This window comes from Mustela erminea, chromosome 7 (genome assembly GCF_009829155.1).
Source record: "Mustela erminea isolate mMusErm1 chromosome 7, mMusErm1.Pri, whole genome shotgun sequence".
In the NCBI taxonomy this organism is placed as follows: domain Eukaryota; kingdom Metazoa; phylum Chordata; class Mammalia; order Carnivora; family Mustelidae; genus Mustela; species Mustela erminea.
The window spans coordinates 101,675,758-101,810,245 of NC_045620.1; the positions used below are offsets into that span (position 1 = coordinate 101,675,758).

Consider the following 134,488-nt stretch of genomic DNA (forward strand, 5'->3'; position numbering starts at 1 on the left):
ACAACAAAAACTGGACCATCCTTTGTTTCTGCAGGAAATTATGACATCTGACAAGTAGAAATGAGGTGGTGGTCTTTGCTCCCTGCCCCTGGCCAGAATCTCTTTGATTGTCAGCTCAATTTTTGTTGTCTTCCTGAAAGGGAAGAGTCTTTCTAGTTGGAGGAAAGCCAAATCATTGTTCAATACAGGACATAAACACGGGGTGGAGATGGAAAGAGAGAAGGGAGCAGGGAAGAAAATCAGGATTGGCTTTTTATGGAGAGAGACCTGGGGAAGATTCTGGAAAGGCTTTGATGTAGCTGCAGGCTGAGATGAAAGTGGTCAGAAGTCACCCCTTCTAAAAGTGGCTCCAAATGTCCTGATATACACTTTTAAGAAGTACAAAATAGGTCTCTAGGAATAAGTATGTAAAATAATAAGTTTGGTGATTATATTGTCCAAAGTAAGAATCAGGTCATTTGACCTGTTAATTGAACAGGACAGCTGGAACTGAGACCTTCTACCGCTTCCAGATGAGGGGTGCCCAGTCAGTGTGCATGAAGCCTACAGGAGACTCTCATCTGTGAAGCCAGGGTTTGTACCGGACATTTCCTCATTCCCTGTCAATCGCCCGTGTGCCTAGTGGTGGCTGGGTGGGGAGAGGATGTGAAGTTGGCAAAAGCTGGGGGCCCGTCCTTCTGACCTCTCCTCAGCTCACCCCCAGGGTTTGCAATGCACTCACGTTCTGAAATTGAGGTCAAGCTTCTAAATTGACATAGATGAGCCACAGGCAAAAGATGGAGAGGGAAAGGCCAGGACTATAACAGTACACTCAACCTTTCATTTTAGAACAAGACTCTTAGTTTGGACTAGAATCTAATTTTGCTTGTTTGGGGTGTGTGTGTGTGTGTGTGTGTGTGTGTGTGTGTGTGTGTGTGTTTTGAATCTCAGTCACTCTTCATACGAACATCACACTGGAATAGCAAACCACTCCAGAACAAAGCCTCAGTCAAGAAGCCTTTTGTCCACCATTATTTTAAAGACAAGAGCACATAACTCAAAATGATCAGATCTTTGGTAATTATGTCTTTTTAAATAGGCTTTATCAAGTAAATGATGTATAACAACAACAACAAAAAAGGCAGACAAATATGTACATACATACAATGGAGGTATATTATCTTGGTTTCCAAATTCTATATAATAAACTGACTGCCGTGAATACAAAACATAAACCCTTTGACACAAAACCTTCCCTATTACAGTGTGAAACACCAACCCCTACATCCACACTTTGATACACTTTGGCAGGTCTTTTGTGTTCTGATCATCCAAATTCAATGCCCCACACCTCCAACAGGTGACGCTCCAACTTTGGCAGGGTGTGCGAGAATTCAACTCCAGTCTGACACCATCCAATGGAAGACAGCCTCGGATCCTAGAGGTCTTGAGGGTTCAGTCCTACAAGTGCCCTCTCCACTTGTGACACCAGTCCCAAGCTTCCGCCTAACTGGCTAACAAATTGGAGGTTCCAGTGAAACCCTCCAATTCAGGATGCAAAGCACCAAGCCCTGGGAGTTATCTCTATTTTTTTTTTTTTAAGATTTTATTTATTTATTTGACAGAGAGAGATCACAAGTAGGCAGAGAGGCAGGCAGAGAGAGAGGAGGAAGCAGACTCCCTGCTGAGCAGAGAGCCCGATGCGGGACTCGATCCCAGGACCCTGAGATCATGACCTGAGCCGAAGGCAGCGGCTTAACCCACTGAGCCACCCAGGCGCCCAGTTATCTCTATTTCTGATCAGCCGGCCAATAAATCAAAGATCTCCAAGGGCCCCTCCTCAGGTTGACTAGTTTACTAGAGCACCTCACAGAACTCAAACATTTTACTTACTAGATGACTAGTTTATTATAAAAGGATAGAACTCAGGAAGACCCAGATGGAAGAGATGCATTGGGCAGGGTATGGAGGGACAGGGCTGGGAGTTTCCATGTCCTCTCTAGGTGAACCACTCTCCCCAGGCTCCATATGTTTGTCAGCTCAGAAGCTCTCTGAACCCCATCCTTTTAGGGGTTTGCAGAGGCTTCATTACATAGGCATGGTTGATTAAGTCGTTGGCCATTGGCGAATGATTGTAATTTTCAGCCCCTCTCTATTCCCCAGAGGTCTGGGGTGGGTGGGAGGGTGGGTGGCACGGAAACACACTTGGTTGCTTCCTATGGTGACCCCATCCTCAGGTGCTTTCCAAAAGGCATCTCATTAACATAACACAAAACATCTTAATCATTCTCAAGACTTGGGAAATTCCAAGGGTTTAGGGAGTGGTATGTCAGAAACGGAGATGAAGACCTCCATAAACTTCTTATGATCAGTCATAACAATACAGCAGGTCTTTGAAAAGACAGGGCACACACCTATTTTGGAAGTCTCAGTAATAAGTTGGTTTTCCGCAATGTATGGATATGTATATAGCCAGTAAGCAGGCCTATTTAGCTTCTGGCATATTCTTTTAAGATTCATTTAAGTCACTAAGACAATTACAAATAGAAAAAGTGATGTGTTCATTTACTGCTTTAGTTACCTGTGTTCTAGAATAGGCAAGGCCTTGTTATAGGTGCTATGGATGGAATAAAGTACAAATTTTGTCTCTAGAGAGTTCATCCCTTAATTACAGAGGTCCTCTCGAATTTTCATTGCTTTAGAGCTGATAGTCAATTTCTTCCCAACCCAAATGAACCATGCTGATAGGATATCTTGATACGTTAACCAGCCCATTCAAAATGACTTTTGCATCTGACTCTTGTCCCTAATCGCCTTCAACTAGCCCTCACTGCCATGCTGTCTTCTGTCACCTGTCACATTCACGTCACTGCCTGGTAGTGTAGCATGGTCTTTCCTGTCAAGGACCTAATCAACATTTTAAATGAACTCATTGTTTTAAATATCAATTTTTCTTGGAACCAATTTTCTTCAAGAAGTTAAAAAAACTTAAGTCAGGTAACAGGAGAGTGAAAATACATTGCTTTTAGGAATTACCACATCTCTGGTTTATCATCCGTTACAAGCACTGCTTCTGTGTGTGGGGTATCTAGTGAAAATTCAATTTCTTTTATGTTTGCATTTTCTGACAATTCACTTCACTCCTTTTCTAGGCACACAAAGGCCAACTCAAAACCCGACGGCCCACTTCTTTCCAGAGGAAATTTGTAAACTTGTCTCCCTTCCTGCATGTTTCACTGACACAGCTCACTGGAGAGATCTGCTTTTATAAAAAGTTAGAGCCAAATCTCATAGCCTTTACTTTTTGTTCTACTGTAGCCCTCTAAAGATGGGTACTTTTCTTCTCTGTTCAGTGGATTGAAATTTAATATTGGGAATTGGTCAAATCTAATCATTTCTATAATGAAAGCTGAACTACCAAGACTGTAATTTCCTTTGTGGAGGGATGTTAATTTCTAGTCCGTGACATGCTAGTGTACATGTAATGAATAGTTCTCCTGCCTAATTTACTTCAGTCTTATATTGAGTGCTGGTTGTAATTAAAGGGAGATAAATACCATGTTTTGAGCACGCAAATCCACATGGCCTACGATGACCTTGGGAAGTGGGGAAGGACCGAGAAAGATGTGTATTCTGGTGCTCTGTGTCCTGGGACCATCTTCCCTTTGTCCTTTGTGTTAACAGTCTTCGAGGCAAGTGTGTGGTCATCTGGGCATGCCCTCACGGAGGGTCAGTGCCTGGGAAGAAGGCATTGGTCCCATGGCAGCAAACACAGGCTCCTTTGTTTGAGAGAAGCATTTTGTTACCGCGTGTGAATGGAAGGGAGGCGGGGTGTCACACGGTTCCTGCTGGTTCTGCAAGCTTACTAAAAGCTCACTGCATTCCAGGGGCAACTGTGCTAACTCACAGGAACTAGTCCTTTTCTTCCTTCTCAATGGACTTTATTGAAGGGTCCCAGAGAAAAGATGAAAAGGTAGACCACACTGTGCTGTAAACCTGCCAAGGAGGAGAATAAGTCGCCATTTCTTAATCTTCCTATGATGCTGGTCTAAAAGGGTCTCCTGAGACAGTAACAAGGCCAAGTCAACAATCTCATTGATAATCAAGTCCCAGAGCACTGGGGTTGGAATACAGCCACAACGAAGTGGTCCTTGGTTTTAGAAATCTTCGATATCCTGAGGAGACTGGGGCATGACGACTTTTTTTCTTTTACAACTGAGCCTCTGTGTCAGTCATGCAAACTACACTGAGCTCATCCCTGTTTAACATGAGATGAGTCAAAAAGCTGGTCTGACAACTTATTTTAACTAATGGGCCCAACAAATGATGACACCCCCCAAATCTGTGAAAACAGACATCGCCAATGCCTTACGGATATATTCTTGGGAAATGAAAACCCCTGTGCCACACAAAGGAGCCATGAAAGGAAGGGGAATACCTAGAATGCATGAGGTTGTCTAGAAAATCCAATTCAGCTTTGCCTAAAAACGTGACCCATGTCATAGGGAGATACTCATCCAGTCCACAGGCATTTTCCTAAGGCCAGCCTAGATTTCTGGAGACAATCTCTTCTCTGTAGGAGAGAAAAAGAAAAAAAAAAAAAAACCCAAACCATACAACCCACTGAAATTTTCTGTGGCCCAAAGTTCTGGTAAGATGTATGTTAAAATACAGAACATGTGGACGCTACTCTCAGTTGCCTCAAAATCAAGGACCACAGCCACATGAGAGGGATGTGCGTGCACCTACAAAGTCAGAGGGCGACATGAAGCCTGTTATTGGCGCTCTACCTGTGACATCCAGAAGCACCTAGAGGTGGGTTCCCCTAAGGGTGAGTGTGTTGGGGTTGGGGTAAAGGAGGAGGAACTGCAAAGCCCAGGAGGCACTTCTAACACACAGCTGCCAAAGTGCTCCAAGTTCTTGAAGATGGTCTCTGGTCAACTCCAACCCGCGGGTGGACACCACGAAAGTTCTCTGAGAAAAGTATGCTTTTTTATGCACTTTGGGCACTTCGTCCCTGCTAGGAATTCAAAGGCGAGAGGCCTGGCAAAAGCCATGTAAGGATGCAACAAGGGAGGTACAGAGGAGGCGTGGGCAGAGGCCCAGGCCTGACATGGGCTGGAAGCTGCCAGGTGCTGGGCCTGGAGCCACACACTTCCCGGCGGCCCAGCATGGCAGTGGCACCTGAGTCCATGTGAGCCCACGGGGAAGTTGTCTAAGGAAGTTCAAACCCTGGCTTCAAACTGTTAAAAAAAAAATAAATAAATCAGTTTTCAAGTAGCCCCTGAAGGATGAGGGGCTGGAGCTGAGGGCTGGGGCAGGGAAGGGCTGGCCTTCCCTGAGTCACAGCCAGCCACAGACGATCTTCCTGAGTCTCAAGTTTCAATGCTGTCACTTAGCTGGCGAACATTTCCAAGTATTTTCTTTGAAACAGTATTTTGTAAAAGAGAAAGCAAAATCCATAGAAAATGTGAAGTCACCAATCCAGAGAAATACTATTTGGTGATGCCGGCGACTCTGAACGTGACCCCAGGGCCCCAGAGATCCAAGGGCTCCTGTGCGCGCACTGTGACGGGCTCCCACCCTGCGTGTGCTGGGGCGGGGCGGGGGTGGGGGGCAGATGCCAAGACAGCAGAGCTGCAGGGGACCAGGACCGCAGAAGTGGTGAACGCAGGTGAGGACTGGACAGGGCAGGGAGGGAGCAAAGTAGCTGCTGACCCTCAGATGACCAAGACAGAAACCCGAACAAGCCTGTGTTCTGGAAGGAAGCCACTGGCACTTGACATCTCTCCAAGAGTCCCTCACCAGCTGTCTGGGGTGTGGCCCCCTGGCGGGATGAGGCACCATCCACTGTCGCTCCCTGCCAGCATCCCCCACTGATGTCTCCACCTAGCAGCATTCAAGGACATTTTGGGGAGATTACAGACTTTTCTTTTTTTTTAAGTGCTCAAATTAAGTAGACTATGAGAGCTCCTCAAAAGCTTTTATTCTATTTTTTTTTTTTTACCTGCACACTACCTGGTACACACCGCCAGGTAGGCATTTAAAAAAAAACTTTTTTTTTTTTAATAGGCAATTTATAACACTGGGAGGATTTTATTTCAGTGTTTCAGAAAATGTGACTATTCTTGGAAAGGGTTTATCCTTCTACAACTCTGGAGGACAGAGATTGTGTGCTAAATTTTATAAGCCACCGACTAATTTAAGTGCTTTGGAAGGGCAGTAAAAAAAAACCAAAAAACAAAAAAACCTCTCGGGAAATTCAAGAGCTGTCATCATTTCAGGGGAGAGAGTTGCTTCTGCAGCCCAGGGTGGCTTTGTATATTCTGAAGATACAGAAAATATCTTCTGTGTCCCTCTCTGGCCAGGGACAGATCCTTGGTGGACGGCAACAAGTCTTCTGGCAGAAGGCTGACCGACAGAGAGGGGCCGGGAACTTCTCCGAACTGCCCAGGCCTCACGCAGCAGCACGGCTGACCTAGTACCCATGGTTTAGTTACTGAGCACGTCATCCCGGAAGCGCCTCAGACATGTGTCCCGCCAAAAAGTGACAGGGAACCAGAATCTGGCATTCAGGGCTCTCAAGGAAGGAGTGACCTCCATTCTCCTTCTACTCAGTTACCAGGTATTCTATGTGCAGTAGACACAGACAGAGTTTTTACAAATTAAATAACGTTCTTAAAACACAATAAAACATCGTTACATACAAGTCTCTTTGAAAAGTCTTTCCAAGTCAGTTCTCAAAATTATCTTACAAAATGTTGTGCAAAAACACTGACCTCAAATAAATAGTGGGGACAGAGTGGGAAGAGTGAAACTTATCATTTTTTTTTTTTTAAATTAAAAGTTAAAAACACCGGCTGCACTTCAAAGGATTTGCAGGATGCAGTCATGGAGAAGGCTCTGAAAAACCAGCCCTCAGAGTCGGAGCTGCATTGTCGGATGAGGTTTGTTTGTGCTCAGAATTCACAATGGATGCCTCCGCTGAGGTCCTCCACCACACCCTCTTTGACCAGCCTCACGAGGAATCTGGTCTCTGTTGTCACATTATGCATAGTTTGAAAGTTCATGGCAGCCATGCAGAGATTGTCGAAGTAGTGCAAAGGTGTTTTGGGTTGATTGAGGTCATATCCAAAGCCTGCCAAGCTGACTTCGTCACACAGGTGCGTGGCTAGGATGACAGCAATGACACCAATGGTGGGCACATTCTGAAAAAGGGGAAAAGACAAGGCTTAGAGCCATTCACTGCTTTCTAAGTGGCACGCATGTTCTGTCGGTCACAGACGCAGCCGGGGGCTGCCATTTTATACAGCGCACAGTTTCATTGATCCCAGAATCCTGAAGTCTGAATCTAGACTCTGAAACGTGGTCTGTGATGTGAAAACCTTAGAACACACCACCAAGAGGTGACTTGGCAGGTCCTCTTGCACCAAATAAAAATGTGTTCTTTGTAAGACTTCTACCTCCTGGTCTAATACGTGATGACCAGAACTGCAAAGCAAGTCCGCTTCCTTTCTGACACGACGAGTATCTATAAGTTCTGCTCTGGAACTAGGAAAGTCCACAGGACTGTCTACCATCTTTCTTGGGACTTGTTTCTGGAGGCTGGCCCTTCCTTGCTGGCTCCTGTGGACGGTCTCTGCCTGAGAACAGAGCAGCCTCTGCTTCTGCCAGCGAAGACCGTGCTCGCTTCTCACCTGAAACTACATCCCACCAAAGGCCCTCCTTTACTTTCCTGGCAAATAACGCTTCTAGGCCATTTTCACATAGACAGCTGCTAAGCCAGTTTCTGCCCACCCTCTGTGTGGGCAATTTTTAGGCCCAAATGAAGGGTATCTACATTTGTTCCTTCTAAAGGGTATCCTATTGACTGTAGCTTAATGTGCCAAATGTCTCAATGTTCTGGATCCTGATATCACCACTCCCTTCCTCACATCTGCTATTTTGCCCCTTGCCAATCTGGAATCGTGCTTTCTGGCTCTCTGTCCCAGTCTTGGGCAAAATCAGTACACAGGGCAGAGAGAAGTACAGAAGGCCCTACAGCAGTCGAAGCACTCCCTGAAGGCCACCGGTTACCTACAATGACACCCTCTGTTGCACAGTTTTTCAGGTGTAAATGTACCCACTTTATTCATCCTACTTGAGTCTGTGGCTTCCAGAAACAACTCTCTTTTTCCGTCAACTGGAACAGTGAACCCTTCAGAGTTGATAGTTTAAATGGGTTAAGGAAGCTCTACAGAACTCATCATTTGTTCAAAGCCACTTTCTGCTCCTTGATGTGAAGCATCTGCGTCACTCTTTAAAAGAAACTCAACAGTTGCTGAAGACAAGAGAAATTAACCCAAAGGAAGATGTCTTCCTGTTTAGCCACAGGACCCTAAAACAGTGTCCTCTCCTACCTGTGGCCGGCTCTGTACCTAGCCCAATCGGGAAAACTCAATCAGTGTTTATAAAAGGAGTATGTGAAACCAGCTGCACAGAGAAAGGGGCCCTGTATGGAGAGCAGCTCAGAAGCCATGAAGAACCGCTCAGAGCATGCTCTTTCCAGAACGGACCCCCTAGGATCACACCCCCTCATCCACCAGACCTCCCTCCCTGCTGGAAAGTCGTGTGCATCAGTGCAAGCCCAGTCTGCTGTTTATTTCCAAGCTTTTCTCTATGCATCTCTATACACACATTTTTACTTTTAAACAAAAATGGGACAGTATACATGCTCGGTAACTTGATTTTCTTATTTATTACAGTATGGAGGTGTTTTCTTATCCGTTAGTTTTCCTGCATCCTTAACACTCACACAATACTGCATCAGTTATACATAATACGTTTAAATCACCCCCCTAATGAGAAATGTTCAGGCCATTTTCAGTCCTTTGCGGTTAACATTATGGTGAACGTACTACAATACCCACCTTTGTAGATTTTGCTTTTATCTCTTTTTTAAAGATTTTATTTTTAAGTAATCTGTACATCTAATGTGGGGTTCAAACTCACAACTCCAAGATCAAGAGTCACACGCTCACCGCCTGAGTGAGCCAGGTGTCCCTTTTATTTTCTTATGATAAAATTTTTAGAGTAAAATTGTTGGGTCCAAACTGTTCACATTCACATTTAAAGCTGATAAGTACTGCCAAACTACCCTCCAATTTATAATTCTACCTGTATTTCTGCCAAGCAAGGACATTACCTAGCCCTTAAATCTTTGCTAAGAAAATAGGGAAAAATGTCACTGTGGCTCTAATTTACTTTTATTTAATTCCTGCCAAAGTTGAACATTTTATCATGTTATTTCTTGGCTGTATTAATTTCTCCTTTTGTGAAATGTCTGTTTGTATCTTTTCCCCACTTTTTTTCCATTGGCCCATCTTTTCTTTTTGATTTAATAAGATCTTATGCTTTGGGAGTATTTATCATATATATGCTAAAACTTGCCCTGCTTATTTTGTGTTGTTTCTGATATCTTTTGCTGTTCAGTAACTTCATATTTCATGTAATTAAGTCTCCTAATTTTTTAAAGGTTACTTTAAAAATAAAACTACCTACAGGGCGCCTGGGTGGCTCAGTTGATTGTGTCTGCCTTCAGCTCAGGTCACGATCCCAGGGTCCCAGGATTGAGCCCGGCATCAGGCTTCTTGCTCTGCAGGAAGCCTATTTCTCCTCCTCCCTTTGCCCCTCCCCCCTGCTCGTTCCCTCTCTCTCTCAAATGAATAAATAAAATCTTTAAAAAAAAATTAATTTCATTTCTTAAAAATAAAAATCTACCTATAAACCACAAATGAGCATTTATGTTTAAAAAATACTGTGAAATTTAATAAAGACACAGAGTAGTTGAGAAGATACAGAAATCTAAGGACAGTGAAAACTCTCTGTAACTTCAGAATCTTGCCAAAGTCCTCTTTTCTTAAAAACTGTTTTGTTATAATTGATGTTAACAGTTACATTAAAAGTTTTAAGTTCGTGTCCTTGGGGAATCCTATGTGCTCCCATGTGGGGAAACGCAGCAAAGCCACTTTTTTTTTTTTTTTTTAAGATTTTATTTATTTATTTGACAGAGAGAGAGAGATCACAAGTAGGCAGAGATGCAGGCAGAGAGGATGGGGGGAAGCAGGCTCTCCGCTAAGCAAAGAGCCTGATGTGGGGCTCCATCCCAGGACCCTGAGACCATGACCTGGGCTGAAGGCAGAGGCTTAACCCACTGAGCAGTCCAGGCACCCCATAAAGCAATGTATTATATGATGAATCCAATCACAGACCCCACCAGCTGCTGGTGAGAGGCAGAGGTGCTCTCCTCTGAGACAGAAACAGCACAGCCTCCTGACCAGAAACACTGGTCCTGGACATGCTCCTGCAGTGGGCAGAACCTACATGGCCCTCTCGGCCTCCCCACAGACAGAGCAGCAGGAGAGCCCCCGAGAGGGCAGAGTACCTGAGAAAAATGGTGGCCTGCTAAGGGAAGAGCTTCAGCTGTGCTCCCAGTGAGCTGGGCAGTCAAGCCTCAGGCTGTAGCCAGAGCTGGAGTTAGCTGTTACCGGAGCAGCACAAAGAACTAGTTTTTGTTTTAAGAAGCCTATTTAGGGATTTGTTTTTCCTAGTAAGCACAGAATGCTTCAAGATTTACAGAGGTGTTTTAAAGAACATTTTAAATTAGAACTGGATTCATGGTTGGGGGAGCACCTGGGTGGCTCAGTCGGTTAAGCGTCTGCCTTTGGCTCAGCTCATGATCTCAGGGTCCTGGGATCGAGTCCCACACTGGGCTCCCTGCTTGGCAGGAAGCCTGATTCTCCCTCTCCCTCTGCTCCTCCTCTTCTTTCATGCTCTCTCTCTCTCAAATAAATAAAATCATTAAAAAAAGAGAGAGAGAATTTGATTTATTGGGAAAACAGAAGAACCTGCCAATCTGTCTACTGGTTAGACCACATCTAAGAGTCTAATTCAGTGTCTGCAAATAGTGACCCTGACCAGCCCCAGGTATCTGCTACATAATATCTCAGGCCCCCAGTGTAAGAAGTGCCTCACCCCCACTTCTAAATTCCTTTATATACAGAGATTTTGCTTAAAAGTTTAAGAAGCGGGTGGCCTGGGTAGCTCAGTCAGTTTAGTACCCAACTCTTGATCTCAGCTCTGGTCTTGATCTCAGGGTCACGAGTTTAAACTCTGCATTTAAAAAAGGGGGGGCACCTGGGGGACTCAGTGGGTTAAGGCCTCTGTCTTCAGCTCGGGTCTTGACCCCAGGGTCCTGGGATCAAACCCCGCATCAGGGTCTCTGCTCAGTGGGGGTCCTGCTTCCCCCTCTCTCTTTCTGCCTACCTCTCTGCCTACTTGTGATCTCTGTCAAATAAATAAATAAAATCTTAAAAAAAAAAAGTTTAAAGATGATCTCCACTGCTTTTAAAAAGGTTATTTTTAAAGACACAGGCTTAGCTATTCAACTCACAAGAAACCAATAATAAAGGCATTGCCATCCTTCCGGGATCAGCACCGGCTTTGCGGGAAGAGAATTTCTATGGCAGTGAAAGAACTACAGAGGGCACAGAGGTTCTCAAATTAGGCTGCAAAATAAGACCACCCAGGGGACTTTGAAAATCCCAAAGTACAGACCATAGGAGAGAACAGTTAAATAGAAAGTTTGGGATGGGACCCAAGCTTCAACGGAAAACACTGCTCTAGGGGGCAAACTTTACTTACCATCACCTCTACAGTGATGGTAAATGTCAAGTCTGACTTGAGCAGCCCAGAGCTAAAAATGTAAAGAACTTTCCAGACCACCAAAGTGCCTTTCACTCTGGAGTCCCAGGATCAGAACACCTTAAATAGTATCTCAGTGACCAAGATGTTAACATGTGGACTATGCGAAGGAGATGAGTCACCAAGGGAGAAACCAACTAAACACTAAGGGGGCCTTGAAATCAAGATGCAGAACAGCCAACACGCACCGAAGCCTGTGATCACTGACTACGTTTCTACACTGGGAGATGCTTCTGGGGATATAATTGAGCCTATGTGAAATTTGTACGGAGGTCTCCCTTTCAACATGGAGACGAACAGTTAACTTTCCATTGCAACAGAAGTACCTTATCTCGGCCCCAGAACCTTGACTGGGGCTCCGAGTACTGAAGGATGTCAAAGGCCGTCTCTTTGATAATAACTGGATTCAAAATCCTGAAGTGTTTCGGCTGTAGTGGGATTTTTTCCGCCACCTGCTTCCAAAAGAAGAGCCGCACCCAAAATGGCTAAGGGAAGAAAGCAAGCAATCATTAGGGGGACTGAATAAAGCTCTCCGGCCATCAGAAGGTGAGCATGCACCCCTGCTAAGCAGCCCAGGAGATGTGGGTGGGACCCCACGTTGGCTGGGGGGTTGCACCCCGCAGCACAGTCCCTGAGATGGACGCATCTGATGCCCCCACTCAGAGGAGCAACCCCAAAGAACCTGGTTTACGAAGGTGGCACTGGACAAGGAGAGGAAGGGCAGAACCAGCTCTGGTTTGTTTGGAGAAGATATTCCCCAGGGAACAACCCCAAAAAGCATCATGTGAACAGGTGAACAGATCTAATTTAAGGGTATTTAAGTGCCATGAGTGTCCCACTTAGATCAGACCCTCCCCCTGCATCCTCCCTCGGCTGCCTTGGTCTAGTTCCTAGTTCTGTGAAGTCTCCTGGTAACTGACTGCAAGTCACCTCCCACGTGCTTCATCTTCCAACTAGACCAACTTCTATCCAATGGAAAATCCAGAAGATCATGACAAGCTATATCAGGCTTTGCAGACAAATTCTCCATCAGATGGTGCTTATATGAAAAGTCTAATATATCCTATGAACTTTACAGAAAGCTAGTTTTTATGTGCGTCAATAAATGCGACCGTTGACCTCTGAAATTTATTTCAGCATAATGGGTGGGGCGATCATAAAATAATATGATCAATTATTATAACAAACAAAAGGGAATATGGCCGACTTCATGCAGGCCATTTCCTCAACAGCTGCCCCTCCAGAATTCGGTGCATTTCCTCCGACAATCTCTTGGGGAACATTCCTAGAGGTTTTACATATATCCTTTTGAAAATCCGCAATAATGGTTTATATTCATCCCAGTAAATGTAATTTCTGGATTAGCCAAAAGACATGTAAATTCAAACCTGGCGAATAAGGTAGGTGAGCAGTAATAACAATTTTGGTCCAAAACCTGATATTCCCATTAAGTGATGATCACAATTTCCATGTGACTTAATCTTAAATTCTGAAAGTAGTTCTCAAGAAAGAGTACTGACGGTTTCTACAAAGGCAGTAGTTATTAAAAGACAACGCAAAAGTATAATTGACCCTTGAATGACATGGGGATTACGGGCACCACCATCTCCTCCCTGAGTAGCTGAAATCCACAGAGAACTTCTGACTCTCCAAAAACTTTACTAGTAGCCTACTGCTAACCAGAGGCCTTAACGATAATATAAACAGTTAACACATATTTGGGGTATGTATTTTTGTATCCTTACAATAAAGTAAGCTAGAAAAAGGAAAACATTATTAAGAAAATCAAAAGGAAGAGAAAATGCCTCTACAGTACTTCACTGTGTTTATCAAAAACCATCTGTGTACTAGTGGACCCATGCAGTTCAAACCCATGCTGTTCAAGGGTCAACTGTATACATTCCACTGTGTTTGTTTAAAAATAGAAGTCTGTAATTATAGTTAGAGACCCCTCCACTTTTGTGAAAGAACACTGGAGAGCTGAATTTCTAGTGCTTACCAGGGTTTCGTTTTTTACCATTGCTTGAAGCCAGTTGAAGTCAACACTCTTAAATAAAACAGCAACAAACAAGTCATTGGAATAATATTCAAGGTCAGACAGTGGCGCGCCCTCTGGATAAGTCATCCTGATAGTAGTTTTATTACCAACATGCTCCGAATATCCTTCAACTGGTGCACTGTTTAACCTATTTGAATAAAAAAGACAAAGATAGACAAAGCAAGCCATCAACTACTTCATCACATCGAGCATGATCCCTTCATTGAGTCCCCCGCATGTCTATAGGGCTGGGAGTGAGCTGTGGGTTGTGGGGTAAGGCCTCCCTCCCGCAGCCTCTAGTCCCCGAGGGACGCCCACACCTCCTCTATGAATGTCAAGCAATTCCAAATAATCTTGCCATTTTAAGCCCCAACATATTATATTTTGGGCATCAGTAATGTTTCCTTGAAAGCTTCCTGCTGTGCTCAGATATTAGGGGTTCTTGCCAGAATTTCAGAAAGGCAATCAGAAAGCAAACTGAGAAACCAGGCGAGGCAGACCCAAACCACAATTGTAGTGACAGGGTTGGTACCAAGGAGGGCATCAGGCCCAGGTGCATCCTTAGAGCAAGGACTTGGGACACTTAACAACTGTCAGATCAACAAAGGCTCTTCCCAGTGTCATAGTTTTGGAGCAGATTCTAAGAATTCTTTTGAAAGCACCACCACCCACCTAGTTAAAGAGTTTAGTAATCTCACAGTCTGTTTGGTTCTTCCCTTGTATTATCACACTTGTGTTATCACATCCGTATTATCACACCTAAATCTCGGCTTTCTTCTCTATTCTACTGCCCCTTCTTCTAGATCTGATACCTACCTACCTCTGGATTATCAAAAGATATCATTACACATGAGACCAAATGAAAGGCATGCCCCTGAGGCAGTTATCCACCCCACCCCACCTTTCTTTCCTTTTAATTTTTATTTTAATATTATTTTTTAAAATTAATTTATTTGACAGAGAGAGACACACAGGGAGAAGGGGAACACAAGCAGGGCGAGTGAGAGAGGGAGAAGCAGGCTTCCCACTGAGCAGGGAGCCTGATGTGGGACTCGATCCCAGGGCTCTGGGATCATGACCTGAGCCGAAGGCAGATGCTCAACAACTGAGCCAAGCAGGCGCCCCTCTTCTTTTTTAAAATAAAGGACATTATATAAGTACATATATAGAACCTGTATTTTTTTTGGTGTTCATTTCCTAATTCTGCATACTGTTCTGTGGTTCTGTAGTTCTAGAATAAAATGTCTTTATTCTTAGGAAATGCATACGGATTTATTTAGGGATAAAGGGGCTTGATACTTGCAACTGACTATCAAAGGTTCAGAAAAGGATAATAGTATAGGTAGAGAGAAAATCATAAAGCACTGTGATAAAGTTACCAGCTGGAAGGTGAATGGGAGGGTCTTTGTACTATTCCTGCAACTTTTCTGTTAAATTTGGAATTGTTTCAAACCTAAAAGTTACTCCCTCACAACATGCAGCTTCTTAACTGATATTCTCCCTCATAATCAGGCTAAGCCACCATTTCTCTGTCCCCGGCACTCAGTGGCCTCCCAGTGGCCACGTATGAAGTCCACACTCCCTAGTCTGGTAACATGTGGGCCACCACTGGTCAGGCTACCCTCCTGGCCCTTGCCCACTCTCTCAGCTCCACTCTCCTTGGAGAGAGCAAAGTCGTGTCTCTCACGTCAGGCAGGGCCCGGAGTCTAGCAATGATGCGGGCAGGTAAAGGTAGAGCAGCTAGGAGAGATCACCAGGACCCGAGTCAGCTGACCCCCCAGGACTGCTAAGGAGCAGAACCACAGGCGGTCTGCAGGGCCCCAAGACGAATTTAACCCCTTTAAAGGGGGAGGACTTTGGCAGCAAACTATCAGACACCTCAGGCCTGGCCCCGCTCTATCTGACCACTTAAAAAAGGTACCTGCCACTGAAGGCTCCGCCTGACTGATGTCTGAGCAGAACCAAGAGCCTTCCCTGCTGGAACATCGGAAGAAGGAAGTGGCCAGAGCTGAGCTGGACGTGACCGAGGCCTTATCTCAGACCGACTTCACCCACAGACCAACTTCACATTTGGTTCCTTCACTCCCTGTGCCCTTCTGTTTACCTTGTTTTTTGTGTGGCTTGTCTGTATGCTCCGTCAGAAGCCAAGTTTAATCACATGGTGAACAGTCATTTGAGTTTGGAATCCTGAACCTGCTTTCTGACTGTGATTTAACTTTGCTCTATGACTGAATAAAGCCGACACAGTGGAAAGACACACTCATGTGTGCGCCTTCCCGGCGTGCTGGGAACACTCCTCCTGCCAGGGTGAGGCTCCAACTCACCTTCGCCCTGCCTGCCTCCTCCCTGAAGCACCCAATCCCACTGCTTTGCAGGGCCCCCTGCCTCCCCCCGCCACATCCCTCTTCTGGCCCAGAGTGCGCACCGCTGGCCCCCCCAGGTTGTCTCCTCTCTTCCCGTATGAGTCACACATGGTGGGGGAGCACAGGGCCCTGTCTGCCGGCACACACACCTTTCAGCTGCGCGCACGGGGCCCGGGATTAGGTGCTGAAAGCCTCTGACCGTGCGTCTGGACGGCTGGCATCTGGCCTGGACCCTGGGCCCTCTAGTGCCTCAATGTCCTCACCGGTGACACTAACAGTGATAGCTTCACGGAGGAATGAGAAGCTCTAAAGCACGTGACACAGTGTCTGGCCCACGGAAAGCAACCAGTGCAAGGCAGTGGTTACCGCCTTCTTTACCCCAACCTTTACAGTCCTCAAAGCCCAACCCCACTCCTACTCCCTCACCTCATGCCATGCCTGCTTTCTGACCACTGGGGCCTACCGCAACCCTTTTGCCTTTAAACCAAGGTCTTACCCATTTCCTCCATCTCTTGGCTCTTAACACAGTCTGGTTCTTTCTACAAACACCCTACGGCCCCTGCCCCCTCTTCTTGTGCCCCCTACCTTCGTACACATTCTCCAAAAATAGGTGCTACCATTTATTGAGCAATTAGCCCATGCCCAGTATTAAATGCTTTACACTAAGTTCTAAGTGCTTTACGTCTGTGAACTCATGTTGTCTTCATGGTGAGGCTAGAAAATGTGTACTGTTACTGCCTCCAGATGAGGAAACAGAGGCCCAAGACAGGTAGGAAACTTGGAAATCACAGCTACTGGGGACAAAGGCATTACGTGAACACACCACGTCTGAAATGGATCTTGTCATCCTCCTCACTAACCAGAGATTTTCCCCAACTACTTCCATTCCTGACAGCAGTTCCACTAATGCCTAAGAAACCCCAGACTAGAAATCCGTCTGTCCTCTGATGTTAACCAGCAAGCTGCCAGAAAGTCCCATAATTTACTTTTTTAGTATACCCCTTGGAAATGCATTAGTGTCCATTTCCACTTTCTCTGCCTCACAACAGGCCCACACACTGAATGTGTTAACCACAACCTCGAAACCCCCAGCCCTAGCCTTTCCTGCCTTCAAACTCACACATTCGGGCTCAGCAAATCTGATGAAGACCCAGTGGGCACTGTACTCCTGGTTCGGCGCATCCTTCAGATAGAATTTATTACGACATCTCAAGAACCTTAAAAACATCCAAGCATCTTTAAGCTAACAATTCTAAAAATTCTTAGAATTATTTCCAAGGAAAAAATCAGAGATAAAGACATAAGTTTGAGCTATGTAAGGCATTTTCACAATAACAAAGAAACTGAAAAATTCAAAATATTCCACAATAGGAGAACTGCCAAATTGCTTACAATAGTCTCATTTAAAGTAATATTAAACACCTGGAAGAGTTAATTTTCCAAGAACTATTTAATGGCCTCAGAAACTGTTCATTATTATATTAAAAAAGCAAACCATTTGATAAGAATATAAATGTACTCATTAGTCTGTCTATAGAACGAAAGTGGAAAAACCCCAGCAAATTCATAATGGTTGGTTATCTGGGCTCCGAGGGGTTATTTTCTTCCTTATCTTTTTCTAGATTTTTTTAATCTTCAAGAATGAACATATTTTCCTTTTATAAGGAAAACAATTTTTAGCCAGCGAAACCAGAAAGAATCTAGGATGAGTGGAGTTCAGACCGTGTGCTTCCTAGGTCCCCACCAGCCCTGCCTTGCAGGGCGCACCCATACGCAGCCCTGCTCCCCAAAGCCAGGCATCCTACCAACTCATCCCCCACACTGTGCGCCCCCTCTTGGTCCTACCTAGCTCAGGCTTCCTCCTGAATCTACCCAGCCTTCCAAACCTCACCTCCTCTGCAAAGGTTCTGCCAAATTAGGGTCAGTGTGGCACAGTGTGGGGCATCCAATCAGTTCATGTTTCGGGGGCATCCATCATTTCTCAGGCAGTAAGCCCCCTGCGGGCAGGGACTGGTGATCCCTGCATCCCTCCCTGTCGCTGGTGCGATGCGAACCAACAGCAGTGAGGTGGACCCGGGAGGTGAGCGCGTGTACCTTATCACGACATCGAACTGGTTCAGGGCATGGCCCAGCGCTAGTCCGTGGAGGATTCCGCCACTTCCAATAACCACACAACGCCTACAGCTCTTGGCTCGCAAGTGTTCAGGCAGGTCATGCTCAGGCAGTATCTCCAAGAGGGTCTGGACTTGACTGGAGAACTTCCGGAAACCAAAAGGCGGGTCATACTTGTACTCGGCTTCGTTCACCTTGGGGGCCTCCTTCACGAAAGGCGGTAAGTCCGGGCTGTACCTGTGCTCAAACAACCGGGCCATGGACTTCTTCGCGAACTTGGGTCGGCACTCCTTTCGCAAGACTTGCTGAGCGTACTTCTGAGCTCTCTGGAATGAAATCGCATCAGTCTGAGTTGGGAAAACCTCTCAGGCATTGGAAATATCCTCTTACACACTGTGTCCTGTGATGTCTGACAGAGCTCCCTGTTGATTCCTGTCTTTCAGCACAAAATGTCTGCTTTTTAGAGCTAACTGATGCTCAGAGACGTAAAGAAATAACCTGGGAGAGTCACAGGACGGGGAGCTAAACTCAACAAGAATCCTTACTTCGTTATATAAGGAAAGCATGTCCTCGTACCCCCACCTCCTACCGCTAGCCCAAGCTAGTTCCCCAAATTAATTTGGGGTGAGATAACATACTTTGAAGCATCTCATGTTTTATAAAACCCGTCACATGCTACCACAGCGATGAACCTTGAGAACGTTATACTAAGTGAAATAAGCCAGTCACAAAAGGACTGATTCCACTTACGTAAGGTCTCTAAAGTACCAGAATTTGTAGAAACAGAAAGTAGAATGATGGTTATCAGGGACAGGGGGCGGGGGTAGGAGCAAATGGGGAAATACTGTTTGATGGGTCCACAGTTTCGATTCTGCAAGCTGCTAGAAATCCATTCCATGGCAATATGAACACACTTAACAGGGCCGAACTGGATGTTAAAAAATGGTTGAGATGGTAAGTTTTATTATTTTTTTTAACCACAATTTGATAAAATTTTATATTTCAGGCTCTTATCTAGCAGAAAGAGAAACAGGATGATTTATCAGTTGGGCAATGAGCTTCATAGAGTCTGGAATGCAAGTTATTCTAAATGTAATCAGGGCACAATGTCATGTCAACATAGAAGTGGTCTCGATTTTGTACATGAATTTCCCTGCACGTTAATGCTTTGCCTCCATAAGGAATGACCGCTGAAGGCCAAGTACAGTTGCCCAGCTGAACGAAGCCCCCTGTGACAGGACATGGTCCAAAGGCCCACTCACCCCAGGGCTTCCTCCTGCCTCAGTCTAGCCAGATGCTGCCTCGCAACCGCTTGGCGGGAAGTTCTCCCCCTCATTACTGTGCCTTTTGTCCTTTTCTCCACATTCAGTAGCCTTGGCCCTGCCTCCCCCTCCTCCCGCCAGGCTACTATCACACACTTACACACCCACACCCACACCCACACAACATGCACATGCCCACGCATGCGTGCATGGGTGTATGAAGTCCCAGAGTTCCTGGGGTATTTATTTTTAGGATTGAATGTGTTTTCTAAACTCTGTCTATACTATTATGAGAATGATTATTGTTGCATATTGTTTTAAATATATGCCCCAACTATGTTTTTTCTCAAAGTTTTATTAGTTCTATTGTCTGGTTCCTATATAATAAATATTTTTGGAGGAAAACATCTATCTTATTATAGCAGAAGGCCCCCTGCTCCTCCCTTTTTGAGTTACAGCTTCAAAGAGTTATCAGTACCTGGGAAGAGCACACAGTCTGCATCTTGAGGATGTGGTCCCGTTTCTGGAAAGGGGAAATGATATTCTCTGGGCACAGAAGATGCTGCAGACACTACACATGGTCACGGCCATGGTCTCCCATTACTGACTCTCCCACACCTTACAGTATGGTCGTTAGCCTCTCACTCTGTGGGCTCAAGGTGGCATAACCAGTAAGAGGGCTGCGCTGGTGCTCTAACCTGGTCTGATGACTTCCCAGATGCCTAAAACCATAGTCTCTGTCTACCCAGAGCAGCAAACACCACCGCTAAGAATAAGAGATTAGATACAAATTGGCATCTTCATGAGTATCACCGGGAAAGCTGTGCAAGGACCAGTCGTGACCCCGAGCAGCACTAGCAAGGAAGGCCCAGCCCACGTCACTCCGCAGCCCGCAGAGACTCGCAACCCTGTCAGCGGGGGCAGGGTGAACAGAGGGCCACCCACAGGACCCACGTCGGTCTCGAGACTAGAGGCCTGAAGGTTACAAACAGCAAGTCTTAGAGAACAAGAGGCTGAATCCTTCGCTGTAGAATGACATGTCAAGCATCTGCTGTTGCAGATCTCCGAGGACAGAAATGAGCATCTGAGAAGGACCCGGAGGAACCCAGAGCAGCTTTGTGATCGGCGCACGACTGGAAAGAGCAGTAGGTGACTGCGCCAGGAAACTGGCCTCGGCTCTCCTGGGCTGCCAAATTTCCTCTTTAGAAGTTTCATTTGGAAGGAGAGAAATTTCATTCCATTTCCATTCTGGCAAAGAGCTCCATTTCAGGCTTCAAATTTAATTTTCTAGGCTAGGAGAAGAGCACAAGGCTTGGTAAGCACCCTCCGACCGTGACTCTCTCACAGCAGCTTGCAACACAACAATCCCAGGAGGAATGAATGTTCGAAAGGCCACTGGAACCATCTACAATGACAGCAGTTCTTTTTCTCTTTCTGTTTCATCTCATCTAGAGACGTGTTAGAAGCCCTGAGAAAGCCCTGGGGATCGTTTCTTCTAATGAGAAGCTGGTCCAGCCTCTCTCTTGCCTCCTCCATGCTTCAAGGGGCAGCCTGGGGAGGAGAAGCGTTCCTCGAGGAGCCATGACAAAGAAAGGACTGTGACCTTCCTCTTCCTCCTGCTACAGAAAGCTCCAAAGCTGGGAGCCAAAGCAGGCCAGAGAGGAAGGACGTGGAGAGGTCTAGGTGGCATTCATCCAGGGTGAGGGCCACAGTGGGGGTGCAGAGAACCGGAGGCTCTCACAAAGATACAGGAACTCCTACTCCTCTCAAACCAAGGCATGGAAATGAGGGCTTCGGTTTTTACAAGTCTTCCAGGCTGAGCTCACTGGCTGCCCACAACTAAGACTAAACAAACGGCTGGTAGTTCCAGTTGTCAGTGAGGTGGCCATCTGCCACAGGAGACAATGATGTGAAAATTCACTGAAGGGTGTTTAAAAAAATCAAAGTAATTTTCCTCAGCAAAGTCTCCACTTTTGTTTCTACTGCATACTTTTGAGGACAATACTTCTCAAAAATATAAGTAAATGGCATAATTCTTTGTAAAAGGCAATGTTCTCTTTTCTTTCTTTACATCTGGGACAGGGCACAGCACTGAGATTGAAACAGAGTTTGGGGGCTGGAGCTAACCAAACCCGGTGGGAGTCCAACTCAGCCACAAACCACGTGAATGTAAGCCATGAGTTACCTCATGAAACTTTCAGTTCCTGTCTGGAAAAGGCTGGTCCTTCTCTCCTCCTCACCAGGCCACTCTGTGCCCCCGGTATTACATGTGAAGACTGGAGTACCATCATAGAACAGCAACCATGGGCAAAGCCACTGCCACCCTCAACTCACATTAGTCATCTGGAACCTTCCGCTGGCTACCAGCAGGGCAAAATCTGAATAACCAAGCCACAGAAAGAACACCACAGTTACAACTCAAGCAGTCAGTGGCAGCCAGGGACTGGTTGCTGAGGGTGGGGACAGAGAACAACAGGTGAGCAAACTCACTTGGGTGACAGAATGTTCTAGAATTGGACTGGGGTGAGGGTGATGTAACCGTGTAAATGCACGGATGCTATAAAATTGTATGCTTAAGAGGAATAAATCTTATGCTGTGTATATTTTGTCACAGTAAATGGTTAGGAAAAAACCATCAGAAGACCTGGATGCTAGATACAGTTCTAGATCTATGAACCAGCAGTGTAACCTTGACTAAAGCATCCGGCCCTAGGTCAAGGCTTCAGTTCCCTCATCTCTGATATTCGAGGATGGTCTGGGGCAAGGGGCCAACACTGAGGAGAGGAAAAAAGCGGTCTAGAGGTGCAAGTCCCTGGACTAAAAACTTAGCCCAGGTCACTCTGCTTACCTTAGCTACATGAGTGTAGATCTGCAGAGTCAGAGAGAAGTAAATTTGGCCATAATTAACTACACAGCAGAAAATGCAGTCCCCTGGGTGGTGTGTGGTTTTTAGCTCTCTGAGAAGAGAGAGGGCCTAGTTCAAACTGTTGCAACCATGCAGCCCAAACCTAGATGGACAGCAATGCGCCCTTGTCTCTCCTCAAACAACTTTTTTTTTTTTTTAATTTTATTTATTTATTTGACAGAGAGAGATCACAAGTAGACAGAGAGGCGGGCAGAGAGAGAAAGGGAAGCAGGCTCCCCGCTGAGCAGAGAGCCCCATGAGGGACTTGATCCCAGGACTCCGAGATCAGGACCCGAGCCAAAGGCAGCAGCCCAACCCACTGAGCCACCCAGGCGCCCTCCTCAAACAACTTTTAAATGCAATTTCACATCTGCAATGCGCTTTCAAAGTGTCCAAATCCTGACAGAGACCACTGTCAGTCTTTTTAAAGAAATGGCATGTTAAGGGGCATTTTTTTTTTTTAAGATTTTATTTATTTATTTGAGAGAGAGAGAGAGAGTATGAGAAGGGGGAGGGTCAGAGGGAAAAGCAGACTCCCCGCCAAGCAGGGAGCCCGATGCGGGACTTGATCCCGGGACACCAGGATCATGACGTGAGCTGAAGGCAGTTGCTCAACCAACTGAGCCACCCAGGCACCCTTAAGGGGCATCTTTAAATAGAAAAGACAAAACCCATGACCACCATGGCCACACTTCCGCTGCTGTACTAACACAGGCCGGGGCCAGCACAACCAGATCATGCTCAGAAACAAGGTTCGGGTCCCCGAACACGGCAGGCTGCAGAATATCCTCAACAGAGCCAACGGGGCCTCATGGCTTTGATACCATCTTCTGCTAAGCTATATCCCCAACAATTCAAATTTGTCTACTCACTCTCAGCGGGAAGGACCAAACCCCACCAACAGCCTGGAGACACGGTTTTCTTTGTAGGGAGCTCACCCCACCTCACAGCCATTCAAAACGCCAGGACCACTTCCTCTAATCTGGGGACTCGAGAGATGGTTTTTTATTTTGCTTAGTGAAACATGATCTGATAACAAATTTGGAACTGGCTCAGTGTGGCACTCAAGGCCTTTCCCTCTTTGGTCCTGGTTCATTTTCAGTCTTCTACCCTGCTGTTCCCCCACCCCAATCCTCAGCGATATCCAACTCCAGCTGTATGTCTAATCTGCAAAGCCCTGGGGGGCACATGCTTTCTGCACACACTGCTCCCTTGGCCTGGAATGAAGCAGGACAACCTGTCAGGACCACTGTGAAAAGTGGGACATTCTGACAGTGTCAACAATGTGAAAAACCTATAAAAAAGAGTCTTAAGTAAAAAAAAATAAAAAACACCCCTAATCCCACCATGGTCATAGCAGGCCTTCCCTTTCTACTTTATTAATTTCTGAACTGACCAAGGTTTTCAGAAACACGTTGCACTTTTATAACTACCCCCTGAGTCTTTCATCTTTCTCCATAACTACAGGGAACTTTCTACTTTATTCATTTCTGTATTACTTGAAGTTTTGGTGTTATTTTTGTAACTGGAAAAAATAATGATTTTTTGATTTAGAACTAGGTTGATGTAGCCGTCCCTGGGGGCTGCCTACCGGGTCTCCATTTCTCTGCTCCTTCTTAGGGAACTGTGGTTTTGTGTGGGAAGCTAACACCCTTTCTCCAGGTAGGTGGTGGGGCCTGGGAGGCTGACCTCAGATACTCCCAATACCCATCAGATACTCCCGATGCCCTTGTCAGGGATTGGTCAGGAATCCTCACAGCAGCCAATCAGGGCAGGGCACTGGGGGCCCTGACAGGCTGTTATTGGCCCTGCAGTGAACTTAGGTTTTGAAACTGGTGCCATCAGCCTAAATGGAGGACTCCTAATCATAGTTTAGGGGAAAAGGGGTGGTGAGATTTTTTTTTTCTGTCTACTATCCACTGGTGGATATGAGAAGTTGAACAGAAACTATCTGACCTATTCTTTAAAGGGATATCAAACTTAATGTACGTTACTGGATTGCTTGTTATTTAACTGTGGATTTTCTATTCCACTGGAGTTCAGAGATCAGGCACCACACCATGGTTCAGTAATATTTCCCCTCTCTCTGGAGTTGAATATACCTAAGTACATATTCTTTAACACAAAATGTTAGTACACAATCCCCACCTCCCAGGGCTTGCTTAAAGGACAAGTGAAAAAGACAGTTAAAATTCTACAGTGTAAGTGTTAGGATTAACGTATAAAGTATAAAGGCGTTTCCAGAAGACAGAGAAGGCTGATCGGATTAAGACTTCTTAGATAAGGTAACTTCTGAGCTGAGAGTTCATGTAAAAGATAAGGAGCAGAGAGGCCACGAGATTGAAAGGGCTCCAGGCAGAGAAGTTAGAACAAACACAGTAAAACATCAGGGAAAGTCTTCTCAACAAATGGTGCCAGAAAAACATCATATCCACATTCAAAAGAAAAAGGCTGACTCCAACTTCACACCATATACAAACCCAGAAAAAATTAAAGACCTACGTTTAAGAGCTAAAACTTTATTATAAAACTTGCAGAAGAAAACACAGGCTTAGGAAATGGATTTCTTAGATATGACATCAAAAGCACAGGGAACAAAAGGAAAAATAAACTGGACCTCACCAAAATTAGAAACTTTTGAGCTTAAAAAAAAAAAAGAAAGAACTTTGGTGCTGAAAATGACACCAGCAAGAAAGTGAAAAGACAATTCACAAAATGAGAGAAAATACTCACAAGCCATATTATCTGATTAAGGGACTAGTAGACAGAATTTTTAGAGAACTCTTACAACTCAGTAATATAAAGACAAATAACTCAATGAAGGACTGGCCAAAGAGCTTGAATGGACATTTCTCCTTAGAAGACATACAAATGGCCAATGAGCGAACACAAAAAAGAAGCTCATCATTAGTTACCAGGGAAATACAAATCAAAACCAAGAAGAGGAAGAACCAAGGGACTGTGAGGGGATTTAGTGCCTGGAACAGGCAGGGCTGGGACATGGGGCAGCAAAAGGAGGCTGAAGAGACTGGCAGGAACCAAGGCACAAAGAGCCCTAAGACCAGACTTGGGAGTTGATATTAAAGGTAAAGAGAACAAGTTCAGAGTTTGAAACTGGGAAGCACTATATCAGATTCAATTTTTGGAAATACTACTACCCCCATAGAAGGGCATGCCTGGATGCAGAAAGGCAGGTAAGGACACATGAACCTGGGACGACAGGTGACAGCAGAGGATGTCAAAGGGCACCTGGAGCAGTATTCCTATTCCCGGAATCCCAGAAACTGTCTGCTTTTATAAACACCATCCACGTTTGCGAATCATTTCTACTTTAGATGAGACAACAAAATGCTTATGAAAACTACTATGTCAAATGGAGTCTGGGAAGTTTCAGAGGAGTCTCAGCGTACAGTTGAGGTTCTGTGTCAAAGGCACTGAGTCGGGGACCAGCACTGAGAGCAGGGAAGAGACCAGATGATTCTTTCCAGCCTGGTACTGGTAAAGTTACAGAGAACCACAGACGCTCGGGGTTGCAAGGGATGATCAGAAAAGCCCATGAACCACAAATTGTCTGATGCCTGAATTCTATCTACAGGACCAAACTGTTACCCAGCTTTGCTTCAAGAGCTCCGGAGATGCGCCACAAAGGCGGCCCATTAATCCCATCTTCGGACACCTTGGACCATCACATCCTTGTCCTTTCCGCTTGACTGCCATCTCTGTATCCGCGCGGCTGCCATTAAGGCCACCTGAGCAGAGCTGCCCATCCCGGAGGCCCGCAGCTGCCATGTGCAGGCCCTCTGTCCTTCTGGCTACGCGAACATTCCCATCCCTTCGAAGGTTCCTCGGGGACTTGGTCTCGAGTCTCTTCTCTGGTCATCCTCAGAAGTCATTAGGACTCCTTGGGGAAACTTACGGAGTAATAGGCATAATGATCAGAACACTTGTCGGAGCTCTGCAGGGACGACAATGGGCAGACCATCCCTGGTCTATTAAAGCAGTGTGCAGGGAGCAGCTGTGGGCAGCCACGGAACGGGCCCTAAAGCTGTGAAGTAGATTTCACTACAGCTGCTGCTACAGCACATCTTCTCCATCTCGTACTTGTGAAATGGGGCGTCGGACCCCGGCATGCCAGTGCTCCTGTCTCTCCTCAATTAACCCAGTCTCAAGAGTGATTATCTTTGCAGTCAGTCAGATGGTCCACAGCGTGACTAATTAAACGGACGGGAGAAAGAGGCCACAAAGAGAACGTGGACAAGCACCACCGAGGAGGTGAGGAGAAGAGTTCATGGCTATCAGGACGTCTGTAAGGCCAGCTGGAGAGGGAGGCGGGAGGCCCAAGCTAAGGCAGAGGACACGTCCTGGCCCAGCAGCATGGACGAGCTGATGCTGGTGGGATGGAGAGAGTCGGCCAGCCTCTGGGGACAGCCCAGCAGGGGACGGCAGGCTCTGGGACACTCCACGGCTCCTCAGAGCCACACCACGCATTTATTAGTCACCCTCGTCTTGTTTTCTTGTTTCTCCATGCCTGCCTCACAGAATAGGACAGGCAATTTGCAGGACATAAAGATGGAAGAAAAAACACATGACTAAAAACACAGACTAGAAAAAGAGCTCCGTGCACATTATCTTATTCAACTTTGGGGACTGTCCTGTCCCACACATGTTGTTGTCCACATTTCAACACTGAGAAAACTGGGACTCAAAACAATTAAGTAACTTTGCCCAAGGTCTTGTCTTTGACTAAATGGCATTCAGACTCGAAACTAGGTCAGAAATGCAAGGTCCCACCTCTCTGCATCAGCCTACCTGTAACTTCTGGCTGCTTTCTGTGGACCTCCCCTACCGGGGCAGAGAGCAGCCAGCAGGAGCTCGGACTCTGAGGGGCGCTGCTGAGTCCAAGTCCCAACTCCACCCCTGGCCGGTGAAGATAACCTTAAACAGGCCGCTTACTCTCCCTGCCCTTCCATCGCCTGAGCTGGGAGGTCAGGATAGTTCCCATTATGAGGGTTAAATGCGGTTATATTGCTGAAGCACTTCTAGAACAGGTAGACAGTGCACACTAAACTAGATGAACTGAACTGGTTAACTAAACTGGTTAACTGAACTGGTTTACTAAACTTTAGTAAACTGAAGTTCACTAGATGTGAACTTGGGCAAGCAGCTTAAGCTCCCAGCCTTCATCTGTCAGAGGGTGAGAATACGGGGACATGTCCTCGTCGTGATGACAGTAAAGCGCCCGCACACGTTGGCCTCCTTATTGCCTTCCTACCTGACTTCAGAGCCTCTCTTCTTTCATCCAGGATGGAACCTTATTGCATCATCTAACCACTCGGATAATCCGCGAAGTTAGCATTAACTAGGTCAACTGATTTAGGAAAATAAATATAAATTGAAATGAAAAAGCTTGAAACACAGTGTGAACTCATTAAAATGAAAATTAAAACCCAGGAAAGACGTGATTCTGAGAGAACTTGCCCCTGGTTCTAAGGACGAGTGCGCTGGCAACGTCACAGCAACTAGCCCCACGGCAGGTGCCTAGAGGGCGTCAAAGGCAACTCACCACCCCCCAACGACTTCAGTGCATGAGGGAAGAATGCTGCAGGGGCGGTGGGTAGGTTATTTGTTTTGCTGGGGGGAGAGGGGTTGCCTCTGATTTTGGAGTGCTAAGATGAAGTGTTCCCCTTCCGTTTATAACTTTCCTGAGGACTTATTTATAACCCTTTAGAGATGATATTTCTGGTTAGGTACAAACTTGGAAATACTTTAATTCAAGCCACACCAATGGTATATCTAACCTTTACACGGTCCGGGTCCACATAATGCATTTTTTTCATGTCACATTCTTCAGTAGTATAATTTAACTTGAGAATATAAAGGATCCACACTCCAAACACGAGCAAGGTACACCTGGAAAAAAAAATCAATTAGTATAATGATGCAGTTACAGGACAATCAAGAGAAATCACGTGAAATAAGGGAAAACCTACCCAAGACTGAGCTTGCCTGCTAGGTAACATAGAAAGACAGCCTTTAAGGTGACCTTTGTGGTCAACTTAAGGCACCACTTCTTACTTGCCTGACAAGAAAAATTAGTCACTTATGACTATTTTTGTTGTAATACAGAGAAAATATTTTTATGCGAAAATATGAATCACACTGCAGACCACTGGACTTTACAAAACCAGGTAATAGCTTTTGAGCTATAGAAAATCAGCTTCGATTTTTCGCCACTTTAAAATACTGTCAGTCTTTCCAATACTGTATGATTCCACTTACATGAAGCACAGACTCAAAAACCACAGAGACAAAAAGTAGAATGGGGACTGCCAGGGGGCCAGGGAGAGGGGAAGGGAGGGAGTCAGTGCTTCACAGGTAGAGACTGTTGGTTTTACAAGATGCAAAGAGTTGTGCAGGTGGATGGGCGAGGGCTGCATACCTTGTGAATGTATTTACTATCACTGAACTGTATAGAAATGGTTCAGATGGTAAATACTATGTTATGGCTACTTTATCACAATTTTTAAAAACGGGGGGAAGATAGGGGAAGCCTTAAAAAAATAAGAAAACAAAATAAATAATCTACTCAATTATTGCTCTAAAGATTCTACCCAGAAATGAGGCTAACTGAGGTGAAAAAGAACCACCAGTCACCCTTAAGACCATCTACAAAAACTGCTTTTAAAGATCCAACAAACTTGGGTGCCTGGGTGGCTCAGTGGGTTAAAGCCTCTGCCTTCAGCTTGGGTCATGATCCCAGGGTCCTGGAATCGATCCCCGCATTGGGCTCTCTGCTGGGCGGGGAGCCTGCTTCCTCCTCTCTCTCTGCCTGCCTCTCTGCCTGCTTGTGGTCTCTGTCTGTCAGGTAAATAAATAAAATCTTAAAAAAAAAATCCAACAAACTCATATTTTTATATAGTTTAAAATACACACGTGCACACACATATACACACAGGGTTAGGAGAAAAGAATTGAGTCGAATCCTGGTTCTAGAAATCCTTTTTTTAAAAAAGATTATGTCTTTATTTATTAATTTGGAGAGTGGGAGTGCAAGTGGGGGGCGGAGGAGGGAGAGAGAGAGCATCTCAAGCAGACTCCCCACGGGCTGTGGAGCCTGATATGTGGCTCAATCCCACACTGAGTTACTGAGAAAGTAACACAAATGAGGAATAATCTGAATGGGGAAATGATCTCTTTTCTAAAGAAGGGGCAATTTGAAAAACCAGCATCTAGCACAATATACTATACACAATAGATGCTAAACATTTCTTAATATGTAAGGAGGATGATGAAGGAAAGTATTTCTAGGAAGTGTTTTCAAGACTTCTTGATTCTGCTTTCAACACGCTCCCCCAAGAAAACCTGGACAAGCACCCTAATCTTCCCCTTTGATGGAGTACCATGTTAAGTGAATTGGATGCTACCATCTGTGTAAAAGCAAGAGGAGAGTCACACACACACACACACACAATTTCTTATGTACACAAGACTGGTAATACTGGTTACCTTTAAGCGGGGGGCAGGAAAGATAGGATATTTTACTGAGTACTTTTAATATCTTTTGAATTTCAGATGTTGTGAATGTAGTATTACCTCTATTCTCCCCAGCTCCCCTCCCCCGAAAAGGTACTACTACCTTGATGCATATAATAATTCCCTTATCTTGATTACAAACATACAAATGAGGAAGGAAGGAACAACAGTGTGTTAAAAGCAGGCCCCGTACCTACACCAGTGAGGACACTGCATTGGAATGCCTGGTCATGACTCTGTCGTGCCCACACTGTGTGCAGCGAGGGCCCAGAAGGACCTCGTCACTGCCAAGGGCTGGCGTCCCACACAGTGCTGGGCATGTCAGGCCTCAGTAAATATGGGATGATGACAAAAGGAGATGGAAAATATTAATGTACATTTCCTTTTTCCACCTTCCTCCTTCTACACCTCCTAAATTAGGGGTATTTTCAAGAGGGTGATTTCCTTTTTTTTTCCCTTTTTTAAAAAAAAGGATTTTATTTATTTGAGAGCGAGAACAAGAGAGAAGATGGGGGATGGGGTGGGGACAAGGGGAGAGGGAGAAGGGGAGGGAGAAGCAGACTCCACTGAGCAGGAAGCCTGAGGCAGGACTCAATGCCAGCACCCCAAGATCCTGACCTGAGCTGAAGGCAGACGCTTAACCAACTGAGCCACCCAAGTGCCCCGAAAGGGTGTTTTTCAACTTGGTTTGGCTGCTACCAAATGCAACCTCCAAATCCCTTCCTTAGCAATTCTACCACTTATCAGGATATAAGGGTGACCTGGCTGAAACACCTGTCATCTTTTTTAGTGTTCAATATTTAAAGCCTCCAAAATCCTGTAGGGGACATTAATTAACTGTATTTTTAGATTAACTTGAAACAGCTAAGGGGGAAAGCCCTCCTTCATTACATAATACTGAGACCACAGTGCACGTAGGAGCTGCTCTCTCTGTCACTGAGGCTCAGGGACAGAGCCTGGGCGCTCCCTGGCTGTCGTTGCCCTCTCAAGGACAGCCAGATGCATAAACCCAGACATCTGTGTACAGAACCTGCACTGAATGTGCCTTTATATGACCTTCTCCGAGCAAGTATGAGAGCCAGCCTTCGGGTCCCACTGCACTCTTCTCCCAGCTCCCCACAGCGGACCCAGCCAGAGGGATTCTCAAGGCCCGAGGGCTCATACTTACTTGAGGATGTCTTTAAGTATCAAGTTGGGTCTTCTCATCTTGTTCTGAGCTCGGGTGTACCATTGCAGAGAGGGTCTCGAGCGATCACTTCTCAGTTTCACACAGTTATACTCACTGGGCATTGCTGTGAAGAGAGCAGAAGCCAGGGGCAGGAAAAGGAGGGAGAGTCAGGCAGGTGATGTTTACAAAAAGCCCTTAGGCGACACGACCAGAGCAGGGAGTACTACTCAGCAATAAACAAGAATGAACTCGTGATACCCCCAACAACCCGAGTGAATCTAAGGCAACTGTGCCAAGCCAAGACTAAAAGTTTGTGCGCAGCATGATTCCATGTACGTGATACTCTTGAAATGTCAAAATTACAGAAATGGAGAACAGATTAGTAGCTGTCAGGAGTTGTGGAGGGGTGGGCTGCGTATGGCTGGATGCTTGTGATGATGGAGATATTCTGTGTCTCGACTGTATCCCCCTCCACATAGTGACGTTGTACTATGGTTTAGCAAGATGCTGCCAGTGGGGGAGACTAGTAAGGGGGTACATGGGATCTCTGCATTTTCTACAACTGCACATGAAACTACAGTTATCGCCAAATAAATAGCCTAATGTTTTTTCAAGAGCCTATACCTTTTGGAGGTGCATGCGGAACTATTTACAGATGAACAGGGGATCTGCTTCAGAAAAGTCAGGAAGGGGATAAGAGTGCACGTGGGGGAATGGCTAAGGCAACGCTAGCTTTAAACTGATTGTCAAAGCTCGGCACTGGGTACCTGGGACTCAGTATGCAATATTCTCAAGATTTTGTACATTTGAAGTTTTCTATAAGAAAAAAAAGTTTAAAGAGGAAGTGTCACATTAGAAACTGAATAAAAGTGTTACATTAAGGGAAAAAATGGCAATTTTAAAAGATACTTTTCTTTAAAAAATTATTTGTTCTTGAGTATACCTGCCTATTCATCCTTTTGAATTCATTGCGTTCTCAAGTTTTTAATTACTAAATAATATTCTAGGGGGTGTTGTAGTAAAAATCAGTATGTCCACCCCTGTATAAGTTTCCCCCTTCCTCTCAACTTGGTAAAATGCTGGATTTTTAGCTAGGAGGGCAGCCTCCCAGCATAAAGACTACATTTCCCAGCCTCCCTTGGAACTAGGTACGATCTCATGATTAAGTCCTAGCCAATGGGATGAGCAAAAGTGACGTGTACAACTTCCAAGGTTGCTTCTTTCCCTGCTGGCTGAAATAGTGACACAGGGGGAGCCACTCTGGGCCACCCAGACAGCACACCACCAAGGGATGGCGGAAGAACAGCAGAGTAGGGGCCTGGGTCCCCGGGCAATCCCAAGGACAGAGCTGCCTTTCCACCTTGGGCTGCCTGCCTCGGGGCTCTCAGAAGATGGAGAAAAACCACTGTCTTTCTTAAACAGTTGTTAATTAAAAGTGAAGCCATAGCTTGGCTAATGTAGGCACCTATTAGAGTATGCTATTATGATAAATGTATATATTAAGAAACAATATCTTTACTACAGTCTTTCAGCCAAGAGGCAGTTGTGTATGTCATTATACACTTGATTTCCATTCAAGTTGTGTCATTTCCTTTGAAAAAAATCTTTTACCAAATTGATGTTCAAGTAGTTAATGTTCTCATTACTGGAAACAACCTGTCCCTCAACCCCAATTCTACCTGCATAGCAAGAATTTTCTTAGATGTGCACCTTCTGAATAATTTCAAGAAGCAGTGCCAAGGAACTCACTAGCAAGCCCCTGCTGAAGAACAACTGACCTAGAAATGTTTAAACACCATAACTGTGGGGTGCTTTAACACGTGGCCAGCCAACTGGTAGGAACTAGCAGGCGACCCACAACCAGTACATATACAGTTTCTAAGATGTCTGTTTTTCCAGCCAGAATGACATGCCATTCACCCCACGGCGGACCTCCAGTAAACATTGACTGCAGTGTCAGAGAGGAGCCCGTCTCTGCCTCTGCCTGTCTCTGCTGTGCTGGACAGCGCCGTCCCGAGTAGGCCTGTGAAATTCCCTTCCCAGAACTGGCCCACCCGCTTCCTGATGAGCTGTGACTGTGGGGCCTCCTGGTAGAAGACAGCAAGACAGGAGAGAAGCAGCCCTTCCTGTCCCCTGATAGAGCGCAGCCTCTGGCAGGGGCGGTGACAGGCACAGGCAAGAGAGAGTGACTACATGTGACTCCAGCGGCATCGGTGGGCATCTAGCATCCTCAGTTTCTACTCAAGAGAAGTGAGGGCACCTCCAACAGCTTTGTGACAAGTATAAGCTTCAGTCCTGGGTGACAGAAGCTTCCTGATCTCTGGCTAACACTTCTACACCTCTTTTTTAAAGATTTTATTTATGTATTTATTTGAAAGAGAGAGAGAACACAGGCAGAGGGGCAGAGGAAGAGGGAGAATCTCACGCAGACCCCAAGCTGAGCACTGAGCCCAACAAGGGGCTCGATCTCATGGCCCTGAGATCATGACCTGAGCCAAAAACAAGAGTCAGATGTTCAACCAACTGAGCCACCCAGGCGCCCCTGGCTAACATTTCTTTCTCACTCGAATTTTCCAGACTGCTGCCGTCTTTGCCATCAATCCCCTGCATGAAAGTCCTCCCTGCCCAAAGCACGTCGGTGGTTTCAGGTTTCCTGCTGGGCACTGACTGCCACAGCAGATGGTGCTCCCCTGCCACCAAGTGGGATTGTTCGAGGAAGGGAGGGGCTCTGAGGGCAGCACAGTCTGCTGTCCTGAACCCCTTCCTCTTCTCACTGTCACTGCCACACAATACAATCCATGCAAATGCTTAAAAACAAAAACAGCTGTTTTGGGTTTTTTTTTCTAATCATACGGGAGAGGATCTCAGGAGAGGGAGTGTGAGAACACGGGATGTGCAGCCTGACGCCTGGGCTCAGCTCTTCCACCTACCAGTGGGGAAGCTTGGGGCAAGTCACTCTCACTCCTGCAAGCCTCATCTGTAAAATGGGGGTGGTCACATTACCTACCTCACAGGACTCATGTAGGGAAAGGGGTCACCCATCACAAGTCCTGTGTACCTGCTGGTTGTCACTACTCTTATCACACAGAAAGGGACATTACAGGCACCTACTCTCATCTGACAGGATTCATCTGTTGGGGCTTTAAGGCTCGTGTCTTTTGACCCTTATTTTCTTTTGTCCCTTATTTCCAGACGCAGTTTTGGCTCTAGCTCAATCATGGAGTCCTTTCTTCCATCCGTTCCATTTTCCTTCCTGGTGTTTCTAGAGAAGCAACATCCTCCTGAAGCCCCACACTCTCCCCCAGGGTCTGGTCCTGGCCAGTAGCCTCGCTCTCCCCCAAGACCTCTCTCAACTTGTAAAACCTCTAAATGCTCAGGGCTCACTAGCCCCTCACTGGCCCTGCTCCCTGTGAGAGCCGAGCCACTCCCAGCCTGTCTACCTTCCTTCACTCCATCTGCACACTATGCTTGGGATACCTTACACCAACACGTCCTCTAAAATCTCTTGAACCTTCCTTTAAAATCCCAGTCATACACCTTATGACTCAAGGGTCTTGGTCTCTACCACCAGTCTTCCCCTTGTCCCACAAGTACTCATCGCAAGGCTTCACCACCTGCCTTTCCCTCAACACCTCAAGGGAGAGACACCCCCTCCAAACCCCTACCTCTGTGCAGACCTCTCACCTAAGTTCAGACTATGTGTCCGACAATCTACCTGCTGTCTTCACCTCAGACATTATGAAGCAGAACCTGGCATTTTCCTCTATTCCTTACATCATTTGGAAGCTGTGCCATCCACTCAGCCATCCAAGCTGAAAACCTCTGTGACAGAGGTTTTCAACTCAGGCTTCTAACTTTCTTTACTTTTTTTTTTTTTTTAAGATTTTATTTTATTTATTTGACAGACACAGATCACAAGTAGGCAGAGCAGCAGGCAGAGAGAGAGGAGGAAGCAGGCTATATGCTGAGCAGAGAAGCCTGATGCGGGGCTCGATCCCAGGACCCTGGGATCATGACCTGAGCTGAAGGCAAAGGCTTCAACCCACTGAGCCACCCAGGTGCCCCAGGCTTCTAACTTTCATTCCTGGCCCCAGTCAATCCCAGAGGCTCTTGTTCATACCTCCCTGAACTTCTGATGCCCACTGACGTTCCTCCAGTGGTCAAGTCCCTGGAATCCATCTTGATTCTCTCCCCTCAGAGCCAGCCATCTTTCTAAAATATGTATCTGTTGAATGGTTTCCTGCTTGTCTCAGGTTTTATGACTCCTGGTGACAAACCTGTAACACTCTGGTCACAAAAAAATACTGTTAGAAGCCTGGATGTGCCAGAATGCTACCTCAGTGCCTTTGCACATGATGGAATTACAGTGGGAATCCCAACAATCTGCCTGGTGAACCACTTTTCATCTTTAAACCCTTCTCCCCTGTGAAGATCATTTTTCAACACTATGGCTGTCCCCAGACACTTCCCCATCTTTGTTGACTGCAATGAGCTGACACTGTCTGTGTATATTTTAGGTTTCTTCTATCATTCTGCAAGTACCTGGAATATGAGCTGCAGGGCCAGAACTCTGTTCACCTTTGTATCTCCAACATCTAGGACAGAGCTTGGCACATAGCAGGTCCTTAGGAAACATCTCGCATGGATGGAATATACATTGCATGCCCATGACCTGTCTTCAAACAAGATAAGCATCCCCCCAAAATGTATCTTTCCCAAAATATCTAAGACAAAAACTGAAAAAAAAGTTAACAAAATTATAATAGTAAAGAATGAAGTATAAGCTCTACAGAAACATCTACAATGTTCAACAACAGGGAATCTGTTGATAAATGATCATTGCAGAATCTGTGGAATCTGGGATCACAGTCTCAGCACCACCTGGAAGCGTGTGAAATGCAGAGTCTCTGGCCCCCCAGTTCTGCTACATAGGGGGAGCCATATGATGAAAGTTTGAGAAGTACTATTGAAGTACCAGGTACACACTTTTTTAAAAAAATATTTTATTTATTTATTTGAGAGAGAGTGAGTTAGAGAGCGTGCATGAGCAGAGGGAGAAGCAGACTCCCCACTGAGGAGGGAAGCCCGACGCGGGGCTTGATCCCAGGACCTGAGCCGAAGGCAGCTGCCTAACCGACTGAGCCACCCAGGCGCCCTGGGTACATATATTTATTGACACAGAAAGATACTGTAAGAAAAAAAGTGGTTTTATAAAAACATAAAGACATATAGATAGAGTCATGTTCTAGGATGTTTCCATTCAAGGTAAGAGAATCTGACTTTCCACCAAGTTTCATCAAATCCTCCTACTTGAGCCTGGAAGGTATTCTTCTGATTTACAAGAGACCACGTGGATTCCACGCTCCACAGCCATCACAAACGAGGGCCAACCTGGGTCATCTCCACGAACGTACAGCTGGTATACAGCTAGGTAAGCGGCCTTGAGATGCTCCCTCAGAGAACCTGGGATTTACCAGTTCATAGTCTTGTGCAACACCCACACTGTTCATTTACTTCTTTCGTCTTTAAGATGAAATTAAGAATTAAATTAAATTTAAGATGAAATTAAGAATTCGGTGGAAGACGGGTTGCATTAAAGTTTCAGGTACACAAACGTTACGCCATGGGTGTGTTTTGTTAACAACTGCATAATGGTGCACCATTAATCCAAGAGTAATTATACTTTTAGTTAACAAAACGATCAGAATGCAGGAGAAGACTGTTTATATATCCCTAAGTGTGTGTAGGTATAAAGATATTGAGAAGTTATCAACAATTGCTATCAACAATTGTGGATAAGTTCACTTTCCATTTCGCATTCTTCTTATACTACCTGAATTCTGTGTGTTGCTACTTTTATTTCTGAAAGCTTAAAGCCATTTTCATGGGGGTGGGGGAGGAGGGTCCATATGCTATGATGAAAAGAAATGTGAAAACCACTCAACAAAAAATATTCTTGGGAACCTGAAGCATCTCTAGTGCGTTAGGCACAATATCTCATAAATAAAGCAATTAAAGGCAAAAACTCAAAACTAAGTTTCTGTATTGGGGGCAGTGTGCTGAGCTGGTAAAGGTATATTTTTATGGAGAAGCAAACTGAAGAACGTTGACACTCAGCGAGTCCAGCTGTCTGAGGAGCAGGCACTGAGCTCCCTCCCCCTGCCTTTCTGTGTGCGCGAGCCTCACACCCAGCTCGACTGGAACATCAGAGGGCTTCAAAAAACTGCTGAGTGACATCAGTGGATGAATGAAGGGTGACAGAGGCCCTCTTAGAGCTTCAGAGGGCTCACACTCACCTGCCAGGCCTGGCATCTGCAGCCTGAGCTGGAGAAGCAAAGTGTCCCAAACATTTCCCCTCTGCTAAAGCTCTCCTCACCCCCACCAACTCTGCATTCACTTTGGTGATCTGGACCCTCCGTCCGTTCAACTCATTAATGTGAAGAATGCTTAGTTTAGAGTGATAAACTACTACTAGACATGCCCTACTTACCAAAACCACCTAAGTAGCGATTCCTAGATGCGTGCTTAATTTTGCCTTTGCAACACTCACTATCATGACACATGTTACTTATAAAGTTTTCCTTTTGTCTCTTGTCCCCCCAACCAGAATATGGATGGCATGGAGACAGGGATCTTCCCTTCACTCATCACTGAATTCACAGTGCCTAGGATGTTAAGAGGCTCATAATAGGCATCCAGTACATATTTACTGAATAAATACTCGGTTTCTTATGAGAGTTTCAGAAGTGATGGTTTCAGGCATTGCTCCAAGGCCTTTTGTTGGCAGGCCATCACCAATGGCTTGTCTATCTTCTTCCGTCCTATGGCAGCCTCCTGTCCTCCTTTCCCATCTCCTTCATGGTAGCTCTTTTCCTACCATCTCCTCCAAGTGCTAGGGCCCCAGGGCTCCTAGGTTTGACCCTCTTCTCACTCAGACTGCCGGGGTGAGAGCCTCCACGTCACAGCTTTGCTAACCATCTTTATGCAGAAAAGACTTGGCTTTCAAAATTATGTATTTCTACTCACACACAAAAACACAACATATTCTTCTCAAATGCTCGTATGCCTGATGAAGAAATAATCCTTGTTAAGGTCCTGATGGGTTAAGGGCAAGGTCCACGCTTTCGGTCCATTTGTAGAAATGGCATTAACATTTTCCAAATTAAGAATTAGCGATTCAAGGCAAGAGTAGAATAGGCACCACCAAGCAGGACAGGAGGAACTGCCAAATGACCTATATAATTACTGGTACAAGAGTGAACAGGGCATTCACATTTACTGGGAAAAAAGCCTAGGCAGGATGTCACTAAATCTCAACAATACTTACTTCACTGGACTGCTGTGCATTTAACCTGCCAAAGGTCATGCATGGAGAAGGGGATGAGAATTCAGACCCACATCTCTTCACCTCTAAGTCCATGCCCTTCCACCGGGGGCTGCTTAGAAACGGTATATATGCATGTATATGAAGGGTGTTTTGTTTCTAATAATGAGGGCTTGATGAAGCATAGGCTGTTAGAAACAAAAATCTGAACTTGAGAAGGCAGTGACTAAGCCAACGTGGTGGTGGTGGGCTGCCTGGGAAGGCGAACAGGTACAGCTCCGATGTGAATACGGCAGCTGAAAGAGCACGCCTGGGAAGGAAGGAGGTGTCCGAGAGCAGAGGACTTCACAGCAGCAGAAGAGGAACACCAGCCTGCTGCCTGCTAGGCTGCCGCCCAGAACAGAGAAGCAGGGTACTGGACGCTTGCTGTTGTCCGGATGAAAGGGGAGCCCACGCCCCGCCCTGGTGAGGAATGGGAGGAAGGAACAGGACAAAGCTCTATTGAGAAATGATGAAAGGAAGTGTGCAAAAAGTGTGCAAACAGAAAGCTGCATCCCAGTTCTGGAAAGACAGCGATGGAAGTCAATTTTTGAAGATTTGCGGTGATGTGATTACTATGAGGGGATAAAGAACTAGGCAGAGAGGCCCAGGAAACAGTTGGAAGTACGGCTTGAGGATCGACAGGACACCCAGCCCATCAGCCAGCGGTGCCCACGGAGTCCGAGAGAGCGAAGCCTTAAGACATCCACAGTATGAAATAAATTAACTTCTCCTTGAACTAGACCGGTACGAGTTATATACCATCCAGGGAAAGCTGAGAAAATAGTTACTCAGATCGTGTTTGGGGTTTTGTGTTTTAGATGAAGACTTCTACTTGCTAAAGAAGAACAGAAGACAAGGCAGGAAGCCTGCGACTGGGGAGAAGCCTGCTTTGGGGTGCACAGACATGGGATGTGTCACGGTGCCCAGGAGGAGGCCCAGCACAAGCAGAGGGCACAGCAAAGAGGAGCTGGGTGGGGAGGGAAGAGGCACACTGTGGGCAGAAGAAAGGGAATGAGCAAAGCACAAAGGCCTGTTAATCTGGGGAACAGCAAGTGACTGGGTATAGCTGAGAAAGTATGGCCCAGGATGGGGGTAGGGTTGCAGGCAGGAGTTAAGGCAATATCGTGGTCCTGTTGGGCATCCAAGGGCTGGTGTCAGATCCGGGCTGTAAGTGCTGGCTGCTAACAGCACACACCAGCCCCCACTCAGCAGATCTGCCCCACAGCTGAGGGGTACAAAAGGCTAGCCCTCTGGCCTCTAGGTGGGATCACTCTGGGAGGACGATTTAAGCTCCAGCACTCCCTGAGGGATCAGCTGGGAGCACAGATTTGGTCAGCATCTCTCCTTGTCTTCCTACCCAACCCCAACCTGGTGCCCTTTCTCCTGGCAGCCCCCTCAGTGAACCAGGGGCCCCTGAAGTCTTGTTTCAGGCTCTGCTTCTACCAAACCTGGCCTTAGGCCACTAGGTCAGCAGGTCAATGCATGCAAGACCACAGAAGGTCATTCAAGAGGGGTCAAGAAACGTGCAGGACAATTGCAGGGGAAGGAGCATGGCTAGCAGAAGAGCGACGGCAGAGCCTGAGATGGGAGGCTGGCGGGGAGCCAGCACAGGGTTCTCAGCTGCAAATCCTGTGGGCTGCAGCAAAGATGGCGGCAGCCAGGGGTGCGGGGACAGGGAGAGGAAGGGCTTGGGCTGCAGCATCAGCAGGGCTTGGGATGGATCAGAGGTGCTTGGCACCCAGGAGGGAAGAGAGTTCAAGTGACAGGGAAGATGGTGGAGTGCTCTAGAGAGAGGTCACAAGGATGGACGCTTCCATTTCTTCTGCCCATGGCGTGCCTTTTCTCTCCACACTAAGATCAGTTTGGGTCTACTGAGTCCAAAGTTCTGCGGGCCATCAGGCTGATAAATCCTGTGGACAGCTGCAAATGAAGGCTTGGGGCTGTCGGGAAGGATCTCACCTGGATTAGCAGTCAGGAGGTGTCCTTGGCTGCAGGTAGTAGGAACCTGGGTATCATGGCTTTTAGCCAAGTGGGGGTTTCTTTTTCTCACAGAATAGGAAGTCCAGTGACAAGCAGCCCAGGGCTGGTATGCCACAGATGTCCCCAGCTCCCGCGAGCCTCGGTACATGGCCAACCTCCGCCCCACGGCCCAGGCAGGAAGGAGAAGAGGGATGAGATGGAAAGGAGGGGGCAGCACTACGTCAGGAGAGGGAAAACTGCCCCGGAAACACGCAGGCTTCCGTCTCTATCTCTTTGGCCAGAACGACATCCCATGCCTACCCCCAGCTGCAGAGTTAGCCAGGAACTTTTCACAAGCTGGGCTGGCTGCTTCCCCAAACAAAATGAGGGTTCTGTTGGTAAGGAAGGAAAGGGGGGATGTAGAGTGGTCAATCGTAAGATATACCACGACTGAGATAAGGTCCTGGGGCATCTGGATAAAGGTGGTAGTTAAGACAGCTCTATAGAGATAAGGTTCCCAAGTGGAAGACAAAGTGCAGAGCTGTCTTAACCCCGGGAAGCCCACCTGCCAGGGGCTGGGGAGGAAAGGAAGCAGCACAGGATGGACTGCTGGAAATCAGAAAAGGAAATATTAAGCAAAATCAGTAACTCTGATGTGACGATTCCACGCCTGCGTTCAACACAGTCTGAAATTCCAATTATTTAAGAAAGCAGCACGCTAGTTCCTAAGCAAAATGCATTTTAAATTGCTTTACCCTAAATAAGTAATACAGGTGCCCGCAGCAAAAAGAGGTGATTTCTAAAAGTTTACTTCATCAATTCTGTGAAAATGCAGAGATGGCCTGACAGACTGAGTCTGGAATGAGTCCCTTCCTTCCAGAAACCCAAGGTTGAGGTGAGTGAGAACAGGAATGTATCCATAGCGAGGGTGGGGGGGCTGTGGGACCGGGGAGACTTCAGAGGTGTGGTTTCTGCCATCCCACGCGCACACACACAGTTTAGTCCCAGAGTTGACTCCCCAGGTCGGCTCACCAATGCGCAAACCCATCTGTGCACATGGGACAAACATGGCAGGGCTGGGGCCTGGGATCTGCAGAACAGCGGGTCCAAGTGAAATTCTCCAATCAACTTTCTCCTACTCTCACCCTCCAGGGAGAGGCCGCGGAGAGGAGGGGAGCAGCGTTTTCACCAGAAAAGCTCAAGACTACACCAGGCCAGAGCCTTGCCTGTGGCTTCCAGAGCCCTCGGGGACATGTTATTCCTCTCCTACTGATGCCAGGAGTCAACCTGTCCTCCTTATCCCCCCAAGCAGACAATCTAGGTGGCTAATTCCAAACCAGTTCTAGCTGTGGAACTTTTTGTTTGTATGAAAGCTCACTTAGAACCCTAAGACATAACACACATGAGCACACAACTGGGGGCGCCTAGGTGGTCAGCTGGGGGAGTGTCCGACTCTTGGTTTTGGCTCAGGGGATGATCTTAGGGTCATGGGGTCAAGCCCCACGTTGGGCTCCAGGCTCAGTGGGAAGTCTGCTTGAAATTCTCTCTCCCTCTCCCTCTGCCCCTCCCTCTCACATGCTCGCTCTCTCTCAAATAAAAAAAGTATTTAAAAAAAGAAAAAGAAAAAGAAAAAGAGGCATACAATTGACCTTTTGGAAGGTTTCTCCACCTTAGCAAGGCTGACATTTAGGGCTGCTGTACAAGACTATCTGGTGGATGGCATCTTGTGGATGAAGTTTAGTAGCATTTCTGGTCCTCCCCTTCCCCAGCTGTGACAAAAGCCATCTCCAGATGTTGCTGAATGTCCCCTTGGGGGAGGGGAGAAAAATTGCCCCTGACGTTACCCACTGGAATAAAATCACTGTCTATATTAAAATTCCAAACATCGCCACATTTTTAAAGTATCGAGGGTAATTAAACACTGCAAAAATTTGGGCGCCTGGATGGCTCAGTGGGTTAAGCCGCTGTCTTCGGCTCAGGTCATGATCTCAGGGTCCTGGGATCGAGTCCCGCATCGGGCTCTCTGCTCAGCAGGGAGCCCGCTTCCTCCTCTCTCTCTGCCTGCCTGCCTCTCTGCCTACTTGTGATCTCTCTCTCTGTCAAATAAATAAATAAAATCTTTAAAAAAAAAAACAAAAAAAAAACACTGCAAAAACTGAAAACTCAAGACCATGGATGACACACTGAAAATACTTGAGTTTCGGTATGTAATCTTTTTAATGTCTGGTTTGGGTGGCTTGGAAGAAACCTGATTCATCAAGGTAAGTGGTCGTGTTCTCACCTGTACAACATGCCAGCCAACAAGCAGGCACAGGCCTGCATTCACACAGCAGTGAGGTGTGCCCGGGGATGGTAGGCACATACACACCTTCCAGGATCCAAGCGACCCCCTCAGAGTACCATTAACCACCCCACTCCACTCCCACCACCAAAGGGGGGGAAATTCTCTGCACAGTCCTTTCCTGTTTCTACTGGGCAGGCAGTGTCTTACTTGTCTTTTAGGAATAGGAAGTTTCCTGTGTGTTCAAAACCACAAAGGAAGTGTGGGTTTGAGCTCTGGGGCTGAGACTACAACCAACCACCTCCCATCTTCTAGGGTTTGTTCCAGCGCACTTATCAGTGCCTTCTACCAGATAAGAACACGGAGGGATGGTTCTCTATGAACCAGGAAGGGGCTCTCACCAGACACAGGATCTGCCAGTGTCTTGATCATGGACTCCCCAACTCCAGAACTGAGAAATGAATGTCTATTGTTTAAGTAAATAGAAATAAACAAACAAATAATCAGTGCCTCCACCACTGCCCTGGCCAGTGGGTTCTGCAAGCTGATCAGGCCCAGGAGCCACGGGAGGGGGCTGTGAAGGATGCAGGGTCCCAGACCTCACACCATAATGTCCCACCCAGTAGGACCAAGGAAGGACACCCCATGTGCAGTTTAACCAAGTCTACCAAGCTATGTGGGTGTGCACTTTGAGAAACTCTGCAGCTAGTTCCTCAGAGCTGTAATTAACAACAGATTAAATCTGTACCCTTAGCCTCAAGACTTTCAGATCCTCCTACCAACTGTGCAGTCGTATGAGGACCTGTTTTCTGAAATGGAAAACAAAAGTGTTGCTTCCTGAATGCAGTCTACACTCTACTAATTTTGACCACCAACTAAAATGCAAGCACATCAGTGATTCTGAGGCACACTTTTGAATTTCTTACTAATCAACCAGTATTCCTCTATGGTTGAGAATACATGGTGACTGTCATTCAACTGCTGGCTTTGTACGTGTTTAAAAGTGCTGAAGCAGGGATGCCTCAGCACTGGGTGGCTCAGTCGGTTAAGCGGCTGCCTTTGGCTTGGGTCATGACCCCAGGGTCCTGGGATGGAGCCCCCGCCCCACCTCTGGCTCCCCTCTCGGGGGGGCATTTGCTTCTCCCTCTCCCTCTTCCCTCTGCTTGTGCTCTCTCTCTCTCTTAAATAAATAAATATCTTTTTTTTTTTTAAGTGCTAAGGCAATTAATTCCGAGTCCTCGGAATACATAAACATTCTCCAAAATTAGAACATACCCTGAAACTGCACATGGTATTTCTCCAAGATTTTCTCGAGGTGACAAAGATGTTGATAGGGCTGCGCCTTTCACAGGATCAAATCCAGAGCCCTCTCCCCTGCCCACCTCTCTCTCTCCTTCCCCTCTTCCTCACTCCCCTTCAGCCTAGAGGCCTCCTGCTCCCACCTCCAACCTCAGGGTCTTCACTGGCCCCCGCCCCGCCTCCAGGTGGCTCTCTTCTTCGCCCTCTTTATTCTGGTCTTTGTCCAAAAGTCGCCTTCCCTGTAAAATAGTGTTCCCACCCCAAGCGCTGCTACTCACTCCTGCTTTACTTCACTGCACTCATTACTATTCATACCTATTTGCCTGTTGTCTGCTCTCCCCACTAAATATAAGCTTCTGAGAAAAGGGGGCTCTAGCGATTTCGTTCACTGCTATAACCTCAAGACCTGCAACAGGGCCTAGCACAGAAAAGGCTCTAAACCCTTGCTGCAGGAAGTGACAAATGAATCCAGGCCCCCGCAGAACGGCTAACCCAAAGTTGGCATGGTCCTCACAAGAGGCGGACAGGAAAACCAGATCTTTCCCTGTGTCCAGATATCACAACCACTGGGCATTTGTGAAGTGTCCCAAGCACGTCTGATGCAGGGAGAACAGGGATGGGAATCGCTCTGTGTGTGTGTGTGTGTGTGTGTGTGCAGGCGCGTGCACGGGGGAACAGAGATAAAGTCAAATGACTGTCCCACCCACCTCCATGGGAAATAAAAGGGGCAGTTGGATCTGTTTTGTTTTGTTTTTTAGGAGGAGAGGAAAGAGATTAAAAAAACGTCAACAGTTTGGCAGTTTGATAATGGCCAAGTCACCTCTTGTAGGATGCTTGCTAATACGTAAAAAGCAGGGTCGGAGGAGAACATTTCCACTGCCTCTTCTTCCACTAGGATTTGAGTCTCACCTACTTTTAAAGTAAGAACAGGAAACATAAAACTTAGCTGATTCAATGGACACTCCTACATGATGGCCATTTACAAAAGAGAAATAGGAAACTGGAATAAATGGAGGGAGATGGATTAAAAAAATAATAAAAAGGGAAAGAGAAAGTTGGGGGGGTACACAGTGTGGAGAAAATGGGGCTGGGGGACAGGAAATTCTGGGAAAGGAGAGCTGGAAAGGAAAGACAGACAGCAAGGAGGAATAGAAGCTTTAGTGTTCTTATCATGGTCTGTTCCCTGGCGCTGGATGGTTTCCCAGGAACTCCTCTCTGCAAATTCTGATACACAGACCCACCCACACACCTTCCTTAGGCCCTAACTCAGAGCTCCCCTTTGGAATCCAAGAACTGCCCCCCCATCCTTGCCCCCCAGGAGAGACTCCAGCCACAGCAGAGAAGGTTGCTAAACAGCATAAAAGGCAGTGGGGGTGGAAAAGGACCCCCCTTCACGCAGAACATAGTAAATGCAGGATTTCTGCCAGATCATCTAACCTGAGGGTCTGTCAAGGCAGGAGGGAGGACCACCTTTAATGTGCTGATGCCAAGGCTTTGGGTAAGGCACACCATCCGAGGGCCTGGTGCCTTCTTTGCTGGCAAGCACTCGACCGGAGAATCTTGGTGAAGTGTGCTGAACTCATGCATCAACACTCTCCACTGTGTTGAAATATATTTCTGAAGCTACATTCTGCCTGTGAAGCCTCTTTTGCAGGACAGCTGTAGGAGGGGTGGGGGTGGAAGCAGGATCGAAGTCTGAACAAAGCAAACGTGGGGATCAGAGCTATCTGAGGACAGCCAGCGGGAGCGAAGTCTCTAGAACAGGAGCAGCAGCAGATAGCAGAAGAAAGAAACCTTCCCGTCAGGCAAAGCTGCACCATTAATGCTCTTCCACCCCGTTTTCTGCCGATGCCAGGGAGAGCCAACCCAACGGCAAAGAGAGTTCAGAGTTACATGAAATGACTTCACTATAGACCAGGGAAAGGGGAGACCCCCTGAAAAGCCCCCGTGTGCCCTCTGTTGCTAGACTGGCCACAGCATGATGACCTGTGGGCTTCTGAGGTGTTAACCTCTATCTTTCGACATAACCTCAAACTGACAGAAAGATGGCAAGAACAGTACAAAAAATTCCTATACACCTTTCACCCAGACTCCCCAACTGTTAACAACCTACCACATTTGCTCTGTCATTCTTTATCATACAAGAGAATATGCACATTACCTTTTTAACTGTTTGAAAGTAGTTGAAAACATGACATATCTCCCCCCGAATATTTTAGTATTTCCTAAAGACAGGGATATTCCCTTACACAACCACAACATAATGATAAAAATCAGGGAACTGTTGCTTCAATCCCATCTAAAGACCTGATACAAATTTCTTGAATAGTTCCAATAGTGGTCTTGGAGCAAAAATAATCACATGTTGCCATTCAACTGTCATATCTTTTCAACCCCCCCTTAACCTGAAACAGTTGCTTTATTTTTCATGACCTTGGCATTTTTTGAAAAGTACAACCCAGTTCTTTTATAGGATGTCTGTCAGTGGAGATTTGCCTACTTCTTCATGTTTAGATTCAAGTTATACATTTTGGGCCAAAAAATCACAGACTAATGCTGGGCTCCTCTCAATGCCTTTTCTCAAGAGGCAATACTGCTGATCTGTCCTGCTGCTGGTGATATTAAATTTGATCTACTGGTTGAAGTGATGAAAGACAGGTTTCTCCACTGTAAAGCTACTATTTTTCCTTGGTAGTTACTAAGTAACTTGATGGATGATACTTAGACAAAGTAAATATCCCTTTTCTCATCAAATACCTAGTTTAGCACCCACGGGTGGATTCTTCCCCCAATAAGGGTAAAATCCTATGTGAGGACAAACAAGGTCAAACTTCAGGGAAAAACTGGGGCTGGTTGAAGGAATGATTTGGAGAAAGAATTAGCATGTGAGACTGTGAGACTTAATTCAAATAACTCTGGCTTAGGTTCATTCCTAGCAATTAAGGAGAAAAAAACAAAAGCATCCCTAGATTTACTTTTGAGAGTATCCCTAAGCATCCATGAGCCGGCCATGCCTGCTGGAAACTCAGCCCTTCAATTCACAAGGTGTCCCATCGTGGTCAAAAGAGACACCCATGTCCAGAGAGTTGATGGCTGGAGTCATCCCCACCCTAGGGCCCAATTCTCCAGGGGGAATGCTGGGGGCTCAGCCCAGTGACTCGTGGCATGCCATGGCATGGTGCAGGAAGGTATGTTTGAAAACAAACATCCCAACTCTCTACTGTCTTAGATGAGCCACAGTCAGGCTTAGGAACTCCGACCTGGCTTATTTAAGAAGTATTTTTTTATAGCTGTATTATCACAAAGTGAGAAACTTTAGGAATTCTTTGACAATGGAAAGAACATTTTGAAATCACATCCTGGTCATCATACCACAACCCGGTAATACCCAATCTTAACATACAGGTCTATCTTCTGTCAGTCTTTGCTCTTGGTAACATATATTTTTATCAGGGCTGGGACCAAGCTGTCTACACCAGCCTTCTTCAAGCTGGGCTCCACTGGAGAATTAGGCCCAACAGAAAAGGATGTGAAAAGCTATTTTCTCAATTCTCCCAAGGATGGCCTATAACTAGAATCATTCCAGAAGCACAGAAGAGAAGTTAATTCGTTATCCATGATGGCTGCCTTAGAGGAGGAGGGCTTAATTCTTCTACAGAGCCCAGTTGCAGGGGGCTGGTACATACCGTGGGATAATTTGCTCTATTTCCCTAATAACCCTTTAAATAAACATTTAATAAGGCACCAGGCACTGGGGATATAAAGATAAATATGACACGGCCCCTTTCTTCTTTAAATGAATAACCCAGCCAGGAAAAGCAAAAATCCCTTCACACGCCAAACACCAAACAGCGCCATGACAGAGGCCACCCAGGAACCGTCACTTCCCTCGCAGACAGCAGGGAGGCTTTCCTGAGGAGATGATGGGCAAATGAGTCCCTAAAGGATGAGCAAGACTTCAGAGACAGAAGAGAGGAAGAGGCATTCCAGAGGGAAGGAAAGCCATGCCAAAATGCCCAGAGAGACAGGCTCCAGCCCAATCACAGGGGACCTGGTGAGAGTGGCAGAAGATGCGGCTGAGAAGGAACCAGGCCCTCTCAACTGGCCCCAGAGGAGGCGGCACCAGGGGCCCTAAGCAGTTCTGGAGAGGGGGTGCCCACTGAAAGGAAGGAGGCCAAGAGGAGAGGGTGATCAAGAGAGAGGTCACGGAGGTCGCTGCTGCTGGGGGGAGCTGGGGAAGCCGAGCCAGAGCAGGTGCAGTAAGAAGGAGGCTGATCACGAGACATGGAGGAAGGAACGTGGTGACCAAGCCGGCAGGGGCTCCTCTAGGGCCCGGGCAGCTGAGATCTGGCCTGCGTTAACAAACTCAGACCAGGAAGGGGAAGGAAAGAAAGCAAAGCCCATGCAGGAGGGCACCCCATGGTGCCACCATTCTCTGGGATGGTTGAATGACAGGGGTGAGGCTACCCCTCAGAGGAGGCCGGAGGGAATGAGACGGGACACTGGAGTAAACCACTGGAGTAAACCGAGGAAAACTGCTCATAGAACCGCCCTCCTTTCTGGGTCCCTCCAAGCTCTGAGAAAACACCTTAAACAATAGCTCTCCAGCGGGCGGGGGTGGGGGGGGGCTGTGGCAGCAAATTATACATGCGGAACATGTTCCTGGAGAACAAGCCTGGGGTGACCCCATGAATACCACAAACAGAGCAAAACCTAGAAGTTACCTTTTTTCTTTCTTTCTCTCTTTTTTTTTTTTTTTTAAGATTTTATTTATCTGAGAGAGAGAGCACCAGTTGGGGTCAGGGAGAAGGGCGGAGGGAGAGGGAGAAGCAGACCCCCTGCAGAGCAGGGAGCCTGGGTTCATGACCTGACTTAACCTACGAAGCCATCCAGGCCCCCTAGAAGCTACCTTTTTACCAGAAGATTTCTCTCTTGATTTAAAGAAAATACAGGTAGTTGGGCTGAATGAGTAATAAATCAAGGAAAATGAAAATCCATAGAATTGACAATTAACAAAAGCAACTCTGGGTTGGGTTCCTGCATCCTGGCATTATAAAAGTGACATCGCCAAACCAGACCTGAAGGGAAGGGAAGGTGAAGACAGTTTACGCAGTTATCCAGGATTTGATAAGCTTTACAGTCCTAGGAGAAGCAGACTAGTCCCGTGAAACCCAAATCAGAAGGCGGTAATGACCCTAGAAAAGGGACTGGAGGGACCACAACTGGAACCTGGAGTTTGGCAGGCCGGGGCAGTTTTGAGACTGAAGGAGAGGAAAAAATCCTAAAGAAGGAGAAGGAAAGTTTTGTTTGGGCCCCTTTAAACTCAGAACAAGTGAAATATATTTGAACTCTTAACACCAACAACACATATTCAGGTCTGCAAGGGACAGGGTTAAAACAGAGAATTTCCTTTTATGCCCCATACACATCCCTTTTACTCTCTGCTCCAAATATTTGGGAGGCCATTATTTGGGCAGGGCCCTAAGGAGGCCCGCTGCTACTCACATAACCAGTTTCTGTCAGGCTGGGAATATGGGCCTGGGGCTAGAGCAACTAGCAAAACGAAGCTCAGACAAGCGGATCTACCACCACAGTCATTATTTCCACAGTATTTCTTTCAAACTTATCCTGCATGGGACAGGAAGGCTGCATTACAAGATATTTTAGATTTGGGGAGGGATGTGTGTCTGGGAAGGGGTTAGAAAAGGCCCTCCCAGGAAGGAAGGAATAGGGCTCAGTGGACATGGGCAGACAGGGGTCGCCTGTGGGGGAACAGCAGGCACCGAGGGGAAAACGTGGCATGGAGTTTCTGAAGGTCCAGCCCAGGAAGGAATAACGTGCCGAGAGAAGCTGAAAAAAAAGCAGCAGGCCAGGCGGAGGCAGGTTGGAATTTTATCCTGAGATAAAAGGAGCAACAGGGAGGGGTGGGGGGCAGGGAGTGAACTGGGATTGGATTTTGGAGGGAGCCCTCTTGAGGTCAGACTGGAGATGGGGAAGTCCTCCTGTGCCCTGAGACCAGTTAGGAGGCTGCTGTGGAGACTCCGGGGAGTGACGATGGTGTCCGGGGGAATGCACCAGCCTGTACCGGGAACAGAGCCATCTCAGCCACCACAGGTGACCTTCTCAAGAACTGCGACAGGAGCTGTTCTCAAGCATGGGAGGGAGGCTGGTGCCTCCTCACCACCTCCAGGGCAGACTGCCTGAGTCAGAATGCCCCCTAGACCCTTCCTCTAGGCTCTGTCCCCTACAGCTTCTTAACTTCTCTGAGCCTCAAAATTCTCATTCGTACAATGGGAATAATAATGACACCAAACTCACATGGCTTTTGTGAAAATTAAGTGAGCTGACATACATAAATATATAAAATGGCATAGATATACAAAACAAGACACACATACATAAAACATGTCTGGAACAGGTGAGGATAAAGGGAGTCGGTACAGCATTTATCTTTTTTCCTGTCCTATCTACGTGTTGTAGCATGTGGGTCCATTGGGAGGGGTTGAGTTTAACAAGAGGATTTTCACAAAGAGCCCACTGCCTCTTTGCCAAAAACCACTGCTAGATTCCTCTGATCCTAGATTTGCTTGGCGGGCACCTGAACCCCACCACCAGAATGAGCTCTGACTGGCCCCCTTATCAAGACAAATCAGCTCAATGTTTACAGGCAAAGATGCAGAGCAGTACCGTCCAATGCAGTTGCCACTAGCCACATGTGGCCATGAAGTACTTCATATGTGGCCAAACCAAATCGAGATGTGATCTATATGAGAGATTCACACAAGGCTTTGAAGACTGAGTTTGAACAAAAGAATGTAAAATTCCTAACAATTTTTATATTGATTTCATAATATCGTGCACATATTGGGTTACCTAAAGTATTTTATTAAAATTAATTTCATGGGTTGCCTGGGTGGCTTGGTCGGTTAAGCATCCGACTCTTGATATCCCCAACTGAGCCACCTAGACCACCCCTCACTGGATCTATCTTAATGGTTATGTTCCTAACTTCTTAATTTAGCTAATTAAATCATTACTTTTTGCTGTTTTTCATGTTGATATGAGCAATTAAGATTGTACATTTCCCCTAAACACCAAGTTAGTTGCACCTCACAAGTTTTTTTTAAGTGTACAACTCATCCCACAGGTTTTGACATATATGTTTATTATTATTATCTTTCAAATTTAAATATTTTCAAATTCAAATTTTCAAATTTTTCAAAGTAGCTTTTAAAATGGATATAATTTAGTTGTATTATGTTCAGAGAACTTGGTCTGTATGATACTGATTCTTTTAAATATGTTAGGATTTACTTCATGACCAGGTATATACTCAAAGTATAATCCTCACTTCCTGTTTTCTATATAATCAGTGTGATCAAGTGTATTGTTTGCTGGAATAATCCCTTATTTATTTTCAGTCAGCTTGTTCTATCAGTTACTCAAAGATGTATGTTAAAAATCTCCCACTATGCTGGCAGATTTGTCAACTTTTTTTTATCCTTCTGTTACTTTTTACTTACATAGTTTGAAGCTGTGTTATCAGGTGCATAAGAGTTTAGAAGTTTTATATATATATATATATATATACATATATATATATATTTTGTTTATTTATTTGACAGAGAGAGAGAGATCACAACTAGGCAGAGAGGCAGGCATAGAGAGAGGAGGAAGCAGGCTCCTGCCGAGCAGAGAGCCCGATGCAGGCTCTATCCCAGGACCCTGAGATCATGACCTGAGCCAAAGGCAGAGGCTTAACCCACTGAGCCACCCAGGTGCCCCGAGTTTAGAAGTTCTTATGTTATTCAGAAATTGAAACTCTGATGTACCTGTTTCCTATTAATTTTTAAAATGTAGCTACTAGGAAATTTTAAATTATGTGTGGCTTGGGTTATCTTCTCACTGGACAGCACTGGTCTAGAGAAAGGATAAGCAAGGAGTCCACACCAACCAAGTCCTAGAAGACTAAGGACTTGACTGAAGAAAATAATAAGCAAAGAGAAGAGAGTGTTAGCAGCCCTGCTGAAGGACCATACTCTGTCTTCCTCTCTTGCTGCTGGAGTCTAGATAGGAAATGAGACCAAGATGTTTGTGAAAAGCAGAAAGGAGATGAAAAACAGGACAGAAAAGGATGAAAAAGCAGAACATGAGAAAAAGCGGCCAGGGAAAAAGGAATTGTACACATATAACAGAACAACTACTTCTGCTCTGAATTCAATACATTTAAGACTTTAAATATGAACATGGCAGTATTAAAAACAGCCTTAATGTTCAAAAGGCAGAACTATTATTCCACTAATGTAGAGCTTTTACATTTGTTATTTTTTCCCAAATTTCTCTCTTTGAATTAATCATATCATATGATACTTAACTATAATGATTCCAGATACTAAAAACTTGAAGGGAAAAGGAGAAGGATTTGTAGGTTTTAGAAGTTGGTGAACCATCCAATAACTTAATCCTGGATATTTTCTTCATGCCGGAAGAAGAAAACAAAACTATCTTGCATGACCTCAAAAGACTAACCGAGAAATATGCTTTTCCTTTAGGATGTGGGGGAATTCTTAGAAGAAATCCGGGAGTACAGAGAAGGCAGATCAGAGAAGTAGAAACAAGTACAGAAAGTATGACAGTACAAAAGCAGAGGGAGAAGAGGTTCTCAGAAGTGTTTGCAGCAAAAAGGCTGAGAGCTGAGATATGGTAAAGCAGTTTGGCCAGAGAAACTCTTCCCTGACAACATTGCTTTTGTTTTCCCCTCAGCTCGGCCTGTCCTGCTGCCTGACTTGGGAGACTGGGCATAGAGGTAACTGCACTTGCCGTGAGCATATGGGACATGGGCCATAGCCAAGTAGAAAAGGATCATGACTCCTGGTGGGACTCCTGCCTCTCTCCTTAGTGAAAAGTCAATGTTCCATCCATCAGCTAATAGAAGTATGTACTAACCCTATACTAATAAAAAGTAACCACTAATTACCATTTAATAACCATATTGATCACTATGCTAGTAACAATGTAATTATTCAAAAATTGGAATAAAATAGCTTTGCCTGCAGCTCCCAAATCTGAGTACACACGCCCATGGCCCCTTTATGTATGCAGAAATGCATACATATATATATCAAAGAAAGGTACGAGAACAGTCACCAGTCATAACAGCATTATGTGCGATAGCCAAATGCTGGAAACTGCCCAAATGTCCATCAACACTGCACGGATAAATACGTGATCTATTATTCACCCAATGGCTGGAATCAGCAACAAGAGTGAGCACACTACAACTAGAGGCAGCACCATGAGTGAGTACCAGAAACTTAACTCATGAGGAAAGATGTTCTCCCAGACATTGCAGGATCCTTGGGGAGGTAGGGACCCGCAGGGAGCACATATGGAGCTCCTGCTTCTTGATCTGAGTGCAGGGCTGTGTTCAGTTTGGAGAACATTTGTGAACAGTACACTTACAGTATGTCTACTTTTCTACTGTGTATGCCAAAGAAAGAAAGAAAGAAGCAAGCCAGCTAGCTCGCTAGGTAAGACAAGCCTGGTAGTGTCCTTGGACTCCTCTAACCTCATTTGTCTCTCACTCCCATGCACAACTTCCTTGCTCCCCCCACTCCCCACCCCCCAGCATGCGTGCTTAAAGTCTCTCCTTGGGGAGCCCACCTATCCGCACCATATTTATGGTTTCTTCCCACACCAGACTGGTGACTTGTGGCCCCCTCCCCATTTTGAATGCCTTTGCTAACTCAGGTCATTCACGCTGACCCAGCCCTAGCTTTTCCTTTCTGGGAAGTTGGAAAGTTTGTACCATCATTGTGTATCTTCCCAGCTGTTTTATTCTGCCAACACTGCCCAGCTAGACTAAAGACACAGAGCATGCCCTCTGGGAATGATCTCAACCCTCCATAGGCAGTTCAGATTAAATTGTTCCTCAGGAGCTAGAAGGGTGTGGAAGATGAGCCTCGATCCTTCTCCCAGGAACTGCTGGCTCCAAGACACACTCCTATGCCCTCCCCCCCAGCACCTGGATGGAATCCCACAGAAAACTCTGAACCTCTTTTTATTGTCTATCCCCCTCCCCAGAGCCAACCTGCTAGATACATTTTCCCCACTGCTGCCAAATAGCATGGGGCTAACTTGGCAGTTTGTGTCAAAATCATAAGCATTTTCAAAATACGTAGTCATAAACATTGAGTTTTTGGAATTTACGCCTGTTGGCCCTCTCACTCTTTCATTAACCCCCTCTGCTTTCTCATCTCACCCATTTCTTTTCGGGCCTGCGGAAGAAATGGCTATGGATCATAACTAAGGTTCATTTCATTTTACAAAAACAGCTGCACGCACATAATGGACAGACACGAAAAAATACTCGTGACATCCTGGTTATGGGCTCTGGCAGCTCGCCGGCATCTCCTGTCCAAGCAAGCACTGGTTAGAATTTAGGTGATCCTAGCTCTAAGACTAGAAATGTAAGACATTCTTCTAAGCTGTCAAACTCTCCAGACTACACAAGTGAAACCACAACGGATGGTGTTTTTGAATCTGTGTTCCTTTACTCAACAGACATGGATTCCTCTTCCAGTTTCAGGACATACAGCCCACTACGGAAGAGGATTAGCAGTTATAAACCAAGAGGATAGGGAAGCTAAACACCAGAGGGCCAGAGATGAGTCTCCTTCCTCTTTGAAACCCCGGCACCCAGTTTCCTGCTTGGTACCAGAAGCAGGCAACCAAAGGGTGCCAGATTAAACGCAGCACATGAAACTATTTTCTCTTTTAGAAGAACGATATCTAATTAAGCAAAGGCCACAAACACGAATTAAGACATGAGGATATCAAATTCATTTTTCCAAGTTATTTCCTGATCTGCAGGACCCTCTCTTCACTGGCCAACACATTCTTCGGTCAGAACCACTGATCCAGAGGCCTGGAAGGGACCACAGCCATCAGCAGCTCAAGCCTCCCAGTAAAGACCAGGAGATAGAGCCCCACCTGGGGACCAGTGCCGGCCAAGGTCACCCAGCTCTTGTGGAGCAGGGACAAGATCCCGCCTCTCCCTATTTGCCCGGTTCCTCTGAGAGATGCCCTCGGAAAAGCTTATGTTACTTACACACTAACGGCGTATAATGAATGCATGCCCACGTCAAGTCACCTACAATTCAGAGGAAAGCAAAGGGTCACCAAAACGTGCCTCTTCCGTAGGGCAGGCTGCAGAGAGGGGGCAAGGAAGGTCACTGCCCAATTTCTACCTACAGACGCCACACATCGTGCCTTTCCGAAGGATGCAATGAGCAGTTTGGGAACCTGCTAATTTACCCTGCAAAGGGTCCCCCAATCCCGTTCCAGGATAATGAGTTAACTCGGCTCCGCCGGCTAGGAAGCTTCCAGCAATGAATTAAACCCCGAGCCGCTGCGGGAAGCCGGGAGAGAAAGGACCACTGCGGCTGGACCCGACATCCTGGGGGTTCACCCCTTTGCCTCTAACCACGTCCACGCTGGCACGGCGCCCCCCGCCCCGTCCACGGGGACCGAGACCACGATTCTCAGCCCGCGCCCCCGCTAGGCGCGTCTAGGGGCGCCGTGCCCTAGGCGCTGCCCGCGGGGGCCGAGGCGGAGCCGCCGGGCCAGCGAGGTAGGGGCAGGGACTGATCGCCGCCGCCGCCGCCGCCGCCCCCAGCCCGCGGGCCCCGCTACGCCGAGGAGGGGGCTGCGCCACTTACCTCGGCCGGCAGGTGCCGCCGCCACCGAGTCTGTTCGCAGCTGCAGGGGACGCCGCTCCGCGCCGCCTGCCGCCTTCGTCCGCATGCTAGGGAGGGGGCGCCGGCCGCCTGCCAGTCCCGGGCCCCGCGCCCCCGCCCGTCCCCGGCGCCGCGCTCGCGCCCATTCAGCACCGGACCGTCCGCTCCCCCGCACGGATGCGGAGGAGGGACGTGGGGCGGGCCTGGAGTCACGAGGACAGGAGAGACCAATCCGAACTCGCGAGGGGGGGGTCCCTCAGCGGCCCCGCCCCTGGGACGAGCGACCCCTCCACCCAGCGCGGCGGGGGAACCCCGAGGGTAGGCTGGGAGGAGCCAGGGTGCCGAGCACCCACCGCTCACTGGAAGTCTGCGTGCGGTTAGCTGATGAAGGAACAAAAGGTACAGCTGGACTGGTTGTAGGCTTTTACGGCGCTTAGGACTGGTACTTGCGGAGCCGGTGGATGGAGGGGCTTTACGTAGTCACGTGCTTCACTTGCCAGCACAACACCCCAGGCCCACCGGGGTTCAGAGTTCCTGGGGCCACGAGACCCTTGAGAACTACCCCAGGGCAGCCTGGGCGTGTGTCTGGGGACTTGCAAAACATCTTTCTATTGTTCCACGTGTCCAAGAAGAAGAAAATGGTGCGGATTCCCGACTAGTCTCACAGTTGGGTTATTGAGGCCCAGAGAGCACAAGTGAGTTACCCTAAATCACTGAGCCATTTGGTGACAGAGCAGATCAGAACGTGCTCTTGGAGAGCCGCTTTCCATACCTCAGGAGTCTCCCTTGATTCTGGAGAGGAAATGTCATACATATTTTTAAGGCATAAATATTAGTGAATCCCCAAATTCAGGAATGAAAAGGAGTTTAAAGCACTGATATGTTATTTCTTTAACACGGCAGAATGTGTATAGTGTGCCTGCAACATTTCTGTGCTTTAGGACTTGTTGACTCCTCAGTGAGCTCGGTGAAAATGGTCTGTCTTCAGAATTTCCTTTCAGGTGAACAGATAGAATCACATGATCACTGGTATCAGTGATACCGGTTCCGGTTTAAAAAGGAAGATCCTAGACACTGAGTCAAATGTATTTAAGTCAACTGAGAGTTTTGTCACTCTTTTTTGCAACAGTTTGTAAAGGGTTTGCACAGCTCCCAACAGGGTTTGGAAATGTCTGTGTTCTTTCCCTGGTGGGGGCAGGGGTGCTGGAAAAAATGTGGTATCTGGGTAACAAAGGTCAGAAAGGGAAATCTTGAAAAGGAAAGGGTGGGGGTGGGGAGACCCTGCTGTTATACTTTCCAAAGAGATTTTGCCATAAAAATGTTTCTAGGTCATTCTAAGGTGAGGACATGGGAGTATTTTGAATATACTGGAGGAAAAGCTGTCACAGAGATCTAAATCCAGTAGATTGGCCAAGGCTGGCCAGGCAGAGCAACTGCTGGGGAGGGAGGGTGGGGGTTGGGGGGGGCAGTCAGTGACACCTTCAGGAGAATGCTGAACACCTCATCATTTCTCTCCTGGAGACCAGCCCAAGGCCAGATGGCTTGATCAGATACTCTTTACCTCTCTTTGCCCCAGCTTCTCTTTCCCTTTCTCCCAGATAGATACTCCTTGTTGGTAAAATGCCATGACAGCATTATGGCTGACATAAAGATCCAGGTGCCCTGGCTTGGAAGAGTGGGTGTAAGGTGGGTGTGAGAAAGAAAGGGAGCTTGAAACTGCCTCCTGTCCCAGCCTAACGGGATGGCTGTTAAGCTTACGCTGCACCCACTACCTCGTTCACCACCTTCACCACCTTCACATTGGGTGGGAAGAGAATCTGACTTGCGCAACAAGACAAGCCCCTGCCCTAAAACATCTTTTTCCTAGCTGCAGAGTCATCCTAAGCTAGTGCTCTGCGTTGAGATAGAGATCCTACCAACTGTAGATTAAGATCAGCCGCTAGCTCTCAGAGCCTTACCTGGAATCTCTTCAGGTCAGTGGCTGGTCTCAGAAAAGCTCAGGACCCTGGCTAGAAAAGTGGCCAGACTCTGTAAATCTGGGACAGCTACCATGATTTTGTAATTCTTTAGCTCCTTATGTTCATTACTTAGGTCATTCTGACAGCAGACATTGTGGTTGCCCCCAGTATCTGCTCCCTCTCCCCTGCTTTGATGCAAGATATGGTTTAGGTAAATTTGCCCCACTCTTAACTGTATGAGTGAGCTTTGATGGGTCCAGGTCAGAAGTTCTCAAGGTATGGTCCGTGGAGCCCTACGGGGTCCCTGAGGACCTTTCAGGGAATCTCTGAAGTCAAAATTAGTTCCTTATGATCTAAGATATAAGTTACCTTTCTCATTGATGGTACAAAGGTAAAGGTGTGCAAAATATTGGTGCCTTCACACATCGGGGCACTAATACCACACTAATATCCTTCACCGCTACACTCATGGTAAAAAAAAAAAAATGTTTTTTAATTAAAAAAATGCTATTTGGTTTAAGAATGTTCTTGATGGAGCAGTAAACATTACTTAATTTATTGAAATCTCAACCCTTAAGTATATATCTTTTTAATATTTTATATGACAAAGTGGGAAATGCCCATAAAACCGTCCTGCTGGTGACTGAAGCAAGGTGGTTGTCCAGGGGAAAGTTCTTGTGTGACTGCAAGCCGTACCAGCTGGTTTTGTGAAGGGTGGGGGTCATGGAGCACCATATTTACTTGAGAAAGCAACTGACAAATTACAGTTATTTAGTAGACATTTTCTTGACAATTAGGTGAGCCTGTCTCTCCAAGGAAAACAATGGGCTGTTAGTTGCCAATGATGAAAAAATTCCAGCTTTCAAAAGAAATGTAGAATGTTGGAAGAGTTTGTATCACCATGGGACAGCTTCTCAATATTTAAGGGCTTTTCTGATGGGACTGATGATGATGTTAACAAATATATGATTTGGGGATAATGGATCATGGATGATGAGCCAGTGCTTGGAAGACCTGCATTTCCTCAGTGAATCAGGGTTTTCCAGATGGCTAATGCCTGATGTTACAAAATCACAGATGGGTTAAAGATGAATTTTAAATGCAAGGCAGACAATGGACTTTTAATAGTGTGAAAAGTTTATAGATAAGGTTTCAGATTCCACAGTGTAACAAGCCTTGAAGATATGACCTCTTGTAGAGTTTTGGTATAGTACCAAAGAAGAATAGTCACAATTATCCTAAAAAGCTGTTAAAATATCTCCCTTTCCAATTACATATGGATGTGAAGCAGATTTTCTTCCTGTACTTGAACCAAAACAATTTGCAACAGATTGAATACAGAAGGAGATATGAAAATCCAGCTGTCTTCTATTAAACGAGTTTTAAAGAGACTTGCAAATTAAAAAGTAAAGAAAAAAAAAGCCATTCTTCTCACCATCTTTTTGTTTTGGAAAACATAGTTATTTTGGAGGGGATATTAATGCCTTTTAAAACATAGTTATTTCTTAATTAACTTGTTATAGCATGTAAATTTATTATTTTTATGATGATTTAATTCATTTTTAAAAATATTTTATTTACTTGAGAGAGCGAGTGAGTGACAGAGAGAATGAACGGGGGGTGGTGGGGGGCAGAGGCACAGGGAGAGGGAGAAGCAGATTCCCCACCAAGCAGAGATCCCAGGACTCTGGGATCATGACCTGAGCTGAAGGCAGCTACTTAACTGACTGAGCCACCCAGGTGCCTCTCTTTTATTAATTTTAATAAATATAATTTCTAATTTGGCAAATATCAATAGATTAAACCTCCATTAAAAAGATTCTTTGGGATCCTCAGTAATTTTTAGGAGTGTAAAGGGTCCTAAGATTAGAGCTTGAGACCTGCTGGTCTAAACCACTCAGAGTCACCCCATCCTCCTTACCACTAGGATTGATTCATGGGTGGCCATAGGAACCAGACTGATCCATTGAGAGGAAATCTCAGATTCATGGGGTGGTGGGAGAGAGATGCTCTCATCTCCAGCTAGACAGAAGTAAGTAGCCCCAGAAGCTACTGATAAGGCAGTCTCATTTTAGACTACAAGAGGAGCTTACCTTAGAAGAGAATAATGCTGAGGGAAGCAGAGAAGGAAGTTAGAAAGAAACCATACCCTTTATGACGTTTTTGAGCCACTAGATCAAACCAGCCCTGTAACCCATCCTGCCTCTATACAATTTAGTTTTATGAGTCAATGGAGTCTACTGTGGGTTAAACTAGGCAATTTCAGGCACCCCCTTGATGTTTTGTGTACCTGTTTTTAAATATTTTTACCTCAATTGGGGCCCAAGGCCTCAGGATAGTATACTTTCTAGGGTTTATTCATTCAGCTTTTTCATCGTATTATCAATGTAAGTTAGCTTCTGAAAGGAAGCTGGAAAGCAGAGCAGGGACCTAACTCTGGACCTAACACAGGCAACTGGGACCTAACACAGGAAGGGGACCTAACACAGAAAACTGGGGTCAAAAGTGCCAAAAATACTTGTGAGAACAATAAGGAACAGTGGCATATGATCTTGCAGAGCAAAGTTATAGCAGATTTTTATTTTCTTTTGCTGTTTTGTATTTCTCAAATTGGAAAACATGAGCATGCACTGCTCTTTTAAGGAAAGAAATAGAACTATATTATTATTTTTTAATAGCCCTTGAGAAGCTCGCAGGCTTAGAGAGCAGACTGGCATCAGGATATGGCAAGAGACGTCTCGGGCTAAAATTGCTAGCAGGAAGGAAGATCTGTAAAGGTTGCCAATAGGCCCGGAAGACAAACTTCCCTTCATTTACAGCTTTGCCAAGAGCCAACCTCAAAGATTCGAGGGGATGAGCAAGAATCCCCAAGGGTTAAGGAATCATTAATTATGCCTCAAAGTGGCTGGAATATTTGCAGTTGAGAAAGAGAGAGAGAGAGAGACCAATGTGAAGAGTAGGTCAACACTAGAAAAGGCTTGAGATACCACATTAAGTGAAAACAAAAAAAATAGGACAGATTATATGCAAACTTCTATCATGTGGCCAAAAAACGAGAAGAGAACTTGGAAAAAGAAAACAGTTGTGGTGGTAGGGTGGTAGGATCATGAGTAATCTTTTAAGAGATGTCCTTTCATGTTGCTATAATGTTGTTTTTTACAATAAATAAAACTGAAGGGAGTCATTGGTTCCAATTACTGAGGTCTCAGAGGCTTTTCCAGATGGCCTGTTTCTTTTCGCCTGCCAAATGGCTCTCATCTGACACCAAGACAGAAGCTGTGCCTTCCCTAGGGCCTGGCATCTTCGAAGCTGTTAGGGGTGATGCTGTTGTGACTATCCTGTAGGTGGCCAGAAGGAAAGGCGGGAAGGAAGCTGTAGACCGAGGCTGTGTGGGAGGTAGAGGGGAGGGGGAGGCAGCCATCCCTCACCCTCCACCATCGCCTTGTTGTCGGGTTTCCCACCCAGGTGTTGTCTTTGTATTTTTCTCCTGGCGAGCTTCACCTCCTATTTGACTCCCATCCTCCTCCTCCTAAGATGCTGTCCCTCCCTTGGTCCCCAAGGGCTGGAGCACAGCTGCAGCCAACAGAACACAGGCTGTCTGCTGCCCTAAAGCATAAAGGAAGTCAATCCCTTGAGGTTTTTCTAGGAATGTTTCCTGTGAGCAATCACGGGGAAAAAGCAGGAGTAAAACAAAGGAGGGAAACATCAGGGGAAGGCTGTCTGTTGAGAGGGCGGCTTGGATTGAGGAAACAGTTGCACACAGACTGAATTCTTCTAGAAGTTGCAGGCGGGCCCCATATTCAGGCACATCTGCAGGCTACCGTTCCATTCTTCCTCCACCTATATATTCACTGCACAAACATTTCCCAAGGGCCTGACATGGGCCAGGTATGATGCTAAGTGCTATACAAAAATGATCTCATTTTATCTTCACAACCCACCCCCCCGCCCCTTGCAATAGGTCTTCTTTTATCCCCATATCTTATCTACGGAAGTTGAAACTTGAGAAACTTAGGGGCATGCAATAAACTGCCAAAGGTCACATGGATAAGAAGTAGCAAAGTCAGGATTAGAACCCAAGCCATCAAACACCAGAGTTCACCTAAGGCACAGTCCTTTCCCAAAAGGTCAATGCGTCTAACTGAAGAGAAAGACACTTTAAAACAAATGAACAGGGGCGCCTGGGTGGCTCAGTGGGTTAAAGCCTCTGCCTTCGGCTCAGGTCATGATCTCAGGGTCCTGGGATCGAGCCCCGCATCGCACTCTCTGCTCAGCAGGGAGCCTGCTTCCCCCTCTCTCTCTGCCTGCCTCTCTGCCTACTTGTGATCTCTCTCTCTCTGTCAAATAAATAAATAAAATCTTTAAAACAAATGAACAAGCAAAACCAGTAACACTGTGAGATATAACAGAGGGGCTATTCACAAGCTGGCATAGTGGTGTGGCCATTGGGATGGGGGAGGGGAGTCGTAGCTGGAACTGCCTCAGAGCTGCTTAAGGACAATTGACTCTGGCTTTGAAGGATGAGGTGGGTATATTGGTAGTAAGTCAGTTCGGGCCTGTATTCATTTTCTATTGCTGTGTCAAAAATCTCCACAAATTTAGCAGATTAAAACAGCACAAATATACTGTCACACAGTCCAGGTCCAGTGTAACCGAATTCTCCGCCTAGGGCCTCACATGACCAAAATCAAGGTGTCGGCCAGGACTGCCGGTCTCAGGTGGGCTTAGGGTACTCACTCAAGTTCACCGGGTTCTGGCACAATTTACTTCCTTGCTGTTACAGGAGTGAAGTCCCTGGAGTTGTTTTGCAAGCTGTGGGCCAAGAACCACCCTCGGCTCTTCAGGGCAGCCCAGGGGTTCTTTCCCTATGGCTCCATAGAAAGTTCGCAAGGTAGATGGTTGCTTTTTTCCAGGCTAACCAGAGCATAGCTATGTGACTTTTTCTTCTACTACCAACTGGACATAACTTTCTGCTTTTAAAAACCCCATGTGGCTAAGTCAGACCCACTCAGGGTAATACCCTTATTTTAAGATTAGCTGATTTAGGACATTAATTACACCTGCAAAATGTCTTCACAGCAGCAGTAAGTTAGCATTCGATTGAATAACTGGGAGAGTGTGCATCCATCAGAGGCTAGAGATTGGGGCAACATCTCAGAATTCTGCTCACCACAGTAAGATTTAGCAAATGGAGAAGATGAGGAAGATCAATCTAGAAAGAGGATACAGGGTGAGCAAGGCTTCTGGGATACTGCTGGAAAATGACAGAAAAGTGAGTGCCTTGTTACCAAAAACACGAAAGAGTAGATTCTGAAGAAATCCACCCTGTCAAAAATCCCTAAGATGCCGGGGAAACTATGAAAATCCTGTTTTCACATACAGTAAGGCTAAGTTGGCAGGAATGGGAGGAAATCCCTCAGAGGCAGAAACAATGAGGAAGTGTGAAGCAGGAGAAGTGAGCAGGAGCCAAATGACAGAAAAAATAGAAAACAAATTCAGACTGAATTGGGATATGAGAGAAAGATTGGAAATCTTTATGAATACCCAGAACCTTCAAAAGACAGAAATTTTAGTGGATGTTGTCAGACCTTGCTCCCCAAGGGAAACAGTGGCATACATGCCATAGACCATTACTTGCCTTAAGATATCTAATTTTATTTTATTTTAATTTATTTATTTGAAAGAGAGAGAGAGAGCATACAAGCAGGGGGAGGGGCAGAAGGAGAAGGAGAAGCAGCTCCCCACTGAGCAGGGAGCCCAAAACCGGGCTCGATCCCAGATTCCTGAGATCATGACCTGAGCTGAAGGCTGACACGTAACCAACTGAGCCACCCAGGTGCCCCAAGATACTAAATTTTAGTTCAGAATGGAAGCAAAAGAAAAAAGTTTCCCTGAGAATTTCTAATCAGAAGCTTGTCCTTATGCAAGTTTGGGGCTGGAATTCATACCCTCTTTGTGACCCAAAACCTTTTAAAATGGTCGTAGGTTCCCAGGATCCTAGGATCTGGCCCCATATCTCTCAGTCAGGCTCTTCACTCAGCAGGAAATCTGCTTGGGATTCTCTCCCTCCCCCTCCCCCTGCTCATTCTCACTCATAACCTCTGTCCCTCTTCTCTCTCTAAAATAAATAAATCTTCAAAAATAAATAAGCAAGTCATCATGCAAGATTGAGGGCAAAATAAAGGCATTTTCTGACAACAAAAATTGATGGACGTACCCTAAGTAATGAAACATCTAAGGGATGTACATTAGAGAGAAGGAAAATGATCTCAGAAGGTCTGAGATGCCAGAAGCGTATGAGGCAAAGGCACAAGGGGAAGAGTTAAAAGGTGAAACTTGATTCTGAGAAAAACAACCACCTGAATGCACAACGCCATGAAAATCATTAACGAGCACCCTAAGATTGGGAGAAAAGCATTTGTAGGGGGGCAATGGAAGATTTGACTGGGGCCAGAACTTGAAAGGTTTACCAGCGGAGGGTGTCTGGACTTTATTCTCCTGGCAGGAGGAAGATATTGACTTGTTGTTATTGTAAAATGATAAGATGCAATGCCTGGGAACAGGACCAAGCAGGTGGTATCCATGAGTGAGGGAGGCTGGGTGTGAGACAGTTGGAAGCGGGCAGCTAGGAGGGGACTCCAAAGCCAGAAAGCCCTATCTAAAGGGGTCAGTCACTGCTCAGCTCTTTTCTACTGCTGCCATGTGGGAGTTGAGCTCCGCATGTTGCCAGATCTTTCGTTTTCCAGAGAGGCTATAATCGGAGGTTTGGGTCAGTTTTGGTGTTCTCAGTGTTTAAAATAGACCCATAGATTCCATTTTTTTGAGAAAATTGTATCACAAATGAACATGTGTGGTGAGACAGAACTTTCACATGGAGGGCCCAAGGGTTTGTGACACCTGGACTGGTAAAAGTGATGATGTGGAAACACAGATCTGGTGAAGCGTGCAAGGTCTGCCTGCGACGCTGGTCCCAGCCTTGCTGCCTCTTCAAAAATTATCTTGCCTGGTCAAGTTTGGTTTTGCTTCTTTACTCAGGGATGCTCTCATATCACCAACAAGGCTGTTAAGTCTTTAGGAGATAGGGGTCTTATCCTCTTCGGAGAGGTTAGAGCACACCACAGGTTAGAGTACACTGCCTGGCTTTCAGAGGGTAGGGCAGACAACCTGGTGAGAATTAGCTCCCTTCTCCTGCCTCCTGCAAGTCTTGTTCTCCAAAGAATGGAAGGTATTTTTTCATCCTTCCAGCTCCTCAGGGTTGCTGTACTCTAGGGATTTGGATTTCCCTTGCCCAGCCTCTAGCGAATGGCCTCCTAAAGAAGCTGAGACCTATGCCCAGTTCCCCTGAACTGTCCTAGGAGGTAAAGAACCTTCTATAGGAATGCCTGAAGATGGCCCATTACTGAGCACTAAATGCCACAACTGGGCAGGAAACTGGAGGTCTTATGGTCAAGACCATGGCTGATCTGTGTGTGATGAGGGCGTCGCTGGCCCCTGGAGCCACAGATGTACAGAACCAGACAGAGGTAAATGGTAACAATGAGGGAGGAGGCCCCTGACCTATTTTTCTGGTACCATATAAGGTCTAGAGTTTCTTCTACTATCACCTAGGAGCAGGAGGGAAACCAACAGTAGTTAATGTCAAGTCATCTGGTCAACCAGACACAACCAGACTTAGAAAACAATAGGCACTCTTGTGCCAATCCTGTGGGCACCTGTGAAATGTTTGTAGATAGCAGGAGGTCTACCAGCAATGAAAGTTGAGGGAGGTAGGAGAGAGGAGTTGGTAGAAATGCGAGAAATGACCAAGCCTTGGATGTCATGGAAACATGTCACCACGTCTGCTTATCCCAGAGGAGCACTCATCCTTTGTGATCATTATCCTAGAGTCAACAAGGAAAAATCATAGCTTTTCCACTTTATATACACTAAAATAATGTGTATATAAATAATAAAATGTAAGAGACCTACCAAAAACTTCCAAAATCACCAGTGCAAAGCTCAATGAATTATCTCTAAGTGAACAGACCGTGTCAAAAACAGGTCCAAAAACAGAACATGGCCTATCTTCCCAAAGTCTGCTTTGTGGCTCCTTCTGGGCACTACCCTCTCCTTTCTCCTGTGATGGTAGCCACTCTTCTGACTTCCAGCTCTTAGATTTGTTCAGCCTGTTTTTGAACTTTGTGTTAAAGAAATCCTAAAGTGTAGACTCCTTGTGTCTGGTTCCTTTCGCTCCATTGCATTTGGGAGTTTCACCTATGTTGCTGCTTGCAGCCTCCCTTTGTTCATTTCCATTGTTGCATAGTGTGGAAATACCCTGATATATAAAACCCCCTGGTTGGACATTTGGGCTGTTTCAAGCTGGAGACTATGATAAATTATTGTTGTTTTTTTTTTAACCTTCAAGAAGAAGAGCAATCTTAAGAGAGTAGTGGAATGTTGGGGAGTCCTGTGGTCATCTCTCCATGATTACTCATGATTATAGCATTTTACTGAACTGAAATGATCTGAAAATACCCTGTGACAGTTCCCAGCATTTCTTTGTACTCAGTAGAGCTACATGTAGGTACTTAAAAACTCAAAAAGAGTCAGAAATGGAAACAGTCCTATCATCCAGCCCAGAATTTCCCAAATTTCAGTTCTACAAAGGCCATCTTTGTGACTTCTGCCATATTCTTGTACCACCAAGACTATCACTTCATATTTTTCTTCCATCTGTCTAACTTTTCACACTTAGAGATCCATTCTTGGGGCATCTGGATGACCTAGTTGGTTAAACACCTGAATTTGGCTCAGGTCATGATCTCAGGGTCCCCTGCTTAGCGAGGGGTCTGCTTGTCCCTCTCCCTCTGCCTCTGCCCCTCCCCCTGCTTGTGCATGTGCTCATTTGGTCTCCTCGAACCAATAAATACATAAAATTAAAAAAAAAAAAAAAAATCCAGGGTGCCTGGGTGGCTCAGTGGGTTAAGCCTCTGCCTTCGGCTCAGGTCATGATCTCAGGGCCTTGGGATCGAGTCCCGAATCAGGCTCTCTGCTCAGCAGGGAGCCTGCTTCCTCCTCTCTCTCTGCCTCCCTCCCTGTCTACTTGTGATGTCTCTCTGTCAAATAAATAAATAAAATCTTTAAAAAAAAAAATCCACTCTTGCCTTGTCCTAAGAAATAATAGCTCCTGGCCTTGATAGGTGGCTACATTGCTTCTATTTCACATTAGAACAAACATATAACTATTCAAATACATTTGTCAGTCTGCTACCTGTGTGAGATATTCTCTGTTGCCTACTTCTGGGCCATTCCTTCCCCCGCTCCATCTGTAAACTGACCTCCCCAGACTGCCTCCCCCGGCTCCCTTGCCCTCCCTTTGTGTGTGTTCTTCTGAGAGGCAGAGAAGAGGGTCTAGAGGTCAAGGCCTGCCTCCCTACCCCAGCTGGTGGGGCTCCATTCTCTGTCCGAAGGCTGTGGGTCTGGGCAGGCAGCCGTCTCTCACAGTGAATAGTTTTATCCCCTTGCCTTTCCAGACATTCGAAGTCCCTGGCATTTTACCATTTCTAGGCTCCATTTTGTGTCCATCCCTTTATAAACAATCCCTTACTCAGCCTTTTTGAACTTCCCATTTCAGGGGGCCATCTGTTTCCTGCTAGGAGGGATGGTATATCAAACACCACCAATGGCAGGCATGCATTCCTTGTTCTGTACAGTTGCTAGCTGAGACCCCGGAGGGAGCTCACATATCCAAGGTCCCCCCCATCGCCGCCATGAGTGCCCAGGCTGGGAATGGCCTCCCTGATTCAATGCCTTTCTCTAGGTGGATGCTTCTCCGTCGGGGAAGGAATTGTCAGTTCTGATAACAATGTCCAAGTGGTCAATATTGCAAGTCCTCTTTCTAATCCTCGTTCTCTTACCCTGTCTTCCAAGTCCTAATCTCTTTTTTCTTAAACTGTGCCCCAGATCAAACTGGATCTCAGCTTGCTTATTTCTTCCTCCCCTAACCTAATACTGACACATGGTTTGCATCAGCTCTCCCAGAGCCCCTACCTTTGTTCAGACACACCTGCATTTCAGTTCTCTCCTTTGATCATGACTCTTTCCCAGGAAAGGCCCAAAGCCCTGACCCAAACATCTCTTCCTCTATGAGCCTGCTGTGTAAACCTTTCCCTTTGTCCAGAAATAATCTTTGCCTCCCCTGTCTCCCATAGCTCTACCTTAGCACTGGCCCAAATGGTAACAAGTTGTGTGTATGTGTTTCCTTGACTACACTGTGATCCCTTCTTGGAATGATCATGCCTGACTCCTTTAATAAATGATCAGCACCCACCCCTGAGCCTGACTCAAACCCCTCATGGTGCTATGTTGAATTAAATTGCATTCATTAGGTCATTAAGAATATTAAAGCATGAGGGGCGCCTGGGTGGCTCAGTGGGTTAAAGCCTCTGCCTTCATCTCAGGTCATGATCTCAGGGTCCTGGGATCGAGCCCCACATCGGGCTCTCTGCTCAGCGGGGGGCCTGCTTCCCTTCCTCTCTCTCTGCCTGCCTCTCTGCCTACTCGTGATTTCTGTCTGTCAAACAAATAAATAAAATCTTTTAAAAAAAGAATATTAAAGCATGAGAGGTGATGTTCTAATGGGTCACAGATGAATTCCTATCCTGCTAATTTTTAATGATTATTTATTTTAAAGTGGTATGTCAGGGCACCTGGGTGACTCAGTGGGTTAAGCCGCTGCCTTCGGCTCAGGTCATGATCTCAGGGTCCCGGGGTCATCTCAGCGGGGAGCCTGCTTCCTCCTCTCTCTCTCTTTGCCTGTCTCTCTGTCAAATAAATAAATAAAATCTTTAAAAAATAAAATGGTATATCAGAGGTATGGCCCAAGTTGAGGGTGACTCTTTCCAATCTCTTATTCTTCCCCTGCTGGAAAGGGGTGGGGAAACAGTCATCCGGTTTCATTCTGGGTCCTCCAGCTGAGGTCCTTAGATGAGCAGCATTGAGCCCATAGACTGCTGAGTAAGTATGCAAACACTGTGTGCATGAGAGGGAATAGAAGGGGAGTGGGGCTCAGAGTGCTTTTTGAATTCCTGAAGGCGTCCAGCTCCAAAGAGCACGTTGACCTTAAACATAAAGTAGGTCTTCCTGATCTCCAGCATCTGAAGTCAAGTTAAAGCACCTGTGAATCATATACTGTCCCTTCTCCTGGGTTTTTCCTCTGTGCATGGATCTCCCGTGGGGACCTTCGGGAAGGGTAGTTTTAGCCTCAAGAAGCAGCTTATCTGGGATCTGGGCATTTGAATGCAGAGTTATGACCATGTCCTCTTTTTTTCAGACATAGTTCCTGCAAGCATCAAACCAGGGCCCAAGCTTGGGAGGCAAGTCTGTTGTGGAGAGCCTCCAGCCACTATGCCAAGAAGGGCCTCCATGTTTGCCACTGACCATGAGCTCACCCACAGGTGAGTCAATTCCCAGCTCTGAGCACCTTGGGGACCTTGGACTATGAGCTGAAGTGTGGGGGGGGGGGCGGTCACATGCTGTCAGGACAGGGTTCTCCAAAGGGGCCAAGCTCTTACACAGAAACCTTACCTCTTAGGAAATCTGGAGGTTGGCTCTCCAGGTCAGGCTCTCCCAGGGGAGCAAAGAATTAGGATGGAGCGCTGGGTTTGGGATTGATGGGTGGCCTGGGGGGCTTATTGTCTATGATTCTCTTCTCCTGTTTATTCTGTCTCATCCAGAGCTGACGGAGAGGTCTTGACAATCCATGGAATTTAGGGGAGCCTGACCGTGGCTACAACCCTAGTCTGTGGTGGTGTACCCAAAGGAGCTCCCTGGGTCTTGTCCTCTCTCAGATATCCTCCCCGCTGCACCTCACCCTGGGATACTGCCCCACACCTGGGTCATTGCAGCCCCCTCCCTGCCGTGCAGGAGAGGGCCCCATACTGGACACTGGGAGCCCTGAGTGCGAGTCTCACTTCTGCCAACAACAACCACTGTGTATTTTGGGGCAAGTCCCTTAACCTCTCTGGGTCTTGAATCCCTTAGCTGTAGGAGGGAGATAATAATCCTATAAGGCCCTCAAGTGTTGCTTTGAGAAGCAAGATAATGAGTGTGAAAATCTTTCATTTACTCTAAAGTGTGAGTAGCATTTATTATTATTTATCCTGGAAACCCTTCCTTGGGGCCCTCCTAAGTGAACCTAAGAGTGAATGGTTAGTAATGAACTTTTAGTTTCCCCTCCCAGACCATTATTTGCACTTGTAACCAAGATGTTCCATGCCTGCATTCAGAGGAAAGAGTAGGGAATAAATTTGAGGTTCGCAGACATACTGGGGGAGAACATTCCCAAGCAGGAGGTCCTGCTTCCTTCACTGGATGCTCAGCAGACCTCACGATCTCTCCTCATGAAAGGATGGACATCGGTATCTGTGTCAGGGAACTCTTTGAGCAGAAGGCTGAGGGGGGGAAGTGTCCAAGGACAAACACTTGCTGGGGAACAACTTCACAACATCCTCCATTTGACACTCACTTGGGAGCTAGCTGATGCGTCCATGAGACTGTTCTCAGCAGAACACACCACGACATTGGGAAGAGAAAAGAATTCTTTTCCCTGAATTCCTGTGTTACATTAGTGAAAGGAGAGAAGAGGGCCAAAAATTTCGTAATGTTTGAAGGCCCCTTTCCTGGTGCAGGTGTTCGCCTGCATTCCAATAGGTCGGTGGCTGCTTTCTCTCTTGCTCAATACTTCCTCCTGCATTCAATCCACATTCTTGTTTCCTGTCCAGAGTTCCCCACTCCTGTTCCAGCAATTTCTGTTCTCTAGGCCCCCATTTCCTCCTCCTCATCCCTCAAATACAGACCCAGTTTCATCTGAGACTTTCCCTGTTGACTTTAGCGCAGCCCCCCATCGCCTCTCCCAGTGTCTGGCTCATGAATTCATTCTCCTTTCATTCTAACTCAATTCTAGACGTCACCCTCCTGTTTCCCAACTCTCCGCAGGCTCTTCATTATCTATTGAATTAACTGCCATCCTTTAAGACTGTCCTTGGAGGCTGTCCTCCACCTAGTTCCCAGGGCAGCTGCTGGCAAAGACCTGGGCCGGCCATACCATCTCCCGTGGGTTGGCACAGCCTGTTCAGCATACAGAGCTCAGAAAAAGGCATTTGGGGGCACCTGGGTGGCTCAGTGGGCTAAGCCTCTGCCTGTGGCTCAGTGGGCTAAGCCTCTGCCTTCAGCTCAGGTCGTGATCTCAGGGATCGAGCCCCGCATTGGGCTCTCTGCTCAGTGGGGAGCCGGCTCCCCACCGCCCACCTGCCTCTCTGCCTACTTGTGATCTCTCTCTCTTTGTGTCAAATAAATAAGTAAAATGTTTTTTAAAAAGAAGAAAGAAAGAGGTGTTTGACTGCAGATATTGGCCCATCATTCCCGCTGGCCTAGGTGCCTTTCTCAGGCACCTGCTGGGCCCAAGCAGCCTTTTGGACCTCATCTTCTTTTCCCTCACCCCTTCCTGCCCTGCTCCCTGGCCCAGTGCCCTACTCACGCCTCTGTTGAAAACCGCTCCATAGCCTGTGTCTGTACATTTGTTAACCATTCCTTCTACCCAAAGTTCTTTCATTTACCCGTCACAGTCCCCCCTCCCGGCCCTCCAGGCCATCTGAGTGGCATTTCCTCATCAGCCAGGGCACATGGATGGTGGCGGAGCTGGGTCAGCTGTTTACCAAGGGACCCAAGCTGCTGGCTGTGTCTTTAGATTTTTCCCCTTGGGCTCCTCAGACTCCCCAGAGAGGAATCTTCCAGGCGCTTGCCTGGAGGGTGGGGTCATGCTGAGTGTGTGTTTAAGCCCCAAGCGGCAAGAAGGGCTGGGAGTCCTTAAGTGTAAAAACCAGTGGTATCAGTCCTCCAGCCTTCTGTTTTCCATGCTGCACCCCGCACTGCACTGTTACTGAGCCCCCCATCCCGAGACCCACTCCATTACCCTCTCAAGGCAGTAAACCTGCAAACTTCTGCTGGGGCAAGATGGGGCAGGCACCCAGCAGGATGGAGTCAGAGCTGGCCTCAAGGGAACCAGAAAGTGCAGTAAACACAGACACTCTGGGACTCCTCCCCTAGTGCAAAGGCTGCTAGCTGGGTGTTCAAAGTAATTTGCATATATTTACATATTGATGTTTACCTCTTGAACCACACTTCTCCCAGCTCTCTGCTCTTATCCCCACCCACCTGACTGACAGGCCTGACTGCTTGTCCTGAGCCCTTGGGGCTCTTGCCTCCTCCTTTTGGGAAGTCCATGATATGAAAATTCATCCTAGCTTTCTCCAAGTCAGGCTTGGGGTGTGGCTCAAAAGTCAGCCTGGTAGGTTATCCCTCATCTGTTTGCTTTCCTGCTTCCAGAATGTTAGTGCTGCCTCTTGGTCTGGCTGCTCCTCATCTATCACCTGCACTCCAAAGTGGCTCAGTGGGTTAAGCCTCTGCCTTCGGCTCAGGTCATGATCTCAGGATCCTGGAATTGAACCCCTCAGCGGGCTCTCTGCTCAGCGGGGAGCCTGCTTCCCCCTCTCTCTCTGCCTGCCTCTCTGCCTACTTGTGATCTCTCTCTGTATGTCAAATAAATGAATTAAATATTTTAATTAAAAAAAAAAAAAAGAAAGAAAACCGAAGTGGTAAGTCTAGCACTTTTCTGAGTTCCATGCATTATGCTAGTCAATATGCTCGGGGGTGGGGGGGAGTGGGAACCCCCAAATGTGTAGCCAGTTGGTCAAAACGTGGGTGGCCAGAGGACCCCAGAAACTGCATTTGGCATGTGAAGCCAGGCAGTGTCGATGGAAACTGTCCGTCCCACATGGAGTATGCACTGATTCAGGGCAGTTAGTATAATAACTGCATTGCTGTCCTACAGACAGGGAGGGCAAGCCGGAAGTCATGCTCCCCCCACACACACACCAGGATGCCTGGTAGCCAGAGCGCTGGGGATGAAGAGGTCACAGACCACAGATGGTCAAGTGAAGCTTTCCAGACTTTAGCTGCCCTTGTGACCAGGGCCTTCTTCCATGGCCAACATCAGAGTAATGGAGTGTGAGAGTTTCCCCAGGCCTAATAGGTCCAAATGAGGTTATATTTGTGACCTCACTTCTCAACATCTTCCCTACATCCAGCCCGTAAAGTGCGTATGCCCATGGGAATTTCTGAGGGTGCCCAGGTTCCTCAAGTTTGCTCCTGAACAAGTCCGGTCCGCTCTTTTTGAGGTCGGCTGGACACCGCTGCTTCCCTGTGTTAACATCATTTTGCATCTATTCTGCTTGCCTTTCCACATAAATTGTACCATCCAAACTAGTTTTTCCTGGCTTCAGGTCAGGTTCAAGCCACAGAAGGCACTGGAGGCAGGAGCTAGAAGAGGGTGAAGTCAGGGTATTCATTCCCTCTCCCCTCCTTACAGGGAGTTGGTTGATTCTTGTAAGAAAGGCTACAGCTGGCACGGTTGGGGCGCCTGGGTGACTCAGTGGGTTAAGCTGCTGCCTTCGGCTCAGGCCATGATCTCAGGGTCCTGAAATCATATGGGGCTCCCAGCTCAGTGGGGAGTCTGCTTGTCCCTCTGCACCCTCCCACTTGTGTGTACTCTCTCTCAAATAAATAAATAAAATGTTAAGAAAGAAAGAGAGAGAGAGAGAGAGAAAAGAAGGAAGGAAGGAAGAGAGGAAGAAAGGAAGAAAGGGTATAGCTTTCATAGGGCAGCCCATATGCTAACTGCTCCCTCACTAGTCACCTGGCGGGGAGGAGGTAATAGCTTCACCACCCCTTGTGGGTTTCCCTTAACCCTGCCCACAGCGTTGTAAATAGTCCTTCTTTAGGCTCTCCTCAGATGGCCATGTTGAGAGGCCCTTTGCTTCCTGTTGAGACCCTGACCACACACCTCACTGGTGTTTCTACTAAATACACATCCTCAGCCCTTCCCCCGCCATGTCCCCAGGGGCATCACAAGGATCCTTCTCTGTCTATATAGAGCTGCCCTCACCCTCGTGACCCTCTGGCAATGCAGGAGAGAACACCTCTCCCTGCTCTGTGTCCCTCTGCAACAGGTTCTAGAATTGTGAGGGAAACATCTCCTTCTGTTTGGCATGCATGAGACTGAAGGAGGAGTGTCGGAGTGGGAGGTGCTGAGCTGGAAGGAGCCAGGGAGCCATGCTCTCACAGACAGGCACTGCATTTGGGGCTGGGGGCCAGGAGCTGGGAGCTGGCCCTGCTGCTACATGGCTGTGTGACCTTGGACAAGTCACTCTCACTTTCAGATTGGTTTCCTCTCCGGTATCACAGGCATTGCACTTGGTGATTCTCAAACTGCTCTGGATCACCAGCTTCCCCTCGGCCAGAATAACTCTTGTTTGATCTATTTTTAGAATCCGGGCTTTTTGTGAAGATTTCCTTTAAAGTATGATTCCACTGTTTTAATACTGTTTGAAAGCAGCTGGACTAGAAGATTCTAAGGTCGCTTCTAGTCTTAACATTTTTGAACATAAAATCACCCTTGTCTTCCTCAGCATTGTGCCAGGGAGGGTCTGGTTCCAAGATTTAATGGGAAACTAATGATTAAAGGCCCATCTCCTGCCAGGCTCTCTGCCACAGCAAATCTACCATGACTGGGTAAATGGTCTCGCTCCCTCCCCATCCATCCTGAGCACCTTCTCACTTACTTCTCATTTACTTCTACCACTATTTCCAAGCGAGGGAAAGAAAGGGAAATTTTAAATCAGTTGCATAAAATGCAAACCAGCCCGGTGAACAAAAATGTGGGAAAAAAACGGAAGTTTTAACAAATTAATCTCGGGAGCTTTGGAAGCCTTGGACCAGAGCAGTGGAAGCTGACTGCCCCTCGGTAGTCTGTCCCAGACATTAGGTGTTGGTGAGAATTACAGAGCAGTGATTAACAGTTTGGGCTCTGGGGTCAAAAGGGTATGGGTCAAATTCCGGTGCCACCGTTAAGTCATGGGTCGATTTTGAACTATTTCCCTTGGCTTCCAGGAAGCTCAGAGGTCAGAGTGTGTCAAGTGTGTAACTGAGAACCCTCCTAAGCATCATTCTTTTCCCCTTGGCTCCCATGTCATAGCTTCTTAACATAGTTATCACTAATCCAATTCTTTGTATGTGCCAGAACTCAGAGACACTACCCAATACTGAGCACAGTGCTCAGAATATATGTATATCGATATATGATGGTGGAGTAATTAAGTGACCTTATCCAATACTCCCAGCAACCCTGAGAAGTAGATATCATCATCTTAGAGGAGACATATTTTTGTCATCATCATGTAGCATGGGAGGCTGCTTTCTGACTGTGGGTCACCTGCTCTGACGAGAAGGTCCCAGTCTGGGTGCTGAGAAGGTGGAAAGCTTCCCTTGGCTTCTGGCAGCAGGAGCATGGACGTATGAACTAAAGAAAGCCAATCAGATCCTCACCTGAGACTTTTAAATCCAGACTGAGCAATGTAATCAGAATCCCTTCTGGCGGGGCTGACCGCTAGGGCACCCAGTGGCCTGTGGCATCAGTGGCACAGGCCTAGGGCCCAGCCACCTACAATTCATTTTGAAAGGGAGGAGAAGTATGGTAAATGATATTATTTGATGTTAGTTTCACAAGAAAGTTTCTGCATCTTGCCAGCCTCTCCAGCAGAGGCTCTCTCTTCCCTCTCTCTTCCCTTTCCTTCTGTGGATTGTGAATTTCCTTATCATTCAGTCCACTTCCATCACTCCCAAGGAGCTCCTCTCTCAGGATACTTGCCCTCCATCTCCTCAGCAGCTGTCCAGATGGCTCTGGTTGCCTCTAAGAAGATGAAGCAACAACTCTGCAGCTTTTCCACCCCTCCCCGCCCCCACCTACCCCCCTTCTGCCCATTTTATGCTCAAACTATGCCAGTTCAGGGAAGCTGGTGCTCTTCTCCTCTTGCAAACGAGAACCCCAGGATGAGTCTTTCTGTCACAGACAGATGTGCTGTGATTGAGGGCTGACTCGTACGTTTTTCTTAAGGATTAAAGGCCTTTGGGCAAGCTGGCTTCAGTTGGCTTTCATGGATTTCTTTTTCATTTCCTTCTTGAACTCCTCCTTTGCACCCAGCGAGTGGTAGACTCCATGGGGATCCCAAAGGAAAAATATGTAATAAATACAAAAAAGATTATTGGGCTTGGAATTAGGAGACCTGGAACTGAACCCTGGTGTGGCCACTCATTATCTGCCAGAACCTGAATAGGTTCCCTAACCTCTCGGATCATCAGTCACCTTCTCTGTAAAATGTGCCCCTCCACACACATATTCTGAGGGTTCCTCAGCTTAAGTAAGAGTGCATTTAAACACTCATCAAAATCGCTCATTCTTGGGAGATGTCCCATAGGTGTGTGTTTCTATCAGTTGAAACACTGATGATGGAACCCTAAAGGAAGATGCCTCCCCTCCCCCAGTCTCCAGTCACCCTAAGTGGGGGCGGGGGCAGAAGCAGTAAAAGTCAGGGCACCTGGCAATGTGGGAAAAACTACTTGCCATTGTGTTAAGTATTTACATGAGTCGAATATCTTTTCATGTTCTTGGCAGGAATGCTTATAAAATAGAGCAGGGAGGGACCCTGAACAGCCAGCCTTGTCGGCAGAGGAGGGAGAGTGAGTGAAGGGAGGAGGGTGCCGGGAGAGAAGGTGTTAGAAAGAAGAGCTGAAAACAGCCATTACCTATAACTGAGTGTGGTCTAAATAGTCCTTGAGTCCAGTTTCCCCGTGGCCTTCAGGTGCGGTGGCAAACACACTGGAAGTATGGTGTGGACCCCATGGATGCTGGAGTCAGGACCTGAGTCCCACTCTTGTGTCGAACATCAATGAGGTGAATGAACTGGGAGGGCCACCTCAGCTCTTGGAGCCTCCCCTTCCTATATGGTGACAAAGGGGACAATACTTGGACTTGCCTCACTATGGTATAAGCAATGAATAGGCAGTAGACTTTTTTTAACAGTTTATTAAGTTGTAGTTCACATATCATACAATTCACATCTACCGGGCTCGCTATTTTCCTTGGAATAAGGGCAGGCTTTTTTTCATGTCAAATGGCAGGAGCTGAGGAAGCTGAGCAGAGACACATGATGCCTCTTGGGGCCTCTTGGGTCCCTCCTGCCCACACTCCCTGACCACAAAGCCAGTCACATGGCTCTGTCAATATCAGTGGTGAGAGGCAGGATGCTCGGGCTAACGGGTAGGGCTGCAAAGTCACATGGCCAAGGGTGTGAGTATAAAATTCTACAGCCAGAGGGATCTGAAGACTGGTGAGCAATGATGTGTCCTATGACAGAGGACAAGAAATGCTTAGAAATGCAGGATGGGTGGGTTCGGGTCCCCCGGGACCTCCCAGGAGCTTTTCATAGGAAGACCAGCTTCTGCTCTAGCTTCCTGCTTTTGTGGGTCCCACCTTCTGGGTGGGGGACTGTGCTAGCCCAGCCTCTCACATAAGCTTTCTAGACCATAGTTCTTAGTTCCTTGCTCACCAGCTGCCCTGCCGCCACTTCCTCTGAGGTTCTACCAAGAGAAGCAGGCCTTCCAAGGGCCTCAGGTCTCCTTCACGTGCTACAGGTTGTGGTCAGACACCTTTGCTCCTGTTCCCAGGGGTCCAGCCAGCTTTAGTACCCTTCCTCCTGTTCAGTCTCCCAAAGACAACTTTGTCCCTGCGGCTTTCCTGTACAATAGGGCCTGATGGTACATCTGGCAGAGAGAAAAGACCCACAGAGCCAGACCCTCAATTCACAGAAAAGTCTGTTTATCTTTGCTGGGGTAAGACGGAGGCTCCAGCAGTGAGAAGTCAGAAGTCAGATTAGCTTTTCCAAGGGTGACCTATCCTTAGTTGACATTCTCAGTAAATGTCCCTTCCTAATTGCAGTTGATTGAACTTAAAGCAAAATCCTGAAAGGTTTGGTCAACATTTTGGCATAAAGAAGCTTCTAGGCACTCCAGTATTTCCAGTCTGCTTCATCTGCTTTCATTAGTAATGTGAATGAGCATTTCCTTGGGTACAGCCCAGAGTTAGCAGCAATTATGAAAACTATGCAGAAGCTGGTTAATTGAGGAGCTCGTCACTAAGAGCTGTCACCTCTCTGTCACCCTCTCCCTGTGGAGGCTCTATCACTGTGGTCTTTGCAGGCTGATTTCCAAACATCCTCCTTTCAAGAAAGTGACAGAAAACAAGCCACGAGTGCCCTGTAAAGTTAAACATTCACCTATCTTCTAACCCGGGAATTCTACTCCAGGGTGTTTTTACTCCAGCAAATGAAATTTCTACCCGCCCCCCCACAAAGATTTGTACATCAATATCCATAGAAGCTTTATCCTTTAAAAAAAAAAGGGGGGGTGCGCCTGGGTGGCTCAGTGGTTTAAAGCCTCTGCCTTGAGCTCACGTCACATCAGGCTCTCTGCTCAGCGGGGAACCTGCTTTCTCCTCTCTCTCTCTCTGCCTGCCTCTCTGCCTACTTGTGATCTTTGTCTGTCAAATAAATAAATTTTTAAAAAATTAAAAAAAAAAAAAAAGGGCGCCTGGGTGGCTCAATGAGTTAAGCCTCTGCCTTTGGCTCAGGTCATGATCTCAGGATTCTGTGATCGAGTCCCGCATCGGGCTCCCTGCTCGGGGGGAGCCTGCTTCCTCCTCTTCTCTCTCTCTCTGCCTGCTTATGATCTCTCTGTCAAATAAATAAATAAAATCTTTAAAAAGAAAAAAAAAGAAAAGATTGATTGGTTTGCGGTGGGGAGGGGCAGAGGGAAAGGGAGAGAGAATTTCAGGCAGACTGCCCGACGCCAGGCTCGATCCCATGACCCTGACATCATGACCTGAGCTGAAACCAAGTGTTAGATGCTTCATTGACTGAGCCACCCAGGCGCCCCAGCAGCTTTATTCTTAATAGACAACAACTGGGAGAACCCAAATGTCTATCAACAGCTGAATGGATAAACAGACCATAGAATACACATACAATGGAAAACTCTTCTGCAATAAAAAGGAAGGAGAGCCAAAATATGTGACAACACAGATGAACCTCACAGATATTATGCCGCGTGAAGGAAACCAGACATGAAAGACTCTCCGCCGCGTGATTCCAGGATTATAACACTGTTTTAGTCAGTCCGGGTGGCCCTGGCAGAATACTAGAGACTGGGTGACTTACAACAACAGAAATTTATTTCTTACAGTTCTGGAGGCTGGGAAGCCCAAGATCAAAGTGCCAGCAGAATTTTGTGGTGTCTGGTGAGAGCCTCTATCCTGATTCATCTTTTTGCTGTGTCCTCACAGGACACAGGGGTGTGGAACTCTCTGGGATTCATTTTATAAGAGCACTAATACCACTCGTGGGGGCTTCAATTCCTGAAGTCCCCACCTCCTAATACTCTGACGTCAGGGGATAGCATTTTAACATAATGTGTTTTGGAGGGACACAAACATTGAGTCCTCTCAGATACCGTGGAAAAGAGAAAAACAGTCAATAATGATAGAAGTCAGAGCAGGTGGAATTGATTGGACCAGAGCAAGAAGGAACTTTCTGGGTGATAGAATATTTTCTATCTCCATTGGTGTGTGGATATGTCTATTTGTTAAAACTTATCAAACTCCGGGGCACCTGGGTGGCTCAGTGGGTTGAACCTCTGCCTTCAGCTCAGGTCATGATCCTAGAATCCTGGGATCGAGCCCCACATCAGGCTCTCTGCTCAGCAGGGAGCCTGCTTCCCCCCACCCCACCACCACCTGCCTGCCTCTCTGTCTACTTGTGATCTCTGTCTGTCAAACAAATAAACTCTTAAAAAAAAAAAACCTCATCAAACTCCATTGTTAGATCTAAGCATTTTATCGTATATAAATTATACCTCAATAAAAATATATATGTATTTAAAAACCAGCCTATTTCCTCAAGTGTTCCAAGAGAAAACTAAGGACATCTATATCCTAAATGTTAAGATCCATATCCCTAACATTAATCCAAAAAATGTTAAAATGTATTTGGTGACATTAGAGCTGAAAAGGTGGTTGGCAACGGGGTCAACAGCCAACCGGCCATACTTTTACTTTGTATCATCACTTAATTGTTGATGAAAAACAATTTCTGAAAATGGAGTGTGAGGCCTGCCCGATTAGGTTCTTTTTTTTTTTTTTAAAAGATTTTATTTATTTATTTGACAGACAGAGATCACAAGTAGGCAGAGAGGCAGGCAGAGAGAGAGAGAGAGGAGGAGGAAGCAGGCTCTCTGCTCTGCAGAGCAGAGAGCCCGATGCGGGACTCGATCCCAGGACCCTGAGATCATGACCTGAGCTGCAGGCAGAGGCTTTAACCCACTGAGCCACCCAGGCGCCCCCGATTAGGTTCTTAAAATAATTTTGCAAGTGGATCTCAGGTTCTGCCCAGTAAACTCCAAACATCATTACGGGCAGCTTTTATGTCAAGGTCCCGTGATACTCCCTTGCTGAGGAGCAGAGCTTGTCCAAGCCCTCCGACCTGTGATGCATGGTTCAGACAGAGCACCTCTCCAGCCCAAGGAGAAACATGATTTTCTGAAGACGCCTGAGAGTTGGAAAATCCCGTTAGTGGGGATGGCAGAAAGAGCTCTGGACTGGGGGGCCGGCATTTCTGGAGTGAGACTTTGCTCTTCCAACAACCTGCCCCGGCCAGCACACACATGGAGGAACCCGCTGACCTTCAAACAGAGAGAAACAGTGCTGTGACCTTGGACAAGGCATTTGTTGCTTCTCCTCTAATCTCTCCCGGGCCTCGGGACTCCTAGGACAGGACATTTATTATGACTCTGCCATGACCAAAATCCTTTATAATCCCCACGCTGCTGTCCCTGCCAGGAAAGGCAAACATCTCCCTTGTGCTGAAGGTCTGGTTTTGTTTGATCTAGCCTGGGACTGAACCAGGCCATGCATTTTCCCCGCTCGTTCAATTAGGATTTTAAACGCAGAGCTACACTGGAACACACACACACACACACACACACACACACACACACACACACTCTCATAGTGCAAGGGAAGCTGAGAGCCCCTTCTCCCTCTTTGTCCAACTGTCTTTGGAATGCGCTTCCTTTCCCGCTCTTCAGAGGCAGGGAGCCCTCTCCAGCCGGGGCAGCACTCAGTGCTGTCTGTTGCTGGTGGTCCCAGCCAGTCTCCTCACTCAGCCCCCTGGGATGGTCACAGACAATGCACTTCAAGGGATTGGATGAGGGAGGGTAGCCTTGGTTCTTTTCTCCTGGTCACTGTCTTCGGGGTCTCGTGCAGCATGCTTGGTGCAACAAGGCACTCAGAAAGGCATACTCACACAACCATGTGGTACTGAGTGACCATTCCTTAAGTCATTCTCCGGCAAGGAGGTACGAAGCCACTATGTGCCAGACACCAGGATAGGGCCATGAGCAAGATTACCACCTAGCGCACAGGGCTCACCACTCACACAGTGCTCATGGGCAGACAGAGAAGTCAGAAGGCAGTAACAACAGAGTGATCCATCCCACCACAGAGGAAGCGTGGCAAGGGTGAGAGTGGGGACACTGATTCAGACTTAGAGGATTCAGGAAGTGCTTTCCCAGGGGCCCTGTGTTCTAAGCTGAGACTCTGACAATAAGGTGTTCAAGAACAGAAGGATAGGGAGGAAGGTATCTCAGAAAAAGAAACAGCATGGGCCAAGACCCAGAGGCAAGAGAGAAATTGGTTCATTCAAGGACTGAAAAGGAATGTCTCATATCAGGATGCTGAGAGCAGAAGGGGGAGGGAAGCACCTCAGCTGGCTGGTTTTCAAAGGCAGCAGACCTAGTAAGTCAAGAGCACGGACGGGCACGGGCATAAGGTTGCCTGGGATGGCTCTTGGCTCTACCACTCTTTGTTGTATGACCTTAGGAAAGTCATATGGTCTTCTCTACCTCAGTAGAATCATCGTTGCGCTTACCTCTATAGGAGGATAGAGACAGAGAGTGCACATAGCCAAGAACTACCGGCCGTGTGGGATGGGTTCATTCACATCAGCCATCACTGAGCTCCTAAACCCCTCTAGCAAGTCAGGAGCGGTTCCAGAATAGGTAGAAGGCTGTAATTACAGTAGGGTCTACCAGCTGTTACCCTTAAAAGAAATGCTCAATATCAAATAAAAACAACGTCTGGCATCATAATCACTGGGATAACCACAGTTCTTGCTCAAATAGCATTTTAAAAATTGCCATGTCGGGAGCACCTGGCTGACTGTCGGTGGAGTGAGTGACACATGATCTGAGGATTGTTGAGTTTAAGCCCCATGATGGATGTAGAGATTACTTAAAATATATATATTTTTTTAATCTTTCAAAACGAAAAAATAAATAAAAATTGCAACGTCATGGCCGCATGTTTGCTTTGTTGAAGTCTTAAAACTTAGACTGAAGGAAACAGAATGTCTTCTTTTTTACAGAAAATGAAATGGAGGCTTTTTGCCTAGAAAGTTTGGGGCCTGGAAAGTCTGGGGCCTAGAGTGGACCTGCTCCTTCTCGCAGCATCCCCTCCAGGGGAGCCATGGTACAGGACCAGGTGGCTCCTGGCTTGCACATCCCGGCCAGGTGGGGAAGTGGCCTGGGGGAGCAAGGTGACACCTGCTGAGCCCCACCTGCCTGGGGGTTGCTCACAGAGCTGGCTTGGGGACCCAATGTTGGCTGCACTCAGAAATAGGATATACTTAGAGGGGATGTGATTGTACTTTTAAAAAATTATTCCTAGTTTATCTGAAATTAAACCTTAACGAAGCATCTTTTATTTTACCTGACAGCCTAAAGGAGGAGAACCTGGCCTGAGGACTGTCTCAAGCCACAGCAAGGTCAGGAGAGACTGTGCCCCCCAGCGTGTCCTTTCCTAAATCCCCCATCATGTCATCTCTTATCTAGATTTTTTTTTTTTGCCTAAAATCTTGAAAATCTGCAAAATAAGCTGCTTCAGTTGATAAAAGGCTGTCGGAAGCACCAGCATTTGATTTGCCCCAAGGTAGGATTAGGAACGCTGACTGTGTCATGGGCTCTCGGTCCCAAGCCCAGTCCTGGGAGCTCACTGCCAGAGTGATTTCCAAAGGGCAACGTCCAAGGCACCGAGGCATGCACGTCAAAGAGTTTGGAAAAGCCAAAGATGGCACTTAGAGAGAGAATCGGGAGCTGATCTACCACGCTGACCAGATGGGAGAACCAGGAAAGATGAGAAAGTAGCAAATGGTTCTGGGACAACAGGGAAGTATGGACAATGTGGGCCAGCACTCAGCTGGATGTGTACCCTTCCTACAGTAAATGTTGCTCAGCCGTAGGATGACCCTTCTCCTCGCCCCACCTAAATGACATTATTGAGACAGCTGATAACTTTTCCTGATTAATCGTGCCTTTCTCACCTGAAAGCAAGACAAGAGAGCAGACATAGCAAACACGGCTAGCAATTACCACTAGCTGGTAACTGTACTCTTTCCCATTGGCTTAGGATGCTGCGTCAGAATCATTGTTGGCATTCCACTCTGTGCTTACTAAGCCAGATAAAACCTCTGTTCCGTTCCTGCTTTACAGCTGCTTGTCCCGTTCTTATCTACTGCTCTAATCCCTGAAGAGTACTGTGTGAGGAGAGGACAAGTCGAATGGTCCTATATTTGTGAGGATTTTTATGATTTTTTTTTCTTTTGAACTAGTCAAGCGGGCTTGATGCTGCTGAGCAAATTTGTAAGTTGTTTTATTCTATTTCCTCTTCCCTGAAAGGGGAGCCCTGGAGAGAAGGCTTCACAGGCCTGAGACAGGTAATGGAGGCCCCAGGAGTGATCCTAGGAGAGCTTCTTATCTGTAGGCCGAGTTGCAGTGCCGGAAGGTGAACGACAGACTTGTGTTTGCATGTCCAGCTTCTCTGGAAGTCAGAGGAACGGTTACTGTGGCCACATCAGTCACACTGGGATATGCCAGTCTGACTGAAATCCGACTTTGATATGGTATGTATAGTCATGCCTAGACTCTCTGTCTAAATTGCTTCTGGTTTGTATTGCATATTTTATCTGTAGCATACTTCACTGGTCAGAAAGCTTCATGTCTACCTTTGATCTGAAGCACTAGAGTTCTGGAGAAAAATGAGGAAAGGGATGTTACTGTCTTCATTAACCCATTTAGCACTGGGCTTGATATGGAAAAGGTATTGGGTAGAGGTAGCAATGTTCACTCTTTTACATTAATTTGGGACAACATGTTCAAATATTGTACCTAAACGAAAAGCGTTAGAAGAAACAAATAGCAGTCATGCCTGCTACACACACCCAAGACTCCTGTAGAAAGATTTTTTAAAGAAATAATAATTACTGGGGCACCTGGATGGCTCAGTCAGTTAAGGTGCTGACTCTTGGTTTTGGCTCAGATGATGATCTCAGGGTTATGAGATGGAGACTCCTGGTGGGCTCCTTGCTTAGTAGGGTGTCTGCTTGAGATTCTCTCTCTCTCCCTCTCCCTCTGCCCCTCCCCCTGCTCTCTCTCCCTCTAAATATAAATAAATAAACAAGCCCCCCCCACTTTTTTTAAGAAAGAAATAGTAATTATTGTCCAGAGTTTCTCCACCTTGACACTTTTGACATTTGGGGTTGGACAGTTCTTTGTCGTGGAGGGCTGTCTTTTGCACTGGTAGGATGTTTGGGGGCATCCCTGTCCTCCACCCACCACGTACCATTTACACCCCTTTCTCAATGATGACAACTAAAAATGTCTTTCCAGATGTCCCCTGGGGCAGGAAGGTGCAAAATCGCCTACAGTTGAGAGCAGCTGATCACTATCAAATCCTGTATGAATTGTAACAGAAGGGAACAAATTTTATGGTCAACCACAACTATCTCATAAAGGAAGAAATCTGTTATGAAATAGGGCTGTTTGTTCAGCTCTGGTCACCTGATAGGTTTGGATATTTCAGGTCAGCTTGGAGCCGAATTTGGCAGCAGGCAGTCATCCAGAAGGGATTATTTCCAGCAGGGAGTCCGGGAAAGCCCTGCCAAGGCAGAGTACTCAGAGATGCTGGGTGTAATATTTTTAAAAACATCTTTTTAAATGTAGGGTTAAAGGAGTGGAAAGTAAGAGAAATCTTCAGAGGCCCAAGATGAGAAAACCCGAATACAGAGAAGCAAAAATTGAAGTCAAGATTCACCCTGAAGATATCTGCTAATCCCTGGGGCCCTAGAGCTGGGTTTTGGTAGGTCTTGTGTACTGGGAACATGAGCCAAACTCTTACATGGGATGGGAAGTAGGATTAGAACCCTTCTTTAAGCTCTTAAAAGTAACACTCTCGTTAAGTGAATTAGAAAAGAAGCTCCAACCCTTAAAGTTCTTAGATTTAGAACTAAATGAAATTGAAAAAAAAAAAAAGATCTCCTTTGCTAATTCTTTTTTAAAATAGCATTTATGTATTTATATGAGAGAGAGAGAGAGAGAACATGAGCAGAAGGGACAGAAGGAGGGGGAGAGAGAATCTCAAGCAGACTCCATGCTGAGCGGGGAGTCTGATGCAGGGCTTGATCTCACAACACTGAGATCACTATCTGAGCTGAAACCAAGAGTTGGGTGCTTAACCAACTGTGCCACCCAGGGACACCTCCTTTGCTAATTCTTAATCATAAGCCTACTTACACATATTTTAGGGACTGGAATTTATACTTCTTATGTAACTCCAAACTCAAAGCAAAAAATTCAGTGTAAATTTTGTACCTGTTAGGTAGTATCCTTTAGGCACCTGACAGAAGAAATGCAAATCCTCTTGAGAAGAACAAAAACTAACTACATGTCAACAGATCCCCAAAGGTAAAGTGTCAAGAAATGTGAGACAAAAATAAATAAATCATAGCATATTTTATTTTATTTTTTTAAAAGATTTTATTTATTTATTTGACAGACAGAGATCACAAGTAGGCAGAGAGGCAGGCAGAGAGAGAGGAGGAAGCAGGCTCCCCGCTGAGCAGAGAGCCCGTTGCGGGGCTCGATCCCAGGACCCTGGGATCATGATCTGAGCCGAAGGCAGAGGCTTTAACCCACTGAGCCACCCAGGGGCCCCAATCATAGCATATTTTAGAGACAAAGTCACCACCAGTTAGAATCAGAAGAAACAACAAACTGCAGAATTAGAACACCTAAAGCAACAGATACAGAATGACTAGATGCATAATATAAAACAAATATGTTTATTATGTTTAAAGGAGTAAAAAGAGAAGCTAGGAAGTGTTAAAGAGAAGTTAGAATCTATTAAAATCCACCAAGCAGAAAGGAAAAAATAGAAGTGCTCTTATTTATAGATAAGATATTTATGTATGTAGAAAATCCAAAGGAATCTTTAAACAAACCATCAGAATTAAATGCATTTATCAAGGATGAGGATACAAAGTTAACATACCAAAATCTACTGTACCCAGAAGAGCCAAAAAAATCTTCAAAAAGAAGAACAATTTTGGAGGTTTCACACGTCTCGATTTTAAAACTTACTACAAAGATAACAATAGTCAAGACAGTATGGTATGGGCACAAGAACAGACATAAAGATCAGTGGAATAGAATTAAGACTCCAGAAATAAATTCTCACATTTAGTGTCAATTGGTTTTCAACAAGGGTGCCAAAGCAATTCAATGGAGAAACAATAATCTTTTCAGGTAATTGCTTTGGGACAACTGGATATTCACATGGAAAAGAATCAAGCTGAACCATATCCATAATATACAAAGGGTAACTCAAAATGGATCAAGGACCTAAATATCAGAACTAAAAGTATAAGGCTCTTAGAAGAAAACATAGGTGTACATCTTTGTGACCTTGAATTAGATATGACAGTTAAAAACACAAGAGACAAAACAAAAACTATACAAATTATACTTCATCAAAATTTCAAATTTTTGTACCTCAAAGAACATAATCAAGAAAGTAAAGACAATGATAGAATGAGAGAAAATTTTTGCAACCAATATATTTGATAAAGGGTTTTATCTATGATCTAGAAAAAACTCCCATAATTCAATAATAATACAAGTAACCCATTTTTTAAAAAGATTTTATTTATTTATTTGACAGACAGAGGTTACAAGTAGGCAAGAGAGGCAGGCAGGGAGAGAGAGGAGGAAGTAGGCTCTCCGCGGAGCAGAGAGCCTTTTGTGGGGCTCAATTCCAGGACCTGGGATCATGACCTGAGCTGAAAGCAGAGGCTTTAACCCACTGAGCCACCCAGGCGCCCCAGTAACCCAATTTTTTAAATGAGGAAATAATCTGATATACATTTCTCCAAAGAATATATACAATGGCCAATAAGCACATGAAAAGATAGTCAACATCATTAGCCATTAAGGAAATGTAAAACAATGCATGTATGTTCCCCGAATTGATGACAAAGGTGAGACCAGCAAACAGTGGGGAAAGGAAAAGATATTCTTTTCTAGGGCAATTGAATAGCCAAAGGGACAAAATAAATCTTGATCCCTACCTCACATTATTCACAAATAATTCACATTATTCACAATTCTAGTTGGACTGTAGGTCTAAATGGAAACAATTTTTAAAAATCATTTATTTATTATTTTGGGGGGAGGAGCAAAGGGAGAGGGAGGAAGAGAATCTTAAGCAAGTTCCACACCCAGTGCAGAGCCCAATGTTGTGCTTGATCTCACAACCCTGAGATCAACACCTAAGCTGAAATTAAGAGTCATACTTTTAACCAACTGAGTCAACCAGGTGCCCTAAAAATCTTTTAGAATAGAACTTGGGGTAGGCAAATATGTCTTACCAGGACACAAAAATAACAATTCATAAAGGGGAAAATGATAAACTGGACTACCTTAACCTCAAAAACGTCCTTTCATAAAAGGCACCATTAATATTGTGAAAGATAAACACAAACTGGAAGAAGATACTTACAATATAGGACTCACACAACAGATACACTATTTATAGCCTCCTTCAAGAAATTACCCACTGCTGAGCTGTGAAGAGTGTGATTAACTCACAACCTCCTACTATTAGTTCCTTTAGGTCCACACTAACTTTCAAGCCACGAATCATGCCAGTGGTCCTTGACCAAGGATTAAGAAAGGCAATAATGACCAAGCTTGTTTCCTATGGAGTGTTCCCCAGCCAATGATAAACAAGGTACTGGTACAAGAGCATAGATATTTCCATCCCCACTCCTGGTGAGACTCCTCTAATGGGTAGCCTTTGCTTTAGATCTTCCTATTGGGCTGTGGATACCTTTAGGTCTGCACTGTAGTCTAATGGCTTCCCTATGCAATCCTGCTTCCTTTCCTTTTCTTTCTTGTACCTTTTCTTTCATAGGTGTTTCTCCACATTAAGCCTGACTCTACCTCATCTCTGACTCTACCTTAGTCTCTACTTTCCAGAGAACTCAAATCAGTTCAACTTATATCTAGAATATATAAAAAAACCACTACAAATTAATAAATGAAATGGCAGACAATAGAAAAACAGGCAAATCCTTGAATAGACATTTCATGAAAGAGAGTATCCAAATGGCCAATAAATGAAAATGTTCTTATATTAGTTCCCTGGGACTGCTACAACAAATTCCCACAACTTCCATGACTTAAAAGAGCAAAATTTATTGTCTTATAGCTCTGGAGGCTAGAAGTCTGAAATTAAGGTATTGGTGACATTACCTTCCTTCTTGAGGATCCGGGCAAGAGGGAAGTCCATTCCTTGCCTTTTCTGGTTTAAATCCATGTTGTTCAAGAGTCAACAACATTTAAAGTGTTGAGAGACAAGAAAACCACCAACCTAGAATTCTGTACCCTACAAAATTATCCTTCGAAAATGAAGGAAAAATAGACTTTCTCAGGTAAGCAAAATTGAGGGGTTTTTTTGCCAATAGATTTATCTTGCAAGAAATGTTAAAAGACATTCTTTAGAGAAAAGAAAAATAATATAAGTCAGGAACTTGGATCTTTAGAATTTCAGTATTATATACAAAAAGAATATTGAAAAAGGAATAAGTGAAAGTAAAATCACTTTTTATTCTTAATTGATCCAACACATAACTGTTCAAAATAGTAATAGCAACCATTCATTTGATTATGTGTGTATATATATGAAATGAATGACAGCAATGATACAAGGGATGGGAAGGAAGAATTAGTATTATTTTATTACTATAACGTACTTATATTGTGTGTGAAGTATAGTGTTATTTGAAAGTGGGCTTGGATTAGTTGTAAATGTATATTGCAACCTCCAGAGCAACCACTAAAAAAAATAAAATATAACATATTTTAAGAAAGAAGAAAAAATGGAATCATACAAAATGTGTAATTAAAACCACAAAAGGGGGCACCTGGGTGGCTCAGTGGGTTAGGACCTCTGCGTTTGGCTCAGGTCACAGTCCCCAAGTCTTGGGATTGAGCCCCGCATCTGGCTCTCTGCTCAGCAGGGAGCCTGCCTCCTCCTCCCTCTCTCTGCCTGCTTCTCTGCCTACTTGTGATCTCTGTCTGTCAAATAAATAAATAAAATCTTTAAAGAAAAATGAAACCACAAAAGGAAGGAAAAAAGTGGAAGACAAAAGTAGGAACAAAGAACAAGGGCAACAAAGAGAAATCAGTAGCAAATATGGTAAATATTGATCTGGCTATGATAATAATCACTTTGGGTGTCAGTGGTCCCAATGCAATAATTAAAAGTCAGAGAACATCAGAGTATATATATTTTTAAAAGACCCAACAAATGTATCTACAAGAAACACACTTTACTATAAAGACACATAAATTACAAGTGAATGGATAAAGAAAAATATACAGTGCTATCACTAACCAAAAGCAAGCAGGAGTAGCTACATTAATTTCACTGTGCATTTCAGAGCAAGGAGAGTTATCAGAGATATACATGGACATTACATACTGACAAAGTAGTCAAGTCCGCAAGAAGACATAACAATCCTTAATGGTCATACACCTAACAACAGAGTGTCAAAATATGTGAGGCAATGAGTGATAGAACTACAAGGAGAGCTAGATGAATCCACTGTCATAGTTGGAGACTTCAACACCCATCTATCAGAAATGGACCAGTGGGCAAAAAATCAATGAGGACATAGTTGAATTCAGTGATACCACCAATCAACTGGTTATAAATTGACATCTATAGACTACTTCATCCAATTCATGTTCTTTTAAAGTTTATATGGAACATTCACTAAGAGAGACCACATTCTGGGCCATAAAACACAACTTAAGAAATTTAAAAGAATAGGAGCACCTGGGTGGCTCAGTCAGTAAGTATCTGCCTTTGGCTCAAGTCATGATCCTGAGGTCCTAGAATCAAGCCCCACACTGGGCTCCTTGGTCAGTGGGGAGTCTGCTTCTCCCTCTGCCTCTGCTTGTTCCCCCAGCTCATGCTCTCTCGCACTCGCTTGCTCATTCTCTCTCTCAAATAAACAAACAAGAAATTTAAAAGAATAGAAATTATATAAAGTCTGCTTTCAGACCATAATAGAATTAAACTAGAAATCAATAAGAGAAAGACAACTGGATAATCCCTCAAGGACATAGAGACTAAACAACACACTTCTAAATAATACATGGGTCAAAAAAGAAATTGCAAGAGAAATGTAAAATTATTTTGAACTAAATGAAAATGAAAACACAATTTATCAAAATTTGTGGGATGCAGCAAAAGCTGAGGGAAATTTATAGCACTGAATGCATACATTAGAAAAGAAAAAAGATCTAAAATCAATGACCTAAGCTTCCACCTTAGGAAACTAGAAAAAAAAAGAGAAAATTACATCCAAATAAGCAGAAGAAAAGAGAGAAAAATCAATAAAATTGAAAACAAGAGGTCAATAGAGAAGATCAATGAAACCAAAAGCTGGATGTTTGAAAAGATCAATAAAATTGATAAACCTTTAACAAGGCTAACAAAGGATAAAAAGAGAGAAGATGCAAGTTACTAACATTAGAAATGAAAAAGGTGACATCACTACAGATCCTTCAGACATTAAAAGGATAATAAAGGAATACTGTGAATAACTTAATGACTATAAACTTGGTAACCTAGATAAAATGTCTTTCCTTGAAAGACACAATCTGTAAACACCCACACAGGTGTTGTACAGTAATGTGTTATAAAAAGAGACAATCTGAATAGGCTTATAACCAGTAAATAAGGTAAATCAATAATAGAATGATTAACAGAAAGTACTAGGCCCAGGTGAGTTCACTAGTGAATTCTCCTGGACATTTAAGGAAGAAATATGAATTCTATACAATCTCTTTTAGATTATAGAAGCAGAGGCAATACTTCCTTAACTTATTCTATGAGGCCAGCATCACCCCAATACCAAAGCCAGACAAAGACATTATAGGAAAAGAAGGCCACAGACCAATATCTCTCAAACACAGATATAAAAATCCTCAACAAAATATTAGCAAATTGAACTCAACAATGTAGACAAAGAATTATATAAGAACCAAGTGGGATTTATCTCAGGTATGAAAGGCTGGTTCAAAATTTGAGAGTCAGTTAATGGAATCCATCACATCAACAAGCTAAAGAAGAAAAATTATTTGACAATAGCAATAGATGTAGAAAAAGCATTTGACAAAATCCAGCATTCTCTCATGATAAAACGTCTCAGTAAACTAGGAATACAGACAAACATCCACAACTTGATTTAAAAAAAAAAAAAAAAGACTCCAAGGAACCTCTAGTACTTAATGGTAAGAAACTAGAAGGTTTCCCACTAGAGTCAGGAACAAGGAAGTATGTCCCCTTTCACTACTCTTTTTCAGCATTGTATTGGAAATCCTAATTGTACAATAAGACAAGAAAAGGAAATAAAGGATATACTGGTTGAGAAGGAAGAACTAAAACTGTCTTTGTTCACAGATAACATGATTGTCTATGCAGAAAATCTGAAAGAATAAAATTTAGCTGCGAAATTAAAACTGCTCTCAAGAAACTATTGTATTGAGGGGCACCTGGGTGGCTCAGTCATCGTCTGCCTTCAGCTCAGGTCATGATCCCAGGGTCCTGGGATCGAGCCCTACGTTGGGCTCCCTGGTCAGCGGGAAGCCTGCTTCTCCCTTCCCCACTACTTCTGCTTGTGTTCCCTCTCTTGCTGTTTCTCTCTCTGTCAAATAAATAAATAAAATCTAAAAAAAAAAAAAAAGAAACTGTTGTTTTGAACAAATAGAGAGCAAGAATTAGAATGACAGGGAGAAATTGACTTATCCACCATCATAATAGGAAGATTTTAAGGCATCTTTCTGTAATTTACAGATGGAGTAGACAAAAAATAAAAATAAAAATCAGTGAGACCACTGATGACTTGATCACCACAAATAATGCCTCACTTACACAGAATTCTACACTAATCAATTTAGGAAAAGATTCTTTTCAAGAATCTGTGATATGTTTTACACAAATCAATCACATCCTAGTATGAAATGCAAGTCTAAACAAAATTCAAGGAATTGGATATACAGTTCACATACAGATTCATAGAGATCACATTCCCAAACAATGAAGTAATTGGGAACAACAAAAAATAGATATATTTGGAAATTAAAACATATAATCTAAACAACTCATGCTCAATCAAAGGAAAACTAATGGTCTGAGGCTCCAAACTTTCACAGAGATGAGAAATCTCTGATGGTAGAATGACTGAAGAACCTTTAAGAAAAGAGGGTCCAGGGGTGCCTGGGTGGCTCAGTGGCTTGGACCTCTGCCTTCAGCTCAGGTCATGATCTCAGGGTCCTGGGATCGAGCCCCGCATCAGGCTCTCTGCTCAAATGGGGAGCCTGCTTCCCCCCGCCCCACTTCTCTCTGCCTGCCTTTCTGCCTACTTGTGATCTCTCTCTGTCAAATAAATAAATAAAATCTTAAAAAAAAAAAAAGAGGGTCCAATGTTGAATTTGAAACTGCTTTTACTTCTTCAACATTGCTGGGTAAAAAGGATCTCTCTTAGCTAATGCTCAAATGTCAATCGTGATTGGCCTTGCTTGTCACAGTCCATAACTGAACCAGTCACTATGGATGATAGAAAGATGGAATCTTCTGATTGGCCATCCTGGGCTAGGTTCCACCTCTGTGAAGATGGAAATAGCAGTGGGAGTGTTTTGACCCCTAGACCTTCTGAGACCACATGGATCCAGAAAAGAGGATCCACCTGGGAAGGACCTCTGGGAAGGACAAACAAAATCACCCTTCTTCCCATAAATACAATTTTGTGAAGACTTTTGAGTAGCATAATACAATGATTCTATAAATGAAAACTAGAAACAAGAATCTTGTATAGTTGCTGAACACTCAGTTCAAGGTTCAGGATTATTGATGATGCGTTTTCCCCTTTCATGAGGTTCCAAAGCAGCCTTTCATGGATTTGGCACCCTAGTGTCAAAAGATCATCACCCATCACCACCGGCATACCCAAGACCCAATGACAAAGGGACAGCAGAAATACTGCCATAAGTCTCCTATTCAACAATGACAAGAAGGAAGAATTGTGCAAAGTGGCTCTAGTACATTCCATGTTCTTCAGGGTAAGAACCAGGATAGCCCCAGGCAGTTCTCTGGGTCAGACAAGACAATTGCCCCCATCCTACTAAATGCAAAGATACCCCTTGTTTTGGGATTTCAATGGCCACTTCTGAGTAAGTGTAGGGAAGACTCCCCATTAAGGGACGACTTTAATGGCCACTTCCTTTCAGAATAGTTGCTGGGCCTCTGGCTGCCCTGGGATTTGAGCAGTCACATACCACTGTTCACCAAGCTTGAGATTTTCTGGATATATAATATCCCCACAACCCTAGTGAGAAGCTGTTCTATTTGAGTTACAAACTCTGTTAACTAGTAAATAACTCCAGAAGTCTATTCCTGGTCATAATCCTTGAAATGGACTTGCCCGTTAGGTTTCTGACTCCAAGGTACTCATGCCATGGGTCAAAGGCCATGACCATAACCAGGGGAGGTCCCATGCATGACCCCAAGTTTCTTTTTGTTTCCCTGACCTTTGGCCTTGTGTTCAAATTGAGGGCTCCCTTCTAGACTTGAAGTGAGGAACAGAGCTAATCTGATACCTCCCTCCAGTCTGCATCCCAGTGCCTGGTGGGAAAAGGGAATTTAACTCCCAATTTTAGGTAGATCTAGGAGTGAATCCAGCTATAGGTATAGCTAGATCTTGAGGCTCAAATATACTCTAAAGGCTCTGTCTCTTCTCCCTTTTCAGCTCCACTTGCTTCTGCGTGACCTTATGCTAAATGAGGTTGTGTCCATATAATGGGAAAGAGGAACTCTGAAAGCCTCAGATTTCACACCTTTTCAACTTGGTAGTTAACTAAGAGGACCTCTCCCCACCATGTCAGTCTGAGGCAATTCTCTGGCCCATCTTGAGTCACATAGCCAGGACTGTAGTCATGCGGATGGGGCATATCAGCCAGCTTGAGCCAGCTGCCCTCATCACTGTAATGGGGGTAAAAGATGGGTCTGGGCGCTATGATTGGCAGGTCTGTAGAGACTCCATGGAGTAGGGTGAAATGCTTCAAAAGAACAGATGCCAAAGACAAGAAGGGTCCACAATCAAGGGGCAAGAGAAAATGAGGGCCAAGTAGTGGGACAGAGCATGGGAAAGTAACTCTGCATGAGTGTTATAAGGGACCTCCAATCTGCTTCTGAGTTTGTCAACGATCAAAGCCAAGAGGGAAACATGATCAGTGATGCAAACCAGATGCCAGCTGAGATCTCCAGACCCAGGGGATGTCCCAGGCATGACCCAAGTTTCTTTCCGTTTCCCTGGAAGCTCACTTTCTCAGGGTTCTTGATCCCACAAGGGGAATGTGTTCCACACCATCTGGCTTCCAGATGTGAGGCTTACCTTTCCTTTGACATCTAAAAAAGATTCTGCTCACGCAAAGTAGTTAGTGAAAATTTTTACAAGAAAACAGGGTTGGATGGAGAGCAGTCTTCAAATGTCATTTGGCTCCTCTGATGGGCTGAATTGTGCTCCCCACAAAAGTTATGTGTTGAATGGGACTGTATTTGGAAATAAGGTCTTTAAAGGTGAAGTTCAAGTAAGGTAATTAGGGTGGCCCTAATCCAATACAACTGTTGTCTTTATGAGAAGAGGGGATTAGGTCATAGACACACACAGAAAGGAGACTGTGGGGAGACATAGGGAGAAGGTGACCACCTGCAAGCCAACCAGAGAGCCTATAGAAGAAACCAACCCAGCCCGCACCTTGACTTTGGATTTCTAGCCACCAGAACTGAAGGAACGTACATTTATGTTGTGTAAGTCCCTGGTCTACAGTGTTCTGTTATGGCTGCCCCAGCAAGCAGCAAACCCCTCTGCCCTTGGCCTTCACCTCACTCACCACCTCACAGACCCCTCTTCTTACTCCTCCTGCTCAGAGGTCAAATTCCTGTCTTTATCTCAATCTGTGCCTTGCCCTGAGTTGCTTGGCCTATAAAAGCACCCAGTTCTTGGGCTTCTACCCCCATGCCTCCAGCTATGGCAGTATTTTCCCAAACAAGGACTATTGCCTACTTAAGAAGAATTCTACTACCAGCAGTTAAGATCAAAATATGTCCCCTTGTTTTAGCACAGCGCTTATGATGAAGACAATTTCTGTGTTAGACTAGGGTCCCTACGATCCTCACATAAGGGAAGCTGAGTCAGGTTGAAGGCATCCACTGACACATGGTCACAGTAAACCCAAGCATCTCAAATACATGGCCGAGGGCCTAGCATCCAAGGGCAGTGACCCCAAAGGCAAGTGGGATACTTGGAGGAAAAGTCAGTATTCAGAAAAAGGAGTCCAGGAGCATAGCCTTTGTTAGTCTGGCTCAGTCAAATCTAAGAGAGGAGATACCCTGCATAATCTCCAGGTAATCCTCTGTGAATGTTATTTCTCCAGGGTTAAGATTAGGGTTGGTGGCAGCAGTTCTAAAAATCTCACGAGGCCACAGCACGTCAGTATTCCTGCTGTACGTTATAGCACATTATATACGTTATAGTATGTATATAACTGGGACTGGGGGTGGGTGGTAGTACATTATATAATTTTAATATAATTTTAAAATCAACCAAACTACTGATAATAAGGCAACATACCATTCTTACGCCCATTTTACATTTGGGGAAATTGATAATCAGCTTGGTTCAGTAAGGTCAAGGTCAGAGCCAAAGTTCATGCCCTGGATTATTTGATGCTGAAGCCTCAAAGCTTCCAAAATGTAGTTCTTGTTCTCATTCCTACTTAGTGTGAAAAGCATATATATTGTGGCTAAGAGCAGAGATTGACTTTTTTTTTTTTTTTGTAAACAGTTCGGAAATAATTTTTTTAAGGATTTTATTTATTTGACACAGAGAGAGATCACAGGTAGGCAGAGACACAAGCAGAGGGAGAGGGGGAAGCAGGCTCCCTGACTTGATCCCAGGACCCTGAGACCATGACCTGAACCGAAGGCAGAGACCTGAGCCAAAAGCAGAGGCTTAACCCCCTGAGCCACCCAGGCGCCCCCAGAGATTGTCTTAAAATCCTGGCTTTCTTATTTAGTAGATTTTGTGTTAGTTACGTAAATATTCTGTGCTTTCACTTCCTTAACTGTAAAGTGAAGGTTGTAATAATATTTGTCTCAGGGGTTGCTGTGATATTAACAGAGCATTGAACACTGTCCTGTAGTAGGTAATCAATGCACTATTATCATTCATCTCCAGTTAGAGCTTCTCACCTCTGTCTTACCTTCAACAGCACCTACTTTGGTGCTAAACTTGGCCCCTAGGGCCTTTGGGCTGCCTTAGTGGGTGGCAGGGATGGTTGAGTCCACAGCTGGGGGGCTGTAGCCCCGTGTGGGGGTGAGGACTATTACCGAGCTGGGGCAGCGGGCTTCGGAGAACAGAACAGCCGACTGCCTGGGGAGGCAAAGGTGCACGGAGTAACTATGTTTGGTCCAGATCTAGGAGAATGGTAACGATTCCCAGGAGAGGCGTCATCATCAGGAACTGGGGCTGGACGGGCCAGGCTGCACGGAGGAGCAGGAAGGGTCCATCCTGAGTGGCTAGGCACAAGCTCCCATCTTGTTCCCTCTGCCTCCTTTTACCCCTTGTGGGATGTAATGCTCAGGAAAAGACTTGAGGCTTTGTGAGGCCTGAGTAAGGGCATGAGAGAAGCATCAGATCATCTGGCCCTGAGGTTTGGGGCCCAGATCAAGAGAGCTGAATAAAATATGCAACTCTTCAGTCCGCCAGAGAGGTGTCCGCTGTGCTGCTGATAGAAGGGAGCTTCCTCCATTGCAGCCGGCACGCGTCCTCCTGAAGTTTCACTGGCCCCTCCGGTAGAATTAACCGCACGAGACCAGTGAGAGTCTGGGCGTGCACCTTCTCCATCTTCTCAGCAGAAATGCTTTGTGACACCCGAGCCATACTGAGGAGTGAGAATGGTCAGGGTAGTTTTCAGACTCACTGTCCATGTTCAAGTAGTGAAGTTTCCAAGAAATCCTACTGTTTGGGAAATAATCTAGTAAAAAGCTGCCAGATCAAAGAAAGGAATGGAAAGAATGGGGGAAAGAAGGAGGCTTCATCCTCGGGGGGTGGGGCAGAAGTGAGCCGCCGGCACCCGCCCCCCATCCTAAGCACACCTCAAACCTGGCCGCTGGCCTTGGAGCCTCCCTGTCCACTGGACCTGACCCCTCATGTCCCTGAAGGAGTCTTTGCCACCCTTTGCTGGCTAGCCTGTGCTCCTGACACAGCCTTCCTGCCGCTGGTTCTGCCCTGCCCTGATCTGGTGTCATCTCTCCGGCCCGGTAACCTGAGCTGACGACCTCTGCTTTGGCCAGCATCTGTGCACACTCCAATGAACCCCACCTCCTTGTCATCAGGTCGTCCCTCTGGCCACAGGGCATCAGTGAAGGCAATCCCAGTGGCACCTGTGTTACTTGGTGGCTTAGACCTGGGGAAGTCCCTCTCCAGGGCTGGCAGTGCAAAATACAGCTGTTTATCATGAGCAGCTGGGGGCGGTGGGTCCTTCCTCTCACGTCCTTTTGGTTCTTTGTTTCTTTGTTCAACTCCCTTCTACTCTCCCATGGGCACCTGCTTCTGAGGGGCTTCCCTCCTCTTCCACGGACACCTCTGAGGTTTCCTGGCCGACGTGCAGTTCTTCATCTGGGCAGAGGCAGGGAAGCCCTGGTGTCTGTGGCCAGAGCCTCACTTCGGCGCCCAGCCAGAAAATGCCAAGAAGAGCTCTAAGAAATGATGGCTGCTTCTTGGCTTTGCTTTTGTGCCTGGTGTCCTGAGCCAGGTGGACCATCCTCTCCCTACCCCAGGTCACAGAGCATTTGCTCTCACCCTCTGCAAAGCCCCGTGGGATGCAGAAGGGTAATAGCAATACGCACCTACACAGGGCCTGGCTCCTTGGGAGGCCGGTCATTGCAAGGTTTCTCTCACTGCCCACGGCCATCCAAGGCATTCTGACCTCCCTTTTAAGAGCAAGGAAAGGGGCCTGGAGAGACCAGGAGCTTGCCCAATACCAACCAACAGAACAGCCTTTGTTCTGGTTCAATGCTCTTGCTACACAGACTGTACCACGTGAGGGTCAGGAGGGCTGGGGCTGTCTCGTGCTCTCTGAACACACGCACCTTCCCAGTGGTGTCCCTCTGTCCTTCCTTCCCAGATGGACCAACACAGGCTTGCTGCCCTGTTGGCATAAGGCTCCCTGGGCTTGAGTTAGAGGCAAGGAGACTCAAGACAGCCATTATAAGCGTTGTCCATCCTTGGTCTTGAGGAAGGGTGCACAAAGCCTGTGGTGCTCTTGGCACAAGGCAAAGTGGAGTACAGGACGGAGGGGGGAGGCAGCGGTAGGAGGGGGGACCCTATCCTTGCCTTGGGGTGTTTAATTAGCTCCTGTTCTGAAGGGTGCCAGTGAAAGTGTGCTTGATGCCTAAAAACCTGAAAGTAAACAGCAGTTGCCTTTGTATAGTTAAGAACTTGCAGAGGGGCAAGTTCTGGTTTTGCAACATAGTTTCAGGTCAAGTACAATTACAACTGTCCTTACGGCCCCTGGGTTAAATTCCACGGCTCCTTTTGCACTAGAACAAAGCTCTGGCTTTCAGACTTTCTGAGGCCACCATAATGAAGACTTCCATTTGCATCTTTTCCCCTTCTGTCTAAATTTGGGGGGTACTTCCGCCATGCCCCTCGCCTTGCTAGATTCAACTCCTACTCCCTGACACGGTTTGGAAATATATTACAAATATGATCTTGTGTCATTCTCCCAGCCCGCCTGCAAGACTGGCTTCCTCTCTCAATTTCAGAGATGAGGAAACTGAGTTTTTGAGTGGTGAAATAATGTTTGTCCCATGTCCCTAGGCAGCAGGTGGAGCCCGCAATTCTAGCCCCATGCTGATGTGTGTCGATGTGGTGTAACCCATTCAGGGCCAGAAACTCTCCTAACCCCCTCAAAGCATTCTCGATTGTTGTGTTGATGTTTCTCTCACAGCCACCCCACAGCTTCAGCCATATCTTTCAAGTTATTCCATTATTCATATGGCTGGATTCACCATTCTGGATGTCCTTTTTAAGGGCTGACCTTCCCAGTGCGCCTCCTCATCCTCTTAGGTCAAGGAGTTTCATCACAGACTATAAGGGCTCTTTGAGACTCTGAAGAAGGGTCTATTCCCTCTGCCTGAAACATGCCTCCCTCTGTACCAGCCGTTCTTTCTCTAGTGGATGGAAGTAGCTATAGATTTTGCTTTTTCAGCAGGTTTTCTTATCCCTAGTTTCCTGGTAACAGGTGTTCTTCTTCCCCCGCCCCCTTCAGGGAACTTCCTCCCTTAGTCTAATCCTCAACTGTCCAGCCGGGTTCTCCTCCAACCCCTGGCCACAGAGGAGAGATGCGGGACTGAGATTTGGCTGATGAAGGGACTCGATCCCTGTGACCATCATGACTTGTTCAAGGATGAGCTTGTGACTGATCCAAGGATTACAATTTTTTTCCTCTTCAAGCAATGGTGCAATAAATATTCTGTACAGATACGTCTGCTTGCTTTCTTTCTTTCTTTCTTTCTTTCTTTCTTTCTTTCTTTCTTTCTTTCTTTCTTTTTTTAAGATTTTATTTATTTATTTGACAGGAAGAGAGAGATCACAAGTAGGCAGAGAGGCAGGCATAGAGAGAGAGAGGAGGAAGCAAGCTCCCCGCTGAGCAGAGAGCCCGATGCGGGACTCGATCCCAGGATCCTGAGATCATGACCAGAGCCGGAGGCAGAGGCTTAACCCACTGAGCCACCCAGGCGCCCTATGACATCTGCTTTCATTTGTCCAATTATTCCCATGGGATAAATGCCTGGTTTGAAATTGCTGAGTACATATGTACATATGTTTTAAATGTTGGTGTGTTTTGTGAGGTTGCCCTCCTGAAAAGCTGGCCCAAATTTACACCATCCCAGGGAGGGTTGGTTCTGCACACCCCAGCAACAGCTGGTGTTGTCAGTCTTTAAATGTTTGCCTGTCTGAGAAGTGAGGACAGCTGTTGAAATCTGTCCCTAGTCTTGGGCCTCTTTCTGGGTCATGTTCCCACATGCTTGTCCCTCTAGTTACCTACTCCTGGCCTTGCTTTTAAATCTCTTGCCTGGCCCTTCATTCAGCTTTATGGGTCTCCTTGTATCCTGTTCTCACTCTACGAGACTGGAAAAAGAGTCTTTACTATATACAGTTTCCTTTTCCTTCTAGCTCCTTGTAGGTACAAAGAAGAGTTTGGAACCCAATGATTATTTTTTGAATGAATGAATAAAAGATGAATGAATGAAAACCCTTCATGACCCACCTGTTTCCTGTACAGTTCTGAGTGGGGCTGTACAGCTGGGTCAGTGTTACTCTGAATAGACAAATAAATGCCCAGGGACCTCTGGTTTTAGGAATCCACCCTCAAACACATGCACTGATTCTATCTCTGAACTCTGATGACTTGTTTCTCCATGAGCTCATATGTCTAGTTGGATGCCTTCATCTCTAAGTGGCACAGTTTAGTTCAATGAAGGGTCCTACTCCTTTCAGAGCTTTTCTACCATCCCAATTAACCCACCAACACTGCAGGATCAAGTTCAGTTTTCCATTGCTGTGCCCCTGAGTTCTGACTGTACATGGAATCTGGAAAAATAATTAACATTTGTTGAGGTCTCACCATTTGCCAGACTTGGTGCTCGGAATTTTACATACTTCATTAGGCACATTCTTCATGGTCCCTGCGACGTCCACAGGCTCTTTTAAAGGGAATTTCCACTCCAGCCATTCCCAGAGGGAAGTTGGGGTACACAAACAGTTTGGCTGCCGTGCTTTATACCTCAACTTTTGTTCATCAGTCAAGTCCTGTCTTTAAAATTTAAGTCTTCAAAATTTAAGTTTCTCATTAGGTCTAGCCTTGGCTGTTTAGTCTTTCTGCATGGAGTAAATAGGATTCTACCCTACCCCCCTTTTCTTAGTGTTGTGAAATTGACTATTGTTTGTTTATTAGAACATGATTTTTGTAGGTTGTTTTTGTATTCGGCTACTTTTCTAAATCTTCTCATTTTGATGATTTTTTTAAGCGTATTCTCTTTGATTTTCTAAGTAGACAGTATCTTTTAAGTAGTAAGTCTTGTAATGGACAAGGTAATGATGATGCTTTAATAGCATTTAGAGATATAATTCACATATTATACAACTTACCCATTTAAAGGGTAAAATTTGATATTTTTTAGCATATTCATTGTTGTTCATCATCATAATTAATTTTAAAACAGTAAATGGTAATTTTTTAATTCCTTTCTTTTTTCCTTCCTAATTGACTTGGATCACCAGTAGACTGGTTAGTAATAATCGTGATGGTGGACAAATTTGTCTTATTGCTGATGTTTCTAGAATGTCTGATTTTTCCCCATTGAATAAGATATTTCCTAATGGGTTTTGGTAGCTAGGCTTTATCAAGGCAAGAAAGTTTCCTTTTACCCCTAGTTTGCCAAGAATGTTATGTTCTTATTTAGAAATAAGCACACATTTTATCAAATCCATTTATCAAGGCATTTATTGTGATGGAAATAATCTTTTCTGCCTTTCAATCTATTAATGTAGCAAGTTAATAGATTCTCTGCTTAAAACTTAAAAATCTTTACAGTCTTTGTGTATAATCCTTGGAAAACAACACTGGATTCAATTTGCTGGTAGTTTATTTGGAATGTTGGGCCTTTAAGTTTTTAATGCAATTAATCCATAGTTTTCTTCCTTTCTTTGTTGGTTTCTTTCTTTTTTTTTTTTATGTGCTGTGGTGAGCCAAGGTCACACTTTTTTCGGGTATTTCCAAGTACTGAGTAAGCAAGACTGAGGAAGGTGCATGCCTATAGCTACTTCTGATCAATGTGGGACTCCTCTAATGGGAAATCTCTGCTCTGGGGCTTCTCATTTGGGTGGGCAAAGACTTGGTCAGATCTGCATCCTGGTCTGACAGCTTCCCCTGCCTAACCCAGATGCCCCCCTTTCTCTGGCACAAGTGTTTTTGCCCCTAAAACTGTGCTCCTAACTTGAGTAGACCTCCCAGAGCCCCCATTAGACCAATATGCCATCTTTCCAACTTGGCATCTAGACTTGCAGACTTATGTTTCGTACATTCTGAGGATTTATGTACCATAGAGATAGTCAGGTCCTTGAAAATCAGATGTAATTCACCAATGAAACCATCTGAGCCTGGTTTTGGCTTTTTGTTAAAGGGAAAGAACTCTCACAACAGTTCTAATTTCTTCTGTGTTTTTTGGCTTGTTCAAGTTTTCTGTCTCCTCTTAGACCAGTTTTGGTAATTTGTTTCTTCCTAGAAAACTCAGCATTTCTACCTAGATTTTTAAAATTTTTATTAACATTCCTTTCTTTTTAGAAAATTTTAGAATACTTTAAAATCTCAATAGTTGTGTTTCCTTTTTTCATTTTAAATATTAATTATTCTTTAAATTTTTATTCATGGGGACGCCTGGGTGGCTCAGTTGGTTAAGCAGCTGCCTTCGGCTCAGGTCATGATCCCAGGGTCCTGGGATCGAGTCCCACATCGGGCTCCTTGCTCGGCAGGGAGCCTGCTTCTCCCTCTGCCTCTGCCTGCCTCTTTGTCTGCCTGTGCTCGCTCTCTCTCCCTCTGTCTCTGGCAAATAAATAAATAAAGTCTTTAGAAAAAAAAATTTTTATTCATGTATCTTATTTATGAGATCTAGTTAGATTTGTCTATAGCAATATGATCTTTTTGAAGATCAAGATTTTGTTTATTAATCAACTTTATTTTCAATGTGATTACTCCACCTCTTTAAATTCTAATTTTTATATTCCATGCATCTAATTTCTTCAGGTTTATTTTTGCTGATCTTTCATTCCAGCTTCTTGACTTTAATGCTTCCTTAATTTATTCTGAATTCTTCTTGTTTCTAATAAATTTCCCCTGAGTCCTCTTGGATCAGGTCCCATAGGTCCCTGAAAACACAGTCTCATTTTGGCTTATTTCTGGTTTATAATTTCCTTCTCATCCCAAGAGTTACTTTAAAAGAGACTTTAAAATTTCCAAAAAGATTTTAAATTTGGCTACTTCTTTGTTTTGTTTTGCAATTTCTAATTTTATTGCATAGTGACCAAATAATAAGATTTGTGTGCTTTCTGGAATTTGTTGGGGTTCTCTTTGTGGTTAAATATGTGGCCAGTTTGTAAAAGGGCCATAGTTGTCTGGAAAAAATGAGTACTCTCTTTTGGTACAATGTTTTATTTATGTACATTAGATACACTTCAGAACTCTAGGGTGATATACATTGAAGCATATGACCATCGTTTTAGCGGACTGTAGCTTTTATCAAGAGGAACTAATCTGTGTTTGCTGGGATGATTTTTATCTTATTTTTTTAAATTTTTATTTGTTTATTTGAGAGAGCGAGAGAGAGAGCACGAGCAGGGGGAAGGGCAAAGGGAGAGGGAGAACCAGACTCCTCACTGAGCAGGGAGCCTGGTGCGGGGCTTGATCGCAGGATCCCGGGATTATGACCTGAGCCTAAGGCAGATGTTTAACCAACTGAGCCACCCAGGTGTCTCTATTTTATTTTTTTTAATTGTAGCAAAAAAACACATAACATAAAATTTGCCACTTTCACTGCTTTTAAGTGCACAGGGCAGTGGGATTAAGTACATCACATCTGTTGTGCAACTGTTACCACCATCCACCCACAGAATTCTTTTCATCTTGCAGAACTGAAATTCTGTACCCATTAAGTAACAACTCCCCATTCTTCTCTCCTCCCAGTTCCAGGCAGCTGCCATTCTACTTTCTGTCTCCGTGAATCTGATTATTCTAGGATCCTCCTGTAAGTGGAATCATACAGTATTCAACCCTTTGTGGCTGGTTTATTTCGCTTACATAATGTCCTCAAGTTTCATCTATGATGTTGCACATGACAGAATTTCCTTCCCTTTCAAGACTGAGTCATATTCTGCTGTATGTACAAACTACTTTTTGTTGTTTATCTAACCGTCTGCTGAAGGACACATGAGGCTCTTTCCCATTAGCTACCATGAATACCACAGCTATGAACATGGGTGTGCAAACATCTCTTTGAGTCCCTGTTTTCAATTCTTTGGGTAATGTACTTAGAAGTGGAATTGCTAGATCATGTGGTAATCCTATTTTTAATTTTTTAGGAGACCATTCTGCACCATTTTACATCCCCATGAACAGGGCACAAGGGTTCCAATTTCTTCACTTGCTTTCCAACACTTCTTGTTTTCTATTTTTTGTGTTTTGTTTATAGTAACTATCTTAATGGGTGTGATGTTGTATTGTTTCTGGTTTTATAGTTACTGTGTAACCTATGATACCTATTTGGGTAGTATCTATTTCCTTCTGCCTTTATTTTTTTCTTCAAGTTTTTATTTAAATTTCAGTTAGTTAACCTACAGTATAATATTCATTTCAGGAGGGAATTGAGCAATTCATCGCTGACATGTAACACTCATCGCAAGTGTCCTCCTTAATCCCCATCACCCATTTAACCCATCCCCCCCTCGTCTCACTCTCTCAACCTTCAGTTTGTTCTCTAGAGTTAAGAGTCTGTTTTGTGGGGTGCCTGGGTGGCTCAGTGGGTTAAGCCGCTGCCTTCGGCTCAGGTCATGATCTCAGGGTCCTGGGATCGAGTCCCGCATCGGGCTCTCTGCTCGGCGGGGAGCCTGCTTCCTCCTCTCTCTCTGCCTGCCTCTCTGCCTGCGATCTCTCTCTGTCAAATAAATAAATAAATAATCTTTCAAAAAAAAAAAAAAAAAACAAGAGTCTGTTTTGTGGTTTACTTCTCTCTCTCTCTTTCCCCCATGTTCATCTGTTTTGTTTCTTTCTACTTTTATTTTCAAAGTTTCTGCATAATTTTCTTTCAGATATACCTTTTGGAAATAGGATATAACTTTATTTTTTTCTTTTTTTTTTTTTTAGCCTAAACTGAACATTTAGGTCTTGTAATTGGCTAATTTAGCCTATTCAGGGGCACTCTGATTACTTATACAACTAGAGTTTTCCTTGTCATGGTGTTTGTATGTTCTCTATCACCCTTTCTTCCTTTTTTTTTTTTCTATCTTTTCTTTAGCCGATCAGTTTTTCTTTCTTCCCTTGCTTCTCTTATTGTGGGTTGGAAATGATACACTCTATGCCTATTCTTTTGGTGGTTACCATAACATTTTTAAGACATAGTTAAACATAATTTTCTAAAGCATTTTGAATTCATCTAGATCAAAAGTTAGCAAACTATGGCCTGTGTGTCAAATCCAATGTACAGTCTGCCTTTGTATATCCTGCAGGTAAGAATAATTTTTATGCTTTTAAGTAGTTGAAAAAAATCAAAAGAAGAATAATATTTTGTGACACATGAAAATTCTATAATTCAAATTTCAGCATCCATAAGGCAAGTTTTATTGGAACATAGTCACTTTTTTTTTTTTTTTTTTTAGCCTATGTGTCATCTAGAGCTATGATGGCAAAGCCTAAAATATCTGCAATACTGAATACATTTACTGATTTCTGGTCTAGAAATATCCCCCCCAACAAGATAAGGACCAATACAGAGATAAATGTTTCCTTTGAATCTCCAAATCTTACTCCATGCCACACCTATGTTGCATCTGGGATTTTGGTTCTAGAAACCAGAAACAACCCAAATGTCCTTCAGTAGGTGAGCAGATAAGCAAATTGTGGCATATCAATACAATGGAATGTTATTCAGTAATAAGAAAAAGAATAAACTGTTGAAACACACACATCTGAAAGCATGATGCTAAGTGAAAGAAACTAAAATGCAAAAGCCTACATACCGTATGATAATATTTACATGACATTCTAGAGAAAAAAAACTATAGTGATATAAAGCAGATCTGGGCTTTCCAGGGGCCAAAGGTAGGGGAATGATGATTGGCTCTGAAGAAGCATGAAGGAAGTTTTGAGGTGATGAACGTATGTTATATCGCGATTGTGGTAGTGTTTACACAACTATATACATGCGTCAAATTCAACCAATTGGATACTTTAAATTGCAGTTGTATTGTATAGAAATTTTACCTCAGTGAAGCTAATTTAAAGGACTTTTCTGGGCAAAACTATCCTTTGATGGGGAAAAAATTCTATGATGAAAAGGAGCATAGAGAACTTTCTGAGTTGAGAGAAATATTCTATATCTTGATGGGGGGTTAATTACACAGTTTAATGTATTTGTCAAAAATCAGCTCTTGTATGCCCAATATTTGTGCCTTTTGTTGGATGTAAATTTTATATCAAAGAAAATGTATCAAATATTGAACTTCAGGTAATGGTAAGCATGCTTGAATATTAGGGGGAAGTATACAGGTGTCTGTAACCTACTTTGAAATATATAAAAAATAAGATGAATAAATGAATAATTCAGTGGACAGACACGTGATAAAGCAAGTGGAATAAAGTATTAATGGCAGAATCTAGGTGGTGACTGTTCTTGATGAAGTTTAAATACCTGTTCTGCCTTTAAGACATTTGTCTTGACACAAAGTAGTTATATGCGCAACACATCTGGTCCCAGCCTTAAATGATTTCATGTATAAAGAAATGAAAGCCAGGGGCGCCTGTATGGCTCAGTGAGTTAAAGCCTCTGGCTTCATTCAGCTCAGATCATGGTCTCAGGCTCCTGGGATCAAGCCCCGCATTGGGCTCTCTGCTCGGCATGGAGCCTGCTTGCCCCTCCCCCTCTGCCTGCCTCTTTGACTACTTGTGATCTCTCTCTCTCTCTCTCTCTCTCTCTGTGTCAAATAAATAAATAAAATCTTAAAAAAAAAAGAAAAGAAAAGAAAGAATGAAAGCAAAGCCAGAAGGAAGAGATGGCGGGATCAGTGATCTCGTGTAGTTTGAGCCAGCAGCTCACCTGGTACTCCCTATTTTTGAGACCCGGCTGTCCCTGTTGATACTCCATAGAGTCCCTTTCTTTCTAAGCCTGAGAGAATTACAGAAGTCTAAGTAGTCTCCTGAGACTTGGCTTATGGCCGGAACCCTGGCTGTGTGAGAAACTTCTGGAACCCCACTTGGAAAATGGAAAAGTAGCAGAGTCTGGCTATGTTAGCTCTGAAAGGTCCTTAGACACCACTTTACAGATAAGGAAACAGGTCCAGACAGAGCAAGTGGCTCACCTAAACCCACAGAGAGCTGTGATGGCAGAGCCAGTACTCCACCCCGAGTCTCCTGGCTGCTAGCCCTGTTTGAGCTGCAGCCAATCTGATGGTTTCCAGAGAGCACTGATGGGAGGAGTCCCACAGTTCATGAGGTAGTAGCAGCCTTATTGGAGGGGACCTGGGTTCAACCCCTGGCTCTGCCACCTGGGGCAAGTTACTTCATCTCTTCGCTCGGCTTTCCTTGGGGGTAATAACAATATCTCCCTCCTGCGGTGTTGTGAGGTTTAAATGGAGCACTGCATATGGAGCAGTGAGCACGACGCCTGGACCCAGGAAGAGCTCCTTCCACTGGAACCAGTGTTGTGCTCATTACTAGTAAGTGCACTGTTCTTGTGAGTCTGAGAAGCCAGATCTTGGCTCCTGTGCTACCCACACAGCTGTGACCGTAATCCTCACACAACCATGCCCAAGGAAGGAGTCTTTTCCCTATTTTACAAATAAGGAAACTGATATGCACGTCCAACCACATGTCTTCAGATCTGGATCAAGCACAAATAATTCTCTTGGCGGTTCTCAGCAAAATGACCTTTCAGCCATCCATCTGTTGTTTTCTCAAACTCCTCCAGCTTCAGTATTCAGTTCTGTTCAGTTATGGTCTGGGGCCATGTTTTGGGGGTAACATGTCCTGAACCCCATCCTATGCAGCATCTTGGGGCTTGTCCGAAGTGATGATGGTGCCTCCCCCAACCCAAAGCTACTGAAACAGATCTCTGGAGGCAGGACCAAGGATCTGTTCCAACAAGCTCTACAAAGCAGAGAAGTGCTGTGCTAAGGGACTGATAAGGGGTTGGTGGAGAGTCCCTTTGGATTTGTTGAGACCTCATAGGGATCAGGTTCAGGGTAGAGCTTCTGCAGCCTTGAATGCTGGCGTTTCTGCTGTATCGTTTTTATGCTGACATTTGTGCTGACATTTCTTATGTTAGCATTCGCTCTCCACACTACCATTGACGGATGTCTCACCTAAGACCTCAAAGGTGCCTAGTGTCTTGCTCTGAGAGTTTTTCCTTTTCATCTCGCTGGAGCTCATAAGGAAGGAGTCACTTAATGAGGGTTCTATCACAGACTCCACAGCCAGGGAGATGGCTGGTGAGGGCTGATCCTCAGTCACTGCCGTGGGTCACCATGGTGGGGACCGCGCTGGGACGAACCAAACCAGACGCCCTGACCACACAGGAAGCTGCACAATGAACACGTGTTTCTTCAACAACAATCACCTCCGTGTGCTGTGGTCTAAGAACTCATCAATATTCTCAAATGCACAGGGCAGAACTCTCAAGGCCAATTCAAGTTCACACAATGGCTTGCTGGAGGCAGATGGGCTTTTAGGGGAGCAGAAGAGTGGCAACATAGGAAATTTTCTCATCCTCCTGACCAAACCCGGCTCCCCTCATCTCCCTCACCTCTGCTTTATTTACACTTTTCTGTTACCACTCCTGCTGCTTGTCGCTCCCAGTCCAGATGACCTCCAACCTCGGTCACCAGAGACAGAAACTACCCAGAGTCCAACGTGCAGCTGGAACGCCGTCCTGGAGCTGGTGCCCTGGCAGTGAATAGCTCACCTCTTCACCAAACTTGATCCAAATCTGGCCTCCTGCCCAGCAGGGTCCAGCGCCAGGGTGTGCCTGGCACGAGATTAAGTTATGTAATCTGTTAACAGTAGAGTTGCACTTAATAAAAGCCAATATGCTTCTGAACACACATGTGGCGGGAGAAAAGAAGCAAGTCGCAGCTCTGTGGGGGAGCAGAGGAAGGGCTTGGACTGGGTGTGGGGGCCGATGTGCATCGGAAGACTGAAGGTCCAAGGTCCTAACAGTCAATGGAGGCATCTTTGCTAGGGCTCGGAACAACGGCCATTCGTCGCAGATGTTTCTTGGCACTGTTCCAGACACTGGGACTATAAAGACCAGCACCAGAGATGGTGGGATATCAGGCAAGGATGAGGGGGTGGTTCCTGAAAATGATCCCTCAAGAAGATTAATTGTAGGGCGCCTGGATGGCTCAGTGGGTTAAGCCGCTGCCTTCGGCTCAGGTCATGATCTCAGGGTCCCGCATCAGGCTCTCTGCTCAGCAGGGAGCCTGCTTTCTCTTCTCTCTCTCTGCCTGCCTCTCAGTGTACTTGTGATTTCTCTATGTCAAATAAATAAATAAAATCTTTAAAAAAAAAAAAAAGAAGATTAATTGTAAATATTATTGCATTGGAGTTCTTAGCCTTCTTGTTTGCATGCTTGCTTCTGTCCTTCCTTCATCCCCTCCCCTTCCTTGGTTCCCCCCTTTCTCTCTCTCTTTTTCTTTCTTCCTCCCTCCCTCCCCCTTCCTTCCTTCCCCTCCTCCTTCCTTCTTTCCTGCCGGCTTTGCCCCCTTCTTTCCTTCCTTCCTTCCCTCCTTCCTCCCTCTTTTTAGGTAAGGACAACTGTCTGGGGAAGGTGCCTTGGCTCTAATTGACCTCAATCAGTGCTAACTTGTATGTTTGTAAAGGTCACCCGATGACACTGGTGGAAAAAATAGGCAACGAAATTTAAACACAGATTTAGTAAGTCTCCTTAGGGATATGACCTCACAACGAAAAGAATTACATGTTTTTGTAAACAAGGACTTTAAAGGTCATTTTCAAATACAAGCTCTGGAGATGACAAATATATACCTACTAGGGAAACGGAGGAGAAAAATTGTCCCAGTATTATGTGGGGATGGCTAATTGGGGTTTGGGGTAAAATTTCCAAGGTCAGCATCACATGTGGGTTTAGAAAGTACTGGATCTCGGACCTCTTAAGTGAAATGGCAATGATGTGGGAAACTGAATGGGAGGGGTCATTTCCCTGGCAGACTCTGAAACAGGGCGGCCCCCTTTTCTAGCTAGACTCAGCCCCTGGGGAGGGTCAGTATCACTTTTGCTCTTCATCTCTGCTTCCAAACCATTCTCCCTGATTCCCTCTGAAAAAAGCCAGTGGGCTTCTGACTCCCCCTCGGGATCTCACCAAGCTATCCCACTGGTGCCCTCCTAGTTGCAGGCACCTGCTGACTCCAGGTGACTTCCTGTCATTCCTTGAGGACTTTGATTCACTCTCATGCTCTCCAGCACTGTTTTAGCTCCAGCTTTATTTCTTGGTGATTTCAAACCCCACAAAGATCCTCCCCAAGTCCCAGTGTCTTTGTCCACTCAGGCTGCTATCACAGATTGTCAGAGACTGGGCAGCCTAAAGACAGAAATGTATTTCTCACTGTTCTAGAGGCTGGGAAGTCCAAGATCAAGGCAGACTGAGTGTCTAGTAAAGACCTACTTCCTGGTTCATACTCTACCTTCTTCTCCCTGGGTCCTCATATGGCAGAAGGAGCAAGGGTCTCTCTTTTATAAGGGCACTAATCCCATTCATCAGGGCCCCACCCTCATCTAACCACCTCCCAAAGGTCAGTCTTCCAAACACCATTGCATCAGGGAGTCAGATTCAACATATGAGTGGGGGGATGAGGGGGGCACAATCATTTAGTCTATAGCACCCAGCCTCCAATTCCATGACCTATGCGTGAAGACCAGTGACCTTGTCACCTCCCCCTCAACCACTCACTTCCACAGACATACCCTAGAACCCACCACTACCACTGACTAGAGAGCCTTCGGTCGTGTCAGTTTCTTGTGTCCCACGCTCCAGTCACTACACCCTGTTTCTCCAGCTCACTCCTTCTCTAAAACAGACTGCAATAATTCTCCTTCCACCTGAGATATGCGATCTCTGATATAACCATGTCTACCACTAATATTTAGCCCCTTCATTGACTCATTTCCTTACCCAACTTCTTAAACCCCTCAATAGCATCTTTGGTGGAGTAGATAACTCTACCTTCCTGACACAGTCCTGGTTTGGATTTACACTCTCCTTGGATCTCCTCCCACCACGCTAGCCACTCCTTCTCATATCTCTCTGACCCTGATCACCAGGAATTCCCCAAGGTTCCGGCTTTGGACATTTCCCTGTCACTCTTTGCCAACCTCACCAAGTCTCAAGGACTGAGTGACTCCCAAAGATAGCTCTTTAACCTAGATCTTGACCCTAAACACCAAATTTCTGTCTCTAACTTACAACCCAACCTCTCTACTTGGATGTCTAATGGGCATCTTAAACCCAACACCACCTATCCCTCCACTGTGTTCCTCCTGATCTTCATCTCAGAAAAGGACAAAGCCAGTTGCTTGGGCCCAATGAGCTGGCAGTCACCCTTGAGTCCCTTCTTCCTCTCATGTCCTGCATGCAATCAGTTGGTAGATCCTGTTGGCTTACATTCAGAACCCTGTGCTTCTTACCCTGGCTGCTAATATGGTCCAAGCCACTGTCATCTCCCATCTGGATTATTCCAGTAGACTCCTAACTGGTCTCTCTGCCCCTGCCCTCAACCTTGCCATCCATTCTTCATAAAGCAACCTGAGTAAACTTTCTGGAACTCAAGTCAAATAGATTTCAACTCACTTGTCAACACTCACTGATTGTTAACAGTCGCCTGAAGTGCCCTGTGGAGAACTAACTCTTGGTTTAGAGAAAAGAATGCCATGGTCATTTGGCACTGTGTGCCAAGGCCCAGGCAGAAGGAGTGGGACGTTTGAGCCACAGAATTACATGGCATAAGACAAGGCTTCTCTCCCTGGTGGACCTGCTTGGTCTGGGTTCCCCAGAGAGGGGGGAATCTGTGGGCAGGTCGTTTAGTCAAGAGGTGATTCCAGGAGGGGGGAGTAAGACAGAGAAAGGCTAGATGGGAAAGGAAGAAAGCCAAAGCAGAGTATCTTAATAAGTAGGTCACCTCTAAGAGCACCCAAGCCTCGGGGCCGGGGGCACCTCTGAAAGAGGGTTGGGAACACACCTCAGAGTTGTCCCACCTGAGGGGAAGGGGGTAGAATCTGTTCTCCAATGCCCCTCAGCTTCCAGTGCACCAAGGATGAAGCCCCAAGATGGAGGTCACGGCCAGCAGGTAGATGCCCTCGGCCCTTATAAACAGGATGCTGTCAGAGTCTTCTCCAGTGCCCTAACCGCCCTGCTCTGACAACAGAGTTCAACCCCAGCAACTCGCTCCTCCAGAAAAACAGGTCAGACCCAAAGCTAACTAGGGAAAGCTGGGTGGCTTAGTGGGACGGACAGAGGCTCCGGAGTCATCCAAACCTGGGTCCACATCTTGGCCCAAGCTGGGACTTCAGATGAGTTACAGGACTTCCCATCATCCTCATAGTAACCGAGAAGTAACATAACAGCTCCTGCCCGTGGGGTGTTGTGAGGATCCCCTGAGACTCCCTGTTTAGATTCTTCCCCGACACTCACCCCACAACTCATCTGCACAGCTTGTCACACAGCCGCCTCCACACACACATAAAGCATAAACTGCCCAGAAGCTCAGCCCCTGTCTAGGCCTAACATTGAGCGTATGCATGACAGCAGTGGGCTGTGGGGCAGGAAGAAGTTGTTAGAACTTTCTTTTATCCTTATTTTTAGTTATCCTTTTTTAAAGTTTTGTTTTTGCTTTTGTTTTATAACAACCATAATAGAATTGAGCAAGTGCATGATTTATGCATAAATAAAGGTACAAAAATTAGGGAGTGTGCTCAAAAATATCTCAAGGGTGTATGATCTAAATAGTTCAGAGACGGCTGCCATAGATCCTTATTTCTTGGCCTGGGTAACACATGTCTGGTCTCATTCCTGCTCAGGACTCTCCCCATAGCCCGCCCTGCCTGTAGTCTCACTCTTTCCTCCTAGAATTACATCCTGCAGCCGTTCGGTCCCTGGCTTCTCACAGTTCATAAAGAAAAGTGTTACTTGTTCCATGTATGATCTTGCCCCTTCCTAGGCCTCTCCCCACAGCACCACCACTGTTGTCTCCCACACCTGTTGCTTTCTGAGGCAGAAACTGTCAGGGTCTTCGTGTGGGCCACAGACCAAGATCAGTTTCATGCGTCAGTTGCCCTGAACTTGCCCACTTCCTGGGCCATATCCTACGGTTCCTGGTCCCCCACCTGGGCTACATGCCTTTGCAGTTCCCAGGGCAGACCCTGAGCTCCCACCTCTGTTTCTTTCCTCAAGATGTGCCTGTCCCCAGGCCTGCAGATCTAAATCCCATCGGACTCCCAGGCCCAACTCAGCAGCCCCAAGGAGCAGGGCCACTGGGTAACATCTTCCAGAACCTTCTAGAAACTGTACCTGCCTGGACCCAGTGACACTTCCCAGGGGCTGCTTTGGGTCAGGTTCAGCTACATAATTTGTGGGCTCAAGATAAAAATGAAAATCAAGGCCCCTTATTCAAAAAAGAAGAGGGGCACCTGGGTGGCTCAGTGGGTTAAAGCCTCTGCTTTTGGCTTGGGTCATGATCCCAGGGTCTTGGGATCCAGCCCCATGTCGGGCTCTCTGCTCAGCAGGGAGCCTGCTTCCTGCTCTCTCCCTGCCTGCCTCTCTCTCTACTTGTGATCTCTGTCTGTCAAATAAATAAATAAAATCTTAAAAAGAAGAAGAAGAAGAAGAAGACGAAGACGAAGAAGAAGAAGAAGAAGAAGAAGAAGAAGAAGAAGAAGAAGTAGTAGTAAAGCTGCCATTAAATGTACTAAAATAGAAAGCTTTTTCTTTTCTTCCCAAAACTCTCTCTTGTCCCTTCATGGTGTTTTTTGGTTTCCTATTCAGTTGCACTCCCTCGGGCAAGGGGCTGCGATGGCAGACCCTCACCGGCACCGTGCCACCTGTGTCTTCCACAACTCGGTGCTCACACATCGTGGGCTGTGGGGTTCCCTCTCCCACTGGAAGGGGCTGGATTAGCATGTTGAGGCAGGCTTCCCCCATCACATCGGTGGGCGAGCCCCCGGGGGGTTGCAACCTGCACACTGGGCGGCTCTAGGTACCTGCATCAGGGGAGGGCAAGAATCTCGCCTCTGCCGAATGCACCATGCCACCAGCCCAGGGCAGAGACAGCTGCCATCCCGCCGTGTCCTGAGACACAGCAGGGCCCTCCGGGCCCGGGCCCCTCTGGCCAGGGCAGGGAGTGGCAGTGGCTGCTGGACCAGGGCAGGGAGGGGAAACTAGCTGAGAAGAGGACACCAGGTGGAAGGAGGCCGGGCAGCAAAGACCACATCCGGAGGAGACAGCAGAAGATAGGACGGTGCTTGCGCCGAGGCCACCAGCTACCAGCACGTGTTTCATTGTCCTATTGGACTTTACTTCCACAACACCAGCTCAGGGATTCATTGACTAAAAACCTCATGCACCCCCACCAAGTCCACTGCAGTGTTATTTACAACAAAATATGGAAAGACACTAAGTATGAATCAATGGATGAATGGAAAAAGAAAATGTGGTATATATATATATATATATATATATACACACACACACACATATATATATACAACTGAATTTTATCCAGCTATAAAAAAAAAAAGAAGAAGAAATTCCTGCCATTTGTGAGAACATAGATGGCGTTATGCAAGTGAAATAAGACAGAGAAAAACAAATATTACATGATCTCGCTTATATGTGAAATTTGAAAATAACGCCACCACAAAACTGAGTTCCTAGATACAGAGAACAGACTGGTATTTGCCAGAGGTGGGGAGGATGGGTCAAAGGTACAAACTTCCAGTTATAAGATAAACAAGCCATAGAGATGTAATGTCAAGGACGGTGACTATTAATTATACCATATTCCATATTTGAAAGCTGCTAGGAGAGGAGATCGTTGTGTAACTCTGTATGGCGACAGATGTCAACTAGACTACTGTCGGATCATTTCTCTGTATGCGCAAATATTGCTTCACTATGTTATACACCCAGAACTAATTTATGCCTCAGTTAAAAACTTCAAGACAAGGCAAGAGCACGAAGTCCCAAACGCAGGAGCTTTCTGACTATGGGGCCTGTGGGACTGCACTGGTCTCCCACACATAGGTCCCGCCCTGCTTTAGATTATAGTTATTAATGCATAGTGTGTGTGTCGAATCTCCTCACGGAGTTTGATGTTTCCCCACCGCAGGCTGCTACACAAAATGCCTTGAGGTGACAGGTGGACAGGCATTTAAAACACTTGAATAGTTTAATAGTTTATATTTATTGTGATGTGTATTAGAAAAAATCATGACTATCACAATCCATAATCTCGCAGCAATACTGTGTCAGTTCGCGCTGCTATGACAAAACATTGTCAGCTGGCTGGCTTAGCAGTGACAGATATTTCTCTCTCACAGTTCTGGGGGCTGGAAGTCTGAGATCAGGATGCCGGCACGGTCAGGCTCCGGTGGGAGACCTCTTCCTGGCTGCCAACTGCCCATCTCTTGTAGCCCCTGGGGGTGAAAAGAGAGAAAGAGAGCTCTCTGGGGTCCCTTTTACGGGAGCACTGGTCCCATTCCTGAGGGGTCCATCCTCATGACCTAAGCACCTCCCAAAGGTCCCACCTCCTCATACCAGCAATATAAGAATTTTGGAGGGACACAAACCTTTAGTCCATAATAGATACATAAGCTCTCTTAGAAACAAATTTATTGAAGGGAAACAATCAGTTCCTCTGAAGAAAAATATTAAGTAAAAGATTGTAAATGTGATAGTCAGATATGGTAAAAAATGAGAACAGTCCTCAGAGTTTGAGAAACACCACACTGGACTGTGAGTTCTTCACAGTCATATAAAGCTTGTCATATATGTCATACGGGCCTAGATATCCCTCTAATTGCTCCTTAGTCTCCCTGAATGTCCCCTTTAGGGGCAGCCAATGCCAAGCGAATGAATCAGAAAATTATCCAATGACAACTTGGGCACCTGCAGCCTGAGCTTCTCTTTTGAAAATTTCACTTCTAGGACTTTTTTTTTTTTAAAGATGTTATTTATTTATTTGACAGACAGAGATCACAAGTAGGCAGAGAGGCAGGCAGAGAGAGAGGAGGAAGCAGGCTTTCCAAGGAGCAGAGAACCCGACATGGGGCTCGATCCCAGGACCCTGGGATCATGACCTGAGCCCAATGCAGAGGCTTTAACCCACTGAGCCACCCAGGTGCTCCCCTTCTAGGACTTTTTTCTGATTAATCAACTTACTTGGGATTCATTTCTACACATTTTAGAAAAAAAATGGCTAAAGAAATCAATTTCTTCAAGATAGAGCTCGTTTGGGAATACACTGCCTGCCTCTCATTTTCAGAACCTCTTCCTGATCCCCGGGTTCAGAAAATCACAGAAAATCAGAAAATCAGACCCTTAGAGCAAAATGCAAAGTGTCGTCTCATCCACGCCCTGGCTCCCAGTTAGCCTGAAGGCTGGGTCCTGCCTGTGGTCTGAGAGGACACTGGGTGACATGTATTTCCCCAAGAGCTCAGCCTGTAGGATTATCACGACGAGAAGACACTGGTTGATATTCTTGGGAGGTCCTGGATGAATAAACAGCCAGAAGTTTTTCATCAAAAAGTTGCCAGCCCTTACAGAAACGGTTTCCAGCGTCACCTTTCCATCAGATTTTACCTTATTAAACAACAGAGCCACAAAATTTTAAAAAGGACAAAGACTGAGATGTTACCCATGGCAAACATTTTGGAAGCGAGTTTCACTAAAATGGAGGAAAAGGAGAAACACAGATTTTTAAAAATTTAATTAATATCTAATGTGTTGTTAGTTTCAGAGGTAGAGGTCAGGGATTAGTTAGTCTTATATAACACCCAGTGCTCATTACATCACCTGCCCTCCTTAATGCCTGTCACCCGGGTACCTCCTCTCCCCACCCCCACCCCTCCAGCAACCCTGTTTGTCTCCTATAATTAAGAGTCTCTTATGGTTTGTCTCCCATATTAAGAGTCTCTTATGGTTTGTCTCCCTCTCTGATTTTGTCTTGTTTCATTTTTCCCTCCCTTCCCTTATGATCCTCTCTTTTGGAGAAAGACGGATTTGATGATTACAGGCCAAAACCACCATCTCCAGCTTCACCAGCGTTTGTCAGGTGACCTTTTGTTTCTTGAATAATCATTAACATACATTTATACGTGTTGTTTACCGTCGCTATTTAATGAATGACCCAAGAGAGGATGTTTCTCTGATGATGCTTTCAACCTACTGAAACATATCCCCAGTGTTTTCTTTCTTTCTTTATGAGAAACTTTATTTTGCAGGTTTGAGGCAAGCATTTGGAATGAACTGACACATTTCTGGACTTATCCATCGCATAAATCGAGGATGGGTGTATGTGCTCATGGTAAAAATTCAAATATTACGGGGGCACGGGTGACTCTGAAAGTGAGAGTTCCCCTATAGTTATGCTTTCTGAAAATAAGCAGTATTTCCAGTCCTTGGTACATTCTTCCAGATTTTGTCCACGCTTATGTACATACAAGCAAGAGGCTGTTACTTTTTGTGCTGTATAAAATTGCCTTTCCCTTGACTCTGCCTTGGACATCTTTTCACGTCAGTTCATCAAGAGCTATGATGTGAGAGGACTCACATGTGACTCCTCAGACACATATCTGTGGTCAGACTCAATAGAGCATCATAATTCCAAAGGATCTGCTGAGCTCGAGTTTCTTCCCAACACCACAGACCAGGAAGGATGACATTCACCAACGCTTGGGAAATGGCTGACTCTTCTCAGAGAACATCCCCACTCATCGCCCACAACCCATGACCTGTCCCTCGCAGCAGAGCTGCTGGGGACCGCCATCATGCTGGCCAAGCCCACCCACTTGTCCCAAAAGGTGACTTCCCAGGCAGATCTAGCTTATCAATGGGACACTATCCTCACAGGAAAAGTCTGAGTTCTAGGAAAGGAATACACTTACTGGAAAATATGCAGAGAAAAACAGCATAATCAGAATGACTACATGTTTAACGAAATGCCTACAAAGTAAACCATTATGTCAACTTCATTAATTGGTCAATTTACTATTTATCATCGTTTCACGACATTTGAAAAATGAATTGAAAGTAACGTTGGCCCATTTGCAAGAATTCTTGAGGAATGCATGAAGACTGCCAACAAATAACATGAATTCCTCATATCCTTATTATTTTTAAAAGCAAAATTATTAAAGGGGTGCCTGGCTGGCTTAGTCGGTGGAGATGCAACTCTTGATCTCAGGATTGTATGTTTGAGCCCCACGTTGGGTATAGAGATTACTTAAAAATAAAATCTTAAAAATATATATTCACACCCATCTGTGAGTATGTGTGTGCATGTGTGTGTGTGTGTGTGTGTACATAAATATGTAATAGTGAGGGCTGTGCTTGACATGTGGATTACTCCTGGGCCAGAGTCTTTAGGAGTAGGAAGACCTAGGGCTGCACAAGACCCCAAGGAACCCTGTGGTCAGCCAGGATCGCCTTCTGCACACACGCGATAGGAGTCGTGCTGAGTCAAAAGGAAGTTCTTCCTCAACAATTTCTAAAAATAGTCCTTAGCACGAGGGCAGGATATTAGTGGTCTGGGAACTAGGAGAATCAGAGGCAGAATTTAGAGAGCCGACAAAGGTGGAAACCCATGGCCTAAAAGGTGTCTTTCAGGCTCCCCTGGACCTCTAGAAAAACATAAAATTCTATCATTAGACCCAATGCCTTTATTGGCCTAGGTCCCCACTGAAATACAAGTAACTTCAGGAGTAAGGTGCTTGTTTTCTCTTCCTTTAAAAAAAAAAAAAATAATAATAACAGAAGTGGAATCCATATAATAAAGAGCACACATCTTCAGAGTCTGGCCCAATAATCTTTTAAATATATATCCCCCCAGTTAACACTACTCAGGTCAGTGCATGAAATATTTCCGTCACTCCAAAAGGCTGCCTCTGCTTCCTCCCAGGTCAATTCCTTCTTCAAGGTAACCACCATTCTGATTTCAGTCACCGTAGATGAGTTTTACCTGTTTTTGAACCTCATATAGATGGAATCATACAGGATGTACTCTCTTGTGTCTAGTGTCTTTCTCAATATTGCATCTGTGAGATTTATCCCTGTTGCTGAGAATGGGAATAGCTCTTTCAAGTGTTAGCAATGATGGAATTGCATATGGCCAAACAGGTCTATCATTGTCGGTCCCACAGTCCTCTTCTGCATTATGCAATCATCATCTACCCCCCCCTTCTCTCACAACCCTCAGCTGTATAAATGGACAAGTGAACGTCATAATGTCTTACAATTTAGATGTGATTTTTTTTTCCCTGGTTACAAAAGTTACATATGCTCATAGAAGCAGAAGACGATGACAACGAGGAAGAAGAAAAAGAAGAGGAGGAGGAAGAGGAAAAGGAGAAAGGGAGAGAGAGGGGAGAAAGAAAGAAAGACAAAGAAAGAAGAAAGGAAGAAAGGAAGGAAGGAAGAGAGAGAGAGAAAGAGAGGAAGAAAGAAATTCTAGCTCTTGCATGGCTCACCCGGACACAGTCAATCCTTGGGCTGGTCAGTGGCCTTTGACCTGTATAGTCTGGCTCAGAAAAATGAATTAGGTCAGTCACTTCTCCCTCTCAGGAACGTGACTTCTAGAACTTGGAGGGAAGTGGCATTCGGTGGAGACATCGGTCCTGCGTGGACTGTGTGTGGTGCCGCCCAGAACCTTCTCCAGGAGGGCAGGGCCTATTTTCCCCAGCAGCAGCCTTTTTGTCCAACCTGAGGACAATTCCGAGGCCAAAGCGAATCCAGAGCTCCTCATGGGGCTGGGTGACACCTCTGTGGTGGCTGCTCTGGTGCCGGATCTCCCCCTGCCCATTCCCCCTTCTCCCTTCGCCTCCACCCCCTGAACATGAGCCCCAGGGCCTACCACCATAAACTTTCTGCTCACTAGTCTCCACCTCAGTCTGTTTCCTGGGGGGACCAACCCACCACAGGGCAGGAAGAAAGGGTGATGCATGGTATCAGGCGTGTCCGGCACAGGTCCTTCCCTCCTGCTCCGAGTCCTGCTTTCTTCACATCCCACATCCGGACTTCTGGCCTCCTGGAGAATTGCTTACCTGACACTCAGTGTCTCCAAAGAAAACAAGATGAGTTTTGCAGAAAGGTAAGTCCAGATCTAGTATTCCCTAGCTGAGTCTTAGTTTCTTTATCTGTAAAATGGGCCTCCACCGGGGCCACTCCACTTCCTGTGTCTTCCCCCAACCCCCCGCCCCGCCATTTCCCTCCACAGCCCCCACTTCCACCATCTCTTAGCTGGTCTTTCCGAGGCACCCTGCACACTTCACCCAGACCACTCGTGGCGAGGCATGCAGCTGGCCATGGGTTCATACTGGGTTGACATTTGACTGAGGAAAATCAGAGAAACAGCTACTTTCACAATTAGCCATTTCATGAAAAATGAGAATTCATGAAACTGAGATCATGCTTGCTGTTTGGAGCACTTTACCAGGCTGGGCTTTCAGAAGCCCCATTTTAATTAAATAATGCCCTTCCCCTCCTCACTTCCCCCACCCTTACCCAAAGTCAAACCTCCAGAAGTCTCCACCACCAAAGAGTCTAGATTTGTAAGCCTAATGCGGGATCCTGTGATCTGTCAGCACCTCGTCCCCCAGCACACGGTACCAGGAACCCAGGCCCCCCACACCCTAGACCTCCCCACCTCTGCGCCTTTGCCTGGACTGACGGTGCCCACAGAGGCCCTGCTCCTATCACAGCTTTTAGACAAAGCTGCGATTCTGAGAACCCCCAGGTCAAAAGCATTTTGCCTGTACACTGATGATGACGTTTGTCATTAGCTGCCTTGGGTTAAGGCTTAACTAGGTTAACTAGCTATAATGCTTCTTTAGTTAAAGAGTTACCCGTCCTCCTGACTTGGTATGTTATCAAGTGCCTCTCCTACTTCTCCAAACTTAGCCCCAGCACGTACCATTCTACAAATGTGTCAGTGGAGGAGAGAGTTAATTTATCGGCTTTGCTTTGGGGAAATGCACAAAAGGGATTTGTGTCACCTGTTTGTTTCTGCCCCCAGATGAACATCTGAAGAATGTAGGCCTAAGCGGGGAACCTCATACAGTGATCACACAGAAAAGCCCCAAGTCTCCACCCTTTCCTGGAGTGGAGGTGGGGGCGAGTGGGCTTAGGAGGTCCCATAGCACAGCCCTCAGGGATATTCGCCAGGTATTGGCTGTCCAGGGGAGAAGCTGGGACTCAAGGACTCCCACGTACTGTCTTCACAGACACTTGTGGCCAAGTCAGTCTCTGGGTGCCATGGAAACTGCTACTGGGAGCAGAGAGGAAAAGCAACAGCCAGGCCACCCACAGTAAGCCCATTGTCCTCTGAGCCAGCCCCTCCCTGAGAGGCTCCTTATCAGGCCCTCCAGCTCCCAGCTCCCTAACCACCAGACACACCAGCTTTCCTCTTGCTGGCCCAGCCTGGGGAACCAAGGGAAGTCTCATCTGCCTCAGGACACACCACCCATCCTGTCCGCCCCAGTCCTGGTGATCTCGAAGGCAGCCCAGCAGGAAGGCCTGAGAGCTCATTTCTTAGCTCCCTAAGGGGGGAGCAGAGGATACCGAACAGAGAGAAGGCCTGTAGGCAGTCTGTTCACAGGAGCACTGCAGGCTCTCTCTGGAAGCCCAAAAGGAGAAAATCTGTTGTATGGTTGGGCGGCTTGTGCCCTGAGTGTGCCATCGGTTGTGCCTCCCGGCCAAGAGGACAAGGCCAGGTTCTGGGAAATGGCTCTGGAACCAGCCTTAGGGCCCAAGAAGAAACCCATCTGGGCCACCCAGATGCTGGTTCTGCTCTAAGCCCTACCCATTCCTTTGTCCTTCTCCAAGTCCTGGAAGCTTCCCTGGAAGCCCAGGACTCTCCAGTACCCCTCCTCCTGCCACCTCCCTCACACAGGCTCCTGGAGACAAGGCCTAAATGGCACAAATCTGCCACCAAGCAATATGGCAGCCAGAGAGGGACAGAAGGGGCTGGTGACTCTGAGCTGGGGTCCTTCCCTCTCCCCATCTCCGTTTACCATTTTAGCCAGCAGGAGCCAAGGCTGGGGCAGGGTAGGGCTGCCCAGAGCCCAGGAGCCTGCCTCTCCACCACATGAGCTGCCTGGCCCTGCTTTGAGTCCAGACTTGATAGTCACAGGTCAGGAGTCCAACAGATGCCCCGGAGCAGCAAACTTCACAGGGATTGGAAGCCCCCAACTCACCCGAAAGCCAAGTGGGGATGTCAACAACTAGAAGGGCTTATGATTACAGCACTGCCTCCCACCAGCGGTCCCCCGGGTGTCCCCAGAGCACCCCCTGCCCAGACACCAGTATGGCCAAACCTGCAGCTCCTCGGGCTCTTGGAGGGGGCGCTGGTCTGGATGGCAGCTGAGAGGAGCCTGGGCTTTGGACCCAGAGCTTGGGAGGAGGCTCCAATCCCAGTTGGGTGACTTGGGGCAAGGCATGTAAACGCCCTTAGCCTCAGCCTCGCCACCTATGAAAAGAGCAATAGAAATTTCTATACACCTTATCGGGGTGTTGTAAGGGCTTGACTAGAGAGTAAGTAGGAAGCGTTTAGTGGAGCACACAGAGAGTGCTGGGTAAACAGATCACACTGTGTGAGCGTGTCGCCATTATTATCTATATGACAACCTTTTACCCCTAGAATTCTGGCAGGGAGTAAAGGAGCCATAGGAGGCAAAGGGAGAGCAGTGCTCTCTGAAGCAGAAGCCGCCCCCCCGCCCCCCGCCGTCCCCAGAGAGACCCAGAGGCCTCAGAAGGGCAGAACTGCAGGCAGCATGTACCCCCAGTGAGGGGCCGCCCTAACATTCCTGCTGGGACTTAACAAGGGGTGGCCGGTTAGTTCCTGGAATGTCCAAGAAAAACAAACTGGTTATTCTGAGTGAAATTGCAGCCTGGCTAAGGCGGGCTGGGTCTGCTTTAAATTAAACACAGCATTTCTGAGATTCTTTTCATCTCCTGGCCACTGTGGGTTAGTGGAGACATTACCTCACCTCACCTTCCTGCTCTGAGGTGAGGAAGCTGACAGGGTGTGAGCCTGCGGATGAGATGAGATCCGGGTGGTGGGGGCGGGGGTGGTTGCTGAGAGCCTCATCCCGGGTTCCCAGAGGGGTGCGAGGTAAGCAGGCCTGGGGTGCCGGATACTTGGGGATGTGTGGGGGGCAGTGTATGAGGGGGTACTCCAATGCGCAGTCAACCCTGTCCTTGGTATTTATGTAAGGAATTCCAGCATTTGCAAATACATTGCTTTCCTAGGAGTTCTTGAAACAAACAAACAAAAAACTTAGCAGTAGTCTGGCAAGTCCAGGGTTGGTCCCTTACTCGACCCTTCGAACATTTAAGTACAGGAAGTCATTGCCATGACTTACGGCTCCTCAGCAGAACCCCAACAAGTTTTGCTTTTGCTGGCCCGCTGAGACAGTGAGGCCCGCTTCCCCACAGGGGGGCCTTGGTCAAGGGTGGAGTTCCCTTCTGGTTTCAGAAATTGCTTCTGGCCAGCTTTGCCAGCTTGTAGAGTCCTAGAAAATTCCAAAGTGTGGAGTCAGGCTGACCCAAGTGTGATTCCCAACTCCCTCAGTGAAGATGATTTAATCTTACTGGGACCTTCAATAGTCTCATCTTTAAAACGGAGGTCGTTATGTGGAGGAATGAAATGAAGTGTGTTCAAGGTGCTTTTGTTTCAAATAAAGTATACCCAAAGTTCTTTGATTGTAAGAAACTGAAACCTCCCGGGGAACCTGGGGGCCTCAATCGGTTGAGTGTCTGTTTTGGGCTCAAGTCATGATCCCAGTGTCTTGGGACCAAGTTTTGCACTGGGCTCCCTGTTCTGTGGGAAGTCTGTTCCTCCCTCTGTCTCTGCCTGCTGCTCCCCCTGCTTGTGCTCACACGCTCTGTCAAAAAAATAAAATCCTTTTTTTAAAAACTTGAAACTTCCTCAAGCTGTCTTATGTAAAGGGGAAATTGTGTGCAATCAAGGGACTTTCACAAATACAGGCCACAAGGCCTCTTCAGAGAACAGGAACCGGACCCCGAAAGGGGCTTTGCAGTCTCTCTGCTCCTGCTCTGCCTGCCTGGGGTGCCTGCTTCCCTCTGGGTCTGGATGCCAGTCTTCTGTCCCTGAGGACGTCCTTTCACTTTTCCTTCTACTCGAAGCCTCTCCTTAGCTTGACAGCGTTTCCTCATGCTAGGTCCCCAGTTAGTGCTCAGTAAATGATGGCCGGATTCTAGTATGTTCCTTTGTCCTGTGTATCGGTACCGTTCGGGATATTCTGTTTGTCCCTCCAGATCTGCTCCTCTTTCTTGTCCGCCTTGCCCCATCTCCAGAGGCTGAGCTGGATAAACTGTCCTTGGAGGTTCCTCACCTTCCAGCGCTGGTGGATGTCAGTCCACAGTGGACACCAGCAGGAAACAGGAGCACAGGAGGGAAAGAGCCGCAGGGCGAGCATTGATCTAGGGCCTGTGGGGGATGGGAGGGGCAGTGGCAGGGCTGGTTCCGGTATGGGAGGCCACACGACCCCCGCTTCAGCTGCAGTCCTCGCTGGGTTCTTGAACCACGTCCTCTCCTTGTCTCTTCAAGTTCACGGCGCTGATGGCTCTTGCTCCATCCTCCCCTCATCGTTATCAATCTTCCATTCATTATATTCTCTCCCCTCACAGACCCGTCAGGGAAACACTGAGTTGCCATCTCTCTCCTGCTGGGACTCATGATACAATCAGACTGCGGGGGAAGACAGCTTTGTCTCCCTGCCCCACCTCCCCCTCTGGCTCCTGCAGAAAGCAGACAAAGAGAAGATGTCCAGAACGGAGAAGATAACCGGAATTCTGCTCGAAGTAAAAGGGAATACATGTGCAATAAGAAGAAATACTCCCATTGTAAGAAACTCTCCGTTTTCCTGGGAGAACGTGACCCCCATAAAAGAGTCAGAAATTTGCTACCAATTCAGTAACGGCCTCTGACTTTCCTAGGACGCAGATGCCTAGAGCCGAGCATCATACAGGTTATGAACAGAGGAGATTTTTGTATTGTCAACTTCTCTGCATTTTTCACTCCCAAGTTCATTGGATTGTTCACCAGAATCTGTCTTTTTCATTCCTTTTCCAGTTTGGCCTCTGTGCATCTCCCTTTGGGCTTTGACCATGAGGTCTTAGCCCCTGACAGACATGTCTGGCTCTCTCGTCTAGGCTGTTCCACAGCTCACTGACAAAGGTCCCGAAGGCATTCCCTGGAAGAGGGCATTTTATACTAAGACCTGAAGAATGGGACACTGCACTGGCCAAAACTGGAGGTCAGGAAGAGGTGGGGACTCCAGGCCCAGGAAAGCTAGTGTGGCCGAAGGAGGGCCGACGGTGGGGACTTCAGTATGAATGAGCTCAGAGGGAGAGAGGCGTAGAGCTCAGATCATGCAGGGAGCCCACTGTAGATCGCACCTAACAGGCAGAAACAGAGGTACAAAGATTCCATGTTACTGTGCAAGAAACACTCACCAACATTGCTGGCGGAGAGAAGCCTCATTGAGAGTGAACCCCTTGGATTCTTCTCATGGAACCAGCGCTGGTCACAGGATGAGTTTGACTGTAGACTGGCCCCATCCAAGGGTACTTCAGAGGACACGGGGCCCTTAGCAGGGAGGCCACTTCCCTGAGAACGCAGGAAGTATCAGGGATGTCCTCGCCTCTCTGTGACTCCACTCCCAGGGCTCAGCGACTTTCTTGCCTAGACCGGTAGGACCTCCAGGAAGACGGTGAGGAAATCGAAAGGCCAGTGGCCTCCCAGTGGTTCTCCTGGGAAGGCCTTCCAGGGTCCTGGGAAAGGACCACAAGTTCTATCCAACCTTGGGAAACTCAGGGGGATGCGGCCTGTTTGAATGCTGGCCCTTTTTCCCAGCAGGCGCAATGTGAGACGGTGTCCATGGCTGAGGGGACAGGACCCCAAGTGAACCAGCTGCAGGAAGTCTTTGCTCTCTTCTCAAGGCTGCAAGCTCAAAGCAGTTGACTCTGCTGTCCCGTGTGGCCCAAATACCCCTCCCTCTCTGGTCTCCTTCCCTGTGGCCCCCGCTCCCGTCCCCTGCTGTAGGCAAATAGGAGGATGCATGGGCCGAAGCCCACCCCGCAGTCCGAGGCCTGCTCGCCTGCCCCCCAGCCCCACCAGACAGGGTCATCACCGCCGGCCCACCCAACACACAGCTGGCCCTAAGGGTCCTGCCACCGCCACAGGCCACAAGCCCCTCGGGAGCAGGAGCACACCTCACAGGGTGAGGCGTGGGGCTGGCTGCACATTAGGGCCCAGTGGGGGCAGAGGCCACAGCAGGCCCAGAGCAGAAGCAGGGCCAGGATGGACCGTCATCTACAGCAGTCTACAAGGGGCCCAGCCACAGGCCACACGGCCAGGCTGGCAGAGGCAGCAAGGCCGAGCATGGAGACAGGGGCGACTGGCAGGGGAAGAAACAGGCCCAGGCATATCCATTCAGACGCACACTCCCATTTTCCTGAGCTGAGTTTTAACAGGAGCAGTTCGGACTCGAGTATAGTTCCCTTTTAACCAGGGCGCCGCTTCCCACAGTGCACACACACCCCTGCTGGCTCTCCATCTTCCTGCTCCCAGCACCAGTCACCCGGAGCCCCCCTTCCCCACCTCCCATCAGAAGCCAGGCCAGGCTCTCCGTTGCTCCCGGGCCTAGAGGCCACAGAACCAATTTACTTTTCAAAGCAACAACAGCCAAAGGGCAGGGGTAGCAGGACAGTGGGAAGGGCCAAAGTCTCAGTGGCTCGAGGGGACAGTGTCAGAAGAGCCACCTGGGACTCTGACAGACCAGAGTCCAGGCATCTGTGTAGAGTCCCTAAGACAAACGCAGCATTTCCAGCCCAGGGTGAGGGGAGAGAAGGGTGAAGTCCTTCAAGATCTCCAGCCACCCGCCCTACCGCACAGCCTCTGGGAAGCTCCAGGGAACTCGTCCCTCTGAAATGGACTTTGAGACACCATTACTCATTTGTTGATTCGGTCCTGAAAATGTGTCAAGGGGCTGGTATGTGTCAGGGATTGTACTGGGGCCAAGCGAGAGGCTGGCCACGATAAGCAACATAAAACAGGGGAAGAAAGGATCTGTCTGATACGGGAGCCACCCCAATCCGTCCTCTCTAACTTCAAGGCAGACACACTAATCAAGCATAGTGCTTGCTGTCACGGAGTCTGGGGAAGACCCGAGAATTCTTATCAACACACTTGTCCAGGCAGCCATTCCTACTGGAATGAAATGGACCAAACCTTTGGTTTGGTGGGTTTGGTCCACACCCCTCCCAAGCCCTCAGATTCATAGATTAAAGCCCTAATCTCCAGATGTGGCTGTATGTGGAGATAGGGCCTCTAAGGAAGTAATTATGGTTAAATGCAATCATAAGGTTGGGATGCTGACAAACAGGACTGGAGAGCTGGCGCTCTCTCTCTCTCTCTCTCTCTCTCTCGGGCACGCACGTCATGTAAGCTTGTCGCAAGGGGGTCGCTACCTCCCAACCAGGAAAAGAAGCCTCAGAGTGAAACCTACCTTGCCGGCGTCTTGACCTCGGACTTCCAGCCTCCAGAACTTGAGAAACAAACTGATGTTTAAACTATCCAGTCTGTAGTATTATGTGATGGTGGTCCAAACAGGCTGTGGCCTTGAGTCAATATGAAGGATACAGTTTGTCAGCCCTGGGGCAAAGGCAGGGAGGTGTTCACAGGTATAGCTTGCATCAGAAACAGGGAGCCCCATGGTAGGCCCAGGGTCCATGGTATTTAGAGAGGGGAGTAGACAGAGGTGGGATTGGAGGGTATCACATACAGAGGTGTAGGCCAAGTCAGGGCCTCGGGACTTAGCCTAAACAGCACAGGAGAATGACCTTCAGATTTGCATTTAGAAAGATCGATCTGACAGCTACATTCAGGCTTGTGTGGGGCAGGTGGGATGGGGAGGTGGGAGATCCGTAGGAGGGTTCCCCATAGATCAATCCTGGGGTGCATATGGGCCATTTGAGGGGAGTGGCCTGGCTGCAGACAAGAGGAAGAGGTGAGATGACTCCCCCATTTCTGGCCTGGATGGTGGTCTGGATGGATGGTCCTCGCTTTGACAGGAATGTGACCTCCTATAGGGAGAGCCTGGACAGACCTCAGGTTGCAAGCAGAGCAGAAGTCCCTGAACCTCACTTCAGCCCACATTCTATTGGTCAGGGCTAAGCACTGGCCAGCCCAGATTCAATGTGGCTAGGGACTCCTAGAGGATGTGAATATAGGGAAGTGTGAATCATTGGGGCTTTGCCATAATCCACCACCACATCCAAGTAATAGGCAGGAAGCAGGAAGAGCAAGGCCCCAAGCCAGATTCACTTGCCACTTGGGCCTCTCACCTTTGACAAATTCCTCTGCAGCCTGGGGACTTCCTCTGAGCCAGAGATAGGGCTGGGTCATGTGCTCATCCTCAGCTGCAAGGAATTCTGGGAACCTGAATATTTTAACCTGAGCACACTGCAATCTCTTTTAAAACTTGGATTTTTAGTAAGGAAGAAGGGAAGAATGGCTCTTGAGGAGTCATGAAGGGTGACTAGCAGAGTGTTCTGTAGAAACCTTGGAGGGGTGAGGAGGAAATAATGGGCACCGAGCACCTTTGTGGCAGGGAAACCACACACAGCCCTTTATGCAGATGCTCTCAGAAGGAAATGGAAGATCTGGTTTTGTAGGTCAGGGGTGAGGCCTGAATGTGCATCTCCCACAAGTGCCCCAGAGATGCTGAGACTGCAGAAGGAAAACCACATTTTGAGTAGCCCAGAACCGGGGTACACTGAGGAAACAAGTAACCTCAGAATCTCAGAGGGTTAAATGACAAAGGCTGGTCTCTTACTCAAGCTACGTGTTCGCTGCATGCTGCTGGAGCTCTGCTGTGCTGGTGACCAGGCCAGAGGGAAAGAAGTTGTGACAAATCACCAACTGGCTCTTACAGGCATTCAGCTTGAATGGCCATGACCAATGTCAACGTCAGGTGGGGAAGAGAAGCTGTTTCAGAGAATGATACTGCAGATTACCACAGGCTTCACTGAGGAGGTAGAATTTGACCTAATTAAAGCCCCGAGGGAGGAATCTTCTATAGAGAAGGTGGGGAGAACTTTCCAGGTGGAGGAAACGCCGTAAGTCACTACCATTGAAGGAACACCGGTTAGGTGCCAGAAGCTTCCAGATTGTTTCCTACTCAGCCCCCACAAGAACCTGAGATATTTTTAGCCCTTTTTATGAGCAAGGAGACTGAGGGTCTGACATCAGCTGAGCTGCTTGCTGAAGTTACAGGGCCAGAAAGTAGGAGGCTAAAAAAGCAAACCCAATGTCCCGGGCTTTCTCTCCCAGGCCACAGGGGACAAATGGAGGCATGTGTTTGTGTAGCATGTTTGCAGGATGGTCTGTATGCTACCATTCCCCTGGAAATGGTCCCAACATCTAGAGGATGGGTGTTGTTTTTCAAGGAGGAAGGATCATGAACAGATTGCAATTTTTATTATGGTAGAATACACAGAACATGAGACTTACCATTTTAACTGTTTGTAAGTCTACAGTTTCCGTGGCATTAAGCACATTCACATTGTTGGACAACCATTGCCACCATCCATCTCCAGAACTTTTTCATCTTGCGAAACTGAAATTGCCCCCTTGGACACTAACTCCGCCCAGCCCTTGGAAGCCACCATTCTACTTTCTGTTTCTATGAATCTGACGATTCTAGGAAATTGTCCTTGCGTGTCCACTTACCTCAGGGCAATGTTTCAGTGTTCGTCCATGTGCTAGTAGTATTGACTACTAGCTAGTAGTTATTCCTTTATATAGCTGAGTAATATCCTATTGCATGTATATACCCCGCTTTTATCCACTCACCCACGGATGGATGTTCGGGTATTGTGACAAACGCTGCTATGCCCATGGGTATGCAAATACCTCTTCCGGTCCTTGCTTTGAGTTCTGTGTATGTCTCCAGAAGTGAACAGCTGGATCCAAAGGAATTTTTGACAGAAAGGACTATGGGTCAGAGGTACCGGCCAGCCTTGTTGGGGTCCAGAGAAAATGCTGCACACCAGCACATAGGGAGATGCCAACCCCCACCAGGCAACCCCAGCCCCCTCAATGCGCCCCCCACAAAATGTCCTAGTTGGGGCCTGTTGTGAGGGGACAGGGAGCCCCACCTCCACACCATGCAGGTGCAGGAAGTCTCTCTGCCTTGTTATTTAACTGTCCTGTAGGCGCAGAGATCTTGCCCCCAGAGTCTAGAAGCTTTGGAGGGAGAACAGCCATTAACCCCTCTGAGTCTCCCTTTCCCTCATCTATCAAACTGAGGCCGTGGTATTCGCCTGCCTACCTCGCAGACTGATGGGAGGTTCCGGTGAACACACGCATTGAGGGACGTGGAGTTGCTGCTGCCTGTGGTCTGCCTGCCACGCCTGCCCAGGCCGCCCTCCAGGCTCCCCTCTTGCTGGGTCAAACAGGGGCACTGTAGGGGTGATGTCTGGGAAGGCAGAAGGGCCTCTGGGGCCACTTCAATAAGGCCAGAAGAGCCCTAGGGCTGAGATAGCTAAAAGGAGGACAGCAGAGGTAAAACCACTCCCTGGCGACGGTTCTAGGGCAGTGGTTCGCAAACTGGAGCAGGACGGAGAAGCCTCAGGGCGTGCATTTGAGACACAGAGGCCGGCCCACCCGCAAATTTTTGATTCAGGAAGTCTAGGGACCTGAGAATCTGCATCTCTTCTAGTTCTTGGGCATGCTGATACTGCTGGTCTGGGACCTAGCTTTGAGAGCCACCACTCTAGAAAATGGAGGAGAAAGAGCACTCATTTCGAGGACCACGGACACATGATTCCCTCCAGCCCTCTTACCCCTCCCTCCCACTCTCCCTCCCTTTCTGGTTTCCTTCCTTCCTGGTCCCACATTTAATATTAAAGTGCAGCATCCGGACTAGGCTGACCAGATGGCCGCTGGCTGCCGAGGGCCCCAGGCCTGTAGTATGACCGGACGTGGTGGAGTCAGAGTGAGTCAGATAGCCGGCAGAGGGAAAATACCGTGTTCCAAGAGAGGGGCCAGGGCGGCCTTCCAGGCCCTGTAAGAGCGCAGGGCACTGTGCAAAGCTGGGATAGCCTTCCCCTGGGGTCGGGTGTTCCCTGGGCAGCAGGATGCCGGGTGAGGAGCTGGTCGGTGGGACGGGCTGAGTGAGTCCCCAAGGCGCTCACTCAGGCCAGGCCTTCAGAGATAGGGACGGAAAGCAGGCCAGGAAGCACAGTGAGTAGGGGCAGAAGTGCTGTGGGCACTGGAAGCAGCCAGCCCTCGGCCCTTAAGATGGCCAAGCTATCAAATTTCCCCTTTGAATGCTCCCACATCCGTTGTCCAACCAGTAACCCATGGTGAACCCTGCAATCCACCTTCCCCTGGGCTCGTCCACCAGACTTTTGTGGACCTTCTCTCTTCTCCCTGACCCAGGAGGGCCCCCGTTGTTCTTCTCCAGAAGATGGCTAAACTACCTGATGAATGGAATCGAAGACGTGTCACCCTCTGCCATCAGAACCGGGTGAAAATGACGGGAGGTGCCCCGTGCAAAGGCACAGCTCCAAGAGGGACACCAGCCCTGGGCGTCTGCACTGGAGTTGGATCTGACTCTGGGGCACTGCTTTCACATTCTCTAGATCGATTGCTTTAACCATGGAATTGGGCCAGTGGGACGCGCACAGCAGGATGGAGGGAGTCACGTAAGATGACATCACAGAGGTCCCTTGTAACTGGTACCAGTCTCCTCTGCAGTGAAGAGTCAGCCTGGACGTTCTGAGAGTCCACGTGGTAAGGCGCAGACTTACCACATCTCAAGATCCTGGGATCGGTCAGGCCCTCACCACATCTTAGACTCTTTAAGATTTACCTCTGCGTTTCTTTGGGCCATTGAGTGGGGTTCTTAGTTCTTTAAGGTGGCTTCTGGTCGTTGATTTGTTCCAGTTTCGGTTCTTGTGAGCGGCCAGCTCCCCAGCTAGGCTCGCCTCCCCCAGCAGTTCCATCTAGACCTCCAGGAGGCACAGTTGAGAAGCGCCCCATGGCCCGGGATGGCATCTGGTGTCCTCACATGGACCTGCCACGCTCCATGTAGGCAGCGTCTGATGTGAAAACTCCTTCCTCAGGGTCTGAGTGGGGGTGGGGGGCACAGAGTGAGGAGACTGGAACCCCAGACTCTGCGGCCACTCACCCAACTTCAAATCCTCATTCCTCTGCTTATTGGCTGTGTCCGTGGACAAGTTACCACGAAAGGAGCCAACGGCACTCTCGTGGGGCAGGCAGGGGTTTGGGGAATTAACAGACCTTTAGGAGTTGCCCGTTGCCTGCCCTCGGTGAGCCCCCGCTGAGGGTGGACAGAGCAGGAGCTCAGGGTTCTTTGTGCTCTGCTTCCGACCCTCGGTGACTTTCTGCTCTTACCATGGTCCCTCCAGCACGTGGAGACTATGGTCACAGGTGTAGTGTTCTTGATGGTTGCCCTTTTCATCTATGGACCTCAGAAGATGCTCCAGCTGTCCCAGCTAAAATCTAGGGGTGAACTTGGCCCCGTGTGGCCCGCAGTTAACCCCCTTAACCACAGTGTGGGTTCTGCACTAACCTCTTGGCCTGTATTATCTTATTCATTTAATTTGAGGGGGTATTTAATGACAAAGAGTTATCTATCTCTATAATAACTAAGAGTTCTTTAGAATAGACAGTGAAGGTCAATAAAAACAAACCAATTAAAAAAATGGGGAAAGGACACAAATAGACAATTCTTAGAAGTACAAATCAGGGGGTGCCTGGGTGGCTCAGGTCATGATCCCAGGATCCTGGGATCGAGCCCCTTCGGGCTCCCTGCTCAGTGGGAAGCCTGCTTCTCCCTTTCCAACTCCCCCTGCTTGTGTTCCCTCTCTTCCTGTGTCTCTCTCTGTCAAATAAATAAATAAAATCCTCTTTTTTTTTTTTTTTTAAATTGCAAATCAGGGGTGCCTGGGTGGCTCAGTGGGTTAAGCCGCTGCCTTTGGCTCAGGTCATGATCCCAGGGTCCTGGGATTAAGTCCCGAATCCGGTTCTGTGCTCAGCGGGGAGCCTGCTTCCCTCTCTCTCTCTCTCTCTGCCTGCCTCTCTGCCTACTTGTGATCTCTGTCTGTCAAATAAATAAATAAAATCTTTAAAAAAAAATAAAGTGCAAATCAGAATAACCAAAGGTAAAGCAGCTCAGAACTGTTAATAGAGAATTGCACGTTAAAGTAGCAATGAGATGCCATTGTTTACCTATTAGGATGAATAAGATTTAAACGATTTTACCTTTTGTAAAAGATACATTAACCCCTCCATACCTGTATTTGGGGCAGGGTTTGTCAACTTTGCTGTCACTGATATTTGGGTCCAGATAATTCTTGATTGCAGGGGCCTGTCCCATGTGTTGTAGGCTGTGTAGTAGGATCTCAGCCTCTATCCACTCAGTGACACTTGCATTCCTCCCACCCCCGTGCCAGTCTTGACAACCAAAGATGTATCCAGACATTATCAAATGTCCAGGGGGGCAAAACTGTCTCGGTTGAGACCTGCTTGGTATATAGATCAACACTTATAGCTGTATGTGATTTTACGAACATTTACTTAATTTTAATCAGTTTTGCAAATAAGGAAACTGAGGCACAGGGATGCCAAGTAAGCTCTTAGGGTCATGCTGTCAGTTTAGGACCCACGATGGGAGGAGGAGTCTGAATGCCGAGCTCAGCTTCGCACCAGAACTGCAGCCACACTGCTCAGCCACATTCTTGAGCTTTCCTGGTTGTCTCATGTTTCTAGGCAAGATCATGGGTGAGGGAGTTTTTATTGTGATCCTACCGAGGCTTGTGGTGTCTGATACTGTCACCTGTCACCCTCTACTGGGCGGCCAGTCCAGAAAGTAGCATCCGGTAGGGCCAGCCGACCTCCTGAGCAAGGCTGACGGCAACTTGCAAGGAAAGATCTAGGGCAAGCAGCACTGGGCTTGACCCACACAGTGGCCTCTCCTATATTCGGGGGAAGGTGGAGCAGCGGGGATGGGGTTGGGCCCAGCGGGGGTGGGGTTGGGCCCATGAGGAGGGGCAATGATGACCGCGCTCCTGATTCTTTCTCAGTGTCATGCCTTTCCGTGCTCTTCCCTTTCCTCCCTACTCTGTCCAAACCGCTGCTATAGCCATCTGGGGGGACCACGGTCTTACCCGGA

General features: G+C 46.4%; 1 protein-coding gene and 2 long non-coding RNA genes across 11 annotated transcripts; 2 read left to right on the forward strand and 1 right to left on the reverse strand.

Moving 5' to 3' along the window:
- Nucleotides 1-5,948: 5,948 nt before the first annotated feature.
- On the reverse strand, nt 5,949-55,950 carry ST3GAL5 (ST3 beta-galactoside alpha-2,3-sialyltransferase 5). Of its 8 annotated transcripts, none has more exons than XM_032352674.1 (8): nt 55,728-55,945; nt 31,103-31,226; nt 28,200-28,311; nt 18,217-18,560; nt 17,243-17,305; nt 13,721-13,907; nt 12,048-12,206; nt 5,949-7,187 (listed from the first exon to the last, which is right to left on the reverse strand). In XM_032352674.1, exons 1-8 carry the CDS (start codon nt 55,810-55,812, stop codon nt 6,939-6,941), a joined length of 1,323 nt encoding a protein of 440 aa, XP_032208565.1. In that variant the 5' UTR covers nt 55,813-55,945; the 3' UTR covers nt 5,949-6,938. The 8 variants fall into 8 exon arrangements, with proteins under 8 accessions (XP_032208565.1, XP_032208568.1, XP_032208569.1 ...); XM_032352677.1 differs by lacking the exon at nt 55,728-55,945 and adding an exon at nt 35,223-35,246; XM_032352678.1 differs by lacking the exon at nt 12,048-12,206 and having other exon boundaries at nt 55,728-55,950.
- On the forward strand, nt 55,938-106,341 carry LOC116595874. Of its 2 annotated transcripts, XR_004287895.1 has the most exons (4): nt 55,938-56,144; nt 69,015-69,138; nt 105,643-105,715; nt 106,252-106,341. It is a non-coding gene; the product is annotated as an uncharacterized LOC116595874 (long non-coding RNA). The 2 variants fall into 2 exon arrangements; XR_004287896.1 differs by lacking the exons at nt 105,643-105,715; nt 106,252-106,341 and adding an exon at nt 69,418-70,541.
- Nucleotides 106,342-107,600: 1,259 nt separating this feature from the next.
- Nucleotides 107,601-118,422, forward strand: LOC116595875. The gene is made up of 3 exons (XR_004287897.1): nt 107,601-107,697; nt 117,261-117,318; nt 117,488-118,422. It is a non-coding gene; the product is annotated as an uncharacterized LOC116595875 (long non-coding RNA).
- The last annotated feature ends 16,066 nt before the right edge of the window (nt 118,423-134,488 follow it).

Excerpts from the sequence above, each read along its gene's own strand:
- ST3GAL5 (XM_032352674.1), bottom strand. The coding sequence starts at position 55,812 with ATGCGGACGAAGGCGGCAGGCGGCGCGGAGCGGCGTCCCCTGCAGCTG. Across the intron at positions 28,312-31,102 it reads ATACTTAAAGACATCCTCAA|GTGTACCTTGCTCGTGTTTG; the intron begins GTAAGTATGAGC and ends TTTTTTTTCCAG. Across the intron at positions 17,306-18,216 it reads CAGTTCGATGTCGTGATAAG|GATGCGCCGAACCAGGAGTA; the intron begins GTACACGCGCTC and ends TTCTATCTGAAG.